We start from the raw sequence: 144,179 nt of genomic DNA, 5'->3' as shown, positions 1-144,179 counted from the left end.
ACACACAGTTCATCTCCACACATTAGCAGGCTAAGAGCATTGCTGCTTCATTCACCTTTTTTTTGGGGGGGTGGGCTATATGAGAGGGGAGAGGTGAGGTGGGAAAATGTGAGAGGGTCTGCGTCCATAAAGAGCAAAAAAGAGCACTATTGAGCCTGGTCTGGACTTATGAAGCCAACCTTTAGCAACAGAATGCTTAGCATCAGCGGATGTGTGATGACATCATAGCAAATACATGGAGACACTGTGGTCCCATGTGTGATGATGCCCTCACATCTGGCTTGTCTCCATGTGTGTTATTGCACATGAAATCTCTGGCCTACCGACCCATGTATTGTGTGGCAGCCACAACAGGGAATCCTTGAGCAATATCTGGGGCTGACCATGCCCTGATATTGACATTGTGTGAGGAGGGTCGCTCCACCACACACAATCTGTTAAGGAAAATTTCCACAGATTGCGTTTTATTTAGAATGAAATAAAAGAAAATGCTAAGAAGAAACTGCAGGTACAAGAATTATGGATCCCTTTTTTGCAGCAAGTTTTTGCTAATTATATGAACAGCAGTGTAATCCAGGGGACAGAAAATACACATGCAGTTTTCCAGTGTTTTGGTCTTCTCACAGATGTACATCACAGATGCATGCTGGCACTGGGATCAATGAGAAATTTTTTCATAATCTTTCTAGATGGAACACAAAGTGAGAAAATAATCCCAACTAGGGAGGGTGGGCTCTATATAGGGTAGAGGAGGAAAGAAAGGAGGGTAGAGAAATAAATAAGAAGAAGGAGGAGGATGAAGGGAGGAGAGAGGAGAATGAAGGTGGATGAGAATTTATGAGGACACAAATTCGTCCCTTCTGCACAAATTCACAATCACTCATTGTAAGGTTATCTTGGGATTAAGGGTAATGAGTGATTCATGCAGTACATTTGAAAACATGATTCTGTAGCAGAGTTGACTGTGGTTCTCAAGATATAACCTGCTGTGTTATACATGGTAGCATCAAACATTCAATATTGTTCAGCATTAATGTAACACTTCTATAGGTAGGTGTCTTTAAAGTGAGTGCGGATCGTACCTAGTCTCCGGATGTTCTTCTTTAGTTCATGACACGGCAGTGGGACAGAGAACCCTCAGGTCCCCAATATAAGTAGGACACCAAAATATAACTAACAGCAAGTTTATTATTCAGGAACAGTATATCACTACTATGTTTGTTTTGGATGCAAATAATAATTAGCATCAAATATCATATAATTAGAATTTTCTATTTATAAACAATGCTACTAACAAATATTTTACTTTTAATCTAAATCAATATTTATTTTATTTACTTTATTTATTGCCTTTGAGTGTTTTGGTAACAGTTATTTTAATTGCACAGTAGATTTAAACACATTTTAACATTTCTACATACAGCATATCAAATAAAACAATTAATCTTTTCCTTTCTCCATAAACAATCAGCAGTCTTTATGATAATGTATGTAGCTAGGCAATATGGATGCCAACCACAAGATGGAGGATATCGCTGAGGTGACAGTTACTTACAGTTATAATGGAGGTTCTGTGTGACTGTGAGTTAAGAGTCTCTGTCACTGGACACACATCAAACTTATCAGGTGATTAAACAACTTTCAGCCATATGTTCAGTACATTTCTTCTTATAAATAGGGAGGAATAAATAATACTGATATTCTGATAAATATGTGAAACTATTTGCTGTTTCCCTGTCAGAGAAATTATGTACAACAGGTACATATATCTCACTGTGTCATCCTCTTCTGTTATCTCTTTCTATCTCTTTATTAGTTTCTCTTTATAATGTTATCTTCCTGACACTTTTTAATGTGTGTCTCAGATTTCTTTCTCAATGTGTCTCACCACCTATGTTACACTGCTGCTCCTCTGTCACTCTATCAGGTTTCCTGGTCACTGCTGCTGTCACTCCAGTTCATTAGCTGTGTTTTTTATTTGTTTTTCTCTATATTTTCTTTTCACAAGGCTCCTTAGCCCTCTCTCTGTTACTCTGCTTCCTTGAATCACTGTCATCACAGTCTCATCATTTTTCCTGTCACACCAAACAAAGAACCTTCCAGCAGCCCTCACAGACTGGACTTTTCTGGGTCTTAAGTCTCTCCAGTATCCTGCTGTGACAGCCCTGTTTCACTGGGTCCTAGTGCCCAACAGTTTCTGGGTATCACATTAACATTGTCATTTTCAGTAGATTTAGTTAATTCACCATAATACTGTGTTTTGCTCATATATCAGAATAAATGATGTACACAAGTTACATTGTTTTGTGAATGTAAAATTCATATTAGTTTGGCAATGCACTGGGCATAGATATCAAATGTTTCTAATTTGCAGGGAAAGTACCTATTCTAAAAAATTGCCTGAAAACATCCAGTTTTTAGTAGTGACCAATTTAATGCAAATTATTACCTATTGTTTTGTGTGTTGGATTCTGTTCTCAGTATCTGACATAGTTATGGTGGAGGAGGGTAACTGGGCCTCGGTGAGCGCCTTCTATGGTGCAGATGGTGGGATTACGACTGATTAATTTTACTGGAGAGAAGATGACATGCAATTGAATCAGAGAGAAAAGTTTGCTAGATTCATATACCCCAGGCAGAGAGTAATTGTGTGAACATGTAAATAACTCTCAGGTTTGTATTTTGTGTGTCCCTGCAGAGACTTCATATGTGAGTTTGTACTTGTCTCTGCATTCTATGGCCATAACTTGGATCCTTTCTGCATTGTATTCGTCACTTTGATACTGTCTGCAATGTATGGCAGTCACCAAAATGTTCTCTGCAATGTATGCAAGTTCCTAGGATTATCTCTGTAATGTATGGTGGTCACTAGAATGTGCTCTTTGTTGTATAATGGTCACTAGGAGTCTCTCTGTATTGTATATTAGTCACTAGAATACTCTCTGTATTGTCTATTGGTCACTAGGATGCTCTTTGTGTTGTATATTGGTCACTAAGATTGTATGTCACTATGTGGTGGCTGGCCACATCCCCTCTAGTGGATAGACACACACCCTCAGCAGTGTGCTGCTATACACATTACGTTAAGGGCTCCTGTCACTGTATTTCCCCAATTGGCCCACTATACTCCATTTCAACACTGCTGTAAAGTATATCCTCTATGTCAGAGTAGATAATATATCACACTGCGCATTTATGATCCGATTTAACAAAGAATGGAACGCTGAATTTGCCAGGCCATCAAACAGTTACTGCCAGTGATAACACTGCTATCGCCAGCATTCATGTACTCCACTGAGACTGTCCTTGCTAAGGATCTATTCTTATAGTCTTAGTACTTTCAATAAATTCACTTGTTAGTTCACAAGTCCTATTTACATGCTTCTAAACAATCACTAAGATAATTGTCATGTTCAAGACAGTTTGCAATTTATATGCAATATCTTAATATAAATAAAGGTGAAATATGAAAATGACTAATTCAGCTAACAAACATGGTAAGTAAATATATGCTAGTGTTCTTAACAATAATGTATTAAATGGTGGCTTATAATGAGCACAAATTAAATCAATGCTAACTACTTCAAGCATATAATGAATTACAGAATAATGTAGGAGAAACATAATTAATTACTGTCAGTGCTTAGATGTTCCACACTAAAAATAAACAGAACGATTAGCAATTGTAAAACATTCAAACAACAGTTTAATAGCACTTCAGGTTATTTTTTTGTACTTGATGCTGATTGGATAAAAAAAAAAACATATTACTTTTTAGAGGGCAACTATCCCCATGGATATAAGTAATAAAAATAGAATTTTACATTGCTATTTTTACTGAATGATTAGATATTAGTAAATCGTTTCAACACTTTGTTTAATGTACTGAAAGCTAAAAATAAACAAATCACCCATGGTTCAATTTGCTGTATTATTTGTGATCTTGGGCCAGTAGTTTGTTTTTGGCGAATTAGTTAATCTTTTATTAATGTTATAATCAGAAACTGTAGTTAAGAAATACATGCATGTTGAGAGTTGTTCTGGGTATGAGAGAGTGTACTAGATTCTCACTTATAAATGTAAAGTGAACTTATAGGGCTAGATTTACTAAACTGCGGGTTTTGAAAAAGTGGGGATATTGCCTATAGCAATCAATCAGATTCTAGCTTTCATTTATGTAGTACCTTCTACAAAATGATAGCTAGAATCTGATTGGTTGCTATAGACAACATCCCCTCTTTTTCAAACCCGCAACTTAGTAAATCTAGCGTATAGCTATAGCTATCACCATGTGTTACAATGGTACCTTGGTGACATGCAGGAATATTTGGTGATGTGACAACCAGCATTTTTGTTATGAAACAGATATGTTTAGATGATCCACCATAGACTTGAGTGTCTATAATGTCCATATTTATGGTATTGAGAGGTAACACATGCTATCCCCACCCCCAAAAAGTTGAAAACAAGTGGGAAAAAACACACAGACTAATTTTACATTCAGATTATATTATAACCCAAAACATACACCAAACAACTAATAAATTACACATTTGTCATCTGTGTAAGTAAAGGAGGTATCATGAAAATCTGCACTATTTTAATTTCCCTTTATTTTCCTGTAAACTCAGAGATATTTATTCAACTACAGTATAAAAAAAAAAGAAATTCAAATCTGTTCCCCCAAAAAACATAAATTTTTCTTGGGAACAGTAAAAACATTAAAACAATTATTTTCAGTGAATATTGAAAATGCAAAAATATGGTGGAGTTTCCGGAGGGGCAATTTTGTACATTTTTTTTCCATTTTTTCTGTTGAAACGTACATATCTAGAGTGACTTATGAAAACATGCAGAAAAAAAGTGCAGAAAATAGAACAATATTAATACGACTAGAAAAAGAAAATATATTGATATCTATTTTTATCAAAGAAAACAAAAAAAGTAGGGCTGTACAGACTAAGAACAAATGCTAATGTTGCTCCTGTACCTCAGCATGCCTGAAGGGGTGGTACATTTCAGGTGTTATTTCACCTATTCTCACTGCAGTGCCTCCTCCCCAATCACAGGATTACAGCTACTGACATAAGCTTTTAGAACTGATGGTAGGAGGTCTTCACTTAGAGCAGCTGCCTATCCGGTAGAGTTAATTGCAATCAAAGAAACTCAGATGTCTCCAGGAATTAACTCTAGTGTAAAAGGCTTATGTGTAGTCAACGTAGCGCAGAGGTAGGAGGAAGAAGAACCGGAACACAACAGACGGATACCAGGAGCAGGCCAAGAGTCGGGGGTCAGAAGCAAGCAAGATAATCAGTGACAGGCCAGACGATCTGGGCTGGTTGTAAGCTGGGAGAATCCAAGAGACAAGTCAGCAAATGTGTGGCACAAACGCTATAACCGACAGGGAGGCTAAGCCCTCCCTGCCTTAATTACTAACAAGGACCAATAAGAGAGGGGCAGAGGATACACACCTCCCAGCCGCTAAAGAGGCAATAATTGATTAGAAACCTTCTCTGCGCACCCTAGCTGTAGCTGATGGCTGGGACGCAGTGGCATCTTAGAGAAAGGAGCATCGCAGCTAACCATCCTGGTCAGCCAGGACGTGACCAGTAAGAGCCCCAGCCGGACTGCCGTGGCTGAGGCTTGTAACACCAAATCGCAATAATTGTCTAGGGATGACTCACACATAGTACCAGTAAAAATAGAAAAGTCACTGGGCATGGTTACTAGATGGTTAGGTAATTGTAAGGCCAATAAATAAAGGATAAAAAGGATAATGTGCGATCTGCGAAAAGACAATAATAGAGTTTCAGAGCAAAAGATTAGCTGAACAATAACACAATTATATAGCATTCAATAATGGAATTCAAAATTCACATTTGTTATTAACATTCAATAGAAGAATCGGCAACAATATTGTGTGACACGGGCACCTTTCTGGTGATGCACACACCTCAACTTCTTGCTTATACTTTGCTTCTATTGAGCAAAGTAGCTCATAGCACAAACTTCCACACACTTTCTTGTGAGCCTAAGTTATACAGAGACCAACTCCATAGTCACTGGCCAACTTGTTCAGCATTTGTCAAACAGCATAATGAATAACTCAGACTTAAATACTTTACACTGCTCCCACAGGCCTAGATAAACAAATGACACTCCCACCTGGTCTTTATAGAGTTCTCTTCAGGTGCTCTGCTTTATTAGACTCACTGCAGACACACCCTGTCAGTTGCTGTTACAGTGAAAAAAGACACCTCCAATCCACTTCCAAATATGTAAGGTAAATCACCTATACTATTATTTTATCACACATATGTAACTAGATGCACTTCTGTACAAATGTATAACAATCACAAATATAGATATAATATGGGGTTTAGCTTTACTGATTTTGGCTTTGGAGCGAACCTGGTCCTCTGGCGTAGATACATAGATGATATCTTCCTGATCTGCAAGGGAAATGAATCATCACTCCATGGTTTCCTTACCCACATCAATAACAATTCTTACCATTTAAACTTTACAACCAAATATAGCAAAACTGAAGTAGAATTCTTGGATTTATCCATATATATACAGGACAATAAATTAGAAATGAAGACATTCTTCAAACAAGTAGATGTCAATAGCTATATTATATCAACAAGTAATTATTATCCACAATGGTTAACATCCCAATCGGCCAATTGAAAAGAGTAAGAAGAAATTGCTCAGATATAAGAAATTATCGATCACAAGCCAAGCATCTAAAATCGCAATTTGAACAGAAACCATACAATAAAGAGACTCTAGAGCAAGAATACACACAAGTTGAGCATATGAACAGGCAAGACCTTTTGAAATATAGGAATCAACCGAATGATGCGCAGGTAGGGAATAAGACATATTTCAAAACCAATTACAATCAATCAGCTAAACAAATCAAGAAAATTATCAAAGACAATTGGGAGATGCTGCTACAAGACGAGGATCTTAAGACAATTTTACCAATACAACCAAATATAACTTTGAGAAAGGCACCAGATCTTAAGAAGAAATTAGTTAAAAATTACTTTAAATCCAAACTCAAAATCAAAATTCCCTAACAATGACTAAGAACCCTACTGGTTTCTATTTCTGTGGCCGATGTCTGGGTTGTTCCTCTATGAAACAGACTAGTACTAAATTACTGAATTTTTCTCAAATCAGACAAGGCGTAACTATAAAATTAGGGACATCCTCACTTGTGATACAAGGAGGTCATTTACATCTTACAATGCCCTTGTAACCTTCAGTACGTGGGACGAACAATCAGACCTCTGAAAATCCGCATAGGGGAACATATTTGTAACATTAAGAAGGGGTTAGATACGCACAGTGTGTCATATCATTACAAACAGCAGCATAATAGGGATCCGTCATCATTAATGTTCATGGTCATTCAAAAAGTTTACAAAAATTGAAGAGAAGGATATTTCATAAAAACCATCAATACAAATGAGAGCAGATGGATATATGAACTAAAAACCTTGGCCCCAGAAGGTCTTAACATAGATTTTGATGTACAAGGCTGCCTATAAGATTCTAAACCATCCTGTAGAGTTCTCTACCATATGTTTACAGTCATACCATCTTGGAACAAGCCCAAACCCTTCAGAACTTGGAAGCAAAACCAGATGGGCTAGGTCAGTACAGAAGCCGGGAGGTTTTTGGAACACCTAGTTCTGTATACCATTGGGAAAGAATACCAGGGATGGAATTAATCTAAGGGGTGCCAGTTCATACTCCCTTATATTCTCTCCTCCCTCCTATTATACATTAACAAGTTGTGACAGTTTGGTAAAAACACCATTAACATCCTTGGCGTTATACTTTAGTTTGCTATATAAGGCATTTTTCCTAAATGTTGTATTTTATCATGATAATGATGGATGCTATCACTTTACCCAATACATTTTTCTACAATGTACCTGGTTATTTAATCCAATCCCTACGGAAAATTCAGACATGGAACTGTTTAAGCAAGACCTATACAATTATGCTTCTTATATACATGTAACATCAATAGGGTAACCCAGGCGCAATTATGCTGAATACTGCACACACATAGAAGATGTTTACTATGCACTCTGATTGTTCATGATATGACATAATGCTTATACTAACATGTTAATACTGATATTTGATTAAACATCAAACTGATTGAGCCAATCAACATGCCAGTATATCCAATTAATTGCCGATATGACATATATACTGCATGTATTGTTATTCTATTATTGTCAATGGACTTAACATCCAGTTGACCTAGTCAATTAACATGTCAATATCTGTGTGTATATAAACTGTAAGAAAAGGGCGTGCTACACCTTCCATTGAGGATGTCACATTCAGCGACGAAACACGTTTGGATACCGGCCCCTCACTCACACACCAGCCCACAGGAAGTGACGTAGCCACCATCACACTCACTGCTAGAGGAATCATCGGCGATTGTCACCAATCTGGCCAACGTGAGCTCCACTCCGGATAACACCACGAAAGATACTACTCACAGCAAGTTTTGTTGGCAACATCTATAATTTTTTTGTGCTCAGCTATTTTAAGTTCGAAATTATCAGGTTGTGTCAGTCTAGTACACGGTTTCTCAACTCGAGTCCTCAGGGACCCCTAACAGTGCAGGTTTTCCAGGTACCACCTGTCGATCTTTCAAAACGTTTCAGTTAGTAATGAATACACCTGTGCTCTAGCAAAGAGATATGGAAAACATGCACTGTTAGGGGTCCATGAGGACTGGAGTTGGGAATGTCTGGTCTAGTATGTATGTTTTTTTTACTGCCATTTGCCAGGTTATTTTAGCTAATAAATATTTAGACCCACAACAATATCCAACCCACAATCTATTAATCTTTCATTTTATATTTAAGCACCTCCTATATCAATTTTGTACAGTTAATCTTATGCACTGGATCAATCCACTCTCCTGAATTTGTATGCATGACAGGCGAAATGGCTTATGAATTGCCTGTAGTGACCTACTAGATCTAGCAAAATTATTAACTGTGATTTCCTTTCTGGTCTTGGACAGTTTTTCTTCCACATTGTCTGTATGGGGTTTTACTTGCCCTTGCCAGACAATGTATCCCAAAAATTTGTCTTCACCCTAACTATGGCACACTTTTCTGGATTAGTTATCAAGCCTGCGGACCTCAATAAAGCCAAGACCACCTCAACTTTGGCTAAATGTGACTTCCAGTCTAGGGTATAAATCAAGTCAAAGTAAGCGGCTGCATAAGTTTTATGGCTTAAGGAGATTGAAATGGCATATTTGTTCCTCTCTTCTCCTCCCCAATTGACCAACCCTGTAATTGACAGGGTGTCATGAGCGCCCAGCCTGTCACAAATACAGCAATCTGAACAGCTGGCCATGACTGGAGTCACCTTAGTCACTTACCAATGAATACACCTTTTCTACCACCATGAAGGATTTAATATGGCGTTCTTGCGCTCACCAAAACGACTTATTAATGTTTCACACTTAAATCACATACACATGTAGCATGAGCCTCACTTGGCTTCGTAAGTTCAAAAAGAATCACGGAAAATATGCTTGATTAAATTTGTTTTAATCCGAAAAGTGTCTCCAAGGCTTAATTGCAAAACAGTTAATAACAAGACATACAAGGTAACTTGCACAAATAAGTTTCAGAAATAAAATCGGAAATTAAACCAGAATTACTAACTTACTAGTTAAGATGTGGCGTGTGAGGAGTAGGAGAAGGATGGCACACTTTCACCTTTTACAGGTCCCCTCTTAGAAAATACACCCATTATTGTCTAAGACAGAAGATTTTTGACCTTTTTCCACATAGCTCTCACCCCTAACTTTGAAAGTTAGGTGTCAATCAGGACAGATTGATTTCCAGAATGTCACACAGCTTTCAAAGTGAGTTAGGGATGTCCTTAGATCTGGAATGTTCATAGGGCCTGAGTTCTCAACTCTGCTCATTCTGCTTGGCTGGTCAAGTCCACAACCTCTGCATATAAAAAACTCCTCAGAGATGCTTATCTGTCGCTGGGCTTATCTGTCCCCGGGCCTGGCTAATTTCAAAAGCCTATTGACACTTGCATAGGTTCAGACTCATGTCATTTACCAAAGCACATGGTGAGATTACATTACAAGATTACATACAATATACATTGTCATACCTGAATATTAAGGGAAACTAATAATAATACATATTCATCACACCTTCCCCTAAAGCTAGGGCACAGAAAGCGGTGACTTGTCACTGTCTCTCATGCCCATTCACCACTTCTGCCTCTTGAATGGAGAGGCCATCTGTGTTTCCATGTTCTGCGCCCTTCCGGTGCTGAATGGTGAAGTTATATTGTTGCAGAATTAAGCTCCATCTTCAAAGCTTACCATTATCCCCAGAAACTCTATTCAGCCAGCTTAAAGGATTATGGTCTGCAATAATGGTGAAATCTCTTCCATACAGGTAGGGCTGTAGCTTTTGAAGTGCCCATAAGATGGCTAGGCATTCTTGTTCAATGGTAGCATGAGCAACCTCTCGGGGAGTAGTTTTCTACTTAGGAAAATGATAGGGTGCTCCTCCCCCTGTGCTGTCACCTGGCTAAGGACAGCTCCTAGTCCATAATTAGATGCATCGGTCTGTACTATAAATCTCTGTTTGAAATCTGGGGTCTGTAGCACAGGGGACTGGGCCAGAGCAGATTTCAGAGCTGTAAATGCATTCTCACAATCCTCTGTCCAATTACCCGCATGTGGTAATTTCTTTTTTGTTAAGTTAGTCAGAGGTTTTGCTAGGGTGCTATAATGGGGAACGAACTTTCGATAATACCCAGCCGTACCTAAAAAAGACATGACCTGCTTTTTCGTTGTAGGGGTTGGCCATGCAGTGATAGCCTTTACCTTGCCAGACTCTAGATGGAGGGTACCTCCTCCTACACGGTGCCCCAAGTACTGCACTTCACCCAAGCCAATCAGGCACCTCTCTGGCTTCATAGTCAGACCTGCCTTAGTAATTCTTCCTAACACACAATTCAGATGTATCAGGTGTTCTTCCCAGGTCTGGGTGAACACCGCAATGTCATCCACGTAGGCAACTGCATGTCCCTCCTTGTCCTCTAACAGGCCATTGACCAGGCACTGGAAGGATGAAGGGGCATTTTTCATTCCAAAGGGCATGACCAAAGACTCAACTGTGCAAATCAGTTGATAAATGCGGACCGCTCACGTGCCTCTGGTAACAATAGGATCTGCCAGTAGCCTCTACTGAGATCCATGATGGTGATGTAGCATGCCTGGGCAAGCTCATCTAGTAATTCATCTATCCTAGGCATAGGATAAGCATCAAACACTGTGGCGTTATTCAACCTCCTATACTCTACACAGAACCGCTACAATCTGTCTTCCCTACCACACGGATACACACACTAGGGTTACATTTGTCAGAAGCCACTTAACAAACCAGTATGTCTTTGGAGTGTAGGAGAAAACTAAAACACCTAGAGGAAATGTAAACAGAAAGAGAACATACAAACACTACACAGTTAGGGACCTGATTTGAATGGAACACAAGACCCCGTTGCTGTTATGCAGTGATGCTAACCACTGTGCCACAATGCTGCCCTCTAGACTGGACCTGGACTCCTTTTGGACTGGTCTCTCGCTGGCCATGGACTCCCTGTGGACTTGACATGCACTCCCTATGTTGGAATTGGCAGTTCCATCTATGATCCTGGCAGCCCTCTCTTGTACTCTGGCAGCTCTCCCTGTTAGATTGTCAGCTCTTTCAGTAAGATTGGCAGCTTTCTCTGTAAGACTACCGGCTCTCACTAAGGGTTTTACAGCCCACTTCATCACCTTCAATCTCATTCTCATAGCATTGCCCTCTCTGACGTAGCCTCTCTGCAGCATCCTTTTCCATGGTACTCATTATCTCAATCCTTCTTATGCTCTTTGGCAGGCTCAGTGAGTTTGGCTCTAACTCTTTCTCCATGGTCTCAGCTTGGTTGGGCTGAGGTCCCACCAATGGCTACACCTTACTTCTTTTTGGTTGCGCTCCTTCTCTGGCACAAATATCTCTGCAACTGACAGGCTGTTATGTTACTTTTCGCTTCTTCACTCTTTGGTTATGTCAGTAGATGTAATTTCCAGTAGCTGACAAGGCATTCCACTGTCCCCAGCCAATGGCTCTTGTTTAGAGATGCTCACTGACTCCTGTGAAGTGGATTTGGTTTTGGATCTGGATTAGCTTCGTGTTTTGGTTTTGGTTTTGGCAAAACCACCCTTGTGTGTTTTGGTTTTGATTTTGAATCTGTTTTTCTTTTGAAAAATTGCTAAAATATGCTAAAATCACATAATTTTGCTCTTTTTTTGATCCTACATTATTATTAACCTCAATAACATTAATTTCAAATCATTTGCAGTCAATTTTGACCACCTCACAGGTCACAATATTATTGTCATACACTTTTGGACAAATACTGCAGCGATCTGGCTGTATCGTAAGCGACAGAGCAATGATTTAAACACACGGCAGTTCCTACCACATCTAGGACACATTGGCACACAGCAGTGGCAGAAAAGAAAAGTTGGCCAAGATGGAATTGTCCTTGGATCATGAAACCAGTTATGGTTCATTTGATCGCTCCACCTGTTTCTTCGATAAGTGAGGTAATTCTACAGCTAATACATGGCAACGAGCACTGACCCCCCCAGGACACGTGCTTTTATCAAACACACACCAATCCAGGGTGTCAATTTTAGTTTTTCTGCAGATAAATTTGCCTGTATTACATCTCTCTTTTTTTCTTGACCAAGGTAAAAAGTTTTTTTTAACATTTGTGTTTGCTTGACTTAAATAGACTATGTACTTTTACATAGGCTTTACCAGATCACGTACAGGGATTACTATCATCATGACTGGTGGCAACAGCTGCTTGGTGCTCCTGCTCTTCTGTGTACTGCTGTATATACATTTTGATAACACCATACATTTTTTGGTGCAAATTTAGAAGAAAAGCCTTGAAGGACTACTATTTGTATTTCTGTATTTCAGCAAGGACAATTAGCAATGGAGCTCTTGTCTTTGGATGTATATAACACTACACTTTTTGGTTCAAATTCAGAAGAAAAGCCTGCAAGGACTAGTAAACTTGTATTACAGCAATGGAAATTAGCAATGGAGCTCTTGTCTTTGGATTTATATAACACTCTTCAATTTTTGGTGCAAATTCAGAAGAAAAGCCTGCAAGGACTAGTATATTTGTATTTCAGCAATGACAATTAGCAACACAGCTCTCCTTTTTGTGTTACCTATATAACACTGTAGAATTTTACTGCAGAATTACACAAACCCTGACAGCACTAGTGTTTTTATTTTTATGCAATGAGAATTACCTATGCAGCTTTCCTTTTTGTGTTACCTATATAACAAAGTAGAATTGGACTGCAGAATTACATCAACCCTGTAAGCACTATTTTAATTTTTCTGCAATGATATTTAACAATGGAGCTCTCCTTTCTGTGTGTTACCTATATAACACAGTAGAATTGGACTTCAGAATTACACCAACCCTGGCAGCACCAATAGTATTTGTATTTTTCTGCAATGAGATTTAACACTGGAGCTATGGAGCTCTCCTGAATGTCACTGATTACTTTCTTTAACACTGCTACCACCCTCTTCTTTCAATTTTCTAACTTTGCCTGCCCAACTGCTCTACACTCTATGCTACCATTTTTGTATCCCTCTCTCAAATGGCGCTAGATCGCCATGGAGGGCGGTATTTATAAATTCCAAAACTCGTGAGTTCCGAGATCCGACAACATCACAATGACGTTTTGCCTTGTTTTGGAATCCGATAAAGCGCGGATCCCCTAAGTTCGGGTGTGTTCGGTTTCCGAGGAACCGAGCCTGAGCATCTCTACTCTTGTTCCATATAGCTATACTTCAAGGACCCAGCCTCCCAGGACTGGTGAGCAGTGATAAAATTGCGGGAATCCCATTCCTGAAAAGCTCTGCAGCGCTTTCAATGAAGTTATATATAAAAAAACAAAATAAATATATGAAAATATGAATAAACCATATCTGGTTCCTTACTGTGAATGTCTTAAATCTGCAATTGTCCTCTATGGGATGCTGGATGTGTGTCTAGAGTTCAAATAGGTGGTGAAAGTGGGAAAGGTGGAATTTAAGTTCTAGGTAATGAAAAAGGGGGAGTTCAAGGAATTGGTGGTAGTGGGGAAATGGGGCGTTCAGGGTAGAAAGGTGGCAGTAACAAGGGAGTAGGATTTTAAGCATGTGGTAGTTTGGGGAAGAGGTGATGGATGTTTGGAGAATGTGAGAGATCATGGAGAGGGTGATAGTGATGGTAGTGGGAGCAGGATGAGTGTTTCCCATGCAGTAGCTCCACATTTCCGCCTGCTTCTTGATGCAGTGCCCTACTTTTACACAGCATCACTTATTCCCTTGGTTCTAAATTTCTATTTTTACCTGAATGAAAAACCTGTTATAAAAGCTGAGAAACCTGCTGGGAGAGTGGGAGATTCAGAGAGTGTGGTGATGCCTCTCTATTAGAAAATCAATAGTAAGAATAATGTGATAGGCTAAGCAATAGCCTATCATTTTTTTCTTCACTGACATTCCCTCTAATAAAGAGACATAACCACTCAGAGGTCCAAAGTGTGGATATTAACCAGTTGTTTAACCATCAGCATGGTCCATCCCAATCAAAAGATAGTTTAACAATTGAATTTATAAATTTAGTAGTTTGAAAGGGAAGAGGAAAAGTGATATACGGTGATAGTTGGAGGGGAAAGTAATTGTAATGGAACAAGCCATGAAAGGCTTAATCAGCATATAGTAGATAGTGAAATATAATGGAATAATCAATTCTAAAGCTTGACAATGTTTTGGGGTTGTTCTGTTTGATATACAATAACTGGTAGACTGTGCATGCATACTGTATTTTAGATAACTTGCTATTCCTATTACCTACAAGGCATGTAGTGCTCAGATCTGACAAATGGGCATGTTATTCGAGAACCTTCAAATATTGAAGAGTAGTCCGGATATACGTCAGACAATGAATTCTTTAGTAGGCAATAAGGTTACTTTGTAACAGAAGTAAAGATGCTGGATATTCATAAATTCATCATTTTAAGTATGTTTAGAGAGTTCAAGTGAAAGCTTGTACAATTTATTGTCACTAGCCTGCAATAAAACTCGCATCCATAATAAAGAGAGGAAGTGTTTAGAAATTCATCTTCAAAAGAAAACATTTAAAATTTAGAATATTAGAAACATACTTTGTGGCCTGGTTTCTGGTTGCAACTATAAACTAAAATTCTCACACACCAGAGATCTGTACAAAATTATTGGTGATGCAAAGGTTTTTTGATTATATCTCCTTACATTTTTTATGTCATTTTCTTAACTTTTCTGTGTATGAATTCTGTACCTTTTATATTAAAGCTAGAAATGTTAATGTTACGTACCCGATGCTCTAAATTAATTATAAAGCTTTTCTTAGAGAATACCTGTAGCTTGACTTTTGTAAGCCTTTTGGTGGCATAGTTTACGGTTTATGAACTGTTTTGAATGTGACATCACTTAATTTTGTAGCCTGTACTAAAAATAAGCAATAGATTAAGTGGTGGAAGATGACTTGGATGCAGGTGCATCCAAATACCATGTGCAGAGAGTGTGTACATGACAGGACTGTCTAGATTATTTGTTATAGTTATGGACTGAAGGATGGCAGGATGAAACTGTGCCAGTGGAAAAAGATTACAAAACAAATATATTAAGGTTGGAATATATATTGATTAGAGAGGATAAATTAAATGTAAATTAACTGTGATGAGAGAATATGTATTATGGTGATATTTTAAAAGTATAGAATAAACTATTACATTTGTTAAACAAGTAAAGTTATGAATGGAAGAACATTTGGCAGTTGTAAAACATTGTAGCACAACATTATGTCTGAATTTTTTTAATGTTCTCTTTTAATTAGTTGACAAAAATATTTGGTACTAACATCAGAATTCACTTTTACCTTTTAGCCCTGTGCGCTTCTCTTTGATAAATTGGTACCTGTTTATACATTTTGCACTTTGTCTATAGTTTTTGCACTTTGCTCTTACTGCACTTTGTTTTGTAGTACCTTGTATGCCATGTATTGTATGCTATGTATTATCACCCTGTACTGTTAGCCCACACGCTATGTACGACACTGCGGACCCTTTGTGGTGCCTCATAAATAAAAGATAATAATAATAATAATTACTTTGAAATGGCTATGTACAACAATATTCAGTTTTGAATCCATTCTTCCCATGTGTAAGCATTTCTTTTGAATGTTATACTATGTAAAAACTCTGGAACGTAATATTAAACTTAATGATTTAAAAAATGGTTTTGTCATTTTGCGAATTTCTTTGAGAAAGATCCTTCATTGCATGTTGAAATCGATCAAACCATTCGGTGGTTACTCCATAATTGCCTATAAGCCATTTAATCTTACATCAGTAAGGCATGGTAACTTCTAACCATTATAATAATTGAAAATATTTAAATAACTCAGGATTTTCTCTGCAGAATAATAAGTACATATGTATACCGATTGGAGAAAAGAAAATTAAAGTAATAGAGGTTATAGGGGAAAACTGACATTTTGTTTTGGAATAAGTTTTTTTTTTTATTAAAGGCGACCATACTCCCCAGGCACTCCTCTCCCTCCTAAATAGTCCTTCCTTCTGCAGCTCCTTCACCAGAGCAGCTGGACATCATGGTAAAATATTGATAAATTGGAGAGAAATTAATTTTGATAACTAGACCCATTAATGTCATTATATTTATGTCCATAAACATTAAGCAACATTGGGAGTTTTCGCATAAAAAACGTTTGGAGACAAAACATATACAAATAACAAACAGAAAATAGATGCAATTTTTTTCCACAAAATATAGCTTGTAAGCTCCTATGAGGCAGGGACTGATATAATTATTCAATATTCTCTGAATATTATGCAGGTGCTATACAAATAAACAATAATTATAATTAAAAAAATATCACTTTTCAGCATGTCAAAGAGCTATTAGTAATATGCAAACCTGTCTATATTGTAAATAAAAAAAATGAAATACAGATGACATAAAATATCTTCAATTCTGCAACTCTTCTGAAATTCCCCCATACATATAGGCACTTTGTTTGTGAATTTGTACAAATCAACATGAATTGTAGGTTAGTGTTCATTTAAATGGGAAAACTGAGAATGAAGTATTGGAAAATGTAAAACACTATTTAAGCATGACATGATTGCGCTCTAAACAATAGGTCTTGTGAATTACTTAGACTACACTGCTTGGCAAATTACCAGATTTAATCAAATAGGGAGGAATGTAGCATTGTTTGTTTGTAACAATACTATCGACCATTGTGTATGTACACTGAAGGAATCTATGCAGACAAAAGTAAGAAAGTTTACAATAGCTTTCCAATATTCCCTGACATTTCTCTTAAAGTGATTTCTCATTTCCAGTTCAAGGTAAATACAAGCTAAACCTCTTTGCAGTTCCAAGAATTCCATTAACAGAAAGCTTTGTTCCATTAGCCTTTGCTTTGGAAATATGCTCTGTTTTTATGTTACTGTATAACAATTAAAGTCTATGCCAATATTCTATACATCATCATTTAATATGCTAGTACCAGACAGCATTATACTCTTAATGGGATTTGCAAGTCTAATGCAAATTGAAAGGAAAATTTCAAAATGACACATAAACAGTATATTTTCTTAATGAACAGATATTGCTGACATAAGAAATTCATCTTGCTATCCTCCACAATACACCATATAAAGCAGTTTTGGGCAACAGGTGGCTTCTTTTTTTTTTTTTTTTAAACAAGTGTTTATTAGCGGTAATAAAAGAATTAACAGTGCAAAAGGATACATGTTATATCAAACAAAATATATTCAGAACATTGGATAGTGAAGTAGAAGTTTCCGTGCTTCAGAGATAAAATAGCACAGATTTTATGAAATAAAGACCGGCATTTTTATATTTAAAAGACAAGAAAGAAAAGAAAAGGAGAAGAAAGAGAAAGAGGAAGATAAAAGAGAAGATGAGAGGTGGAGGGGTAGAAGGGGAGGTGCGTGGGAAGTCCCTCTTGGATCAGAGACGATGAGGTGGGTGGGGAAAGGGTAACGTAAGGGTAGGAGGTATGGTTAGGTAAAGGGGAAGCGGTATTGGAAGTGAGACATCCAGGGGTCCCAGACCTTGTTAAAAGATTTGGCCGTGTTTCGTATAATGCTAGTCATGTATTCCATGTTATACGTATGCCAAATCCTATTAGTTACAGCGAAGAATGAAGGGGGGGCAGTCTGCCTCCAATCTGTGGCGATTTGACAAGTGGCTGCAGAAATAATGTGACGAGCAAGTTTATTTTGGTGTCTGGTGGCCGTGGGAAACCCGAGGGGTAGAATGAAAAATTTAGGGTTGAAGGGTAAGGGGGTTTGAATAAACATTTCTATCAAAGCTTTAATTTCGCGCCAGAAGGAAATCAGTTTAGGGCAGTCCCACCATATATGTAAGAAAGAGCCCGCACCAGAGCATAGACGCCAACATCTGTCAGAGGAATCAGGCAGTATGTTTTGTAGTCGAGTAGGAACATAGTACCATCGGTAGAGGAGTTTGTAAACATTTTCCTTTATTCGGACGCAGATTGAGCTGGAGGCAGTATTGTCCCGAATTTCCGACCAGTCCTCATCATCAAGAGGGGAGCCCAGGTCATGTTCCCATGACATCTCATGAGAGTCCCGAGGAGGAGTAGTAGAGGGAGCAATTAGTTCAGAGTAGATATTAGAAATAAGACCTGACGTCGATGCCTGGCGCAGACACAGTGTTTCAATTGTTGTGAGATATCGAGAAATAAGACGTAGTTTGGAGAAGGAGTGAAAATTGTCAATTTGCAGGAATTGATAAAATATCCGTGTGGGCAAGCCAATTTTAGTTTGAATGTCCGTAAATTGTGAAAATGTTATATCGCGGGTTATGTAGTTTAGGAAGCGTATCCCTCGGGAATGCCACGGAAGGAATGCAGAATTTTGTAGACCAGGAGGGAAATCAGGGTTATTAAAAAGTGGGGTAATTGGTGATGAATGCGGAGAGAGACCATAGAGCCTGATGGATGAGTCCCATATAGCCAGAGAGTGGGAGATTATGGGATGAGACAAAGCTTTATTGGGGCGACGTGCCCTTGGAATCCACAGAAGGGATGCAGGAGTAAGCATCCCCAGACTCTCCGCCTCTAGTGTCACCCAGACCCTAGCAAAAACAGGATCGTTCCATAGGACACATTGAGCGATTTGGGCCGAAAGGTGGTATTTTTTAAAATTAGGTATGTCTAGACCACCACCCCCCGTGAGGATCTCTGCAGGACCCCGAGTCATACTCGTGGGCATCTACCTGCCCAAATAAATTTAGAAAACTCAAATTGGAGGAATTTAAATACATAGGGGGGAATTCGGATAGGTATGGTTTAAAAAAGGTATAACAGTCTGGGAAGAATGTTCATTTTAACAGAATTTATACGACCTATCCAGGAGATAAATTGGAGGGACCAGGTGTTGAAATCTTTCTTAATTTGGGAAAGGGTATGGGGGAAATTAGCTTGGAATAGATGGGAGGGATTTTTGGTAAGGAAGACCCCCAAGTATTTTATTTTATGGGGATGCCAAGTGAAGGGGAATGTTTGATCTAGAATTGCTTTATCTGTTTTAGAGATATAGAAATCCAAAGTTTCAGTTATAGCAGGGTTAATTTTATAGCCCGAGAAGTGCCCATAAGTATCTAATTCCGAAAGGAGGGGGGAGAGGTAATTGGGTTGGACATGCTAATGAGGACATCATCTGTATACAAAGCAATTTTGCTTTCCGTAGAACCGACCTTTATACCGTAAATGGATTGGTTGCAATGAATTCTGGCTGCTAACGGTTCAAATTATAAGGGCGAAGATCAATGGGGAGAGGGGGCAACCCTGGCGAGTGCCATTAGAAATTGTAAATGGTTTGGCGGTTAGGCCATTGACCGAAACCGTAGCAGAAGGGTTTCTATAGAGAGCCAAAATACCAGTTAGAAACCTACCACAAAAGCCCATGGATTCGAGAACCCCCCTCATAAATGTCCAAGAGATACGGTCAAACGCCTTTTTCGCGTCCAAGGCCATCATGAGGGAGGGCAATTTTCCATTATGTATAGAGTGGATCAAATTGATGGATCTTCTAGTGTTGTCGGGGGCCTGTCTCACTGGTATGAAGCCCGTTTGGTCCGAGTGAACCAGTTTTGGGAGCAGGGGGTTAAGCCTGGTAGCCAAGAATTTAGCGTAAAGCTTGAGATCTACGTTGAGGAGGGAAATGGGTCTATAGCCCGCACAGTGGAGAAGGTCTTTCCCAGGTTTAGGAATTACTGCAATATTGGCAAGCGTGGTTGCAGAGTCAAAGGAAGCCCCCTCTAGGATTTGGTTGTAAAAGGATGTTAGATGAGGAACAAGATCTTTGGCAAACTTTTTATAATACTGTGCTGAAAAGCCATCAGGGCCGGGAGCAGAGGCGGGTTTAAGGGATTTTATAGCTAATTTTACTTCATCTGCAGTGATGTCCCCATTTAAGCAAGTTAACTGGGATTTAGAGAGGTGTGGAAGAGGGGTATTAGCTAGGTACAACTCGAGGGAATCTGATAGGAGATCCCCCCGGGGTGGGGAGCCAGGAAGGTTATAAAGTAGAAGTCTCTAAATTCCTTAACAATTTCTAGAGGGTCATATGTTACTGAATTAGTGAAATTCTTATGAGTTTGTCAATAGCTCCTCGGACACGCCTCTGACGGAGCTTCCGAGCTAACAATGAATCTGCCTTGTCTGCCTTATCATAGAAGCATTGCTGAAGTTTCTGTAATATGGATGCTGCCCGTCGAGATAGAAAGGAATTAAGCTGGCCTTTTAAAGAGTTAAATTGTGTTAATAGAGATGGATCAGGGACCAGCTTATGCTGAGTCAGAAAAGAGGAGATACGTTGCTCTAATGTGGAGATTTCTAGGGCGGCTTTACGTTTTACTTGCGAAGCAACACTTATGAGTCGCCCGCGAATGGTAGCTTTGTGAGCTTCCCATATTACGCCAGGCGCCAATTCCTGAGTGGTGTTTTGTTGAAAGTAATCAGATATAGCTGATTTAATATCCATAAAGGAGGAAGTATTTAAAAGCAGGGAGTCGTCTAGGCGCCATCTAAAGGGGTGTGGATAATGGTGGAGGAGGTCGAGAAGAATGTAAACCCCGGCATGGTCAGACCATGAGAATGGGACAATGCCCACTTGAGTTGTTAGGGGTATCAGAGATTGGGAGATATGGATCATGTCAATGCGGGAGTATATCTGATGGGGAGCTGAGAAATGTGTATAGTCTCTCGCAGTGGAATTTTTTAAGGCGCCAGGTGTCATGTAGAGAATGTTGTAGTAGCAAGGCAGACAAGATGGAGGAGCCCTTGGAAGAGGGTGTGGGGAGTCTGCGGGGAGGAGATGGAGGACCTATCAAGGAGAGGGTCTAAAACAACATTAAAGTCACCTCCCAATACAATGTGACCCTGGGCCAATCGCTCAATGTGTCGAAATAATATTGGGAAGAACTGAGCTTGATCTTGGTTTGGGGCATAGGTAACGACAAATGTGGTTGGGTAGGAGCGAAGCGTGCCCATTACCAATAGGAAGCGACCCTCCGGGTCGGAATATGTGGAGGAAAACTGAAATGGAACCTTATTGTGAATGAGAATCGCAACCCCCCATTTTTTACAGTTAGCTGAGGCAAAAAAAGTCTGGGAGAATTGCTTACCCTGGAGTTGAGTGTGTGAACCTGTAAGATGGGTCTCCTGGAGGAAGACTATGTCCGCTTTTTCCCTTCTGCAGGCTCCAAGGACTATTGTGCGTTTGCGGGGGAAGTTGAGGCCATTGACGTTAATGGAGAGAAGTTTCAAGGTCATGGAGGCCGGAGTGGTGTATTCGTCGCTAAATGACTCATCTGGGAGCTGTAACAGTAAGGGGGGTAGGACCAGGGAGCTTTAAATGGGGGGGAAGGGGAAAGGGGAAGAGGGAAAAGGGAGGAGAGAGAAGAGAGAGCCACTAGGAGAGAAAGGAGAAAGAGAGAGAGAAAAGAAGAAAAAGAAAAGAGTAGCCCAATTGAGCAGAAACCCTTTAACGGTGGGATCCAGGAGGGATCCAGACATATTGTTAATAAAAATAGTATAGCTAAACAAAAGTCGTATAGGGAGCATGGGGGGTGGTGAGGATACATCTAATCAGGTTTGCCACCCGAGTCGATGGCTCTGTCTAATAAACTGGATACGACTATTAGAAAGGGATTCAAATTCACGTGTTATCCAGATGCATACATAAGTTGTGCAGCACGGGAGGGGGAGGGGACAAGAAGGGAGGGGAGGGGGGGAAAAGCCAAGGAAAGGGAAATAGGAAAATAGAGGGGGGGAGTGTAGAATGAGCAAAGACATATTATACATTAATACAGTACAATGATACAAAACGAGAGAACTATAGTTTAAGGCAAGTAGAGAATACCCTAAAATATAAGAACGTAATAACAACAATTGTAATATGTAAACGAGAACAGAAGATACTAAGCTGAAGACTATAAGATGTTTGGAGTAGAGACATCTAACTAAAGTTATAGGCAGAAGTTATATTTCAGCCAGTGTTCGAATTAAGGTGCAAAAGGATAATACAATATAAAATGTAAAAGACGGCTATATTGGGCAAATTGCAGTTAGGAGAATAAGTTCTGCGAAGTGAAACCTTTTGCTATAGGCACCTCCGGACCAATGAGTATGGGAAACAATAAAATAAGATATACTAGAACATTTAAACATTTCAGGTTGGAGAGACATCCCGAGCTCGACGTCTAGGAACCTTAGATCACTCAGGGGTTGGAGGAGGAGGTCGGTCTTGCATTAGGGTAACGCTGGATAGTGGTCTGGAGTCGGGAAGAATGTTCAGCTTGGCTAGTATATCCTGGCCTTGGTCTAGGGTTGTAACGTGGTGAGTGCTGTTTGCCGCAAAGATTTGGAGTTGAAAGGGAAATCCCCAGCGGTAGCGAATATTGTGCTGACGTAGGATCCTGGTGACAGGCTGAAGAGCTCTTCTTTTTTGAATAGTAGAAGCTGGTGAAATATCTTCAATCACGTTATGGACTCGAATATTGTTACGCCTGGAGCGGTTTTAAGAGTCCTCTTGTTTTTCTTTTAAGGACTCAACTTCTTCATTTAGACGGGATAATTCTCTGTCAAATGTCGCTTGGGAGCGACAGAGGTCGTCAGTTTTTGTTTCTAGAGTGTCAGTACGTGTACCCAAGGAGGAGAGTTCCAGTTTGAGTTCACTGACTGCCTTTGAGAGTTCCTGCTTGAAGGCTTCTTTAACCCCCTCCAACAAATTTACCATAACTGCCTGGATCTGAGGATCTAGGTCAGATGGTGAGGACAGAAGTGAGGTTTCAGTAGAGGCTTGCAAAGCTTTATTTTTAGACCCGAAGAAGTTAGAGGTGGCAGAGTTGCCTGAGGGTTTTCTGTTCTTCTGCGACATGCTGGTTTTGTTGAGAATATAGTACGTTATATAGGGCAGGAGGGTGATGAGGTTGAGGGAGATGAAGGGGGCTGCACAGTAGAGTTTAGAAAATCATACAGATCACATCAGGCCCAGGTAGGGCATTGAAGATTACTGCATAATGAACGGTAAGTATACAGGCAGGTGGTGAAGGTAGCACAGCATAGGTAGGTTATCGCCACAACACAGGTGGTGGAGTGTTAAATCTTGTCTCGTAAGAGAATAGTCTCCAATTTGTTATATTGAATGACCACGACAGTGCAGTGTAGTACTGGAAGTAAGCACTAGGTGGAGCTATGACCTCAGCAACCAAAATGGGCTTGAGTGGAAGTCAGTAGTTGTTTTCAGTGCTGCCACTAGGGGATTGCTGTCGGCTCTTCAGGGAAGACAAAAGCAATTACAGAGACGGTGTGGAACAGGGATTAACCCCTTGGAGACCAAGGTTATTGTATACGTATAACCTTTGGGATAGGGAGTTTTTCAGTCTCTACTTTGCAGTATTTAGTAAGATTTAGTAGAGGCGAGCCTGTAGCAGGTGTCAACAGTAGAGCCGGATTTTGGGAGCGGCTGTGTCGCTCCTGCTTGGGTAATCAGAGGGCTGCGCTTTGCTTCTATCAGCGGGGGGCCCCGAAGCGAGGCGATGGTAAGCCTCAAGAAAGTAGGCGCTTTGTTCCGGAGGGGGAGAGAAAAACCAAGAGGGGTACCTTGAAATACTCAGATGCTGATAGAGGTAAACCCCTACACACTGGGCTGGGGGCCTCAGCTAGGTCTTCAGGACCGATGGTCCAAAGTTGGCTGCTTATTATCCCCTCACCTTGTGGTGTGGGGAGCACCGCCCATGACAGGGTACCTTCAGGATGGCGCCGAGATTTCCTCTGCAGGCGAGGAAGCGAGCGAGTGAGCAGTTCAACACTCACCAGGGGAAGAGAGCTCAGCAGATGGGGCACAGAGCGTCACGCTGTTATACAGCTCATGTCCTCTATTCGCCTCCAGGTCCTGCCAGTATCCAAAACCCGCTGCAGTGATCCCGACTCCGGCGTTTGGCGGGAAAACGGACCCACGACTTTGGCCGCCAAATAGCGCTCCCAGGTCCGCTTAAAAACCATATAAAAGAGGTCTCCTTAGCTTCTCCTCTCCCTCAGCGCTCTTCCAACCTTCTTAGCCAGCTCCAAAACCTCTGTTTCTCAAACGGTGTACAGAGCTCACTTGCAATGCTGCCAGTCACTATGGCGTCCAGGCCACGCCCCCGGGCACCAGGTGGCTTTTACCTGCAGCTCCCCCAGCTGGCTGCTCCAGATCTTATTCTCTGTTTAATAAGCAGAAAATAAGGAAGAAAGATGGACGCTGATCTTGGTGTCATTTGACATCCTTTGCACCTTGTAAGAAGGTTACATGGTATACCTAGAGGGGGGAAAGGAGTGCAGTGTGCTCTTCCTCTTTCCTCAGTTTGGCCCTTTTGAATGCTGGAGGGCCAATGAAATGCAGCCTTGGGTGCTAGAAACTACAATTTACAGCTTGCACAAGCAAGAAAATGACATATAAGTATGTGAAACCTGGGGATTTTGGTGCTAGAACAAGGGGAAGAGAAGAAGAAATGCGGAAGAGTGACAGAGAATGAGGTAGATGTTGTCATAGTCTGTGGGTTGTCATATCCTGTAGAGCTTTAGCTTGACAGGTGCAACTGTAAGTGCCTGCACAGGTGTTGAGCCTCCAGAAGAGGAACAAGCCCACAGCAACTATGGCTGCTGTATGTTTGAGTCTCCTGGGGATGTTAAGAGAAGCAGAGGGCCTACATAGCACTTTGGTATTGAAACGGCTGGGAAAGACAGAACACACAGTCAATCTGAGCAGTGTGTACATGAGAGCCAGGAAGAGCAGTAGAGAGATTACACCATTCTTAGAAACTGTAAGAGATTAGAAGGGCTTTACACCTCATAGATAGACTCACCAGTCTCCCAGATCAAGGTACCATACTGACAGGATGAGCTGCAAACCTTACAGACAAGGCTGGAAGTGTAGTCACCAAAGCTGCCAAATTATCAGAATGATCTGCTAGATTTTAATAGCTAGCTGCAGAGGGAAGTGCCAAATCCAGGAGAGTCTGCCTTAGCTAAGGGCTTGTACAAGCTCTCATTGTATTTTTTTTTTACATTATATCACTAATTAAATTAAAGTATATATTCTGACAAATTATGGTCTGTCTGATATTGAAGTGATTAATACTAATTAATTTCATGACCATATTTAAAAGAACTGTATACTACCACGTCATGTTCCTTGTATTCCATCAGATAAATCTAATGTGATGCTGAAGTTTCTTTCTCCATTTACACAATTCTGCACAAGCATATCTGATCAATTATTTCCAGCATCTCAAATTATATTTTCCTTTGGCTGCGAGCCATGTATTTCCCAAGTAATTTCTGTGGTTTTCACAATGATCCTTAAAAAAAAAAGATTTCTTCACTTAGTTCTAAACCAAGCTACTTTTCCCCCTATTATATGTCAGGCAGTAAAATAAAGTTTGGGGGTTTTTTTGCCTCCACCATGTGAAAAATTTTACATTTGTACACATTATTTCATTGTATCATTTGTATATATTTTCAGGGGATAAAAGTAAATTTTCAATTTGTAATGGTAATATGTCCTTATTCTAATATCCAGTCTCCCAGAATTCCCCCCCCCCACGCCTCTGGTGAGGACACATAGATAGACTGGTCCCTTCCTCTGGATCAGCTACTTTAGTATCATGGATATACAGATCTGTTATGCCCCTCCCATCTACAGTCATGGCCAAAAGTTTTGAGAATGACACAGGTATTGGTTTTCTTAAAGTTTGCTGCTTCAGTGCTTTTTGTCAGATGTTACTATGGTATACTGAAGTAAAATTACAAGAATTTCATAAGGGTCAAAGGCTTTTATTGACAATAACATTAAGTTTATGCAAAGAGTCAATATTTGCAGTGTTGACACTTCTTTTTGAAGACCTCTGGACTTCGGCCTGGCATGCTGTCAATCATCTTCTGGGCCACATACTGACTGATGGCCGCCCATGCTTGCCTAATCAATGCTTGGAGGTTGTCAAAATTTGTGGGTTTTTGTTTGTCCACTCGCCTCTTGAGGATTGACAATAAATTCTCAATGGGATTAAGGTCTGGGTAGTTTCCTGGCCATGGACCCAAACTTTGAATGTTTTGATCCCCTAGCCACTTAGTTATCAATTTTGCCTTATGGCAAGGTGCTCCATCATGCTAGAAAAGGCATTGTTTGTCACCAAACTGCTCTTGGATGGTTGGAAGAAGTGGTTCTTGGAGGGTGTTTTGGTACCATTCTTTATTCATGGCTATGTTCTTAGGCAAAATTGTGAGTGAGTCCACTCCCTTGGCTGAGAAGCAACCCCACACATGAATGGTCTCAGGATGCTTTACTGTTGTCATGACACAGGACTGATGGTAGCGTTTAAATTTCCTTCTCCAGACAAGGGTTTTTCCAGATGCCCCAAACAATCTGAAAGGGGATTCATCAGAGAAAACTCTCCTTTTAAAGCTTCCAGTCTGTTATTCCAACTCAATTAGCATGACAGAGTGTTCTCCAGCCTTGTCCTCGTCAACACTTTCACCTGTGTTAATGAGAAAATCACTGACTTGATGTCAGCTGGTCCTTTTGTGGCAGTTCATTGTCATGGCAAAGAGGGACTTTGAAATTAATTGTAATTTGTCTGATCACTCTTCATGACATTCTGGAGTATATGCAAATTGCTATCAGAAAAACTGAGGCAGCAGACTTTGTGAAAAATAATATTTTCGTCATTCTCAAAACTTTTGGGCATGACTGTACAGTATGCATCCCACCTAATGCTATCGAGGGGCGGGCATCATGTCACAATTCTGTGTTCAGGAAAAAGGAGAGGAAATCTACAGAGCCAGATGAAAGAATGTAAGTTTGGGAAATAGCTCTCACTGTAATACGAGTAGAGGCTGGATATTAATTTAATGGTGAATGTGGTTGATAATCATTCCAAACATAGCAAATTGTGTATAGAAGCAAACAGTCCAGCATTAGGTAGCATCCAAATGGATAGACAGATGCAATCCTCACCGGCATGAACACTTTCATTGTCAACCTCCTAATTATTAGTGTGTAGTCTAGCATCCAATTTTCCAATTCCATTTGACTTCCCTAATGTAATATATGATTCCCAAGAGACATCCTTGCATACTACAGCTGCTGCTGCTGGGGGGTGATACATCTATACAGAAGGGTAGCAAGAAAATTAAGCATAGTTTTACACAAACGTTTGCAAAAGGAACCAAATATGACGGTCAGCATCCTGTTGCACAGCAGATCACTAAAGCCATGACATCTATGTTAGCATTGGATGTGTATCTAATTTCTGCCATCAGTGCATCGGGTTTTAATCGATTAGTTGAGGTAATGTGTCCAAGCTAGCAAATTCCATCTCAAATTCCACCTTAATTCCATTTCTCTCAAAAATCAATCCCTCGGGTTAATCAAAAAGTAATTAAGCCTCTAGAAAATGTCATTGTACTGACTGTCCATTTATCTATGGACATTTGGACAAGCGGTACTGGTCAAACAAAGACTACATGACCATGACAACCCACTGGGTAAGTGTATCGCCATCAGCAGCAGCAGCACTGGTAGCTTCACCATCTTCCTCCGCATCTTTTAAGCATAGTAAAACTACCACTCAATGCCAGGTCATTCACAGACAAGCTACAATTTGTATCACTGGTTTCACAAAAGAAACATACCAGTGTCAAACTGTTGGATAAACTGAGGAATGTCATAGCAAAATGGCGCACTCTACTAAGACTTTTCTCAGGATTCCTCATAATGAAGCAAACATTGTTGGCCTGATTCATTAAGGAAAGTAAGGCAAAAAAGGAGTAAGTTTCTCCTGGACAAACCATGTTACAATACAAGTGGTGCAAATTAGTTTATTATTTTGCACATAAGTTAAATACTGGCTGTATTTTTTAATATTGCACACAAATACAATCTGAGCAGTGTGTACATGAGAGCCAGGAAGAGCAGTAGAGAGATTACACCATTCTTAGAAACTGTAAGAGATTAGAAGGGCTTTAGGAGGGGTTAGGAGGAAGTGACGTCCCGATCCTCATGGTGACGGCCGGGACGCCGGGGCACACAGGCTCGTGACAGAGGGCAGGGAGGACGGACACAGACAAACATAGTAAGGGCAGGGAGGACGGACACAGATGCACATAGGGAGGGCAGGGAGGACGGACACAGACGCACATAGGGAGGGCAGGGAGGACGGACACAGACACACATAGGGAGGGCAGGGAGGACAGATACAATACACTTAGGAAGGCTGCAAGTCTTATGCATACATGCTCTGCAAGGGTAGCAGAGCATGTGTGCAGTTTAAATGTAGTCAGGAGAAGTGCCGGTATGACATCTGTTGTGGGAGTTCATTTCAGTGCCGTCAGTCATAATGGTTGCGCCACTCCTTATGTGGTTTTATTTTTACAAGCCAATGGATTACATTGGATCAAGATCCAGATGATGAAAGCTTAGTATTTTTTTCCACTACACTACAGAAAAAAGGGAAAAAAAGTATTTAGTAGTTACCATATGGCAGCATATTTATTTACTTTGAAAATGGGCCACAATATAGTTATTATCAGAAGGAACAGGCCACAATATATTCATCAAAACTAGGAGTGGGGCACACTAAAAATTTTTAAAGTAGAGGCGGTCACATTACATGTATTAAAAGCAAGAGTGAGGCACAGTACATTTATTAATAGTAAGGGGCACTTTTTCTACATTTTTCATGGAGGGGGCATTGATAGGTATAGAGGCCCGAACTTTCAGGAGGACCAGGGCAGATGCTAAGTATTAAAGTTATTTCATTGTTTTCCAATCAGCATTGTCTAAGCAATTTATGTGTTCCAAAGCACAAGCAATTTATTTAGCAAAAAGCAAGAAAAGGTTTAGCAGTTCCATAAACAAGTAAAATACAGCACAATATAGCCGACACATGATACATATTAAAGATGTTACTTTAAAGCAGGAAAGTATAAAACACAAAATACATTACATCTTCCTTATAGGGTTCACCCAGGTTCAATCAATGCAGCCATGCTCTCACACTGCCAGAATCAAAGAGAGATAGAACAAAAGCCAGCATGCTTGAATATACTTGTACAGATAACACTTAGTGAGGTCTTCATTGGTCCAGGGTTAATGATATTCCAGTTCCTTGCAAGTTATAGGTCAGTTCATTTGATCCTTACAAAGGGTGAGGGGAAACTTCCCCCACCCTACTGTTCCCATGATTTGACTCTGAATGACCAGTTCAAACTGATCCACACAAAAGTATTTTTGAGCATTAATCTCATATTGCTTGTATCTTGCGATCGCTACATGCGATCGCTATTCCGTCCACACCAGGTTAATGCTGGTGAAATAAGCTTTAATATAAGACCAAACTCTTTACTTTTTAAAACACCTGAACCATAAATACCTTTACTACAGTATTATATATGCATAAATAAACAATCTAATACATTTTGCTCATAAATGAATGTGGATTGGAACCTTAATAAATATGAACTATATATAAGTGAATGTGTAAGTGCGAGTGTGTGCGTGCGTTATTTATCGTGCAATTGCGTCATGACATGTGGAGTACTGAATGCAATCGCACGGTAAAACAATATTAATCACTATACTTTCTTTCATCCAATTATACGACTTCAACAGCTCCACCCTTTGATAGTACAATAAGCTATCACGTTGAAGATTTTATATGCAGGATCTCAGTACCACGTTTTATTGCTCTAAAATGTAAGTCCCCCTTGGTGTATGACCACGCTGTCTGTAGATCTCTTACAGGTTACGATAAAAGAGAGTCATAATCCTAGAAACAATTTTACTTTTACTATGGACCGTATACCTCTGGAGCTCGGAGATAACCTTATGTATGCCCTTCAAGGGTGCAATAAAACATGTAATGCATTATTTGGAAGGGTACAGAGTACGATAGAACATGTATCAACAATATAGAATATTCTACTACAGTTCTTCATGTCTAACAAGTTCATCCGTCCAAAGCATGTCTTTAAGCTCAGACAACATTTAAACACTGCATGTTCACCAATAACATCATCAACCTGAGTTAAAAATATACATTCCAATAATATCAACATTTCCTTTCTTCAACACTTGTGGGGCGGGCTATTGTCTGTTCGTTCTTCCCTGTCTCCAAATACTCAAGTTTCTTTGTACATGAAACAGTGATCGGCTTGCCAAATATTGGGAGACTCCAGACTAAGGGACCTAGCTGTCTTACCTTTCCCCTAGTGACCTCCCACCCCATAATTCGGGTACCTCAGGAATATTTAGTGGAAAGAGAACTAGTCCTACTCGATATAATCTCTGAGGTACGTGAGAGCACACCCAGCACTTAGTTTGGTCTAAAACCTTACCCACCCAAGAATGATAATCATTCTCAAGGATGTCTGCTCAAGTCTGAATATTACTGGACTGGCATCGCTGGATGTACCTTTCTTCAACTATGGGGTCAACGTACTTACGGACTTAATACTCCTCAGACAATAGCCCCTCACACTTTCTCCAAGCTCGAAGGTTTCGAAATTTTCCTTTTACCCCTGAATTGAATAGAGTAATTGGCTGGACCGATTATGCTACCAACTTCTCCTTCATCCCCAACTCCTCAAAATCACTACCTGAACAAGTCCTTGTCACCTGTCTACCACTGAAAGAATTGACTGTCCTGAAAAGAGAATGAGATGAGAGAAACACAGAACAGGAAAAACTACCACTTCATGCTGGACAACTGTCTTAGTCTTTGGCTCAGGTGTTGCTAACTGCATTCAGGGCCTCCCAGAACAGATTCATGAGTGTAATTGGAACCTTCTCTGCTACCCCTAAAGACGTGATGCTGGTTGCCCACACTTGGTACTTGTCTGTCAAATAACCTGAGCATAGAAAATTACTGTTCCACAACTTACTTTCCCGGTCCAGCATCCTGACAGTTAGTGTAACTTGTCAGGAGACAGTGTTTTGAACGTTCTCGGTTGCTGTCTCACTATTTACCTTTCCTCTCAGGGTCTAGACTAGTCTCTCAGTTACAAACTCATCACAAGAAAAGTCAAAAACATTTCAAAAGACAACAGGTTAAGAGGCAGCCCAGGTGTAATCTTGATAGTGAGGAGGACTAGTGGCCAAAGCTACTAGCCATTTCAATCAAGTTTCAACCCTTATTCTATTCAATTCGTTCTAGCTAGTACCATAACTTAATTTTCACACTGGTTTCTGGCTAATCAAAAAGTATGTAATTTGTTATCGCTGCTCATATATTATACATTTATTATCAATAACCTAAATACCCCTATCACCTTTTATAACTATAGGGCTATCACATTGAATAACAAAGGCCCTGAGTATGACACAGTAATACATTAGAAACATTTCAATACACCTTTATCCAGATATATTTCATCTGTACACCAGTGCATACTTGAGGATCCTGCAAGGTGGCAATTGGATGACGTGGATTTGTTTTACCTGGAGAAAGTCCATCTGTAGGAGGGATATGGGATGGCTCTATTGGTATCATCTTCCTGACACTCTCTCAATCAAGACAGGACATTGAATTCCTACTAGCTTGAGAAGAAACATCTGGTGCACCCCAATATACTCTTGCCAGCTTGCACATACCTTCTGTACCCAGCTGAGCCAGACCATGTGCTGCCTCCGCTAGGTCTGGAAGATACACTATGGGAGATACTGCTCTACCTTGTCCATATCTCCAGGGTCCAGAAGACTCCTGACCACATCCCTTCACCTTCCAGACTGTTTAATCTTCAGGTAACACAAATCTTCTATATTAACTTGTGTGTGTGTGTGTGTATGTGTGTGTGTGTGTGTGTGTGTGTGCGCGCACAGTTTAAAACAATACAACAAAAAACAAAACAAAACATAGATTTGTCAGCTGTCACACAAAACCCTGCTGTCTATTTGACAGCCATGTTCGCCCTGGTGTGACAGCCATGTACAGTTGTGTGTGTAAGTATGGACTTTACTAGCAGCTACTTCAGTTGGTAACTGTGTTACTGTCTCAAGTCCTCTATGTAATGTTCTACTTATGTACTACTATTGCTATATAAAAAGTTTTTCAGTCGCCTCAACATCACCCCCTAGACTAAAAAAATGCTGAAGACCAACGTTTATCAATTGAATTTCCCTCTGCCAACTCACATGTCATTTTCAATCCCACACGTTCAACTACTTGGCTAAGTGAGAAGGGCAAAGGGGTCTATCTCTATAACACTTTCTTCAACTATAACAGTATCTAGTACATGTCTGTCTAACAGTGAAAAAATATAAAACATGAAAATTTTACATTTTCTAGGGTTTCACATTATGTCATGTCTTGTGGCAAAAATCCTATTCCAATGTTCTACACAGAGATGCATATCTGTAAGTCTAACCTCCAGCAATCTCCTGCCCTACCCGCATATATATAAAAGGCACACTTTGAACAGGAGACAAAAAAAAGCAGATATGCAATCTATAAAACATGAATCATATTCCCACAACAAAAACCTTTCTGCTTAAAATCAGCAGCTTCAATACACATAAAAACAAACCCCTAGCTGCATCTGTGACTTATGTCAATCTAGTGTTTGTATCCCTGAGTCCGTCTGATGTCACAAACATCTTAGCCCCATGAATGAGACCATGTGTACGTGTTCTCGTATCTTCTTTACAAGAAAAGAGTGAGATATTAACAGAGATGTAAAGAATGAGAAATAGGAAAGCGAAGAAATGATAAGCATACAAGGATTTGAAAACAAACAGAAAAGCCAAAAAGGAGATTTTACAGAAAACATGACAGCTGGATTGGACACTATGGGAAAATGGCTCTATTTATTCCACTTACCCCCTTAGCTATTTGCTAAACTATGACCCCACCCCATTCTTCTGAAGTTTAACTGGGGGTTGCGTGTCATCCGTCCAATCCAGTGTTGTCCATCATTAGCTCGTATGGAACTCAGTATCTCATGACTATAATGGAGAAGTGCAAAGTTTACCCATTGTGACACATACTTTATATCTCTCATGTGTGTCCTCCTGAAATACATAAAACAGCATTAGAGCGAATTATGTGCACACTTTATTTTAAATAATGAATCTCAACCAAATAAATTATTGTTAATTTGTCTTTCAGGGAAAGCTTTATACTTCTTCCGTAATCCCCATAATAACTAAGCATATATACTTCTTTGCTTGTCCTTACCTACAAAAAGAGAAACAAAATAAAGTCAGTTTTAAATAACAAAAAAAAACAAACATGATATTTCTTTTTGCTTTTAATCCTAATCATCGACCAGTGACAGGAACCTAAACACCAGACAACATAAAACAAACAAACAAAAAAAAAATGCAAAAACAAAACAAACCCAAAAAAACCGAGACGGTCTACTTTCATTAATTGCAGAAAAACTCCTTAGCAACTCCAGTCTTTTGTGTATTGTTCTAAGGCTATATAGCCTCATTAGAGTCAGGGTCAATTAACTAAGACCATTTGCCTTGACACAATGGATATCTCTCACCTACATGTGAAACCTGATTTTTTTTTTTTTAGGATTCCTGAATCTAAGCCATTGCATAAACACAACAAATTTATTTTGTTAAACTCCTTTTCCTGGCTGTACTTTATGTATGGAATAAAAACAAAAGTTTCTTCAGACTGTTTGAAAAACCTGGTATTTTTTTTTTCTCTCTATTGCAGGGTTATTTTCCTAAATTCAATCACACCCACCATACACAAACACACAAAAAATAAATAAAATATATACATTTAGCTTTTAAACCTGAATAGTTACACAGATTATCAGTTACATTTGCTATTTTGTTATGTTTTTTTTAAATTATATTCGGTTTTATACTTTCCTGCTTTGCGCTCGCTTCTCTTCGCTTGGCAACGCTTACTTCTGCTATGCACGCGCTTTTCGCCATGCCTACTTCTGCTGTGTACTCGCTGCCTTGCCATGTGTTCCCCTCTAGTTGCCACAATTTCAAACAGTCATCATGTTCAACTCTTACTTTTGTTGATTTAATCAACCGCACTTTATCTCTAACATTATTTAACACCTCTGACTCGAAACTACCAATGTTTGGGAAAGGTTTCAAACACTCCCGAGTCATCTTGACCCATTTGTCGCAGTACGCCGTTGCGTACGCACCATATTTATTATGCATATCATACTTTGCCAAACCAACCGGCCATTCCTTAGGCTGCATACAATTGGCCATCTCTTCTTGGCCGTGGACGATTTCAACAGGTACGTCCCATCAACTCCACGTCACTGAGTACCACTGAACAATAACAAGCGATTGTTAATGTACTCACTGGAGAAACAACCTAACACAACCGGGATCAGACAAGTACTAACTTCGCAATACCCTGCATTTCCTAGTTTGAGTACTTTACAACTGTTAGCACCCGATACTTATTATGAATATCAGTGGTTGCAGCGTATTTCCTCCCAAATCTCCCAAGTCACAATCACGGCTGCACAATCAACCATGCATTCCGATCGCACCACTTACAGATACTATCAGTAAACTTTGCGATTACTATTGGGAATGCCGCGAAAACCTGTTATTTTCACTTTGAGTTTACCTGCCATGTATACTCTGTGGCGTCTCTTTATCCCCTATTCTTTGTTAGAACAGAACGCCACTCACACAAAGGTTTCTTTATATCCTGTTCGCCCTTCGAACAGAACCTTTGTTTTCAGGTCACCTTTTTATCGTGCTTCATCAGACACACCTGAACAACAGCCCTGTCTCTTTTCAACAGTACATAAACTCTTGTCTTTATGCATACCATTCACATACACATACAACCTTTTGTTTTCTGCGCAGAAAATTAATTGGCCAAACAATAGTAATATCTTTTCAGAGGCTTTAGCAAGTCATTATACTATGCATATATAATAGACTATCAAACGACTGTTTGTGGCAACACAGAAACACATATGCGTATGCTAAGCAAACAAACCACATTTAAATCGCAAATGACATGAAAAAGAAACAGTTTTTTTTGCCTTTGCTTTTTTCTTTCTTGTCCTTAGATTCTCACTAGCACCCCATAGATTACACAAAGCGAATTATTCGATTTAGCAACACTAGATGATATAAAGGCATAGCAATATTTGCGTTCTCATCCCACCCTTTGTTGGTAAACCGAAATCCGTCAGTTTTGTGAATCTTTGAGCAATGTAGTGCCTTTTAGAGCCCCCAAATTATTAAAGTAATTTCATTGCTTTCCAATCAGCATTGTCTAAGCAATTTATGTGTTCTAAAGCACAAGCAATTTATTTAGCAAAAAGCAAGAAAAGGTTTAGCAGTTCCATAAACAAGTAAAATACAGTACAATATAGCCGACACATGATACATATTAAAGATGTTACATTAAAGCAGGAAAGTATAAAACACAAAATACATTACATCTTCCTTATAGGGTTCACCCAGGTTCAATCAATGCAGCCATGCTCTCACATTGCCAGAATCAAAGAGAGATAGAACAAAAGCCAGCATGCTTGTATATACTTGTACAGATAACACTTAGTGAGGTCTTCATTGGTCCAGGGTTAATGATATTCCAGTTCCTTGCAAGTTATAGGTCAGTTCATTTGATCCTTACAAAGGATGTGGGGAAACTTCCCCCATCCTATTGTTCCCATGATTTGACTCTGAATGACAAGTTCAAACTGACCCACACAAAAGTATTTTTGAGCATTAATCTCATATTGCTTGTATCTTGCGATCGCTAGATGTGATCGCTATTCCGTCCACACCAGGTTAATGCTGGTGAAATAAGCTTTAATATAAGACCAAACTCTTTACTTTTTAAAACACCTGAACCATAAATACCTTTACTACAGTATTATATATGCATAAATAAACAATCTAATACATTTTACTAATAAATGAATGTGGATTGGAACCTTAATAAATATGAACTATATATAAGTGAATGTGTAGTGCGAGTGTATGCGTGCGTTATTTATCTTGCAATTGTAGTAAATGCAGCGGTTCTTGATCTACTGGGAAAACTACAGAAATCCAAAAGTTTCAAAAAACCACCCTTTAGTAAATCTACCATAAAAATGTTCTTTTCAAAATATCTACAAATAAGCTGTAGATGTTCTTTCTTGCATGGTAAAGTTATCATTCACATCCCTAAAAACTGTTTTCTAGGTATTCGAGCAAGTGAAGGCCTCCATATATCTAGTTAGCATTTTCCAAAAATGTATAATATGTTTGATCTTTCATAGAAATACTTATTTTGGTTAAACATGGCTGAACAATGACAATATGAAGACTAGTTAGGCTATTGTCCCACAATTCCCCTCTTGTATCTAATAAAAAATAATCAAATCAAATATGCTGCCAAGATTAAAATGCCTTTCTTCTTTGAACAGGGTAATGCAAAATAGTGGTTAATAACCAGAAAGGGGTCAATAATGTAGAGGGAGAAGTTTTATTCTACACTTTCATGCCCTCTACAAAAGACAGGTCATTAACCTAACAATAAATCAGCATTAAAATGCAAGTATAATAGCCATTGCGCCAAAAAGCCAAAGACTATGATGCACATCATACCACACAAACATGGAAACCAATGCAGAGTGATTTTTGTTGAAGATATTAATATTAATTTCCTGATGCCATGTTATATCTAAGTCATTAGTTTGTTTCTTAATCCCTATAATCTTTTCTTTATTAAGAGCAGTAGCCACTCATGGTTGTTTACCTTTCTCATCATGAATCTTTTAAATCTTAAACAGAAAAGAAGCATAACATACAGAATAAAAACAAAACAACAATGGACGCTATCGATTGATACAAACTGTTACTATTCCTATATTTTTCCCTTTTGTCTATGTCTTTATTATCTTCCCATCTCATACTGTCAACAACCACAGCATGCCAAGTGTCTTTGCGGGGAGTAGGGTCTGAGTACAATGTAAACAAAGTCCAAAGAAAATAATTTAACAGAGACATCTCAAAAAAAGAAAACGTAATACAGCAATAGCTCTGTGAACCTTGGAACAACTCACACATTAAAAGACTGAAAGAGTTATAAAGAAAGAATGAAAAAGGTGTCCCACTTTCAAGATCCATAATTATAATTCACTGTTAAAAGAATTATTCAGGCTAACTACGTACATCAAGCGCACTAACTAAACAACAATGCATTGATAATAGATTAATTAATTAATCTATATATTTATTGTGTTGAAGAGATACATGTCTTGGAGTCATCAATTGATTATTGAGTGTTTGATAAGTGTGTTATTACTGGGAGTTAACAGCTGTAAAACCAGTGCGTTTTTTGTCACAGAACTCACCAGAACAGAGTTATGGCACCTTTTTTCAACTGATTTTTCAAGTTTTAAAAGTAACTTTTGAACATTTGATGTTTGGCCCACGTGGACTTGAATCGTCCTGTCTAACGTAGCAGGTCGGCTGCAAAATCATTAAAACGGTGCATGCGGGCTGCTTGTGTGTCGAGTCCGATGCATGCATACTTCGTCCGCACTGGTTGTGATGGCACTGCTCGGCTTGTAGCGCTGTTCAGCTTGTGAATGGTCGTGTGGTCATGTATTGAGAGCTTACTGTGGGTGGCAACCGTTATGTTTTGTTACACAACTGACGTGTGTGGGTGTGTGTGTACAGTGATTGACTACGTTATGTGAGTTCCGGCACCACAGAGTCGATTGACAAGAAGATTGGAGCAAAGTCAATAAACACAGGTCTCAGTGACACACTTCAGGTAATCCAAATATCCATCACATTATTACAGAACATCTCTCGCAACACCTGTGAGCCTCAAGACTAATGCTGGGTTAATAATAATTGCCACTACCAGGAAGTTGCAGATGAACTTTGTCTTCTTACACAGGGAAACACCTGTACTAATGACTGATCAAAATAAACAAGATTACTGTGAAAGCCTTAGGGCAAACTAGTGCCACCATAACAGCTCTGACCTGTCGAGACATGGACTCCACAAGACCTCTGAAGGGGTCCTGTGGTATTTGACACCAACACTTTAGCAGCAGATCCTTTGGCTCAGACTTGTGCTTCCAGCACATCCCACAGATGTTTGATCTGATTGAGATCTGGGAGTTTGGAGGCCAAGTCAATACCTTGAACTCTTTGTCATGTTCCTCAAACCATTCGTGAACAGTTTTTGCAGTGTGACATGGCGCATTATCCTGCTGAAAGAGGCCACTGCCATACGAGAATACCGTTGCCAGGAAGGGGTGTACTGCGACAATATTTAGGTAGGCGGTACTTGTCAAAGTAACATCCGCATGCATGCCAGGACCTAAGGTTTCCCAGCATAACACTGCCTCTGCCGGCTTGACTTGTTCTCAAAGTGCCATGTCTTCTCCAGGTAAATAGCCCACACACTCCCAGGCATCCATATAATGTAAAAGAAAATATGCCCATTGTAGGCGCTTTCGGCGATGGACAAGTTTTAGCATGCTCACTCTGACCGGACTGTGGCTACACAGCCCCATATGCAGCAAGCCGCTATGTACTGTTCTGATACCTTTCTATCATAGCCAGCACTACATTTTCAGCAATTTGTGCTATAGTAGCTCTTCTATGGGATTGGATCAGACGGGTTAGTCTTTGCGCCCCGCGCATCAATGAGCCGTGGGCACTTATGGTAATGTCACCAGTTCATTAGTTATCCTTCCTTGGACCACTTTTGGTAGGTACCAACCATTGCATACTGGGAACACCATGCAAGATCTGTCGCTTTGGAGGTGCTCTGACCCGGTCGTCAAGCCATCATAATTTGAACCTTGTCAAAGTTGCTCAGATCCTTACACTTGTCCATTTTTCCTGCTTCTAACGCATCAACGTCAAGAACAGACTGTTTATTTTTTCCTAATATGTCCCACCCCCTTGAAAGGTGCCATTGTAACAAGATAATCAATGCTATTCATTTCACTTGTCAGTGGTTTTAATGTTGTGGCCGATCGATGTGTATATATTATAGAACTTCTGACACATTGTGACACTGACACCCTGCAGACATCCGACACCAACAGCTTCTTGCTTGAAATCAAACAGTGCTTTACTGTTCACATCACAATAAACAGCAAACTCTTGTCAAACTGACACCAGTAAACAACATCACCTTATCTACAACTCCTGGTGACCCTAATGCTAGCTTATCACAATCCAGCTCTCTAACGACTGGTCAACTTGCTCAGAATCAGTCACACACATAGCAGATCAGTAAAGGTTTAAATACCATAGACTCCTCTCTTGAATCTAATTACCTCATTAGAACATCTGTGGGAGTTCAGCCTAGGAGTCTTGCTATGCGAATATTTAACCCTGTCTACCAACTTAAGCTGCAAATTTCCCAGGACCACACCTTTCACTATGCAGGAGAGGTGTTGCAAATAGGCTTCTTTACCACATATCCTTCCCTTAGCCAACCTTGGTGACGTAGACACCACATCTCTGTGAAAGAGAGCCTCTTTTAACACCTCAAGTGTCCTCTCAATTACGTCTATCAGTGCACTAACAGGGACCTTATCTTCACGCCACCTGGGAACCCTGTTCTGAAACAGCCTATCCTCTCTCCACTCATAGACCCCTTTTTTTTTGTAACAGGACCCTTATGAGCTTTCTAATAGTGGCTGTACTGTGACCCTGGGTAGGTTTTCTACACTGCACAAGTACTACAGAACCTCTTCTCGACTAGTTAGACTCTGGGCCAGCAATACCTGTGTAGAACCTGATCCCTTGTTCTCCCTTCCCCTAAGTGTCAGCCACCCACCTGAGTGTGCTCTGCTCTCAACACTAATGATACGCAAATTACCAGTTGTTCTGCCTTCCTCCTCTTCACAGCAGCAATTCGAAACAATACATTTTTTTAACAACATATGATGGTATACAGCGTGCAAAGTTGACAGGTTACGCAATAACACCATCATTATTGGCCAATTTAAACACATTTTGCAAAGTTTCATCATTCCCCTGGTCTCGTGCAATGTTCATCAGATGGAATAGTTCTCGATAATTAGACCATTCTAAACCTTCATTAACAGACAGGGATGGCTCATCTGTGATGTTACCAGCAAACTTTGTCTTTGTCCGTCCCGGACATGTTGAATTATGAGACCTTTGTGGTATGCCTGCCGTGACCCCCAGGATAACATTCCGGACAGCAGCTCCCCACAATCAAGATCCACATACTGTGAGTTCCCTGGCGGATCATTAAGACTGGACTTCCAACCAGTGACTCAGGTGCATGCATATCAAGCTGGAACTGCTCACAGCAGACCTCTTTCCAATTGTGTTTGTCACGGGCACTAGGAGTCTTTACCCAGTATCACCTGCTGATGGTCTTATCAGAGCAGTTGAGTTGGTATATGATACTCTGATGGCAGGGTGATAATGGAACTGGAAACAGCAGATGGTTAGAGAATGCTCAGAAAGTCTATGACTAGTAGCACTGGTAAACAATAGGTAACTGAACACGAGGATCTGGATGGACAAGGACACGTGAGGGTAGTCAGTGGTCTGCGCACGGCAAGTTGTACCACTGCTATAGTGAGAAGAATGTCCAGGAGAAATAAGGAGGTGGAAGTCAGCGGTCTGCGAATAGCAAGTTGTACCGCTGTCTGTAGTGAAGGAATGGAATCCAGGTGAAGGTAACGGGGAAGTCAGTGGTTTGCGTGTAGCAAGTTGTACCACTGCTTATGTGAGAGGATAAATGCAACTGATGACACAGGGAAACAGGAATCAGTGGTTTGCCTCTAGCAAGTTGTACCACTGAATATATATGTGAGGAAGGACACGAGGAGATAAATGCAATGCAGAGTCTACACGGGTACACTGAACTTGATCCCACGTTGAACTGCACACAATAATAATAATGAATGAACAGCACTGCACAGATAACCAAAGTCACTAGAATAGTCCAGCAAAAGGAAACACAGTCAATAATAGCAATAGTCTCAGAGGATGGAAACTCCGGTGGAGAACAACTCAGTCCAGATGGATATGCAATACACCAGCACAGTCAATGAGAAGTATGCATACCGTGGTTCAGATGAGCAGGCTGTTAGAGATAGCTGCAGGGATACCTGAGCGGCAGGGAACAGACGAGATGAGAAGTCCTTGCAGAATGGAAGCGGCAGGTAGGTGCAGCGCACTGTAGGTAGGCCAGCAAGGACGACAAATACTCAGGAAGCAGTAGTATATCGAATTGAACAGCAGGAGACCACGGGAGAGTTGAAGCGATGTAGCAGAGCTGGAAGCCGAGGAGCGTAGACTCGATGCTAACAGGCAAGTTGACACAAATGGACACACTGTAGAAGCAGTAGGCAGCGGGTCAGCTGACGGCAGGTAGAATGCAGACTGGAGCGCTGAGACGAGCAGGACTCTGTAGACACGCTGAAGTAGCTAACAGGAATCAGCTGGAATAGTAGCGATATAACACAGGAGAGTTTGAAGTAATCTGTAACTGTAGATATACGGAGACAGCGGATAGGAATCAGCTGCTGGAGTCACGATGAAACACAGGAGAGTTTGCAGTAATCTGTAACTGTAGATACACGGAGACAGCGGATAGGAATCAGCTGCTGGAGTCACGATGAAACACAGGAGAGTTTGCAGTAATCTGTAACTGTAGATACACGGAGGCAGCGGATAGGAATCAGCTGCTGAAGACACTAGGAACACGAGGAATAGAAGTGGTCTGGAAACCACAAACGGCAAACAGGAATCAGCATCAGCTGAACACACGAGCAGGCACTGGAACACCTTCAGAGACTCATGAGGAATGAGACTCCAAGATCAGGCCACGTGGTATTGACCACAGGTGCTTAATATAGGGAGTGTTGCCTGATCAGCCAATTAAGTTAAAGGAACAGAACTGAAGGTTAAAAGGGACTGCACATGCGCAGTACCTCATTATAATGGACGGACACGGTTCCTAGCTACCTTAGAAGTAGCACTCACAGTCCGGTGAGTGACAGTACCCCCCCTTTTAAAGGTGGGCACAGAACACCTGGAACCGGGTTTGTCCGGAAATTTGGTATAGAACTTTTTCAAGAGGGCTGGAGCGTTGAGATCTTCAGCTTTGATCCATGAACGCTCCTCAGGACCAAAGCCTTTCCAATGCATGAGGAAACGAAGAACTCCTCGCGAAATTTTAGCATCCAAAACCTGAGTAATCTCAAAGTCTTCCTCCTGATGAACTTGAAGTGGCCGAGGTGCTGAAGGAGGGACCGAGAAACGGTTGATGATGAGAGGTTTGAGCAAGGAAACATGGAAGGCGTTGGAAATACGAAGACTCTTGGGAAGTAAAAGTTTGAAGCAAACTGGATTTATAACTTGAATGATCCTATATGGACCAATAAAACGGGGAGCAAATTTCATGGATGGAACCTTCAAACGAATATTCTTAGTAGATAGCCACACCCGGTCTCCGACTTTCAATGGTGGAATAGCCCATCTCTTTTTGTCCACAAAAGACTTATATCTGGCAGATGTCTTCTATAAACAGGTTTTTACCTGAGCCCAAATATTTTCGAAGGTTTGACACAAAGTCTCAACAGCAGGAACTTGGGCGGGCGGGAGGGCAGGAAATTCCGGGAAAGACGGATGGTGACCGTAAACCACAAAGAATGGAGTTTTAGATGATGACTCATGGTACATGTTGTTATGAGCGAATTCAGCCCAAGGAAGTAATTCTACCCAGTTGTCTTGATTGGCTGACGAGAACATCCTTAAGAAAGTCTCAAGATCTTGGTTGACTCTTTCAGTTTGTCCGTTCGATTGGGGATGGTAGGAAGATGAGAGTGCTAATCGTATGCCCAAGGTCTTGCAAAGGGCCCGCCAGAATCTGGAAACGAATTGTACTCCTCTATCTGACACGATCTCGGACGGACATCCATGGATACGGAAAATTTCTCTAATGAAATGTTTAGCCAGGGTAGAAGAAGAAGGTAAACCAGACAAGGGAACGAAATGCGCCATCTTCGAAAATCTATCCACCACTACCCAAATGGTGTTGCAATTCTTACTAGGAGGAAGCTCAGTAACAAAGTCCATACTAATATGGGTCCAAGGCTTAGATGGAATGGGTAGTGGCTGAAGCAACCCCGCTGGAGTTCTGCGGGGGGTCTTGAACTGGGAGCATAAATCTCATGCCGCGATAAACTCTTTGACATCTCTCCTCATAGAAGGCCACCAATAACTTCGAGAGAGGATTTCAAAGGTCTTGCGTTCACCAGCGTGTCCAGAGAAACGAGAAGAGTATACCCATGAAAGGATTTTTTTTCTAAGAGCAGGAGGCACGAGGGTCTTCCCAAATGGTAGCACTTTAGTGGAAGAAGCAGCCAGAGAAACACATTTGGGGTCTAATATAAAGTGGTTAGGACTCTCTTCAACGTCTGAGGACGCCACAAAGGCTCGAGATAGAGCGTCAGCTTTTTTATTCTTTGCCGCTGGTTTGAAGGTTATGATTAGATCAAAACGGGAAAAGAAAAGAGACCATCTTGCCTGACGAGGATTTAAACATTGAGCAGACTGTAGGTATGACAAATTTTTATGATCCGTAAAAATTGTCACCGGATGACGAGCTCCCTCTAACAAATATCTCCACTCCTCCAATGCTACCTTAATAGCCAGCAACTCCTTGTCCCCGATGGTGTAATTCTTCTCCGCAGGCAGAAGACCCCGAGAGTAAAAGGCACAAGGATAGAATTTTTGTTGCTCCGATTTCTGGGAGAGAATGGCTCCTAAACCAACATTAGAGGCGTCTACTTCTAGGAAGAAGGGAAGCGTCACATCAGGCTGTCGAAGGATGGGAGCAGAGGAGAAGGACTCTTTAAGAGATTGAAAGGCTTGGAGAGCCTCAGATGACCATTGCTTAGTATTAGCCCCTTTGCGAGTTAGAGCCACAATGGGAGATGCAATTGAAGAGAAGTCTTGAATGAAGCGTCTATAGTAGTTGGCGAAGCCTAAAAAACGCTGAATGGCACGAAGAGTAGTTGGCTGAGGCCAAAGTAACAGCATTCACCTTTTCTGGATCCATTTGTAGACCAACTCTGGAAACAATATAACCCAAAAATGGAATCTGGGGCAACTCAAATGAACATTTTTCTAATTTACAGAATAATGAATTTTTCCGGAGTCTGGAAAGAACTTCGGCCACTTGTTGGTGATGTGAAGGCAGGTCTTAGGAAAAGATGAGTATGTCGTCCAGATATACTACGACACATACATATAACAAGTCCCGAAAGATCTCATTAATGAAGCCCTGGAAAACAGCAGGGGCATTACAGAACCCGAAGGGCATTACTAAGTATTCATAATGCCCATCTCTGGTGTTAAAAGCTGTTTTCCATTCGTCACCGGACCTGATTCTTATCAAGTTGTAGGCACCACGAAGATCCAACTTAGTAAAAATCCGGGCTCCCTTGATCCGATCAAACAAACTGTAATCAGAGGAATGGGATACCGATTTTTGATAGTGATAGCATTAAGTCCACGAAAATCTATGCAGGGGCGTAATGATCCATCTTTCTTCTTCACGAAAAAGAACCCAGCTCCAGCGGGAGAAGTAGAAGGTCGAATAAATCCTCGCTGGAGATTCTCTTGGATGTATTCAGCAGTAGCCTGAGTCTCAGGTAATGAAAGTGGATAAACACGACCCCTAGGTGGAGTCTTGCCAGGTAACAGGTCAATCGGACAATCCCATGAACGATGAGGGGGAAGACGTTCAGACTGAGCTTTATCAAAGACGTCGGCAAATGAAGCATACTGAGGAGGAAGTCCCGGTGAGGAAGGTGAAATGGAGGTTTGCTGTATTCTACGAGTAACAACACAAGAAAGACAATGTTGGTGACATTCAGGTCCCCAAGACGTAACTTGAGGAGTGCGCCAGTCAATCTGGGGAGAATGACATTGAAGCCATGGAAGGCCTAAAACAATCGGACTTGTAGTAACAGGAAGGATTAAAAACGAAATTTCTTCTCGGTGTAGGACACCAATCTGAAGGGTCACTGAAGACGTACTTTGGGTGATGAGACCGTTGATAATACGTGATCCATCGATAGCAGTCACCGTAATAGGAGTCTTCAGGGTAATCACTGGTAGGGACCATTGGTTTACAAGGGATTCAGAAATGAAATTTCCCGCAGCTCCTGAATCAATCAGAGCTTGGGACTCAAAAGACTTAGTAGCAAATGAAATGGTAACGTCAAACGCACAGATTTTTGATTTTGTAGAAGATGGAGAGGACTCCAGGGACCCTAACTTCACCTCTCCAGAACTAGTTAGGGCCTGGCATTTCCCGATTTTTTGGGGCATGACTGGAGCATATGTGTGGCATCAGCACAATAGATACAAAGTCTATTTTTAATTCTTCGATTCCTCTCTGCAGAGGTTAGTTTGGAACGTCCAATCTCCATCGGTATTACCGGAGGTGAAGCAGGACGAATTTGAGAAGTGGGACGAAGAGATGTTTTAGCTGAAGTAGTTCTCTCAGAGTCCCTCTCACGAAATCTGAGATCCACACGATGACAAAGAGAAATCAAATCTTCTAAAGACGTAGGGAGTTCTTGAGTAGTCAGTGCATCTTTAATTTTGTCCGAGAGCCCCTGCCAGAAGGCGGCAATTAACGCTTCGGTGTTCCACTGAAGCTCAGAGGCTAAGATCCTAAATTGAATGACGTACTGTCCTACGGTACGAGAACCCTGTCGTAAACGAAGAATGCTGGAGGCAGCGGAAATAACACGACCTGGTTCATCGAATACATTACGAAACATGGAAATAAATTTGGCACTATCCTGTAACAACGGATCATTTCTTTCCCACAGAGGGGAACCCCGTGCGAGAGCTTGTCCGGAGAATAATGAGATGAGATAGGCCACTCTGGAACGATGAGTCGAAAAGTTTTGAGGTTGGAGCTCAAAATGTACTGAGCATTGGTTGAGGAAACCTCTACATGTTTTGGGATCTCCATCATACTTTGACGGAGTTGGCAGGTGAAGCGTGGAAGCCGTAGACACCTGGGATGGCACTGGGGAAACGGAGGAAAGCACAGGAGCATCAACAGAAGCTGTAATATTCTGCCCAGACGTTCTTTGGGAGACTAACGTCTGGTAACATTGTAGTAATAGTTGTTGACGAACATCCTGTTGTTCCACACGGGTGACCAGATGCTGCAGCATCTCTTTAGCTGTGGGTTCCGAATCTGGGTCTGTCATGGCCTGATCTTACTGTCACGGGCACTAGGAGTCTTTACCCAGTATCACCCGCTGATGGTCTTATCAGAGCAGTTGAGTTGGTATATGATACTCTGATGGCAGGGTGATAATGGAACTGGAAACAGCAGATGGTTAGAGAATGCTCAGAAAGTCTATGACTAGCAGCACTGGTAAACAATAGGTAACTGAACACGAGGATCTGGATGGACAAGGACACGTGAGGGTAGTCAGTGGTCTGCGCACGGCAAGTTGTACCACTGCTATAGTGAGAAGAATGTCCAGGAGTAATAAGGAGGTGGAAGTCAGCGGTCTGCATATAGCAAGTTGTACCACTGTCTGTAGTGAAGGAATGGAATCCAGGTGAAGGTAACGGGGAAGTCAGTGGTTTGCGTGTAGCAAGTTGTACCACTGCTTATGTGAGAGGATAAATGCAACTGGTGACACAGGGAAACAGGAATCAGTGGTTTGCCTCTAGCAAGTTGTACCACTGAATATATATGTGAGGAAGGACACGAGGAGATAAATGCAATGCAGAGTCTACACGGGTACACTGAACTTGATCCCACGTTGAACTGCACACAATAATAATAATGAATGAACAGCACTGCACAGATAACCAAAGTCACTAGAATAGTCTAGCAAAAGGAAACACAGTCAATAATAGCAATAGTCTCAGAGGATGGAAACTCCGGTGGAGAACAACTCAGTCCAGATGGATATGCAATACACCAGCACAGTCAATGAGAAGTATGCATACCGTGGTTCAGATGAGCAGGCTGTTAGAGATAGCTGCAGGGATACCTGAGCAGCAGGGAACAGACGAGATGAGAAGTCCTTGCAGAATGGAAGCGGCAGGTAGGTGCAGCGCACTGTAGGTAGGCCAGCAAGGACGACAAATACTCAGGAAGCAGTAGTATATCGAATTGAACAGCAGGAGACCACGGGAGAGTTGAAGCGATGTAGCAGAGCTGGAAGCCGAGGAGCGTAGACTCGATGCTAACAGGCAAGTTGACACAAATGGACACACTGTAGAAGCAGTAGGCAGCGGGTCAGCTGACGGCAGGTAGAATGCAGACTGGAGCGCTGAGACGAGCAGGACTCTGTAGACATGCTGAAGTAGCTAACAGGAATCAGCTGGAACAGTAGCGATGTAACACAGGAGAGTTTGAAGTAATCTGTAACTGTAGATATACGGAGACAGCGGATAGGAATCAGCTGCTGGAGTCACGATGAAACACAGGAGAGTTTGCAGTAATCTGTAACTGTAGATACACGGAGGCAGCGGATAGGAATCAGCTGCTGAAGACACTAGGAACACGAGGAATAGAAGTGGTCTGGAAACCACAAACGGCAAACAGGAATCAGCATCAGCTGAACACACGAGCAGGCACTGGAACACCTTCAGAGACTCATGAGGAATGAGACTCCAAGATCAGGCCACGTGGTATTGACCACAGGTGCTTAATATAGGGAGTGTTGCCTGATCAGCCAATTAAGTTAAAGGAACAGAACTGAAGGTTAAAAGGGACTACACATGCGCAGTACCTCATTATAATGGACGGACACGGTTCCTAGCTACCTTAGAAGTAGCACTCACAGTCTGGTGAGTGACAGTGTTTATGCGGAGTAGTGTATTTTGCTTTCAGTTGTTCATGATCTCTGCAGTGGAAACATCTTCGGTTAGACGACTTCACAGCTGGACTTCGATATAGCAGCACCCCAAAGTGTGTATGAGGATATGTCAGCTCTGGATTTTTAAAGCGTGCCTCAAGGTTTAAAGGCTGTGGGAAAGTCTGATTGGTAGAGGTAGGAAAGGCCATAAGTGGGGAGCGGCACGGGAGAAGTCTTGTAGGTGGGAGTGAGAGGTGGTTATCAAAGACAAGACACACGCAGTACAGAGGTAGAGTGAAGGTGAAATGAGTGAATTAGTGCCCCGAGAAAAAGGTGTACAATTAAAAAAGTAAAGATCCAAGAACAGAGCCTTGTGGAACCCCCAAAAAATGGTAGGAGTGGGGGTTAAGATGTGCCAGAGGTAGAAACACTAAAGGAACTGTTTGATAGGTTGGAAATGAACCAGGAAAGAACTGTGTCATGAAGGCCAATGGAGTGAAGGTTATATAGGAGAAGAGGGTGACCAACGGTGTCAAAAGCAGCAGAGAGGTCCAGAAGAATGAGTATGAAGGACTGACCCTTAGACTTTACAGTAGGTAGATCATTGATCACTTTTGTCATAGCAGTTTCAGTGGAATGTTGGGGGTGGAATTCTAATTGCAGAGTCGAGAATGGAGTAAGACAGGTGTTTGTACACTAATCTGTCAAGTAGTTTGGAGGCAAAGGGGAGGAGTGAAATAGGACAGTAGTTGGAAAGAGAGGCTGGATCGAGACATGATTTCTTTAGAATTGGTGAGATGGACGCATGTATAAAAGAGGATAGAAATGTGCCAGTAAAGAGACAGGTAGAAGAGGTGAGATAGAGGTGGGCATGCAGTGGAGGAGAAGGAGCAGAGAAGTTGGGAGGGAATAGAGTTGAGGGGACAGGTTGTAGGGTGCGATGATGAGATGAGTGCAGAGACTTCAGTTACTGGAAAGAATGAATTAAGGGTGGATTAGGGAGTGTTGGTAAAGGTGGATAGAGTGGGTAGAGTGGGTGGAATTTAGCATGAGGAAATATCTTGTTGAATGTTGTTGATTTTATCCTTCAGATAGGTGGCAAAATCATGGGCTTTGAGAAAGGAAGGGGAGGAGATGCAGGTAGGCAGAGAAGGGAGTTGAAGGTGGCAAGAGGCGATGTGGGTTATAAAACTGGGTGGATATTAAATGTTTGAAGAATCTTTGTTTGGCAATTGAAAGGGCAGTGCTGTAAAATGAAAGGATTAATTTATAGTGAAGAAAAAACTGGATAGGAACGAGATTTCTCCAGGGGCGCTCTGCAGTGTGGGAGCACTTTTGCTGTAGACACAGGCAGCCTGATTAGGACAGGACAATGCAGTGATTGGTGAATGTTGTTGTTTTAGTAAAAATGAGATCTGGATTCGGTTACGTGTACTGAGGTGTTGTTGTGTACGTGTGGATTTGGGTGCAGGGGGGAGGGTATAAGGTAAGGTGAGGCTGAAGGATAGGAGTTTGGGAAGGCTATGTTGGAGAAACTGGAGATGTAGCAGTAGTGGGAGAAGGCAAGGGAGTGTCCATCACAGTGGGTGGGAGATAAGGTCCATTGGGAGACATCAAAGAAGGAAGTAAGTAAAAGAAGTTTAGTGGCAGAAGAGTGGGATTATCAATGGGAATGTTGAAATAGTCTAGTATGAGAGTAGGCAGGTCAAAGGATAGGAAATAAGTGAGCTAGGCTGCAAAGTTGTCAAGAAATTTGGAAACAGGGCCTGGAGGACGATAAATGACAGCAACGCGAAGGTGGAGAGGATGAAATAGACATATAGGGTGGACTTTAAAGGAAGAGAATGAGAGGGAGGGTTCACAGGGTATGATTTGGAAGGTACAGCTTGGAGAAAGTAGAATGCCTACTTTACCACCTTTTCTGTTTCCCGGTCTGGGAATATGGTTGAGGGAGAATTCCCCATAAGAGAGAGCTACGGGGGTGTAGTGTCAGAGGAGGTGAACCAAGATTCTTTAATGGCAAGGAGGTTGAGGGATTTAGAAATGAATAGATCATGGATGGATGTAAGTTTGTTACAAACAGATCTGGCATTCCATAGTGCACAGGAGACGGGAAGAGAGGGTAGCGGAGGTATGTGGATAACTTTGGCTGGATTGCAAGTGCAGGGTGGATGAAAAGACTTGGGGTGGATTGAGGAGTGTGAGAAGATAATGGGGATTGTAGAGGGTCCAAGGTTAGGTGAGATATCACCATCAGTCATGAGAAGGAGCAGGGTGAGAAAGAGGACATGCGAGGAGGATTTGTGGGTGTGAGGTTTATTTCTGTTTATGTAGGCTGGTGAGTGTGGTAGGGACAGAAGAAAAAACGGGCTCATGTATACAGACTTGCAAGAAAGGAAGTAGTGAAGGAGAAACCATAATCGAGTAAGGAGACATAGGATGAGGGAGAAAGAAGAGAAGTTTTGAGAGAAGTGTAGTGACAATAAATAGGAGAGACTGTGAATTGAGTAGGTGCATGATGGAGAAATTTGAGAAATGTGAATGTCATGAATCACCCTACGAGTTAAGTTATCAGAACCTGTTATTGAAAAGACCTTCACATTTAGCAACCCTCTTTTCTATGGAACCTGGTATGTTCGCCAGTACTCGGTTGTCCCAGGAGTTAATCTCGAGTAGTGGGCATTACAGAGGACTTGGTAGTGGGATGTTGAACAGAGATCTCTATGGCAACAGAGATAAAGGATGGACCTGGCCCAGATGAAGCAGATATACTGAATTGCAATAGGATTTAGTATAACAGTTTGGCAGTGTAGAGTAGAGGATGGATGTAGTACTAGTTTTGGCCTGTGTGGAGATGGAGCTGTAGAGCAACACAGTGCAAGAGAAGGTGCTGAAGCAAGATCGAGCTGTAAATCTGGACGGTGAAATACAGTTGACACAGGTGAGCCCCATGGAGCAGATAGGGAGCACAACGATCCTGCAGTGGGAGGTGGTGTCACAGACGAAAGGCACAGTCAAACAACAACCAAAGGGTCAGTTCGGGGCAGTGATGTCATAGTCAGAGTCACAAGCAAAAAGGTCTATCCAGGCAGCAATCAGGGCTGGTCAGTTCACAGGCAGAGTTCAAAACTGAGTATCAGATAGGAGCAGATTATTCTAAGGAACAGGATTACAGAGAAGCAAGTATGTGAACGCATTTAACCAGAAAAGTTTCAGTGAAACTGACAGGTATTTAAAGCAGTAGTAGCCAATCAGGACAGGTGTCAGATTGAGCTGCAGGCGAGTGGAGTTCATGTGATCACACCCAGGCCAACACTGCAGCATCCAAAACCAAAAAAGAGAAATTACCTGCTGTTCCTAACAGGGAAGGCATGTGTATTCGCTAAGGTAGGTAATGAGAAAGTGTAAAGGAATAGTTGATCCAAATTGTACAGGGCAAGGTAAGAGGTGAATGATACTTTACTGCCCACTGGCTGGGGTTAATAAAGTAGGCTATTCTGAAGCTTGACACAACAAGGTCCAGTAGGAGGCTGACAGTTTAGTGCAGAGGATCCAGCTGCCAAACAGAGATGGTAACAGTAATCACAATTGAGCTCATTTGGCAGCTGAATTGATGTTGAAACATCAGTGAACTCTGTGGGTCCCACAGCTGAACAGAGATGGTAGTTCAGTAGATCCTATAACAGTCATGTCTTTCAGTATGAAGTTGATACTCAGCACTGCTGTGACGTTTGCCAGCATTTAGAAATACTCAAAGTTTATTATATGCATATATATATATATATATATATATATATATATATGTGTGCAAATAAAAGAAAAATGTTGTCCGGCGCTCAGAAACAAACAGAATTTAGAAATCACTGTGTCAGCATAAACATAAAGGAGAATTTTGTGCACAATATAGCTATATTGGGGTTAAGCTCACCTGCCGGACGTCAAGGCATCTCCTGTAGGTGAGTCCCTAAGCTAGTGATACAAATTTACATTCAGGGTGTTCCATTTAAAACCTTCCCCTGAACCTCCATCTTATAAAGCCTGCAGCACCTTTGTAGGGAGTGGTCAACTCCCAAAAAACTAGAAAATAGTGAAAGAAAAAGAGGGCGCTTCTTTAAATTAATGAAATGTGTACAAGTGTGTGAAATCATTTGAAACGGCAGCCAAGGACAAATAGGACCAATGTGCAAGTGCAAATAAAAGAAAAATTTGGTCCGGCGCTCAGAAACAAACAGAATTTAAAAATCACTGTGTCAGCATAAACATAAAGGAGAATTTTGTGCACAATATAGCTATATATATATATATATATATATATATATATATATATATATATACACACATTGTGACAAAGGGTGCAATTTGCCACAGTCAAGGTGTTCAGGTATTCTGCTGACAGACTGCAGGGCAAGACTGCTAGGAGGGTTACACATTTGTACAGCAGTGCACCTAGTTTAAAGATATACAGACATAAGTGTGACAAAATAATAGCATAGATGATTTAACGATTTAACTTACATATTTGGAAGTGGTTTGGAGCTGTCTTTTGCCCACAGTTAACAACAGCCGACAGGATTTGTCTTCACTGAGATTGATTAAGCAGAGCAGCTGAAGAGAACTCCTCTATAAAGTCCAGGTGGGAGTGTCAAGTGTCCATCAATCTAGGGCTGTGGGATTAGTGTACAATAATTAAACCTGAGTCCTTGGTTATAGAGTAATGCACCTAGAGTGAAGACTTATGTATGAAAAGCAATAGTTTAAATTTGGTTAAACTTACATGATCTGAAATCCTTCCTCTCAGCAAACAGACAGGGCGTGTCTGGCTGTGCAAACAGAGGCAGTGATGGGTGTTTTCTTTTAAAGAGAAGGTGGGTGTGTCGCCTGTCCATCAAGCTAAGGCTGGGGGAGGAGCATCATGTATAAAAGCTTGTTTGTTTCATTTGTTCAGAGAGACCAATGCTGGGTGAGCTGGCTGGTCCTGAGAGAGAGCTGGACTATGTATAGCTAGTGTTTAGGGTCTCCATGATTGCTGTACAAGTATACGGTGTCAAAAATTTACCATCCTGACAATAAAGCACCATAAAAAGGAAGTTGTTGTTCGCGTGTGCTTCTGCAGTAGCGGGCTCTTGCCACAATATATATATATATATAAAAAGAGAGAGAGAGCGTCTGTATTTAAACAAGCATGCCAGCACTCAAGTAGATTCTTCAAACAGGACCCGTTTATTTCAGGATATCTTCATATGACAACAATGTGCATAGTTCCTTACCTGTTAAATATAGTCACAGGGCATGGGAGTTGAACGATGGGATGGTGATCTGCAAGACAGTTTGGATCAGAATGAGGTGTTTTCAGAATAGGCATAATTACCACAATGCGTGATGCTAAGATACCAGCAGAGAGAGAAGTTAGAAATTACATATGTCAGTTAAGGCTGCGTTGAGCAAGGAATCAGCAATCAACTGACTTGTGAGGGAATACAATCAAGTGGTCAGGTAGTAGAGTGTGAGGACAAGAAAAAAAAGGGTTGTGAGATCAAATGAAGAGAAGATGTCTGAGGGTGCAGGAAAGGAATTGAGATTGTTGTTGCTACGGAAAGAGGATGCAATTGATATTGATTCTTGTCAATCTTATCCTAGAAGAAGAAGTCAACATCTTGGACAGTGATGGTGCCAGAGGGTTTAGGGTAGGAGGGTTGAGAAGAGAGTTAAATGTATTAAAGGAGCGTCTTCAGATGAGAGTTTGGGAATATGTTTGGCAGATTCAAGAGCTTTTCAATAGGATTGGTAGATAGTGGTATTTGTTAGGTAATCACACCAATGATGTACTATTGTGTGGGAGAGTTTTTGAAAGCAGTGCCTATCATTTGTGTGCCATAGCTGATGTGTTTGCCACAGAGAGGAATGAGTACTTGATCAAGGACTGTTGCTAGTGTTTGATTAAGGTGTATTACTGCCAGATCAGGACAGCAATTGGGAAGAAAAGTTGTTGTAGAGGTGGAAAGTTGAAACTAATAGAGTTGACACGTGTGTATGTATGTGGATACTTGGCAAAGTTAGAGTGCAAAGAGATTAAGGTGGTGGAGGACATCTTCTTGCAGGTGATCTGGTGATGGTCTGAGAATGGGAAAAGAGTGATAAAGAAATTAGAAACTGAACAAAGTCTAGAGAAAACAAGATCAAGGCAGTGGACATCATAATGAGTTGTTCCACTACAACAGGCCAAGACAGGTGATTAGACAAATTAGTTTGAAGGCACAAAAAGAATGTAGTTAGTCAATATGAATGTTAAAATCAGCCATGATGTCAAAGGATATGAAATGATGGAACCAGGCAGAGAAATGTTCAAGTCATTTTTGGAGTGGTCCAGTTGTACAATATATCATAGCAAATTGCAGAGAGACCCCACCACAATATCTACATGTGGAGATGTGGTTGAAGTGGAGGCCACTATGTGAAAGGGCTGCAGGAAAAGCAATGTCTGATTGTGCGATCCATGTCATTGTTAAGATTATGTGAGAGGAAGAAGTCATGGAAGGAAGTTAATTTGTTACAAATAAAGCAGGCATTCAATAGGATACAATTAATGCATTTTGAGCGTGATGGATGACAGGGTATGTGTTTGAGATTTGATGGCTTTTTTTAGTGTTTTGAATCAGAAAGATATGTATGGGATAAATGGGGTAGTGGGGGGGGGGGGGGGGTCTGTATTTGGTAATATATCACTAGCTAATAGACGAAGGAGAAAAAAGTTAATAAAAAGTCCATGAGAGTTATTTAGAGGGGTAAGGAGACAATGTGGATAAATGGATGTGGGGCAGGGGGTGTAAAGAATGTTGCAATTTGAACAATAATGTCACGGAAGGTTATTAGCATTACACCAGGCTATGTATTGTTACTCCATCTGATAGATAACCACAAGACAGACTGTGCAGCACAAAAGCAAAAGTCTCATCTAAAACCAGCAGAGGAAGGTTGCTCAGTTAAGAAAATTGGTGAATTACAGCTATGTGAGTTGTATGATCAGTTAAACAAAGAAATAAAAGTGCTGAAAGCTAGGCTGATAAAACCTTACTAGTGCACAGTCGTAAAAATGCTTAAAGAATTTTATTTCATACACTTCCTAAAAACAGTCCAGGCACTCTATAGAATACCAGAAATGTATACTTTGCTTGTAACACATGCATTATCTGAAATCAGTTCTAAGATTAGCATTGACCATTCACTCAGACACAAGGCAAAGTGTAGCAGCAAAACTTTCTTCCTATATCAAAATTGACTTTTCAATTTTACGATATGGAAGACAAAAATATGTTGTTTTTATCAATGCCATAACACAGACAGAAGAACAACTCTCTTACACTCTTGTAGAAGAAAAATCTACATTTACACATTAAGTGACATGGGTATCCTCATAACATGTGTCAATGTAGAGCTTCTGTTATACCACAAACTTACCATATGTTTGCCTCCTAAATAGATTTCTGAAATGTGAGACATTCATGTGACATGAAATCACATCTTATTTCTGCTTACATGACTAATAGAGTAGAGTACAAATATATTTACCCATTTTCTGATCCATGAATGTGTCTCACCCACGTGGTCATTTTGATGTAGTGCATCGTGATAACATCTTACTCAGATCCTAAACACCATGCAGTGCTGCTATCAAATCGGATGATTGCAGTTGATATCACCAAAAAGACATATGATGACCCTGAGCTGTCAGGTCATAGGACTATTTTGTCAAATCCTGTTTAGGATTACTCTAGCTCGAAGTTCAAACCTACCAGCAGCTTGATTTCCTACTTATCAAGGGGTGTGGGCTCACCCAAAATGATCGTAGTATGGCATATCAGAGCTGTGGTCTAAAATGTCCAGATTTTGCAGCATGTAATGTTAGGAATGTATGTAGTTCTTGTTCTTTATCTTCTGGATACTGATCATGGTCTTGATAACGTGAACAATTTGCATTGACTGGATTGTCTGCATCCCCCTAAAATGAAAATTTGCTACCATGATTGTTCCCTCAGATAAATGATACAGTTGGTCTTATATTGACTTCATATAGACAGATCTACAACATATGTTATATAGAAATACATTTCCACTAACAATACTAATCCAGATGTCACAGCATACTGAATGGGCTGCTTAGGAAAACAGATGGGCATTGAAACGATAAATATTCATTGGTTCCCTAGCATAAAACACTACAATTCAACTTACCAGAAATCCTAACATTAATTTCTGCTGGTTGTTCCTGAAAACAATTGCTGCTGTAAGAGAGAAACTACTTACATTAGTATTTAATTGTACTTCTTGTAAATATAGGAAAAACACAGCATATATGATATTTTTTTAAGAAAAATGACCTTTTAAGCACGTGCCAAGGGATTCAAATAATTAAAAAAGGAGGCAGCTGCGACAGATAAACACCAAGTGCTTTTATGGATGTGGCAATCTGCCATTGTTTTGTAAAGCACATTAGATCTGTACAAGGTGTTCCGTGCTACACTCAGGAAGTAGCATACAAAATTAATCCACTTTGTATCTAACATTTAAAGACTTGTTGATAAACAATGTATTCTACAAATGGATAATGTAATCAACATAAAGATTTTTATTCACTGGTTCTAAACTATTAAGTGTAAAACTAATCAGTCTATTTATTTATTGTGTAATGTGTGAATTTTTTTAAACTATTTGTATGAGGCAACCTTGTAATCTAAAATGTTGGGGTTTTTTCCTATTTTTTCCCCAATACACATAAAGGAGGTTATTTACATAACACAAAACACAAGTGCATCTAGATTTCCTCCAGCGAGCATAGGTTTGTGGAGCAAGATGGATGCATGTGCAAAGGAGCAGCAATTTGCACAGATTTGGCCTGATTCCTCAAGGAATGTAAATGCCAATACATTCAGTTTTTCACATTAATGATCTCTGCACATGCCCAGAAACGAACTATATGCTAGAAAATGCAAGTGTATCCAATTTATGTTCTGGCGCAAAAGACCCTCACTATAGCCTACGATTTCAGGGGGACGGGGAGGGGAATGTACATATTCATATTCTTAGTGCACTAGCATCAGATTAAGCTTTGGTAATCTCTCTCTAAGGTATGTGTTTTTCTCTCGTATCAATTGCACCAGCTACAGGGCAAGTGTTAATGCCGATAACTAGTGATGACAGTCCCATATACATGCTAGAACATGTGTTTGCAATCAAGAGCAACTGTAAAATTGCATTTTATGATCTGTAGACAGAAAGAACATCCAAATAAATGTATTTTATGGGGGGGGGGTCATTTTTATTTTAAAGCTTTGGCAGTAATTACTATATTATTAGCAAGTGACTTTTATAGTTTATTGTTGTTATTCTTGTTTGTTTTTTTCAGACTTTATATTCCACAGTGTTAGATCAGAGAGCACCTAGACCCATATTCAACAAGAGATGTTTCTTCAGATCCGCTCTTTGTTGAACACGGATGTGCATATGCCCGAACTACGTGCGCTTTAAAAAAAAAATGCAGTTTATGTTAGTTTTGCCTGCCTGAATGAATCAGGCTTCTGGGGCCTTATTCATTAAGAGACGTAAATGTTTGAAGTACAGTAGACATTAATTACATCATTATAAATGTATTTCATCAGGAAAAAATGTTTTAATTTTTTTTTATTTTTTAATATTCTGTCATTAATGACTATCTTAGTAACATGAAAATAACTGTATAGTTTTTTTAAATTTTCTGTGCGTTCTACAAAGGTATTGGACGTATCCTGCAGTGTCCTTTCTCGCAGAACAGAGCAGACCTACCTACACCCGAATTCATCACCACATATATTTTCACATCCGCACCTTGTTGAATTCAGACATGCACACACCTGTTTCACATGAGATTTTTGGGGGGTTTTTTAAACGCACATTGGGCTTGATTATTTAAGGAAAGGAAAGCAAACAAAATGAGTAACTTTGCACCTTGGTAAAACCATGTTGCATTGGAGGAGGATGTAAATTTAAAATGTGATGGCAGATTTATATTTGGGGTAGGACATGTCCTAGATCAATTTTAAATTTCAGTGTACATAAGCGACCAAGTATTTGTGTGCTAGATGAAAAAACAGCCAGTTTTTAACTTATATGCAAAATAATAAACTAATTTGCACCTCTTGCATTGCAACATAGTTTTGCCAAGATTCAAAATGACCCATTCTTTTGCTTCACTTTCCTTAATGAATCAGGCCCATTACGTTCAGTATGTGTGCCTTAATTCATTAAGGAACTTAAATTAAGAAGTTTCTTATTTAAGTCTCCTGGACAAAACCATGTTACAATGCAAGGGGTGAAAATTAGTTTTCTGTTTTGCACATAAGTTAAATACTGACTGTTTTTTCATGTAGCACACAAATACTTGATAGCTTATTTGTACACTGAAATTTAAAGTTGATATTTGTGTGCTACATGAAAAAACAGTCAGTATTTAACTTACGTGCAAAACAGAAAACTAATTTTCACCCCTTGCATCGTAACATGGTTTTGTCCAGGAAACTTAAATAAGAAACTTCTTAATTTAAGTTCCTTAATGAATTAGGCCATAAGTGTGTAAATGCTGAATTTTACTGAGCATTCATGCTTCTGAATGGTGCAGACACTGTTGAAATTAAAAGTGTGTGTGTGTGGTATATCTTTATTCATCTACATAATTTGAGGTGAGTGCATCAGTGTAGGACCTGCATACAATGAGGTACCCTTGATGCCGAGGATAAGCACCCACAACAATTTTTGTTGCCTTTTTGTTTTGTATACATGTATAGGGTATATATATATTGCTGTATAGCTAGCGCTATGTACAAAATGGGATTAACCAAGTGCTGGCTTATTCTTCTCTGATTTTGATACATATTTTTTTTTAAGAATGTATGGTAAATTTATAAATATAACAACTATGCATTAATTTATCAATCATATATGCAGGTGAGGTAATAGAAATACAATACCAGTGTGATAGTAGTAGTAACAATGATTGCTCAGTGACTGTCAATAACAACAAGTAACCAACCATCAGATTAATGGGGCTCATGCTGATTGGGGTGTAAGCCCGTTTATTTAGCGTAAAAGATCTAAATTTGCATGCCCACAAAAAAACATCTGCATGCATATTATCTCAGATCTGACACTTGTGGTTCCTTACACTTAAGAACATGAGTGGATAGAGCAGGCAAACTCAGTCCGATTACAGCAAAGGCGTATTTGTGTAATTGCAAGAGGCAGATCCGCATAATGACTCAGATATCCCATTCAGTAGCCGTATCACTTGCAGGTGCCTGAGGACTGGTGCAAATACACACTGATGATGATGATGGTCACCAGCACAAGCTAGCCACTTCTGAATGGCTATTTACCGATTGACTTCTGAAGATGATAGTGCTTTCTTCATTGATGATGCCTATATTAAATGATTTTGTCAGCGTATTTTAGTATGATTTTTTTGTTACTTTTATTTGTACATGAGAAGGAGGATTATACCTGTTGTATTATAGAGGGTTTTTTAAATTTATTTCACATCTAATAGGAACTGTGTTTTTTCGCTATGAAAACAATTGTTAAAAAAACTTGTCTTATTATTTTGTGGTTGAGAGTAAGTGTATCTGATGTACAATTGACATAAACTGAAATTAAAAATATAGATAAATAAGTGTGCAGAATGTTCAGCGGCTATGGTCCCCTCTCACCCACTGGTCCCGATACTGCTGCACCCCCTGCAATAGCAGTAGTTATGGCTCTGTTTCTATGTCCATACTGATTAGTACTATAGGATCAACTAATTTAATGTCTTTCAACAATGTGATAAATTTACTAGTTATGAAGTCAATTCATGGCTAAGTGTTTAAGATAAAATGTAATGATTCTCTATCCCCAACTATGTCACTAACAATCAATGATTCCTGAGGTTTTTGAAGCAGTATAAAAATTAAGTATAATAGGGTGTGTATTAAAATTAAAAAAAGTTTTGGTTATCTACTTATTCTTTTCAGCTGCTTTAATCACCCTACTTGTATTGAACTTAATAGTTCTGAGTCAAGGAGAGCAAAGCAAGAAAAGGGAGTAACTGCACCTGGGCAAAATCATGTTGCATTGGAGGGGGAGGTAAATTTAAAATGTGTAGACAGATTTATAGTTGGGTTAGGACATGTCCTAGATCAACTTTAAATTTCAGTGTAAAAGTATCAAGTATGTGTGCGCTACATGACAAAAAAGTCAATATTTTATTTATGTGCAAAATAATAAACTAATTTGCATCCCTTGCATTGTAACATGGTTTTGTCCAGGATCAAATTTACTTATTTTGTTGCCTTGCTCTCCTTAATGATTCAGGCCCTATGTGTTCAGCTAGATTTTTATCAGTTTTGTATAATACTTTGCATTATTAATATGATACACTTCAGGCTCATCAAGGACATTTAGTATAAACATTGATCCTCTTTAACTGTTATTTTCTTTTTTACAATAATAGCAGAATTATGATTGAGAGAGGAAATGGCTTTTCTTTTCCCCTTTGCTAAGTTATCCTTTTCAAATATTGTAATGTTATTTAGTATTATAACCATAATCATAAGTCCTTGGTCGCTACTCATGTAAAGGTATCAATAGCTTGATTGTTGACTGTTGAGGAAAATCAATCTTAGGTCTGAATTTTATATATACAGTCATGGTCAAAAGTTTTGAGAATGACACAAATATTATTTTTCACAAAGTCTGCTGCCTCAGTTTTTATGATGGCAATTTGCATATACTCCAGAATGTCATGAAGAGTTATCAGATGAATTGCAATTAATTTCAAAGACCCTCTTTGCCATGACAATGAACTTTATCCCAAAAACAACATTTCCACTGCATTTCAGCCCTGCCACAAAAGAACCAGCTGACATCAGGTCAGTGATTCTCTCATTAACACATGTGAGAATGTTGACAAGGACAAGGCTGGAGATCACTCTGTCATGTTGATTGAGTTAGAATATCAAACCGGAAGCTTTAAAAGGAGGGGGTGCTTGAAATCATTGTTCTTCCTCTGTTAACCATGGTTATCTGCAAGGAAATACGTGCAGTCATCATTTCTTTGCACAAAAAGGGCTTCAAAGGCAAGGATGTTGCTGCTAGTAAGATTGCACCTAAAACATCCATTTTTCGGATCATCAAGAACTTCAAGGAGAGAGGATCAATAGTTGTGAAGAAGGCTTCAGGGTGTCAAAGAATGTCCAGCAGGCACCAGGACCGTCTTCTAAAGTTGATTCAGCTGTGGGATTGGGGCACCGCCAGTGCAGAGCTTGCTCAGGAATGGCAGCAGGCAGGTGTGAATGCATCTGCGCACACAATGATGCAAGGACTTTTTGAGGATGGCCTGGTGTCAAGACGGCCAGCAAAGAAGCCACTTCTCTCCAGGAAAAACATCAAGGGGAGACTGATATTCTGTAAAAGATACATGGATTGGACTGCTGAGGACTGGGGTAAATTCATTTTCTCTGAAGAATCCTCTTTCAGATTGTTTGGGCCATCTGGAAAAACGCTTGCCCGGAGAAGAAAAGGTGAGTGTTACCATCAATATTGTGTCATGACAACAGTAAAGCATCCGGAGACCAATTATGTGTGGGGTTGCTACTCAGCCAAGAGAGTGGGCTCACTCACAATTTTGCCTAAGAACACAGCCATGAATAAAGAATGGTCCCAAAATATCCTCCAAGAGCAACTTCTCCCAACCATCCAAGAACAGTTTGGTGAGGAACAATGCCTTTTCCAGCATAACGGAGTACCTTGCCTTAAGGAAAAAGTGATAACTAAGTGGCTTGGGGATCAAAATATTGAAATTTGGGTCCATGGCCAGGAAACACCCCAGACCTTATTTCCATTGAGAACTTGTGGTCAATCCTCAAGAGGCGGTTGGGCAACCAAAAACTCACAAATTCTGACAAGCTCCAAGCATTGATTAGGCAAGAATGGACGGTCATCAGTCAGTATGGGGCCCAAAAGTTGATTGACAACATGCCAGGGCAAATTGCAGATGCCTTCAAAAAGAAGGGTCAACACTGCAAATATTGACTCTTTGCATAAACTTAATGTAGTTGTCAATAAAAGCCTTTGACACTTATGAAATGCTTGTAATTTAACTTCAGTATACCATAGCAACATCTGACAAAAAGGTCTAAAAACACTGAAGCAGCAAACTTTGTGAAAACCAATGCTTGTGTCATTCTCAAAACTTTTGACCATGAGTGTAGAGCAGATGATTGCACATTGTCTTTTCCAATCTTTTCCACTAATGTCACAGGTCAGTTAGGATTTAAAACAATAATAATTTGCAATTCAACAAATGTGAGATCTTAAAAAGATAAACTTTAAAATTCAAAAAGGAATGATAATTTTGTGGAACAAATGTGATCTTGTTTTTCAATAGGTTTACCAAAAAAAACCAAAAAAACCTAATAGCACAAAAGTATGAATATTCATAAAGATAACAATCACCACAAAGCCTAGTCCAAGTAGGCGTGATTGTGTTATGTGGCTGAACAGGGAAAATGTTAATTTACCAAAGAAAAGAAAAAACTACAACAAGCAACCAAAATACACACTACACTTCTATTCTGAATCAATAAAACAAATCTAATTAAAGATTACAAATAAAATAAAATTTATTAATATAAAAGCATCATGTTAACTAAAACATCACATATAGGTACACTGAATAATAACGGACATGAATATCTGTATGTCCGTACTCAGTAGAAAATGTATTACAATTTAATGATCATCTGTGAGTTATAGGTTTTATTATGCCAAATGTAGACTTTTCTTTAAGGGTCAGTCTTATTTCCCTCTAATTTGTTTTTATTATATGTTATAAGACCTCCTTCTTGGCTGTTATTATTCTCTGCTCCATTGAACTATATGTTTCAGCAGTTTCATATGTGTCTTTTCTGATAATGTATTTAAATTAGATTTTCTTCGGATAATGTCCTTTTTATTTCTTTTAATTTCATCTTTGATTTTTCTAGTAATAAGTCTAAACTACAATTATTAAGAATTCCATCCCATCTAATAAAAATAAATCCACTTTGTGGTATTAAATGTCTGAATCCCCAAACCCCTTGCTACTATCTTTTGCTTCAAACATGAGGATAAAAATAGAATATGTAAATTGAATATGTAAATTTCATTCCCTCTGAACTTCAGTCTCTGTAAAAATAGAATTATCTGTAATATTGTCTGCTTCACCATCTGTATGGTAAACATATATGCCATACAATGTTAACCCTTAAATATATGGCACCTAGTAATAAACACATGCTTCACAAAAACACAATTCCAAGCGATAGCACAAACCACTTATAAAAGTGCACAAAGTATAAAAAAAAGTTCTCTTTCAGTATAATATAACTGCTACCAGCAACAAAAAGGTCTGATAGAGTAAATAGAGCTATTGTGACATAAACAGCAGGTAAGATTATGATATGAACATTCACCTTCCTCAACAACATATTTTTCAGGATTAGTTCATCTTTAACAGTAATTGTTTTTCAGGTTTAAAGAAAGGTGTGTTTCATATTCAGGGTCAGTGCAGCATCTATAGATAATTGGTTTTCAGTCCAGCTGCAGTGCTTTATATAAGCATGATAGGGCAACAACACACACTACCATTATCATTTGTCTCTCAGTGAGTAGGCGTAACTGATGGGATTGTGTTATAGAAAGTCAGACAAATCTCCATGGAAACACTTAATCACTGACATTTAAGGTCCTCATACTGAAAGGAAGCTTACTGTGACCTATTGCTGTTATGAAACAAATCCTTATGCTTTAGTCTTAATGATGCCCTTGTATGTCTTGAAAGGTTTTTAATATCTGACATCTGCATTTCTAAGAATAGATTTAGATTTTACACTATATTGTATCCTGCTGTTGATAATTACTTTCAATTGTATTCATTTTCCATCATTAACTGAAAATTAAAAGATAGATTAAGAATTACTGGGCCTTTAAAAGAAACAAGTGCAGTATTTTAATTATATGGCAAGTACAAGGTAAATCCTCATGCATAAATTCATGTGCCTTTTTAATTAAATAACACAATCTATGTACTCCTTTATTTATATATATTTGGATTGTCCTCATGTCTGGAGTTGCCATTCACCATGGTGGATTTGTCCTTTCTTCCATAATAAATTTGGAGCCTTAGTGGAAATCTATTGCCTCTGAGAGGTAATAACAGAGAAACAAGCAATCTGCACTGTGATTGGTTAACAGTGCGCAATGCTATACCAGTAGCAGCAGTCTGATCCCTGTCACAGTTGCTTTCATGAACCACCATATAAAAGACAGATCATCCATGGGTGGATAAGAAAGATTGGACTGTGGCTGGTGTTATGATAACTAAACACAGTCAGGTGCTGGCTGACAAATTTTAGCCCGGGCAGCGAGACTCTGCCCAACAGCTGTTATGCTCAGAGGAGTCCCTCAGTCAGTATTGGCACCAGCTCAGCAGGGCGCAGAGTCTAACAGCCTATCAGGTCTTCACCAAGAACTGCTGCAAGGCAGGATGGGCTTGGCGTTTGTGAAAATTCAGGATGTGGCCGCTACTGAACTTACTGACGTGAGGAATGGATAGACTAGCAGCAAGGTAATACAAAAACGGTACCTGAGGCAGGGTCCGATGTGCAGCGGGGATCCTTCCAGAGGTTGGCGAGGCACAGCCGGGTCTGGTACACAGTTGTAGATGTCTGTCACACCAAAGAGAAGCCAACAGAGTAGTGAGGGCCAAGACGGGTCTGGTACACTTTAGCAGATGTCCGTCACGCCAAAGGAGAATCCAAACAGAGTACTGGGGTTAAGCCGGGTCTGGTACACAGGGAAAACTCAGGAGATGCAGGAGAACACAGGGAGCCGGAGTCAGGAAGGTAACTTGTTGCTCTGACACAGGGCTTGTGTCAGAGCACGATTTATATAGGAGGAAAGGCGGAGTTTGAATTCCCCGTCGGGGTCACATGATCGGCGCTGCCGCAACCTGGAAGTGACAGGCGGCCGGCAGCGCAAGGATCGTGGAGAGGCGAGTATTACAGCAGCCTATACGGAACATTTTAAAGGAAAAAATGCAGATAGCCCAGTGACCCTGTCCAAGGTAGCCCATTATGGGCCCGACATGGGTGGAGGAGGCTGGATGCCTACTGCCTACCAACTGCCCTCGAAGTGGGAATATGACTGTATCTATGCCTCCAGCTTAGTGCTACTGGTTAATTTGCTATATAATTATGTTGGAGATAGTTTGTTATGCCATCCACATTGCATCCAGGAGGTACTTAGAGATACATACCAGGTTCCCACCACACCAGGGAAACCAGGGAATCCTGATATATCGTTTTTATGCCGAGCGATTTTACATGCGACCGATGGTCCGATCGCTCGGTCCATGGACTGCATACACACAAGCCTTGTTGAGGACGATAAAGGGAAGAGCGAACGTCCCTTTAGCGACTTTTTACAGCCATGTTGTCGTGAGCAATTACTGTAATTTCGTACTCACAGTTGTGGATCGGTCGGAAGTTTATACACACTACACAGAGGAAACGAGATTGTAACGAAAATATTAAACGGTACGACCAACCAAATGAGGCGACAATCGTCCATTTGGGCAGACTTTCGACCATCGTGTCACTGCACACACTGACCCGACATTTGAACGAGCGGTCGTATGTGGGCTGTTTGAGCCAATTATTGGACGAAAACAGTGTAGTGTGTACCCAGCTTAACTGAGGAACAGGGTGACTGGTGGTGAGATATTAAGGAGGGAGGGAACATAGCCTTTGTACCAAGAGATAAGGTAAGATTCCTGTGTCTGCCTCCCATAGAATACTTCATCTTACTTCAAGTTGGCAATAGCACTAAACACACACATTAACATAAAACTTTACACATTTATCTAAGAATAACATTGGGTTTGGATAGTAAAACGAATGGCTAGGTGAGCTACATCCAGGGGCGGACTGGCCATCTGGCACTTCTGGCAAATGCCAGAAGGGCCGATGGCCAGAAGGGCCGGTCCGCATGTCAGCCGAGCAGCAGCACCCTGCGCGCTGCTCGGCGGACGGAGAGTCAGTGACTGGCGACTATGTGAGTAATCACATGGGACGGCACCACGTGACAGGCGCTGTCCCATGTGATTACTGCATAGTCGGCAGTCATTGATTCTCCGTTGGCTGACCAGCGCGCAGGGTGCTGCTGCTGCTGGATGTGAAAAGGTAAGTGTCTGTGTGTGTAAGTAATAGTGTGGCAAACAGTGGGGCTGGCAAACTGGGGCAAACAAACAAACAGTGGAGGAAAAACAGTGGGGCTAACAAACAAACAAACAGTGGGGCTAACAAACAAACAAACAGTGGGGCTAACAAACAAGCAGTGGGGCTAACAAACAAACAAACAGTGGGGCAAACAAACAAACAGTGGGGCTAACAAACAAACAAACAGTGGGGCTAACAAACAAGCAGTGGGGCTAACAAACAAACAAACAGTGGGGCTAACAAACAAACAGTGGGGCTAACAAACAAACAAACAGTGGGGCTAACAAACAAACAGTGGAGGAAAAACAGTGGGGCTAACAACCAGACAGTGGGGCTAACAACCAGACAGTGGGGCTAACAACCAGACAGTGGGGCTAACAACCAGACAGTGGGGCTAACAACCAGTGGGGCTAACAACCAGTGGGGCTAACAGTGTGGCTGTGGGGCTAATTTTGTGCATGTGTGGCCCCATGTTGCTATAGTGTACGTGCGTGTTTGGCCATGTTCATATAGTGTGCGCGAGCGCAGTATTTTAATATAATATGTGAGAGAAGGGAGGATCTTAATATAGTGTGGGAGGTAGGCTATTTAATGGTGGAGTGTAGGTGGGGGCTAATTATTTAAGGTGAGGTGAAAGAACCTTTAATTTAATGCTGGGGTGGTTTAGGGCTATCAATTGAATATGGGGCTGATTTTGGGGAGAAGGGCTATTTATTGAATGTGAATATAAATTATTTATTGTCGGGATTGGTTGTGGAAAATGGCTTTATTTATTACATTTTAATGCTATTTAATTTATTGCTGGGACTGTTTGGAGGGAGGGAAATATGTCTTGAGTAAATGGGTATACTGTTAATTTTATGTTGGGGCTGGTTGGAGGGAAATTGGTCTACTTAATTAATGTGAATATTATTATTGTGGGGACTGGAGGTAGGCCTAATTATAAAACGTGAGTGCTATTGTTTTAACATTGGGGCTGGTTGGAGTTTTCTAAATCTAATGTACCCATTTTTTTTTTCAAAATAGGGCATCCAATATTCCAGGTTCGAGACAAGAATGAACTGAGCTAAAGAAACCATCTGCTACAAGTGGTGAAAGTGACCAAGACAGGTAGGAGAGAGCAGGACAGTCTGCCAACTGTCCTGAATCTGGTAGGGCAGTCCTGAATTTGGATGACTGTCTCCCTTAGTCAGGATTTGGTCCGACTGCAAGGACAGTTGGGAGGTATGTCCCGCTTCACAACGTACTGCTTGTGAAGGCAACGCTGTGTGCTTCTAACAGTAGGGCCTGTGTATTTGTCTAAAATGTAATGTATTATTATAATGTATGTATCAATGCCCCATGTTGGCCACACCCACAACACAATGAGGTCACGCCGTGTTCAGCGCCACCGCTACGCGGCGGCACATATTTTCATTCCTGCTGGAACTGAGGTGGGCCTGTGTACCTTAAATGCCAGGGCTGATTTTTAGTCCCAGTCCGGCCCTGGCTACATCAGTAGCTCATCATAGTCATTGATGCTAGGTATTACAGTTGATGCTAGGTATTACAGTTGATGCTAGGTACTACATTTTACAATCTCCTTAAATTAGCATGGAAGGGACTGTAATCCGCATGAATCCTTTGAAAATCTTTGAAATATTAGGTAGTTTGAAGCTTAGTAATTTCATTACATTGAAAGTCATAAATGGACATCCAAAACTTTCTTTTACTATGTTTTAATCATGATTTTTTTTCCCTTCCTCATAAGCTACCATTAGTTCATGATTCATTGATTAATACAAAGTAAAACATTGGAATTATGTAGATGACAAGAATTGTTAAACATGAAAAAAACTAAAATAATTATTTTATTTAAATTTTTAAGGCTATAAACATGATTTGTTGAACTAATTAAATGGTAAATTAGTCGTGCTAGCTTCAGACACGTGTACAGATGCACCATGGGATAAGAGTAAAGAACTTTTATGTTGTCTGAAGCGTTATCATAAAGCAATTTTACTGTGGCACAGTACTATTAATGCTCTCTAGTGCACCACAAAACTGCAATGAAAGCTTCACTGTCTCATATGAAGACTGTACTGCAGCTGTGTATGTAGCTGACAAAATACATTAGTTACTGTACATAATCTTATTTGGAGATATTTCAGAGATACTGGATATACCGACAGAACATATGACTAAGATTTTAAAATATCAAATTAACTTCTTCATATCCAAACGGATTTCCCCTCTGCATGATCAGGACAATTCATAGCGACTAACATTACACCATTGTTTACCCTAGTAAATTGCATTTGGTTTTCCTTTTTAAGGACAGATAGAGCTTTCTTTTGGCACAATAGAAGAACATACCTCCTATATTATTTTATTTAATGGCCCTCCCAAGGGCAAATAATGAGAAAATGGAAAACAAATCAACTTTTCTATGATTCATCCCATAGTTGCATTCACCCAATTAGATATACCCTAAATATGTATACTTAAATGTAATAGTCTAGATCTCTTCAGGTATTCCTGTCATAGCACATTTTACAGCAGTTCAGAGCTCTAAAATCTCTCTGTAAGAACAACATAAAAATTCCGCTGGGGTTTCCCGATTAGCTTACAGGTGTCTCAGAATGGTAAGTCTGACACTCTTCCTTGAACATATCTTTCCAACCACCTGCTTCATTTCACTAATATTCACAAAGATTACTTTTCAGTTATTCCTTAGTTGAGATTCCATGACTGCTATTTCAACAATGGGACGATCTAAGCGTTGATGTTTCCTTGCACTTCCGTGAGACCTTTCTGATAACGTTTCCATTCCGTTACTGACTATTGCACTGTTTAAATTTCTATAGTTGTTAGGGTTATGAGATATGTCTGTTCATTGCTATACTATGGTCAGTCATTGTCCCTATTGGGGACTTATTACTTGTTCCTTGTATTTTCAATGTTTTTTCAAATTTCCAACTTTAAGTATTTAGCATAATTTTCGAGACATAGTTAGCATTATTATACTATTGTTCCTATAGTCTTATATTGTTACTATGATTATTACCTATTAACAAAATTGTTTTTCCGGTACTAAGAGTTGGTTATGTCTCTTTTCCCCAGTGACCCCTGCATGTATATAAAACTATATATTTTTCTGGGCACAGACGTTGGTATTGTCACCATGTGTCCTGAAAGTGATAATTTGATTCACTTATGTATTACACTGTTTTTTGAAGGTTTCTTATTATTCCTTTCTTCTCTTTTCCCTCTGTCACTTCAGACCCTATCCAACTCTCCTTCCCTATGAGAAAATTACGTATTGGTTCTATTAACACTAAATGGCTGAATATCCCTGAAAAAAGACCTCCAGACTGAAATGGTTAATATACCGTTCATCCAGGAAATATACTTTAATCATCGTTCAGGAAATATAGTGCAATCCAATCTCCTTCACTTTGTAGCCACTATTATCACAATATGTTTTACAGTAATTTCAAGGGAAAGTCAAAAAGGCTACTTATCCTATTTGCTAGACACCTTCCATTATCAGACATAGTAACACACAGGTTGGAGGAAAGTAGAGGTCTCTTAGCAAGATGTCAAATTTGGAACCACCAATTCTCAATTCTTAACCTTTAGGCCCCAAATTAAGGTCAGCCTGCTTTCCATATGAAGATGTTGTAACGCATAGAACCTCTACTTGAAGGCATCACAATAGTGGAAAGCAATCTAAATTGGACCCTTGATCTCATCCATGATATGTCATCTAGAGCTCATAGACACTCTGATACACAGTACCGTCAGGTAAGATATACCTTTCATGAGCATCAGTTCGAGACTCTTGTACCCCGATGATCAAGATAACACATTTTATTGACATCGTCATGGTGTTTATTCTAGAATAGACTATATCGTTCTCAGCCACAAGCATCTACACCTCTTACAGAGCGCTAGTTAATTTGGCCTGATGATGATCCCATTTTTGTCATAATTCAATTGCTGTGGCCTTACTTTAAACAGTGGTCCTGGAGATTTAACAAATGTTTATTACAAGATACCTACTGTAAATCACAATTGAAGTCCTCCATTGAGGAATATGTAGCTAACAATGATATCCCTGACATCTCTAAAATTTCTCTCTGGGAAGCACACAGGTGTGTGATTAGGGATAAATATATCCAGCCAAGGGCTTTCCTGACAAAGCATATAGAGATGCAAAAGAAGGATGCACTTCTGCACAAAATTAGCTATTAGAAACATATCAGAAGATTTCTCTATGCAGAGATCTACTGTATATGAAGAATTGGTGGGGGTGATAACGGCATTGAACACATTAATGAATGATAAAATAAAAGTTATTTATTGTAAATGCTTCAATGGGAAGCCCTTTATACCTTAAGAACTGGAGCAAGCCATCTTATGTTCTCTTTCTGACAGATCCTTGGACCTGATGGCTTTACCATCTCCTATTAGAAAACTTTTAAAGATAAACTTGCTCCTCTACTTCTCCAAACATTTAATGCTGTTTCCAATGATTTTCTAGACAGTCCCTAGAAAGCCATTTTACAAAGGAGAAGAAGGATCCTTTCCTGTGTCCCAGTTATAGGTCCATTTTACTCTTGCACATAGATGTTAAACTCAATGCATAGAGATATCCCATCTATCCTATTGTCAACTGACAATAGAAGGTCTTCAATAGGGCTGATTGGGATTGTTGGGCCTCTTGAGACACATTGGACTGGGTCCCAAATGCCCCATAGAATTATGGCCCTTTCTGACTCCCCCTCAGCTAGGATAAAGATCAACGGATCCTTGTCTGAGTCGTTCAACATTATGAATGGCACCAGATAGGCCTGTCTGCTTTCGCTGTTAATTTTTGTTCTATTCATGGAAACCCTTGTGTGGTCCATGAGAGCTAAACCTAATATAGTTGGGATAAAGGTGGGTGATAGGGAATGCAAGTTGGCCTTATTTGCCAATGATTTATTTACTAGCGACAATCTCTCTTCCTGTGAACTCGCTCCCCAACTAGATAGCTGAGTTTCAAAAAGTTGGGAGGCTTTCAAATCTCAAAAATAACTATTCAAAATCTGTAGCTTTGAACCTTACTACACCTCCCCTGATAGTTGGAGGTCTATAGCACGGGTTCCCCTTTGAGTGACACCCAACTCACCTTAAATATCTAGGTGTTCGGTTAACTAGAGATCTCTCACAGCTATTTCACTACAATTTTACTACAATTTTAGCCACCCCATGAGCAGATTACAAGAATAGGTATTCTAAACATTTATCATGAATTGGGAGAGTTAATATGGTCAAAATGAACACGCTACCCAAGATTCTTAATATGATGCACACATTACCAAGACATTACCTAGATGGCTCCAAGATGTACAAGGATTGATTAGACAATTTATTTGGATTAAGGAACCTCCCTGCATAAACAAGATATTTTGTATTGACGTAAACATCTGGGAGGTCTCCAGCTACTACCAAATTATAATGCTTAATAGATTTTAAAATGGACGAGAGCTAAAGATAGTAAACAATGCGTTTCTATTGAAGAACATTTTCTTCATCTCCCTTCAGAGATCGTCCATTCAGACTATTTCACTTCACACTCGTTTGTTGGATAGGTTGAGAGTGCTATCCTATATTTCCTTTATGGTTTCTCCAATCACTTCATTCTTAGCCAACCCAGACTTTTCTCCGGGCACTTATCAACCTTCCATGACTGGTCTGACTCAGGTCTTCCAAGTGTGCCAACTGGTGAACTCAAAGGTGTCTGTCCAGAAATCCAATCAAAGTGGGAATTACCTCATACAGCGTTTTGGAAATACTTAAAGATTTACCACTTTCTACACTCCGCTAATCGAGTTCAGGCAGCACGATGAGACCTTTCCCTCTTTAAAGCTCCAACTCCTATCCACACGATTTCTACACTTTATAAACTCATTAAAAGAAAACTTAGCTCATTGCCACATTTCATGAGAACTTGGGGGAGAAACTGGAATAGGGAAATCACTGTAGAAGACGGGAGTAAAGTTTTCCGAATTACGCATGTATGTTAATTCATGGAGATCCACTACAAAATAGCATTCCGCTGGTACAGACACCCCAGTGTACTTAAGAAGATATACTTGGGGAGCTCTGGTGAATGCTGGTGATGTTTCAATATAATAGGGAGTTACATACTGTAGGAATTACCAAATAAGTGACTCTTTACTCAAGTCTTCTTAAGCAGTTGCTGTTCGTGCACCTGTGTGTCTGTGTGTTGTGGGAAAGACTGAATGGGAATTTAAAATTTGGCTTCTCAACTTGCTTAAAATTTCCATCAGCAAATGCAAGAAATCATTATTAAGCCACCTAAGGAATGCCGCAAAGGTTGCAATTGCAGTTCAACCTTCTTTAAAGATTGGCATACTTGGATAGATTACTATATGTCTATCGATGATGTAATTACTTATGTGAATGAGAACTCATCTGAATTTATAGCCACATGACTCCAATGGATGGAATTCAAACAATACAAGGATTCTTACATTCAGTATGTTAAAAAGTGGAATATATATGCAAATATGTAGATTTATTTGCTATTATCATAATTATTCCTGCACTTGCTAGGTAAAGTATGATAAATACAATAAAGTATTATGTTACATACTGTATATGCCTGATATCAGTGTAACATATTTCATATATAACTTTAATCTCGCTTTTAAATAAGAATAAATAATGAAATTGCTTGTTTCAGAGATACCACATCGCCAGACATCAGGAAATCACTGCAATCGCTGAATTTGTACTGTTAAATATAGAACAAGGGGAAGAAATAACGGATCAATTTAGTCAATCAATGTAGTAATAACTAAAACTGTTTCCAGAAGACACTTGAGTTGAGGAAGATAAAGAAAAGAAACTTTAAAGCATCCACTGCGCTTTTTCCATTTGTTTCAATGGTCCATTCATTTGAATGGGGTTTCTACACATAGCATACACAATGAAAACTCAATTTATTTATGTGGAAAAAGTGCGGTATAAATAAATAAAATAAATTAGGCAGCATGTTCCCCCTCCCAAACAAAAATCCTCAACGATCCCTAGTGGCAGACAGCTTGTATTGGTTTCTCTAAAACACAGACAAAAAGCTTTGAGTCTCCTTGCCATTGCGCAAATCAGCCCCAGGCTATTAGAGGGAGATCCATGAGTATAGGGCAATCTCTACATAGTTAAAATTACTGAGGACCACCCCAACACCCCTGCCTATAATACCAAAATTATAAAAAAAAAGAAACATGAACACTTTTTAAATTAACTTTAGTTGAGTAAAAAAACAAACCCTTACCACTTTAATAAATATAAAATAAACTCTTCATTCTAGAGGGTAAATGTATTAATGTCCGGATTCTTCAATTCCGGCGTGTTCAGCATCTTCGGCGATTAAATTTAAAGCGGCGTTGCATTGTAAAGGGAAGTTTCCCTTTACAATGCAGCACCGCTTTAAATTTAATTGCCGAAGACGCTGAACACGCCGGAGTTGAAGAATCCGGACATTAATACATTTACCCCTTGATCTATTCTAGTCTAATGAAAAAATGCTCTTAGACCAATAGGGAATACAATTATTTAATTATTTCTTTCTTCTTGATTCATTGTACACCTTTGGGGAAAAAATTACTGCACTTACTAGTATTGCCTAACTATAAGTGTTCAAAGAAGTGCCCTACCACTAGCCAATCCAATCACTTTCCCACACTAGCTACTTTTAGCTGGGTGGGAGTTCCACATCAATAGAGTCAATAGTTCAATAGAGAGCAAATCGATCTCTATGCATGGAGGTAAAAATAACTAACAATGCTTTAAAGCATATTTTTTACATTGATAATAATCACATAAATTTGAAAAATGCTAACTTTGATAGACAAGAAATTTCAAACAATGAATTCCTATTATTTTGGGCTATATTGAGAAAAAAAGGTGACAAAATCAACATTTAGTAGATCCCTCCTGATATTTATTTTACAATACAGTACATGGGATTGTATTTCAAGAACATTCAAAATAAAATGGACACAGTACTGCTACAGATAGTAATAGATCCAAATTGATACATTTGCTGTTAGTGTTGCAGCATTAATTTATTGATATAGTCTATAGTATTCCTATTTCTGTTTTTTCCATAATGAACTAATTTTTAAACCAAAAGAGTTAATTAAGGTTATTTGAAAATATTCCACCTTACTTACAACTCTAAACAAAAGTGTTTGCTGCACCCTTGAGTGTGACCATTGCTTGGTACCTAGTCATGTACCTCTTACAACATGCACAGTTCTGTTTCATCCTATATCACACACTTTAAATGACATTAGACATAAATTGAGTCATGTCCAATCAGAGGTCATATAGCACTTTGGGAGTAGATTAAGAGGACCATCCATATCAGCACCTTCCATATTTCATTTTCTTCCTCATGCCTTGTCATGAAAATATCACGGTTGTGACAATTTAACTGCATATTTGACCCGCAGCTCTAATTTAAACCTCTTAGGGATATAAGAAGGGAAAGTGGATGTGAATAATTCAAGATAGATTAACAATTCGGTGTTTTGTGCGCCAGGCTGTGAGCACAAACCTACGTGAGTGAACACATATAGGTACTGTTTTGTCACTGAGCAGACTGCTTCTGATTGGTGGAAACTAAGTTATGATAAAGGGATCTGGATTTAATAAAATTAAAAAAAAAATGTATATTTAGTAAAACATCAGGATATAAAACGTGTTTAGAAAATAAAAGATTTAAATTAAAAATATACCGTAGATTGTTATTATTAATTGTCATACCATATAAATTTTGCAAATTAAATGCTGAGGTTGTACTCAAATCATTCTACATAATAATTCTGAAAAAGGTGAAAATATGAATTATCTTTATATGTTAATAACGATAAACTTTATCCACAACACTCTGAAGACAGCAAACCTTACTAAAGAATAATGTATGTTTGGCTGCTATCTGCAAAAGATTTAAAGAGGATCAATTTGGGAATAGCTGCTGCAGTTCTTACTACGTAATGGCAATTGTCAGTAAGTGAATCCTTTTAGTTTGAAACATTGATTCTCTTAAGAGCTTTTTTTATCTCTCTATATATTATGTCACATACAATAACTACCTGACCTACTTTGTATTGCTGTGTCACAGAATAATAGGCAGCAATAACAAAACAAAGAGCCATGGCATCTAGAGACAGAAAGCAACACAATATTTCTTGTTTCTGCCGAGTCATTTGCCACAAGCAGTTTATTGCTTTTGCAGTTTTATCATAATTTTTTAACAAATTATATGTCCCCTATTTATCAATAATAGCTGATGTTGAAGATTTTCTATCACTGCTTTTCACACTCGTAAAAATCTTCAATTGTCCAATTTAATAAAAAAAAGGTTATAGAGGCAGCAGTCCATGTTAAATAGGCTTCCCCAAGAGGCCCTTCCCAACAACTGTCACCAGACAGGCCTAAAATCTACCATGGGCAGGGGAGCTTCCTTAATAGGAGAAGCCCAAAATCCTGCCAAAACTCCTGTTGAAGAACATAGCTCCTGAGTCGTCGATAACATGACAAGTTAACACCTGTTGCTAATTTAAATAACATTATGTACATAACATTATGATCCATCATTTCTGACATTAAAATTTACTGATTAAAAGGCTGTTTTGCACATAAATTGCCATGTTGAATACAGTCAGTTGCAGATACCCAGGGCCACCAAGAGCAATTTGGGACACTGATATAGCAACTTTTTGGTACCTCACCTAGAGATAATTAGGCCTCATCCTCACCCTCATCAGTTTGTACATCATCCTCACACATTATTAATTCATCACTGCTGGAATCCACCATGTCAGGATTTCCCAGGTATGACCACGGAGAGGGGATAAGTGGTTATAATGAGTTTATTAACAAACACAGATGACAAGGTAATCCACGGGACAGTTCAATGTGTAGATGAGAAACAACAGGTAACTGCAATAGTAGATTTCAAGAGGCAGCGTAGAACTACAAGTACCAGGTATAATGGTTGAAGATGCAGGAGTCCAGATAGCAGATAACAGCAGTAGTGAATTCAATGAAGAAATATGCAGGAGTCCAGATAGCAGATAACAGCAGTAGAGTATTCAATGAAGTAATTTGCAGGAGTCCAGATAGCAGACAACAGCAGTAGGGAATTCAATGGAGAAACATGCAGGAGTCAAGATAGCAGATAACAGCAGTAGTGAATTCAATGGAGAAACATGCAGGAGTCCAGATAGCAGACAGAAGCTGAGCACAGGGAATTCTCCCAGGAATGACCTGATGATCTGGCCCAGACCGTATGAAGCAGGCAGGTGTATATAGGCCTCATGCAGGTGACACAGCTCTCAGTAATCAAGGAAAATGATCAAAGTAGCACAGTGGCCCCTTTGGTGGGCAGTGGTACTACAAGTAGAATACATAATGAATCCAATAAAGTCACTGCTGACAGCAGCTGCAGAGTGCAAGTCGTGGCAGTACCCCCTCCTTAAAGGGCGGATTCCAGACGCCCAAATACTAGGAATGGTCGGAAAAGTCAGAGTCATAGTCCAGAATTGGGCATGTAATTGAGAAGGCTTCATGCAAGGACGGAAAGGGTATAGAAACCACACCACAGGGGAGTTGAGATCCAGGAGAATCTTTCTTCTTCTTTACTTTCTTTTTGTGGTTTTTAGAAGGTCGCTGGAATTGGAGCGAAGAAAACGATAATCTCAAGGTTGGAGTAGCCGGAGATAGAACATGTGGCATAGATGAAGCACTGGGAGTGGGATTGGCAAGTGCTGGTGTAAATTCTTTGATCACGGCCTCAGTAAAAAGTTGTAAATCAGACAGGATGGGATCTTGGGTTTCAATTAAGGGCTCTACCCATTCCAGAGCTTCCCCTGTAAAGTTGGCCAACATGTAAAACACCTGCTTTCGTTGAGTATCAAGGAGGTCAGATACAAAGGGAAAATAGGATATACAAAACTTAATGAGAGCATGAAATTGCTGAATATCCCCATTGAAGGTAGGTGGTAGCTCAGACATGGTAGCAGGCCCGGACTGGGCGGCAGGCTTGGTAGGGACAGCACTGAGAGAAGCCTCGGGGCAGACAACACTGTGAGAAGCCTCAGAGCAGACAGCGCTGTGAGAAGCCTCAGGGTAGACAGCACTGTGAGAAGCCTCAGGGTAGACAGCACTGTGAGAAGCCTCAGGGTAGACAGCACTGTGAGAAGCCTCAGGGTAGACAGCGCTGTGAGAAGCCTCAGAGCAGACGGCACCAAGTGGTAACTCGGGCTGAACCGCATGGAGTGGCAACTCGGGCTGAACCGCATGGACAGGCAACTCTGGAGTGGGCTGGAGGGACAGGACCCCTTCTGGAGCGGACTGTAAGGGCAGCGCCCCCTCTGGTGCGGACTGTAAGGGCAGCGCCCCCTCTGGAGCGGACTGTAAGGGCAGCGCCCCCTCTGGAGCGGACTGTAAGGGCAGCGCCCCCTCTGGAGAACTCTTTAAGGGCAGTGCCCCCTCTGAAGCAGACTTTAAGGGCAGCGCCCCCTCTGGAGCAGACTGTAAGGGCAGCGCCCCCTCTGGAGCAGACTGTAAGGGCAGCACCCTCTCTGGAGAAGTCTTTAAGGGCAGCGCCCCCTCTGGAGCAAACTGTAAGGGTAGCACCCCTCTGGAGAAGACTGTAAGGGCAGCGCCCCCTCTGGAGCAAACTGTAAGGGCAGCGCCCCCTCTGGAGAAGTCTTTAAGGGCAGCGCCCCCTCTGGAGTAAACTGTAAGGGCAGCGCCCCCTCTGAAGCAGACTGTAAGGGCAGCACCCCCTCTGAAGCAGACTGTAAGGGCAGCACCCCCTCTGAAGCAGACTGTAATGGCAGCGTCCCCTCTGGAGAAGTCTTTAAGGGCAGCGCCCCCTCTGGAGAAGTCTTTAAGGGCAACGCCCCCTCTGGAGTAAACTGTAAGGGCAGTGCCTCCTCTGGAGAAGACTGTAAGGGCAGCGCCCCCTCTGAAGCAGACTGTAAGGGCAGCACCCCCTCTGAAGCAGACTGTAAGGGCAGCACCCCCTCTGAAGCAGACTGTAAGGGCAGCGCCCCCTCTGGAGAGGACTGTAAGGGCAGCGCCCCCTCTGGAGAAGTCTTTAAGGGCAGCGCCCCCTCTGGAGAAGTCTTTAAGGGCAACGCCCCCTCTGGAGTAAACTGTAAGGGCAGCGCCTCCTCTGGAGAAGACTGTAAGGGCAGCGCCCCCTCTGAAGCAGACTGTAAGGGCAGCGCCCCCTCTGAAGCAGACTGTAAGGGCAGCGCCCCCTCTGAAGCAGACTGTAAGGGCAGCACCCCTCTGAAGCAGACTGTAAGGGCAGCACCCCCTCTGAAGCAGACTGTAAGGGCAGCGCCCCCTCTGGAGAGGACTGTAAGGGCAGCGCCCCCTCTGGAGAAGTCTTTAAGGGCAGCGCCCCCTCTGGAGAGGGCTGTAAGGGCAGCGCCCCCTCTGGAGAAGTCTTTAAGGGCAGCGCCCCCTCTGGAGAAGTCTTTAAGGGCAGTGCCCCCTCTGGAGAAATCTTTAAGGTCAGCGCCCCCTCTGGAGTAAGTGTAAGGGTAGCGCCCCCTCTGGAGTAAACTGTAAGGGTAGGGCCCCCTCTGAAGCAGACTGTAAGGGCAGCGCCCCCTCTGAAGCAGACTTTAAGGGCAGCGCCCCCTCTGAAGCAGACTGTAAGGGCTGCCCCCCCCTTTTGGAGAAGTCTTTAAGGGCAGCGCCCCCTCTGGAGAAGTCTTTAAGGGCAGCGCCCCCTCTGGAGCAAATTTTAAGGGCAGCGCCCCCTCTGGAGAAGTCTTTAAGGGCAGTGCCCCCTCTGGAGAAGTCTTTAAGGTCAGCACCCCCTCTGGAGTAAAGTGTAAGGGTAGCGCCCCCTCTGAAGCAGACTGTAAGGGCAGCGCCCCCTCTGAAGCAGACTGTAAGGGCAGCGCCCCTGCTGGAGAGGACTGTAAGGGCAGCGCCCCCTCTGGAAAAGTCTTTAAGGGCAGCGCCCCCTCTGGAGCAAACTGTAAGGGCAGCGCCCCCTCTGGAGAAGTCTTTAAGGGCAGCGTCCCCTCTGGAGAAGTCTTTAAGGGCTACCCCCCCCTCTGGAGAAGTCTTTAAGGGCAGTGCCCCCTCTGGAGAAGTCTTTAAGGTCAGCGCCCCCTCTGGAGTAAGTGTAAGGGTAGCGCCCCCTCTGGAGTAAACTGTAAGGGTAGGGCCCCCTCTGAAGCAGACTGTAAGGGCAGCGCCCCCTCTGAAGCAGACTGTAAGGGCAGCGCCCCCTCTGAAGCAGACTTTAAGGGCAGCGCCCCCTCTAGGTTGAACTGGGGAACCCGGGTTCTCATGGGAGCAGATAACGTGTCTGGAATGGAGACAGAAGCTTGTAACTCAGAGCTGGAGATAGAGGTTGAAGATGGTCGGAGTCTACGGAGCGGGCAATCCTGTAAAAAATGTAAATCACTGGCACAGTTTGCAGGTCCTCCTGCGCCATCGCTCCTCTTCGGTCAGGTGGGGGCGTGGAGCACCTGAAAACCTGGAATTTGTTACAGGACTATTGGAAGGTGCTGCTTGCAGAGAGTCAAAGGCAGACAAATTTGATGATGAAATGTTAGCAGCACAGTTAGACTCCTTACTGCAGCATGTATCAGGGGTGGAAACTGGAAGTTGCTTGAGCACTTAATTCAACAAAGAAGATACTTGCACTATTTGAGTGCGAAGTTGCAGAATGTCCACTTGGAGCAATTGAAATAGGGAATTTTCGGAGGAAATAGTAGCCATGGTCTTATTGAATACAGAGTAGGTCACTCCCCTGGAAATCCTTTTAAAAAAAAGGGATGAAAGCCATGCAGCAGCAGGCTCGGTATTATGGCCAAATCATACTGTCAGAATTTCCCAGGTATGACCACGGAGAGGGGATAAGTGGTTATAATGAGTTTATTAACAAACACAGATGACAAGGTAATCCACGGGACAGTTCAATGTGCAGATGAGAAACAACAGGTAACTGCAATAGTAGATTTCAACAGGCAGCGTAGAACTACAAGTACCAGGTATAATGGTTAAAGATGCAGGAGTCCAGGACACAGGTAACAGCAATAGTAGATTTCAACAGGCAACGTAGAACTACAAGTACCAGGTATAATGGTTGAAGATGCAGGAGTCCAGTAGCAGGTAACAGCAGTAGAAAATACAATGAAGTAATTTGCAGGAGTCCAGATAGCAGACAACAGCAGTAGTGAATTCAATGAAGAAATATGCAGGAGTCCAGATAGCAGATAACAACAGTAGAGAATTCAATGAAGTAATTTGCAGGAGTCCAGATAGCAGACAACAGCAGTAGTGAATTCAATGGAGAAACATGCAGGAGTCCAGATAGCAGATAACAGCAGTAGTGAATTCAATGGAGAAACATGCAGGAGTCCAGATAGCAGACAGAAGCTGAGCACAGGGAATTCTCCTAGGAATGACCTGATGATCTGGCCCAGACCGTATGAAGTAGGCAGGTGTATATAGGCCTCATGCAGGTGACACAACTCTCAGTAATCAAGGAAAATGATCAAAGTAGCACAGTGGCCCCTTTGGTGGGCTGTGGTACTACAAGTAGAATACATAATGAATGCAATAAAGTCACTGCAGACAGCAGCTGCAGAGTGCAGGTCGTGACACACCATTACAGAAGTCTCAGTATTTTGATGTAATTGGCGGGAAAGGCCTTCCTCATGGAAATTGAAGTTCATTTTTATGAACATCATCTTTTCCACATTCTGAGGAAGTAGCCTCCTACGCCGATTATTGACAAGGTTCCCGGCTGTGCTGAAAACTCTTTCCAAGTACACACTGGAGGGTGGGCAGTTTAGGCAGTGCAAAGCAAGTTGGTACATGGGTCTCCAAATTCCCTTTTTTTTCCTCCCAGTATATAACGGGACTGTATGATGTGTCTATTTCGATGCTGTCGTGAAAATAATCCTTCACCTACCTTTGGATGTTGATAGTAGGATCAGTTTGAGTTATGGCAGAGGTGTCACGTTTTTTGGTCAATTCTTTTAGACCAAACCAGATGTCAAAATAATGTGCTGAGTCATCTGCGTCATTCGTGATTCTCTTGGGAAAACTAAGTTTTTTCCTAGCAGCAGTTGAGTGAGAAACTAAAGGAGGAGACGCCGTCCTGTCACATAACATTTGAGCTGTCATCTTGCTCACCAGGAGCTCCTTGCATCTCTTCAGGTCTGGGTCAGCTGGAAACAAAGAGAAAACATAGCTCTTAAACCGAGGATCAACCACAGTTGCCAAAATGTAGTGAACCGATTTAGAGATTTTGATAACTCTTGGAACCTGGTGAAGCGAATAAAGTACTTGATCTACAAGTCCGACATACTTAGTATAATTGCTTTGTTTAATATCTTTCTTCAGTTTCTCAAGCTGCTTTTCCAAAAGTCTAATTAAGAGAATCACTTAACTCAAGCTAGCAGTGTTTGAATTCACTTCCCAGGTGACTACTTCTAATGGTTTCAGTACCTTGCACAACACAGAAAGAATTCTCCACTGCGCTTGAGTAAAATACATCCCCCTCCTTTCCCAATGTCATGGCATGTGGAGTGAGCATGGATGACTTCTCGCTGTTCCTCCATCTGCAGAAGCATATACAGGGTGGAATTCCACCTTATCACCACCTCTTGCTTCAGTTGGTGGCAGGGCAAATTAAATTGCTCTTGTAGCTGTTGCAATCTCCTACATGCTGTTGCCGAATGCTGGAAATGTCCAGATCTTTTACAGGCCACAGACAGCATCTCCTGCACGTCCCTGTCATTTTTTAAAAAGTTCTGCACCACCAAGATTATTGCGTGAGCAAAAAAGGGAATGTAATGGAATTCACCCAGCTATAATGCTCTCACAGTATTGGTGGCATTATCAGAAATGACATATTCTGAGGAGAGTCCAAGCGGGATAAGCCATGTTGCAATGTCATCCCTTAGTTTTTGCAACGAAATGTCAGCTGTATGCCTCTTAGTGAAGTTGGTGATACACAGAGTAGACTGCCTCTGAAAAATGTGAGGTACTTGGTACATGCTGCTGCTGTTCCTGCTGGTGAAGGCGAATCACCAACCAAGTGGGCTGTCACAATCATATAATCTTAAGTTTGCCCAGTTCGGCATGTCCTCATATCTGTGGTTAAGTATACAGTGGGTAGAATGGCATTTTGTAGCTCAATAATTACATTTTTACGAACATTCTGGTAGAGATGAGGAATAGCTTTTTTAGTAAAATGGTGTTGTGATGGAATTTGGTAACGGGGACACAAGACCTCAAGTAATTGTCTAAAACCAGCTGCATTAATAGTGGATATTGGACGCAGATCTAATACTAGCATAGTTGCCATGGCGTCTGTGATCCGATTTGCAACTGGGTGACAGCTTTCATACTTGCTTCCTCTTGCAAAGGATTGTTTAACAGTCAATTGTTGTAAACTACTAGTAGTCTTCTTCTTGGTATGCTTCTGGGATGAAGATTCACCCCCAGCAGCAGCAAGAGCAGCAGAAGCAGCAACAGCAGCAGTGGGATTAATGCTCAAGAATTCTTCTGAGCAATCTCGGATAGTGGAGGAGTTATCTAGCCTTAGCAACTTGGATGCAGGACTAACTCCAATCGCTACTGAGGATATTGATGAGGACGGTGTTGTGGGTGTAGATTGCAGGTGTTGGGATCTAGCTGATAGAAGGGATCTAGCTGATGATGGACTGCTTTTTGTTATTTTTTTAGCATAAGTTTCCGATTTTCCCAACAGCTTGCCATGAACTCGCTTCAAATGGCGTAACATGGATGAGGTTCCTAGATGGTTAAGGGTTACCTCTACTGCCTGTACTGACTGTGGCTTTACATAAGCTACATGAATTCGCAACAAATGGCTAGATATCTGTTGTCAGGATTTGGGTAAAAATAATTCCACACATAAGAGGTGGATTTTTTTGGTGTTATGACAATGGCCTTCTTCTTATCACATGCAAGAAGTGCTTCCGCTGGTGCAGGACTTACACAAACAACATCATCCTCATCAACATCCTCATTAGCACCCTCGTTGGCTACACAAATATCCCCCTCATCCTGTTGCAATTCCAAAGTGACATCCTCAATTTGTGTATCACCGGCTACACTTGGGCTGTTCATGCACACATCTGCAAAAATGGGTACACTATCAGACAGGTCAGATTAAACATAGCACTCATGGATAGACTCTCCTCAGGGATTAGTGTCATTTCTGAATCTGAACATACATTTTCCTCTAATGACTTACTGTTTTCTTCCAGCTCGGTTTTTACATGTAAAAGTATTTGGACGCCACTTTCGGAGCCCGAATGACAAGGTCTTGCTTGGCCATGACTGACCTTACAAGAAGATTCCTCAGTGACAGTTGCAGAACTAGCACTCATAGAGAAAGTCGAAGGCCTCATTCCTTCCCTGCCACTGAGTGTGTAGAATGGCATGTTGGCAATTTTATTTTTTTCTGCAGATAACTTTGCCTGGATTACAGGTCTTTTTTTCTTTACCAAGGTAAAAGGTGTTTTTTTACGTTTTGCCTCATTTTCAATTCCGAGGGTGCGTGAAAAGTATTGAGCCGGCTCGGCTCAGTACTCGGATCTGCTAAGTTTGGGTGTCTTTGGTTCTCGGGGAACTGAGCCTGAGCATCTCTAATTACAATAAGTATAGGTACAGAATATCTTGTCTTATACCCACTAAATGTTGGTGTTGGATTCAACTCAACTGTGTGTTTTGGAACAAAGTTTACATGCTATAGTATATATCCACTACCTTAATTTTCTTTTGTTTCAATGGTTACAGGTAACATGGGTGCACAGTAGTATCAAGTGTACAGATTAATCCCTTTATTAATTTCAGAACCTTATTATCAGGTGCCTGGTCAAAGTGGCCATGTATGTACAATCTTGGCTTGAGGGGTATGCTCAGTGCCTAAGAGATAATATGGTGAGATCAGTGGTGCAAGTAGATTTAAATTCTTAGTGGTACTGTACGTAACCATCTCCACTTTTTATCTATGCGCCACACTGACATTTTGGCCTTTATGTTCTTATTACATTTATTGTTTATATTTATCTGATTTATTAAAGGGTACATTCCAACCTTTAATAAATTGGCCCCTTAGTGTATGCAAAATCTCCAGTTGGGAATTCCTGACAAGCTGTGTCTCAAAACCCCATTAGCGCATGCACTAATGGCGTTTTGAGAATGAAAACCCCATAACAACATTTTACTATTGCACCTGTCACCCTTAGGCACAAATATGTGGCATTGGGCATGGTTGATACTCTGTTCATCCATGTCACTTCTGATTGGTAGTGTCACGGGCACTAGGAGTCTTTACCCAGGGATCACCAGGTGATAGGCTTACCAGAGCAGTATAGGTGGTAATATGGTACTCTGGTAGCAGGGTGATCACGGAACAGGAAATAGCAGATGATGAGATGCTCAGGAAAGTCTATGACTAGCAGCACTGGCAATATGGAGGTAGTAATACACGAGGAACTGTATGGACAAAGGACACGTGAAGGTAGTCAGTGGTCTGCGGTAGCAAGTTGTACCACTGCTATAGTGAGGAGGAATGTCCAACAGAAACGAGGGGGTGATGAGAGTCAGCGGTCTGCGGATAGCAAGTTGTACCGCTGTCTGAGTGAAGGAATAGAATCCAAGTGGAGGTATCCGGGGAGTCAGTGGTCTGCGTTAGCAAGTTGTACCACTGCTATATGAGAGGATACTGGAACAGATGAAACTGGAAACAGGGGTCAGTGGTCTGCCACCAGCAAGTTGTACCACTGAATATATATGTGAGGAGGTGCACGGGGAGAGACTGCAACACAAGATATACACGGGCACCTTGACTTTGATCCACAGTAATATGCACAATATAAATGTATAGATGACTGAACAACACTGCCAATATAGAAAGTCTCTAGAAGTAATCCAGCACGAGATAACACAGTCAATGATGGCAATAGACTTAGCGGATATCACACTCCAGAGGAGAACCAACACAGTCCAGCAAGGTATGCAATACACAGCACAGTCAATGGGAAGTATGCATACCGTGGTTCAGGAGAAGGCAGTCAGACAGGAGTGCAGAGATACCTGAACGGCGGGAGGCCGGCAGGATGCAAAGTCCCTGGATGGGTGAAGCGGTGGTCTAGCAGGTGCAGCGCACAGGTAGGTAGACCAGCAGGGAACACAGGAAGGCGTGGAGAGCGGATCAGCAGTAGATGGATGAGTAGCGCTGAGGAGTAACAGCAGCGGGTATCTGCGGGAACACGGAGGTAGCCAATAGCAACCAGCAGGTGCAGTAACGATGGGACACGGGAGAGCAGAGTAGAACTGGAACTGTTGATCACGGAGAGTAGCGGGTAGCAATAGTGGCAGCAGACTCAAGGAAACACGGGAGAGTTGACAAGGACTGAAGACTGAAGCGCACAGAGGCAGCGGATAGGAATCAGCCAAACAGTCACGATGAAACACAGACGGGTTGCAGGTTGAAGACTGTAGTGCACGGAGGCAGCGGATAGGAATCAGCTAGCAGTCACGATGATGAAACACAGACGAGTTGCAGGTTGAAGACTGTAGTGCACGGAGGCAGCGGATAGGAATCAGCTAGCAGTCACGATGATGAAACACAGACGAGTTGCAGGTTGAAGACTGTAGTGCACGGAGGCAGCGGATAGGAATCAGCTGGCAGTCACAATCATGAACAGGTGAGTGGATGTGAATGAAAGACTGTAGTGCACGGAGGCAGCGGATAGGCATCAGCTAACAGTCCCAATGATACATGGTAGAGTTGAAGTGGTTAGAAGACTGTAGTGCACGGAGGCAGCGGATAGGAATCAGCTCACAGTCACGATGATACAGTAGATGGTAGAAGTGGTATGGGAACCACAGTAGTAGAAGTGGTTTGGAAACCACAGAGGTAGAAGTGGTTTGGAAACCACAGGAATCAGCTGGGCTGAATAAACGAGGAAACACAGGAACACCTTCAGAGACTCATGGGGAATGAGACTCCAAGATCAGGCAACGTGGTGTTGACCACAGGTGCTTAATATAGGGAGGTTGCCTGATCTGCCAATTAAGTTAAAGGAACATACACTGAAGGTTTAGAAAGGGGTGCGCATGCGCAGTCCCTCAGGATGGAGGACGGCCACGGTTCCTAAATGTCCGGGAAGAAGCACTCACAGTCTGGTGAGTGACAGGTAGCCACCAGCACTGGTTCTGTCTACCACGTCGACTCTAACAGAAAAAGAGGAGGAAGGGAAGGCATTAAGAGGGAAGAATTAGAAGAAGGGGGTGAGAAGGTGTGGTTGAAGAGAATAGTAGTTTGTCAGAACTTGTCACGAACGCGCTCCCAGCTGCCGTGACGTTGGGGTGTTTGCTGTATGAGGTCACACATGATTTCAGCCCGCAGTCTCTCTCACCTATCACACAGGTTCTTAGACCTACGGAATCGCCCCCAAACACAGCACTCTCACACCCCCAGACACTTCAGGTACAGCCACCACCTATTGGGTACGGGCAATAGGACCCCAATATACTATCTCACACTGGCACACAGGCTCCTAGTTCCACAAACTAGCAAGACTCCCACCAGCACACACAGGGTTAACTCTTCACACCTCCAGACTGTTACACAAATGTACATACAAGCACACACAGCTTGTTAATCAAATGTATCAACAAATCACACACTGGCATTCCAAGGGTTTACCTGGACGAGCAATCTCCTCTACAAAGGCTATGGATTATTTAGAGTATCAAGGACGCAACTTATTAAATTTTAGATTTAATATACAAAAGGTACAGGGCATTCAGATATAAAGAAAAAGAAGGAATAAACAAATAATAAATTTGACATAACAAGCAAAACAGTTTAAAATAAAAGAGATAACCTACAGAGCATTACTTACATATAATAATCTGTATGCCTGGGGCAGGCAGAAATAATGGACAGTCCTTCAATTAGATTGATCCCCAAAAGTCTGACAATTTGTTCCCTCAGAACACAGATTTTTAAGCAACCTCAAATGGGTGCGGCATTCACAGGGGCAGGGTTAATGCTAATCGGGGTTGTGTCCTGGGACACCTTTTTAAACCAAATTTACCTGTTGCCTGATTTATTAACCAATTCTACAATGTGATATATTTGTCCTGGACAGCGTTACATCGATCCAATCTTATCATTAACAAATCCCTTATGACTTTGTTCATCTTTTCATATCAAACATGCCTAAGTACAGGGCATTCGCAGAGCTTCCACTCCTTTTCTTCATTTCTCTGTGGGTCAGAATTCTTAATTTACCATATGAGCTGCCCTTCATCATGCTATTGAGGAATAGGTGGTTGATCTCTGCTTTTATTGATTTTAAGTGGCATATTTTAAAACGGAATTCTTTCTGTCTATACAGTATTACATATAGGCTATGTTATCCCCTGGCCTCATTGAGCCAGGCCACATGCTGAGCGGTACCTACAAGTCTATTCAAGTGTCACAAGCAAACAGTGCTATGTCCTGGAAGCTGCTAAAAGTGGCAGGCTTATCTCCTCACACTGGGATGTAAAAACCTCCAAACACCATTACATTAGACTCTGCGTCTTTTACTGTTACACTAGCTTATCAATGGATTCATTTGATACAACCTATTTACCCTGCAGTTATGAATTATCCCTTGTAAATAACTGCAAGCTCTCTAATTTACACCTAGGGGTTAGTTTGTGTTTATACTACCTATTGAAGGGAAGTAAATTAGCTAGGGAAATACATGATCAAATACAATGGATGTCTGATCTGCATATCTAAAGCTGGTCTCTGCACAAAGGGTTTACCTAACTCAATTACCTGTTCCTGGGCTCATTCGGTCACACCTTTATCTGAATTGAACATCAGGTGAATTTAGGTATTCATGCAAAGATTTATTTGGGTCCTGACATCCAATATTCTATTTCAGCATATCAGATCTATGCTTTATCCTGACATCTCCCCCCTTCAAGAGATGGCATGGGCATTGACTGACAGGTCAGTGCCCAAGATCATCTCATCTAATTTCCCCCTGGGTCCACTGTAATAGCTGCTAGCTGGCTCTCACTGTCATTATGAGCCTTCAACCGATTATCATGAAAATTTCTCTCTATCATCCTGGCAGGGGAATCATACCACTGCTTCTGGCTGGTCTGGGCCTGCATCACGTTCTCATGTACCAACCCTGTTACAGTGTGCACTTTGTCTCTAATCCTCATGTCTTCTAAGTGAAAGCCTGAGGGAAAAATGGCCAGGAATTCCTGATACTGTACTTCTAAGTGGGAACCCCTTAAGGCTGGCACAGCAGAATACCTACTTCCACTCTGCCCTGCTCCCCAGTTACAACCTTCCCTGTCAGTGGGACACCCTATGCACTTCTTATCTTGGGGCCTACATAACAGGACACTCCCCTCCCCCTTGGACTCATCTATCTGGGGATGTAGAGTAGCCGGGAGTATGGGCCCCTCATCTATCTCCTCTAAGCCGTTAGACGGCTGGCCAAGTGAGTGTGGGCTAGCAACTGACCCCCCTGTCTCTATGGAAAACTCAGATGAATGGTCAGAACTCAGATGTAGATCTGAGTGGTGAACATTCGAACTACAGGTCCCAGCAACAAAGTAAGAATTGCTGTCACTCGCTACTTCCCGTTGGTCAGGACTATGTGTCTACCCCACATGCTCAATCGCTCTGTATGCAGCTGGTTCAGGCACGGAACACACATCTTCACTCTGCCCTCCCTCCCAGTTACCTGGTACAGCATCTTCCGAGCACATTACCTGGGTAGAAACATTGTTTTTCTCTAGCACAACAGAATTAATCACATTGTCATCTGTCCCATTTCTAGTAAGCATATTATCTACACCAGTATTAATGCCAACATCTGCAATAACAATGTCCGCTGTCCCTATCCCATGACAAGATGTCAGTGTAAAAACAGGTTTGGATTCTAACACAATACTGTTATTGACATTATCCTCATTATAGGCAGTAGGTCCAATAAGACATTCTCTTTCCTTATCACATCCTGGCACCTCGGGTTCTTCCCGTAAATCATCATAATTGCCAGAGTTAACACTGACACGTATCAGCTTCTCATCATCACATTTCACTCGCACAGCACCAGATGCAAAATGATTACAGAACAGTTCAGGTTCTTTACACAAAGTCACATCATTGGCAGGTTCAGCATTATCCCATACTACCTGGGCTGAGTCACTCGGTGTAACAGAATTAGAGATAGTAGGAACAACATTTGCGGGAACATACTGAGAATTTAACCATCCAAGATCAGTAACTACTAAAACATTTGTGGGAATATCTTCAGGCATTTCCATTTCTCCCACAGAAATAGTCTTCTCAACAATTATGTCCTCTTTAAAATCAGCCTCCTCCAATAGCAAATTCTGTGCAGCATCTGGTAGTATGCTGCTAGCATCATCAGCTTCCCCCAGCAGATTAAAAGGGGCCTCTGGATGCAAAATCTCGGTAGCATATTCCATGTTATCTGTAGCTGGCAGGGGTACCTTTTCCTCGTGGGCCACCCCTACAGGCTGGGCGATTACTGCTCCAGCTTGTGAAAGAAGCTGCTGCAGGTGCTGCCTTTCGTCAGCCACCCGGCGACACTGATCTAGCCAGAATGGGGTATGAAGTCCACCCCTGAAAGATACCTCTTCCTGAGCGTATTCAAAACTCTCCTCCAGGTAGTCCAGCCGTTCCATAAGATTTATCGTGTAGCCCGGAATAAGGACCCTCATGCGATACTCGCTGAAAGGATGGATCGGGCTTTCCTCTTCCCAGTCGAGGTGTTCGATGATCTCCCTGCGTGTCTTGTTGTGGCAGGAGAAACCTCGCAGCTGAGCTTCTTCAATTAGCTCTGCCATACTCATCATGACAAGTGGATTCTTTGGATTTATGAAAATGTACCTACTTGGATCCTCTGGTTCAGTGACATTATCCACACCTTGATCCTCTGGTTCTGTCTTGCTCCCCAGCTCAGGTTCCATATCACATTGCTTCTTTGCATCATCCTCCAATAATGCGTGAACCAGCTCCTTTTTAGTTTTATCTGTCCAGTCGAGACCTCGCTGCTCACACAGGGCAATTAAAACTTCTTTGGCTTTTTTCTTGTAAGCAACTGCCATCCTTGCAGTCACTTTGCAAAATAAAAGATAGAAAAGAAAAACAAGAGAGAAGGGAAGGGAACTGCTTTGCACGTATGTCTTCAAAAATTATAGCCCTGAGTTTCGTCCTTGTAAAACTATTGTATTCCTCGCAAGGTTACAATCAGTTTATAAGTGCAAGGGTTAATTGCTTAAACCATGCACTTAATACTCTAAGAAATTAAATCATCCCACTGCTATGCCACCAATTTGTCACGAACGCGCTCCCAGCTGCCGTGACGTTGGGGTGTTTGCTGTATGAGGTCACACACGATTTCAGCCCGCAGTCTCTCTCACCTATCACACAGGTTCTTAGACCTACGGAATCGCCCCCAAACACAGCACTCTCACACCCCCAGACACTTCAGGTACAGCCACCACCTATTGGGTACGGGCAATAGGACCCCAATATACTATCTCACACTGGCACACAGGCTCCTAGTTCCACAAACTAGCAAGACTCCCACCAGCACACACAGGGTTAACTCTTCACACCTCCAGACTGTTACACAAATGTACATACAAGCACACACAGCTTGTTAATCAAATGTATCAACAAATCACACACTGGCATTCCAAGGGTTTACCTGGACGAGCAATCTCCTCTACAAAGGCTATGGATTATTTAGAGTATCAAGGACGCAACTTATTAAATTTTAGATTTAATATACAAAAGGTACAGGGCATTCAGATATAAAGAAAAAGAAGGAATAAACAAATAATAAATTTGACATAACAAGCAAAACAGTTTAAAATAAAAGAGATAACCTACAGAGCATTACTTACATATAATAATCTGTATGCCTGGGGCAGGCAGAAATAATGGACAGTCCTTCAATTAGATTGATCCCCAAAAGTCTGACAATTTGTTCCCTCAGAACACAGATTTTTAAGCAACCTCAAATGGGTGCGGCATTCACAGGGGCAGGGTTAATGCTAATCGGGGTTGTGTCCTGGGACACCTTTTCAAACCAAATTTACCTGTTGCCTGATTTATTAACCAATTCTACAATGTGATATATTTGTCCTGGACAGCGTTACATCGATCCAATCTTATCATTAACAAATCCCTTATGACTTTGTTCATCTTTTCATATCAAACATGCCTAAGTACAGGGCATTCGCAGAGCTTCCACTCCTTTTCTTCATTTCTCTGTGGGTCAGAATTCTTAATTTACCATATGAGCTGCCCTTCATCATGCTATTGAGGAATAGGTGGTTGATCTCTGCTTTTATTGATTTTAAGTGGCATATTTTAAAACGGAATTCTTTCTGTCTATACAGTATTACATATAGGCTATGTTATCCCCTGGCCTCATTGAGCCAGGCCACATGCTGAGCGGTACCTACAAGTCTATTCAAGTGTCACAAGCAAACAGTGCTATGTCCTGGAAGCTGCTAAAAGTGGCAGGCTTATCTCCTCACACTGGGATGTAAAAACCTCCAAACACCATTACATTAGACTCTGCGTCTTTTACTGTTACACTAGCTTATCAATGGATTCATTTGATACAACCTATTTACCCTGCAGTTATGAATTATCCCTTGTAAATAACTGCAAGCTCTCTAATTTACACCTAGGGGTTAGTTTGTGTTTATACTACCTATTGAAGGGAAGTAAATTAGCTAGGGAAATACATGATCAAATACAATGGATGTCTGATCTGCATATCTAAAGCTGGTCTCTGCACAAAGGGTTTACCTAACTCAATTACCTGTTCCTGGGCTCATTCGGTCACACCTTTATCTGAATTGAACATCAGGTGAATTTAGGTATTCATGCAAAGATTTATTTGGGTCCTGACATCCAATATTCTATTTCAGCATATCAGATCTATGCTTTATCCTGACAGAACTGATGACAGAAAAAGGAGGTGAAACAAATGGAATGGTGGCACAGGGAGACATAACCACAAACTGGCTGAATGACTGTTCTCTGGCTGGTTGGCTGGTCAGCTTGGAAGCAGGACAGAGTAGAATGAAAAGAGGTGGACAGTTCCTTTTTCTATTTCTGCTTCCTGTATGGATGCTGCAATGGGCAAACTTTATTTTAATGTACTGCCCAGGCTTACATATCTACTGAAATGTGCAGCATGCAGCCGCACTACTGAAGGTGAAGAGTTATGGTGGCAGTCAGGATCGCCTCCAGGTCTAGCAGCACCCTGCACTAAAAATTTTAGTGCCCCCTCTATTAAGCTTATATTATTAACTGGGAAAAAAATAGCTAAAAAATATATTTCACAAGAGAGAAACAAAGAAGTACCAGTGCAGCTCTATGATGTAATTGAAACAATATGATGTAATTTATATTTATTATACTACAAATATATATGCAGTATGTATCACACTGTTCCTCTCCTTTATAACACTGCGCCCCCTTCTTCTTCACCACACTATGGCCCCCTTCATCATCACCACACTATGCCCCCTTCTTCTTCACCACACTATGCCCCCTTCATCACAACCACACATGCCTCCTTCTTCTTCACCACACTATGCCTCCTTCATCATCACCACACTGTGCCCCCTTCTTCTTCACCACACTCTGCCCCCTTCTTAATTCCCATACAGTACCTCCATCTTCATTCCGATCTCCACCTATCTGCTTTCCTCCTGGCAGTGGCTCCTCTCAGTGTGGCTCCTCACTGGCAGCGTTGGGACATGATGATGATGTCACGCCAGTCAATGAGAAGGAGGAAGAAGGGTACCGGAGCTTGAGCGAGGCACTGGCCGATTGTGTCTTCAGCCAGCACTAACAATGGCAGTGCGCTGGGGAGTGGGCAATTATCCCAATCACCCCCTTTTGGATCCACCCCTGTTTGATGATGCAGTATACCGGCTCATGTACACCACTGGATGAAATATTACCTAGAGAAGGCTGGAATTGTTTTGATACTTATAGTAAAGAACAAAGAAAGTTAAGTAGAGATAGAGAAGTCTAAGGAGAAGGAGCAAGAGAGACAGAGGGAAAGAAAGAGAGCTAAGGAGAGAGAGAGAGAGAGAGAGAGAGAGAAGTTTAGCAGAATCGACAGAAAGAGAGAGCTAAGGAGCGAGAGAACACTAAGGAGAGAAAGAGAAAGTAAATTGCGCTTGCGTCCACACTCCACGTTTTCCAGCTTAGCACTTTAAGTGAAAGCTCTTGTTTGTTTTACTGCGCTAAAAATCAAGAAGGATTTTGGTGGGCTGCAGTCAATTTATAGTCAACTCTCCAAGGAGGCCCTGTGTACTTTCATATGTTACTGTTTTACACATTTCACTTTAAGAGTATAGTAATTTACAGAGACCCTAACCGGTCACAAGCAGCGCTTGAAAAACTAAAGCATAACTGGAAATCAGTGCACCTTTCAACTCCCCTTGTAATATTACTAAAAAGGAGAGCAACACTATATTATTGTGCGCACTGTTATAGAAAGCTGCATGTCTGAAGCAATACAGAGAGAGGTTTAGGGTTAAAATGTTCTAACTGTTATGAAATCAAATACAGAAAACTTTACAATTAACAATTTCACATTAGTGGGTGGGGTTTGTTGAAGAAAGACAGATCGGGCCTTTGAAACAACATACTTATAACAACTCCCCAAAGAAAAAATATCAGATTTAAAAGAACAGTGTAAAGTGTATGACTGTGCTCACTGCTTGAATAGGTGACATGAATTACATTTTACATACAAATAACAGCAATTTTATCTAATTATGCTTCGTCAACACTATTTCTCCTATTATGTTTAATACTGACATAAATGAAATACACATTCTGCAGAGGAAAGAGATCTTGTAAGTATGAATCTAATACCCACTAGGCTAACAGCCTTATTTGCATAAATTGCACAGCAAACTAAATACACTATAAATCAATTAACTACATATTTTGCGCACAAGCAGAAAAAGACCATTGACTAAACAAAAACAAAAGCTGAACTAACAGAGGAACGGTATTGACCTTGCAGAATAACAAATTGATAGTATTGTTAAAATGCTTTAGGATTCATAAAGGGTAGAGATGCTCAGGCTCCGTTCCACGAGAACCGAACATACCCGAATTTAGCAGATCTGAGTACCGAGTCGAGCCAGCTCGGTACTTTCGCTCTTTTTCGGAATTAAAAATGAGTCAAAACGTCATGATTGCTTTTTACGATCATACATAACGGTGGGTGGGAGGGAGGACGGGCCCAGGGACAATTCCATCTTGCACCATTTTTCTTTTCTGCCACTGCTGTGTGCCAATGTGTCCTAAATGTGCTAGGAACTGTCGTGTGTTTGTGTCATTGCTCTGTCGCTTACCATCCTGACAGGTCGTTGCAGTATTTGTCTGAAAGTGTATGAAAATAATATTGTGATCTGTGAGGTGGTGTAAATTAGTGTTATTGAGGTTAATAATAATGTAGAAACAAAAAAAGAGCAAAATTAAGTGATTTTAGCATATTTTAGGATTTTTCTAAAAAATTCAAAACCAAAACCAAAACACACAAGGGTGGTTTTGCCAAAACCAAAACACAAAGCTAATCCAGATCCAAAACCAGTTCACGGGGGTCAGTGAGCATCTCTAATAGTGGGGTGACTTATGCTTTCATACTTTTTTACTCCATTCATTACACTACCACTCCCCATCCAATGTGTAGTTGAAGAGGGTTCTAGTCTTCCTTACAGCAGCTCACACCACTGCTGTTCCACGTGAGAAAGAGTTCTGCACAATCCACCCACATGGAGCAGTAGAGTGAGACCAGTGTAGTACAGTGCAGTTTTCTTACCTCCTCCTCCTCCCCCTCCTTCGGAAACCACAGGAGGGTACCCACCTACCTCTGTGCTAATGGCTACATGTGTCACACTCTCCTGTGATGACAGGAAGTAATCTCAGCATACAGACATTGCTTCTGACTATCACAATAGAGTGTAACACATGCAACCTGTGCAGTGGGAGCCATCAGCTAAACAAATTCCTTACAGAGTTTAGAATATATGCTATTTTAACCTGCATTCATAAAGGACCTGGTAGACACTTTCTCAAATGGTCTAGCACTACAGCAGCAGGGCACAGCCATAGAGATGTGGGGTGAAGGCCTTCGGTGTCAGGGTTTAATGCTACTGCTATATGAGGCCCCTACCACTACTCCAGTACACTCTAGAATGGAGCTGGATATGAGCATTTAATAAATTAAAATGTATTAGATGAAGGTTGGCATTACATTACTTAATACTGCCTATGAATGTTTGGGAAATTAATCAGTGTAATGTCATGTGAGCCTATGTAGAATAACAAAGATATTTTTAAGAAGGGCCTAGCAAAACAGAAGGAATATTTTATACTTAATTTGTGAAGATCTGAAATAAAAGTAATAGGTTCTTGTTGGCACAGGTTAGATATACTTTAAAACAGCAAAATAAGGACTTGTCCTGTATATAGTGTTTATATTGTGTTATAAAAAAATGGAAAGACAATAGAAGGGGGTTCTCTTTATATTTAATATTAGTAAACAGTCATATAATATATATACACTAGACTGCTTTAATTAAGAGTGTGCTATATATGTGGATGAATTATGACAGCCTTTATTTCTTATTATTCTTGTCGTGTTAAGAATGGCAAAACGCGTAAGGGCTGTGTGACGTTCTGCTGGGCTTTTAGATACATAGGAAACATTTAGTGTTTCTAAGGCACATACCTGGGCAACACAAGTTGCTGCAAACCAGATAAGGTTTCTGGAAAGCTGTTGGAGACACAAGACACCTTGCAATAATCTTTCTCCTATTCCGGGTACAACAGATTTCAATTTGCTACTTTTACAATTTATTGCATATCTATTTGCTGAGATTCACCTCATCAGTTGAGATGTAAGTCCCTTATGTAATTTAACATAATATTAGAGATCCATTATCAGTGGTGGGGACAATAGTTCTTTACTGCCGGTGTTGGTTTAAATGACATCTGGTCATCTCTTATTGAGATTACAATTATATAGAACCATTTTCAATATGCCAGGTTGCTTTTCTTATTTATATGTTTTTTACATATGTTTATCTAGATATTTTGTATATAAATATTTATAGTGATACTGTTATTTGAGTATTATAATTACTAACTGTAATGCAGTGATTCATATATATCGTTTTTTAAAATATATTTTTATTTATTTTTGTGACCAGCTATAAAACAATATTATTTGCATACTTGTGCCCAACGATAGTGTAGAGGTATAGCTTGACAGTGTTAGCAGTAAATGTGAAAGTCACATTACCTGATTTGTACATAATATAATAAGGTAATGAAGTTTCATATACACAAGAGAAAATACAAACTCTGGGCCTTATTCATTAGTGATCTTATCTGCCGTTTTTGCTTATCTTAAGCAAATCTACTCTGTACATGCTCAAAAAAGTGAAATAAGAAGCAAAATTCACTGCGTAAGTGAAGAATTTCTTAAATTAAGATGAAAATCTATCTTAACTTCACTCTTATCTCCCCGTTTCTTCTTAAAAATAAGCATCTTAACTTTTGCAAAACATAAAATCACTAATGAATCAGGCCCTCTGTCTATCACATGCAGTAACATATGTGAAGTCCATTGCCACAAAATATATTTCTGAGCTTTTGTACAATTAATATTGGGAAACAAGTAATTAATTATGTAAGCCATATGTAAGCACGAAAAAGAAATTCATCTACAGCAACAGAGAAGTTTCTGATAATTACTATATTATTTGTAGATCCCTATCCCACTGTGATCAACTTCAAACTTCAAATCAGTCCGTAAAGTGTGTGAATTCCTAGTGTTTCTCTATGTGAAATAGCAAACATAAGAAAGTTATTTCAAAACATTTAACAGTGTGGGTTTAGAAATAAAACAGAAATCCACTGCTTTCTTGCTTGCAGTTCAAATGCATTCTCGAAAAATAGTAATAAAACACTAAACAAAAAGGCTAAGCAATAACCTTACTTAAATCATGTTCTAGGCAAAGTCACTGCCATACCACTTTCAGACCATTATAAAAGCCATTTTCATTTACACAGCACAAACGAAAAAATTTCAGACTCAGACTCTGTGCCAATGTAATACAATTTAAAGTACATATGTTCAGTACAACAAAAGGTCACCTCTTTCTTGCTACTGAAGAATCATTTGTTGTAGCCCTTAAAGCGACAGTTTAATCAAACTCAAACTTGTTAAATAAAAGTAATAAACCCTGGACCAATTAAGTAATATTTTTATTATTCATTTTCAACCTCTCCTCTGTGAATCCCTAAAATGTCTGACATAAGTCAATGTGCCCCTTCTCATTGTATTCAGCTCCCATAAGCAGGTAAGGTACAGGTAAGCAGTAGCAAAGGTCTCTGCCCTATCCATATCTGACACTGACTTCCTGAAATCACCAGGGTAGTAAGCAGGGGCAGGCTGGGCTGGTGGGCAGGGGGGCATCTGCCCCCGGGCTGGTTCCATAGTGGGCTACCTTTGGCTGGATCACAGGGCCACCTGCATTTTTCGAGTCTTGCCCCTCGGGCTAAAATTTGCCAGCCCTCCCCTGGTAGTAAGAAGCTTCTAGTATTCAGTCAGTGCCAGATTACCATTTATTTGTTCTTCTATCTTAACCTTTGATTATTTTATGTTCAAATTTCACAATAATCTCTGAAATATTGTCCACCCCAGTATTCATCACAGTCTGCTGCTATTATTATCTACATGGCACCCAGCCTTCAGAGACTATCTGCCTTTCTGACCTCCTTCAGCTGTATCTTGCAAGTCCAGAATGTTACATAACAATCTGTCCTCAGGGACTCAAACTCTATTTGGGTTTGACCAATTCTGCAAATCATTTGAAAAATGCAAGCACAAATGAATCCATTTTGGGTCCTGTTGTCTAGACTGTTAATAACTTAATCTCTAGTCTGACCTACCAGGGAGCCACTGCCCAGACCTGGAACCCCAGAGTTTGTGGGCTAGTTTCAAGTATTTTTGGCACAACTGTTTCTCCAAAGGTCAGTTTGATCCTTATACCCCATTCATACTGCATCAAAATCCCGGGTTTTTGCCGGGGCGAGCTCAAACGACCCGGGTCTTGGTGGAGTATGAATGGTACAAGTCTAAAATCCCGGGTCTAAAAACCCGGGATTTATCGAGGGGTAATTCCCGGGTCGGACCCGGGTTGCCTGCCCTATGAATGGTGCAACCCGGGTTTTTCAACCCGGGTTGCACAGAAAACAAGCTGATTGGATGTCTGCCTGTCTCTGGAGGATGATGTCATCGGTGGGAGCCCGTGGAAGATTCAAGAAGGAGTTTAGGAGAAATGGTGGATGGTGGAGTGCAGATCAAGCTGAAGCAGAATTGGAGTTTGTTGGAGAAAATTGCTTTTATTTCACTGAAAAAGTGTGTATTAACAGCAATTATGACACACTGGATGGAGGAAGAGGTGCGTGAGCTGCTGAATGTCAGAGGGGAGGAAGAAATTCGAAGGCAAGTGACTGGGACTGTGAAGGATGCCACAGTGTACTACAATATCGCCAAAATACTCACACAACATGGCATAAAGAGGACACAGCAACAAGTCCTGAACAAATTGAAGTCCCTGAGGAAGCAGTACACTAAAGTCCATGACCACAACAGGCGCAAAAGTGGCGCTGCAAGAATGGACTGGCCCTTTTATGACCAGTGCAATATGGTCTTTGGACATTCTCCTCTGACAAATCCAATTGCACTGTCATCTTCTTGCAATGTGGATGCGGCTATACCAACACCACCAGAGAGCACACAGACAAGCGAGGCCGCAACGGTAATAATAGAAGATTCTATAGAAGACACCCCAGAACTGGAGTGCTCTGCCACAACAGATGACACCAACATTTCTTTGGAGGAACTGAACGATTCACAACCATTCCCTGCTGCGCAAGTCAATACAGATACTTCGCAAGAAACGCAGCCAGAACCAGTGCCGGTGTCAAAGTCTACGCCAGGTCCCAGTTTACGCTCCAACAGTAAGTATCTTTAATAATCTCACATAATAACCAACTATATATACATACCAATATATCTACATAATTGTCAAAAAAAAAATTAACTGTATAAACATAACTGCCAAAAACAGAGAACTATATCAACAGAAATGCAAGCCAAATACCAATAAATATATTTACATAACTTTAAAAAAAAAAAAATGTTTGAACATAACTGGCAAAAAAACGAAGTATACCAACATAAATGCAAACCAAATACCAATATATCTACATAACTTAAAAAAAAGAACTATATCAACAAAAAGCCCAAAAGACAAATATAATACACTCCAAAGTATTAAAACATTAACACGCATATGTTGCAGTGAAAAACTACTGGGCAAGAGGGAGGAGGCCTCAAGCACATATCAGCTTACAACACTGCTTTTTTGTTCTGCCACATTATATATTCTAATGTATGTTTTACTGTGTTTTTTTCTACGTACAGTTTACAACGTTCCTAAAAAACGCAAAAGGCCCAACAAAATGGAGCAAGCAACTAAAACAATGACAACTGTCATGATGGATCAACTGCGGGAGATGGACAGCACCATGAGGGATCACGAGAATACACAACTGCAGCGTTTCATGGACAATGAGCGGGATCTCCAGGACTCTTTTCTCATGCAAATCATGAACATGCAGGAACACGTGTTACGCGAAAATCGTGACTGTATGATGGGATTCATGGACAGACTCTTCTCACGGGTGCAGGCACCTCCTCCAAGTCCTTACTATTATGACGGACATTATCCTATGTACCAGCGGGGGCAACCCATGTTAGGCAACAATAACCCTCCAAACCCGGTACAGAATACACAACATGCTCAACCTATGGGTAACCCCAACATAGAATACCCACCTGGTAACCAAACCACTCCACAACCAGAAATGCCACAATATCGGCAATTGTAATAATCATGTTTTATGGACAAATGTTTAACAGTTAATTGTTATCATGTATGTTACGTGTGATCTGGAATCACGCCGTTAGCTTCACATATTACGTGAAAAGCAAATTTGCGCTTAGTGTTTGGGCACATTTGTGTCTTCTGTTTACTACTTGTGTATATATATTTTTTTTTTCTACATGCAAGTAAGCACTTTTGTATTGTGTCATTTTATATTTTTGTGAAGAGACATATGAGGAAATATGTACAAAACAAAATACAATATGTGAAATAAACATTTTTTTTTACTTTTACATTTGTGTGGTACATTCAAACAAGTGAGGTCAAATTGGCAGTGAGGGTGGTCCTAATAAGTTCAGCAGAGGTATTGGTGCGCTCTCCTTCAAAAGTACTGGAGTCCACTGACAGCACTGGCATTTCAGATTCCTGCACATTCCACTCAGGTAGAAATTGCTCTTTTTGAATTTCGCAAATGTTATGTAAAATACAGCAAGCAGCAACCACGTGGGGCACAAGCTTGGTGTCAATGTCATTGCGCTTCAATAGACAGCGCCAACGTCCTTTCAAGCGCCCACCACCATCCGAGCCGAGCTGAGGGTATGTGTAAACCGGATCTGTTCCTGAGACAGGTGATGTTGCTGAGTGAACCCCTTCATCAGCCAGCGCCTCAAAGGGTAAGCAGCATCCCCAATGATGTGTACCGATATCTCCACACCATCAACAAACGTAGATTTCTGTAAATAAAAACATGCAGTTTCACGTCACCATGTTAAAAATATTGGTCACATAACGCAGTATACTTGGTACTATATGGTGAAAATGCATTTTGCAAGTGGTACATCTATATATAAAAAGGGGCAGTAAATACATACAATATTGATAGCAAACAATAGTATATAAGCTTCAATTACAAAAACATCATACAACATTACACCTATATTTACCTCTCTAGGGAACAGCCAGCCATCTTGTCTTTCCTCAGCAATTTGGTAAAGGTCTGAATTTGCTAGAACTCTGGTGTCATGGGAACGTCCAGGCCAGCCGATGAAAACATCTGTCATAAAAAAAAATACATATAGCAATGTTTTACAATACGCATTACACATGGCACAGTCACATAAAAAAACCCATAAAAAATGCTTACCAATAGTTGTGGTCAACCACAGCCTGCAGAATGATGGAATGCCAGCCTTTGCGGTTGTAGTAATCCGCATGGTTGTCTGTGGGGGCAATGATGGGGATGTGTGTCCCGTCTATGGCTCCAGCACACTGTGGAAACCCACGCTTCAGGAATCCTGCAATTGTATCATCCAGGCGCTGACCTTGCGGTAAGGAGATGAAGCGATGATACAGGGCTTCCAGCAATGCCGTGGTGACTTCATGCACTAGAGTGCACACCGTGGATATCCCCACTCCAAACAAGCAGAAGATTGTCCCGTATTCTCCAGGGGTAGCATACCACCACAACACAATAGAAAGGCGCCTACATGGTGGAATAGGCTTCCCAAAGTTAGTGGCCTTCATTTGCTGCATAAAACAGCAAAAACACACTAGTAAACATGAACTCTGGGCTACACAAAAGTGAGTCGTCGGCCATGATGAAAAGTAATGTGGTAAACAATCACCACCCACTTTTGCATCATCTTTATGCGTCAAAAAAACAGTCACCTTTCAATGACATCACCATTTTTCAGCCAATGAAAACTGCTCTGGTGATGACTCCCACAAATTGCCAGGGCACAGACTTGTGCAGTATGAATGGGGTCAACCCGGGAAATTCCCGGGTCCGAGGTGCAGTATGAATGGTGTTTCTGAGCTGGGAAGCTCAGAGCCCCGGCAAAAACCCGGCTTGAAAAACCCGGGATATTGCCGGGGCGGCAGTATGAAAGTGGTATAAGTTTACCAAAGGAAGAGGCGCTAACCCGAACTACACCATATCTAGAAAAAGATGATTTAATCCGTTTCCTGAGGTCTTTGCTGCTACTGCTTTCGAGGATCCACATCACAGCTTGAGAGCTGCGGTGGTCCTAACACACTTACTCCAAGGTGCCTGATCAGCGCAATTCAGGAAGTGGGTCGATGATACTCAATGGAATTCTGTAGCTCGTTAACATCAATTTTAATAAGTGATGAAAAAAATAAATTAAGGATGACATTATTTTGCATTTATCCTCTTATGCCCTGGTACAATTCCTTTCCTATATGCATTTCAATTGCTCTGCACCATGCCAAACACAAAGCAAAGAAATACAAAAAATCATCAGTCAACCTATAGTATCCTGGTTCCACAGTCCAGTCCTGTTTCTTCTGATGCTCAAGTAAAGATCATGGCTATACTAATGGACAACCTAAGGGGACTGATGACTTTTGAGGTCCATTTTCTGAGAAGGAACACTAGCGGAAACAAGAAGGGAACTAATGCCTCAGCTGTGTGAGCCCTTCACATTTATGTGGTACTTGTTGTTCCCACTGGAATGTATGTTTAAATAATCAGTGATTTATTAAGTGACTATAGGAAATTTAATAGCAATAAAAACAAACAACAATTAAGTGATTAAACAGTATATAGTTGGTCTCATTTTGGACAGCCTATTTCTTAGAAAGAAGAATTCTGGACAACAATTCCTTGTGATCCTAGCATGAGGCCATTCTTTCTTTGTCTAACTCATTCTTATATAGATGTTATTTTAAAAGTGGCTCCTTTGACCGTGACCATATAAGGTAATAATACAAATGTACATATATGATTCGCTTAATACAGCTTTAGTTACATCATTCAAGTAGGAACAATAGTATACATTGAAGGTATATAGTCACATAAAAAGCACATTTCTGTTTATTCTATACAATTGTCTGGCCAGGAAAGTGCCCTGGCACTCATTTGCATGGGAAACATCATAGACCAGTAATATGTTGCAAATCATTGGATTCCAATGACACAAATAAAAGTGCCAATACACTTTGATAGAAATTATCAATGGCACTCAAATTGCCTCCAGTACTGTTACATGAGAGATCTTGCCTTTATCATTTTCTTGAGCCCTCACAAATATCATCAGTGTGGTGGTCACCTAATCATAACATCATCCTGAAACTTCCTTGATTGGCTTGTTAAAACCCTGAGATTGATTGGATTAAGAAAACGTTTGCTTTTTAATCATCTTACTGTGTTGAAAATTGTTTTTGCAACAATCAAAATCAATTTCATCTCCACTTTTAAAGTTCTGCTTTGCTATGGCACCCTAGATTCCTCAGCTTCTCAGGTGCTTGATGCTGATGCAACTTACATGAACACTATCAGTAAGAAGCAGGAAGATGAACAACTTTAGTTTCTGTATCACTCAGGCCACCCTGCACATTTTATGAATGATATTTTTCATTACCTTCTTTATGACCTTCTGATCTATTTACAAAACATTGGGGGCTAGATTTACTAAGCTGCGGGTTTGAAAAAGTGGGGATGTTGCCTATAGCAACCAATCAGATTCTAGCTGTCATTTTGTAGAAAGTACTAAATAAATGAAAGCTAGAATCTGATTGGTTGCTTTAGGCAACATCCCCACCTTTTGAAACCCGCAGCTTAGTAATTCTAGCCCTAAATATCATCAAAGACATGTTCAAACTGCCCTAAGTCATCTCAAATAATACAACTTATTTTCCAAATATGATAAGTCTATTATTGAATTCATGACTGTGGAGTTCCTTGGGCTGGGACCCCCCACCCCCCCTTCGTTTACCGCTCATCTAATTTCACATTGGTCAAATGTGATTTGCTGCTGTTAAAGGGGCTTCTGGAGAAATCCTGGCTTTTGCAATAGTCAATTGTACCATACAGGTGGCTCTATTTTCTTAGGAATATTTAGGTTTTTGATTTTTTTTTCCCCCTTTTGGACTATACTAGGTCGAGAAAGAAGAAATAAACAAAGATAATTATGAATTATATATTCATATTGCCCCATAATATAATAATACAATAATATAATGAAAAATTAAATTTGCCCCATAAGTTGATTATAAATTAATTGTGCCCCCTTAATCAATAAATCATTTTATTTTTTATAATAAATAATATAAGAAATGTTTTATTCCTCACATCCAGACTCCCCATTTATGGAATTCCCTACCACGTCCAATCAGGCATTCCCCACAGCCTTCACATCTTTAGACGTTCTCTAATAACTCTTTTTTAAAGCTTACCTTATCCCTGATGATACTATTCACACTAATACCCCCTCACGGCTTTCCAATTTAAGCTTCCTCGCTTATCTTATTTCACCTGTGCCCTCTTCCACTTAGAATGTAAGCTCTCTAATGATTGGGGTCCTCCAGTCCTCCATACTCTTTGTTTTCATGTCTGCATTAATTTTGTCTGCCTTGTATGTCCTTGTTTTATGTGTGTCCTTGTTTTATATATGTCCTGATTTCCCTAATGTATGGCGCTGCAGAGCACTGTGGCGCTTTACAATCTAGGATAATAATAATAAAAATAATAATAATATAAATAATAATAATAATGATTGCCCCCATATTTTATATGTCACTGGTGCCTCCTCTTATGTTCTAAATGGCAATATTCAGCATGCTGTTTGAGGAACCACCTCTTTTTTCTGGCTCTTTGTCAAACCACAGCTTTGTATATCTGCTGGTTCGTATTATTATCTTGCTAAAAATTGGGATAGCGATATGTAATGTGGTGTTTTGTTAAACTGTGGATTCAGGTTGTTTTCTAACAGTTTGGCTAGAGGATTTTGAAATCATTGGTGAACATGCCTAAAATAAATGGTTTTTCGCAAATCGTCCTTTAATAAATCTAGCCTCAAGTTTTTATGCTAGTGATCCTTTCTTATTTTCTTATGTATTATGAGATCATAAACATCTGTAGTTATGTTACAAAAAGGAGCAATCTCATTCAGTACAAAATAGTTTTATTAATAATCACTTTAATTTTCTGCCCTTCTGAGCTCAATAAGTCCTTACAATTATTACCACTTCTTTGGTTATTGTGTCTGGTACTTGTTTCACTATTGTGAAAGTCAAATAATTGGTTGAAGTAAACCCAATTAATTAATATTGGTTTACCGTGCGATTGTGATTAGTACGCTGCGTGTAATGACGCAATCACAAGGATTAATAACACACACATTTACATTCGCACTTACACTTGTAAATAATATACGTTTATTAAGGTTCCAATCCACATTTATTTATTAGTAAAATGTATTAGAGATTATTTGTACATAGATAAAACTATAGTAAAGGTATTAATGGTTCAGGTCCCCTAAAAGGTAAAGAGTTTAGTCACATTTTAAAGCTTATTTCACCAGCATTAACCCGGTTTCAACAGAATCGAGATAGCATCTAGCGGTCGCAAGTTATGAACAATATGATATTAACATTCGAAAGTACTTGTTTGGTGGGTCAGTTTGAACTGGTTATTCGGCGGGAAGACATGTAGACAACAGTTGGGGAAGTTGCCTCCCACCCTTTGTTGAAGATCAAATGAACTGACCTATGACCAGCAGACAACTGGAACATCGTTAACCCTGGACCAATGAAGACCTCTCTAAGTGTTATCTATGTACATAGTGACATCATCAGTGTTTTATTGTAAACTGAAGCTGCATATAAGCAAGCTTCCTGGCCTATTGTTCTCTCTTCCTGACAACAGACAACATGCTTCCCCTGAACGTGGTCCCAGGGTAGCAAATACGTAAGGTAGTCGGATTTTTTATACTTTCCTGCTCTATTGTAATATCTTTTATGCGTTATGATGGCTTTCTGTAAATCCTGCTATATTTTGCAATTAAATATCCTTGTGCGTTAGAACCACAATAATCGCATTGGACAATGTTTATTGGTAAGCGACAAAATGAACTTAATACTATCCTAGTAACTGACTATCTGTTTACTACTAAATAACTGATTCTATTATTATTATTCTACCAAGACACACAGACTGTATACTCCCACAGCTCTTGCTCATTTATCCACTGCACCACATCAATTTATGTTATGCACATTTAATATATTACATGGAAGTATGTATAGAATATTGTTAATAGCTGCCACTACTGAATGATCTCTATAGCAGTCACATTTGGCTCTTTTTCCTTCAATAGAGTGATTGAAACATCTGAATATCTACTATCAAGTGAATTTATCTTTTTTCAGTTCTTAATAAGGAACATCCAGTACTGCAATAATGTTGCTCCACAGGATTCTTCTGTTGAATCTCTTTGTTTTGTAATCAAATGCAAGAGCTATTTATTGTTCAGATGAATATTATTCTGCTTCCCTAGTCTTGTGGGTGAGCTGACAATTATACACAGCTAATTATGTGTTTGCCAAGTACCACATTGTATAATTATTAAAGCATTGTTATTCTAATCAGCTCCTCTGTTAGACTATCTTAAAAGATAATATCTGCAAAGTTCTAGAACTATGAGACAAAGTGAATTGCTAATCTAACTCCTTGCTATGCTGTCTATTGTGGGGCAGTGAGTCTGTATCTGACTCTATGTTCTCATTACTTCTGTTGTGTCAATAAAGACCACTCTCAGAATTTACTGTCAGAATATAGTGGTTAGATTCACATTCACTCATTTATGTTGAGCGGTAATAATGCAGTGGTAATTTGCCAATATAATTTCCTGAGGCAACGAGATATAACTACATGCCACTGCTGCTGACAACAGTGTCAGGTCACTTATCAATGTGTCATTGTAATACACCTGTGCATTTCACTAATCTAATCCAAGGGGAATAATCCTGAACTCTGTGGATAATTCTGTGAAATCATAAAAGACAAAATGACATACCACTCTCTTCCAGATATAGGTAGTGGTCAAAAAATAGACACACCTGGGTAAATGAGACCCCAAGTCTACTGAATGAATTCATCCCTTTTTTATTATAGTAAAGAGTTCCAAGGATCCTAAAACAATTTGCTAAAATATTCAATCCAAAACCAGTATATATTTTTTAAAAGACACGTGGCAATTGATCAAAGCAATAATTCTCCTAAAATGTCTTTTTGAAGACCTCTGTTTACATTTGTAACTTCTGAAAGCAACAAAATAACATGTTTCAGTGACGTACAATATATATGCCCTATAGGGAACCTATAGGGATTATGAACCTCCCCTAGAAATAAAAATAACTTAATCATGTTTTTTATGTATACGTTTAGAAAATTATACTATGTTTAGTGGAAAAAATTACATATTTAGAAGGTAATAATGGAATATTTATAAGAACTGATGTTCTTATTACTAGAACTGTTCTTGAATAATAGCGCAATAAATCATTGGTTAAAAAGATTAGCATGTCAGCCCAACTCTTACTGTATCACAGAATTTGGGCAAGAGAGAAAGACGTTTAAAAAGTAGGATAATGATTTGGGAAATTACCAGATCAGTCAGCTACTGAGAAATTGTCCCACTCTTCCAGACTTTTCCCAAGCAGCAGGTTACGTGAAACTGTATGTTAGTGTAGTTCTTTCATTTCTGTGTTTTATTTATGTTTAATTTAAAGAAACTGTTTTGCATTCATTTTATGTATATCAATTTGCTATAAGTATGTTTGCTTAATAAGCATAACATTTTGTCTTTGTGTTTTTAACAAATTATGTGTCAGATAGGTTTGGTTCCTTTGATGTTATATTTATGCAGGAATTTGTTTTGTTTACAGTAACTTCGGTTGCGAGTGCAGTTTGGGATATGTCAGCGAGTAACTGAAGATTTTAGGTCTTGAATGAATGCTTAGTGGTGGCAGGACTTTTTGCTTAAAAGTGAGTGGTACGTTCGTAGTATCATAGTATCTCCGATGAGACCGCTTTGGTTCCAAAGTACAATAGTTTTATTTACAAAAATAGATTACAGGCAAAGTATCACACGCATTCACTTGCGCATTTGGCACCGACACAAGCTTCTATCTGGTTTCCAAAACCAGAGATAAACAATTTATACACTGTACAGTCATAAAAAGCAGTGACATCACAAAGATACACAATTGCAGTATTAATGTCCACATTCATAGGTCGATGGGTCATGACCAGGCCCGGCGCTCCCATTAGGCAACCTTAGGCAGTTGCCTAGGGCGCCGGGACCTGCAGGGCGCCGCTGCCGCTGACTAGATTTGAAAATCTAGTCAGCGGAGGGAAGTGGGAGAGAGGTGCAGCGGCTGCGGGGTGCCGCCGGTTTTTTCAACTTCCGCCGCCACGTGCAATTAATTTCGATGCACCCGGGCTGCCCCGCGCATCGCTCAGCCTGTGCTGTGCTGCATTATCACACTGTCTGTCAGTGACAGACAGTGTGAATAAAGTTCTTTCCCCCTCCCCTCCCCTCCCAGCATGCATCGCTCCGCCTCCTGTGTGAAGAAGGCGAGGAGCAGCCATAGGAAATAAAGAAAAGAAAACAGAAAAGAAGAGAAGTGAAGAAAAGAGAAGAAAAGAAAAGAGAAGAGGTTTGAAGAGCCCCCTTGCATCTACTGATGAGGCTTCAGGAGAAAAAAGAGTGAGGTAAATAAAATCTAATTATTTATTTATTTGAAATTTTGCCTAGGGCGTCTAGAACCCTAGCACCGGCCCTGGTCATGACCTCCCAAGAACTTGATGCCCCATTGGTTGATTCCTCTGGTCATTGTTCCTTGAGTTGGGGGTCATGTTTTCATGTGTGGCTCCTGCCTCTGGACCTGCCTCTGGACTGGTTCTTTTATGACATCTCTGGAGTTACTATTTGATGTGTAAAATGTGGGACGCTACATAAATAATACTGGAAATGTTCACTTGCGAATGCGAACAGAGTGCAATTAATATGTTGGAATTAGCTTTTTTTCACCACATTATATTTTATAATAAATTATGGAAATACATTAAACTTATTTACATGTTGCTATGATAATTATTAAGCTGCGTATTAATCGCATCACAACAGATTGTAGTGTACAGAAATTACTTATTACCACCTTCGTCCAAGTATTAAACTTCAGGGTAAGATGTATATTTTTCATGGGAGGGGTAATAATTTTTAGGTAGACCAGGTAGTTTTGTGCTGATTCATGTTATGTTGCTTATGTTAAACATACTAAATCCTAAACATCCTTAATTTTGTTCGCTTTCCTCTCTATTTTCTGAAGCCAGTTCCATACTTAAGTACATAAATAAAAATAGGTTGAACTTAATGGACTGGTGTATTTTTTCAGCCTCATCAACTATGCTACTATGTTACCTTCAGAAATCTGAATGGTGGGTCAAGTTAATCAACACTTTTTGTTGCCAACCTTGATTTGCTCATAATCTTTCTTCATTCTTTGTTGCCCTCTGCCATGAATTTTGAATTTTGCCAGTTTATTGACTTCAGGTTCTGCCTGTTGAGTTTGTATTGTTTGTCTATTTGGATCTGACCAGGTCTGTCTACTTACTTATGCCCGGTATGTTTCTCACTACCTATATTTGTACTAGCTCATCAAGATAGCTGTATGTTCAAGACCTGGGGGCATTTGAATACCAGTGAACACTGTAAGTTCTATAGGAAAAAGGGCTGCTAAAGATGAAGACTGAGAATAGCCTGAGTATAGTGGATGGCCTACTGACTCCACTAGTGGACATTTTAGATACAGTAAATACTACTTTTATCAATACTGTCACGTTGTTTCCAGTTAACAATTACATAACTAATGTATGTGCCTGTATATTTTGTTTATACGTTTCTCAAACGGTATATGTCTGATATTATATTTGAAGCCTCACAACACAGAGGATATATTGAGTAGCTTCAGGCCCGGCGCTCCCATTAGGCAAGGTTAGGCACTTGCCTAGGGCGTCGGGCTCTGGAGGGCGCCACAGAATTCTGAAATACTTTAAAACTGTGCGGCGACCGCTGACAATACCTGTCACGGCCGCCGCACAGCATTCAGATGGACGGGGAGGGGGAGAAGAGGCTATTTTGTCACCACTGCCGCCTCTCTGCTCCGTCTCCTCCCCTCCACTTACTAGTGTCAGTGAGTGGAGGGGAGGAGACGGAGCAGAGAGGCGGCGGTGGTGAGACAAGGTAAGGAGAGGAGGGAGGAGGGAGGAGGGCGGCGATTTTTGCGGGGGGGGGGGGGGGGCGATTTTTGCGGGGGGGGGCGCCGCTTTTTTCAAAATGCCTAGGGCGCCGTGGACCCTAGCACCGGCACAATTTTCTAGGTGGACAATTTTCCACCTAGAGAGACGGTGGATAATTAATGCTTGATATCATTAGCCATTCTGATTTCAAATACCATGACTGAACACAGTAATTTCGACCCTTTTAATTATTATTATTATTATTATTATTATTATTATTATTATTATTATTATTAAGGATCGACAGATTTGCCTATATTGGAATAATACATGTACAACATTTTTGTAGCTTTTTGGTGGTACATATTATTATTCTGTTTTGGAGAGTTACAAAATACATTGAGTTGTCACGGCAGTAGGGTTTCTGGGATCAGTCTCGGGACCCTTGGGACTAGCTGTGGCTGAAGTATAGAGAAAACTGGGAGGCCGGATGAATGTCTTGCTCATTGAGCTTGATCTAATCCTGTATATTGGATGTTAGGAGGAGGAATGCTGGCCTGGACTCCGTACTGGAATAAGTGACTGGAATCTAGACCTGATGGACTGGAACCTGGACATGTTAACAGGAGGGACCTGAACCCACGACCAGAGATTCAGTACTTCCAAGAAATCAGAGACTCAGACAAATATAGTACCACAACTGGAACTGGGAAGACTCAGAACCCAGGCAGAGACTATACAGGTGTTGGCAACCTCCTGAACAGAATCAGCCTGGAGCTGACCTGGAAAAACTCAGAACCGATGTAGGCCTGGAACTGGAAGTCGGTACCCCGAGACACAGAGATGGCTCCAGAAAGTGGATGACTCAGAACAACAACCTACTACCCCAGAAAGCCAGTTGGAGAGACAGAAATAGATTGATGAGAGGAGGATCCACACAGAGGATAACAGCTGGAATCTGTACACAAGCAGATAGAATAAAGGTGAATTCACACGAGGAATAGTCAAAGTATTTATTTCAGAAGGCAGAATGAAGCTGAATTCACACAAAGGGTTAATGGTTTGCAGTTCATATAACAGCAACAGGATGAAGCTGAATTCACACAAAGGGTTAATGGCTTGCAGTTCATATAATGGCCACAGAATGAAGCTGAATTCACACAGAGGGTTAATGGTAAAATTCCATATAACAGCATACATGATGAAGCTGAACTCACTCAGAGGGTCAATGATATAAATCCATAGAACAGCAAACAGGGTGTAGCTGAATTCCCATGAAGGGTTGTTGGTTGAGATCTGTATATAGCAGACAGGATGAAGCAGCAAACAAACAGCAACTGTGGTAGTCTGGAACTAGGAAAGTGTTGCACTGGCAATTTGCTAAGTGTAGGAGGAGACGCTTATAGTCTGCTGAGGAAGCCAATTGGTGGATGAGATCAGGTGTTCAGGCTCAGCAGGATGTTTAGCAAATGTCTCACCCAAGATGGCAGCCTCCAGTACTGCAGACAGAAGTCATGCTTGTCCCAGCATAGAATGCTGCATTCGACCAGGAGGGAGATGTACGGTGATATGGTACCACTGAGTGTTGTAAACAGGCCTAAGACCCCGATTCATGACATGAGTATTGTAAAATAATTACCTGGCTTACTCTTTGCTTTTAAGTTTTGATAAAATACTGGAGGGACTTCATCGTAGTGCCACAGTTCTACTCTGCCCCACTAATGAGCTGACTTATGTTTGGATCTCTCATAAGGATAAATTGTTTTGGGACTGTTTATTCCTATTACTTTGGATTTATCTCTATGAGTGTCATTCTACTCTACATATTGTCAATATTCATATGAGCTTCCCATATTTTAGTCAGTAACTTTTTTTACATTCACACTGGTTTCTTCACTAGACAATTATTAACAATTTTAATATGTATTTTTATAAAAGGTACATTTCTAGCGCTGCCATATGTCCCTCTTTTTCTCTACCCTGCTAAAGGCGAATACCAACATTAGTCTAGATATAGTAGCTGGCCTACTGGTTTCACTAGAGGACTTTACAAGCCCTCACAGTAAAAGCCTATCACAGAGTGTTTTCTCTATGCATACATTAGTTTATTGATTATAGATATAATAAATACTAGTTTTACCAATACTGTCAATAAGCATATTTACTGTGAAGATTCTAGGGGCCATTTACAAAGCAGTGGCACACCATAAGAGGCCCACAAGTGACACTATGATACATTTGAAGAGAACATGCCTATTTTATGGGATATATTATGGATGTATAAAACAAATGGATCCATCATGGAATGAGCCAATCATTTGTGGGATGATTAGTGGACCTGAGTAGATGGGGGAGCCAGTTCTCATTATAGCTCCAAACTATTCTTCTGCATGTGGTGATATTAACTACTTGCCTGTTCCACAATTTCATTTAAAGTCCAGTGTTTTATCTAAGTGCAACTACTGAACAATGCATAAAAATACAAAGAATAGTTGCAAGAGCACTAATGTTTTAATAAAAGAAAATGATTATATGTGTGAATTTAAGTAACTGTAGCTTTGAAGAGCAAGGACATGCTGATCAGTCTGGGACCCCGCTTGAGAGCTTGAATCTGTGTAGTAGACTGACTGAGTCTGTTTCCGGCAGCCATTTTAGTTTCTCAACCAGAGAGATTTTGAAAATTAGATAATGATTTTGAAGGCGGATAGCTAACATCAGATGCATGCTTAAAAAGAACTAAATGTGAATTGTATTAATGTAATGTTGGCTGGTTCTGGAGAAATAAACCTATTTGTTCAAATGTATATACTATTAAAGTAATGCAGGGAATGGTTATGGTGTGTTTGTTGCAAGTCTGTCGAATAGAGATAAGTTACAGACCCAGATCTGGGCCATGTGGTTAGGGGGAGAATCAGCTAAATCAATTTGCCCATCCATAGTATACATGTAAAATAGACAGAATTCCATCTTAGAACTAACCTATGAGAGCTTCACATAAGCTATTGTTACCCATGTTTATATGTGTAACAATATAAACATGGGTAACAATACGTATTCCTACCTGGTATTAGCATTAGCTCAACCACCCAGCTGTAGCTCAGTCTCTCCCACCTCAGGAACCTGTGGGTTAAAGTTGGCAAACAGTAGAACTGGCGTAATGCACATGACGCAGGTTTAGTAGTGCACAGACTTACAGTAACTAGTAATAATAGGGAGTACATGAGCCATCTTTTTTGGATTCAAAAATGAAATTGATTTTTTTATTGGCACACTCAATGTGTACAGTTTCTTGTCTGTTCATCTCATAACACATCAAAGCAAAAATCACACTGTTCATTTCTGGATTTCACAGTATAGTGTTCCTTTATAAACACATCCATATCAGTCTTATTCGATTATTGTGGTTCCAACGTGCAAAGAGATTTTATACCAAAAGATGGCAGGATAACAGCAAACTATGATGATGCATAAACAATAAAATAAATATAGAAATAAGTATTTCTCTTATTATGCACTCACGCTCTCAGCATCCAACTCACACACGGATGCTCAACTCGACCTTCTTATGGACCTTGAAAAATGTCTTACTTGTTCTGCTCCCTGATCCAGACTTCCCTTCAAACCACTCGTTCTGAACTCTCCAACTTCTCCCATATTCAGCATCAAACACTTTTACACCACTGTATTATACTATTTATATAATTTTCCTCCAGCTAATCCATATCTAATCATGTTACACCCAGAACACAACTACTACAAATGGTGAAGGTAAGCGGTGGTTGATTTCTACAATGCCTATTTCATATTTCATGCCTCTGCTTTCCTCTGTATCTCCTCGTTCCAACGGGACTACACCACCAGGAACAGCACAGAAATGCCATTCACCAATGACTGCTTACTTATTGGAAAGTGGCTTATAATGATGATGCCTTACAATTGTCGCACACACACTTTCTCCAACACAAGATACAATTGTTATTCTACCACTTTATGTATCAAGTGTTCCCCAAAAATCTTACATTGTTATTTCATTTGAACATGGTCATATGTACCTTCTGTTTCATGTCATTCCATGTAATTTGTTTGTGTCATGATTTCCTCAATGTAATCGGTCATACATATAAGTAAAAGATAATAATAATGTTATGCACAAGGTGGGATGCGCAGACTATATACATCATTGCAAGGCTAACTAGGACCTTTCAATCAGTGCCTTGTTCTGCTTCATGCAGTAAAAGCACTAATTAACACTTACATGGCAAAACAGGACTATGGTAGGTAGAGTTTTCGAAGGAAACATCTGCACAGAAAAAAAAGATCACATAAAACATGTCCACTTAGCATGGGTGGGTTAAGGCTGTTTAACACTCTGTAAATAATCATTAATTTGCACATAGTACAAGTTATAAACTATTCAGAGACACAGTTTCCTGAACTTATTTGTGTCAGCCATTTGGCAAAGAATATATTCATGCCTGTGGCTCAATTACATCTCATTAACAGGTCTGCAAGAGCCTTGGTAAGTGTTAGTTGCAGCTCATTAAATGAATTCTGAAGAGTTGAACCGAGTATTTTACCATACAAAGATATGCAATGTTTATTGTTTACTCCACAGAGCATATTCCACACATTATACTCCCATCTGTAATTTCTGAATATATTGTTTTAAAAAGTAGACCAAAGTCCAATTACATATTTATTTATTATTTGTTAACATTTTTATATAGTGCCAGAATACTCTTTAACGATTTACACAATAATAAAACAAGTGTCGAAATTAACAGACAGGTCAGAGGGCCCTACTCACAAGCTTACAATCTATTGGAATATAGGAGTTTGATGCATGAGGTTAAGTACCACATATTGCCTATTGGTCCAGCCAGATTGCAATGGAAAAAAGTGTCTATTGAGACTAATTGTTCTTTGAGCATATAAAGCAAATATAAGAAAGTTTTGCCTAAACTGTGTAAAAGGGTGGTATCAGGAAGAACTGCTTGGGTAGTTAAAAAGGGTAGCTTGAGAATTTGACAAGCTTACCGAAAGTTGAGTCAGGGAAAGCTTAAAGCTTTGGTAGCTAGGGGAAAGACTTGTTGTATGAAGAAGGGAACTACCAAGGCCTGATTATCCAATAGGCTAGCTAGGCTGCAGCAAGATTTTTTTTTGGGGGGGGGGGTGGGCACAATATTTTAGGGTGCAAAATTGTGGCAGGGAGTTGATATGAATTAAAATTTATTTTAAAATACAAGAAAAATAATTTTTTCTCTAAAGTAGAAGAAATCATGTAAGAAAAATGTAGCAAGGTTTTAATCTTTCCATATTAAAGGCTGAAAACAATAAGTAATCCCTTGGGGGACCTTGGCAATAGGAAAGAAGGAGAAACAAGTATGGTGACAGCACTTTCCACCCAGAGCCGTAACTAAATATTTTAGTGCCCTGGGCAAGACAGAGAACTGGCTCCTCTCCTCTCATTAGCAGGAACACACCACCAAAGGATACATTCCTACCTGTTGATACCGCCGGTATCTTAAACTCAGTTGCCGCTTGGCTGGATCCTGGAATGTTTGGATCCTGTTTGGAAAAAAGATGGTTATTTTTCACCTCCTGTAAAGTCGAGCAATAACTAAACACTACACCACCCTAACCCCAACTTGCCTGACATGAAATCACTAACTTTTTATAGTTCAATTGACAGGCCTTTTTGCACCCAATCAGCCCCAGAATTTAATTAATAGCATTCATATTTAATAAATATGTCTATTTTCCCCCCCATATAGTACCGACATTAAATTAAATAGCACTCACATTTAATTATTAGGCCTAACCAGCGAGACATTAGTGTTTATGTTTATAAATATGCCTAATTACCCCCATTCATCCCCAATATTAAATTAATAACATTCACATTTAAGAAACCAACTGATTTCTCCCATAACCAGCCCCAACAATAAAGGAATATCATTCCCTATTAATTAACATATCTATTTCATCCCTCATCGGCCCCAATATTAAATTAATAGCATTTCCCTCTAGTAAACAGACATACCCTCACCACATCAGTTGCAACATTAAATTAGTTGCATTCCCATTTATTTAGCAGAATTATTTCATCCCTCATCAGCACCAACATTAATTAATAGCATTCCCATTTAATAAACAGACATATGCCCCCTCACCAACCCCATACTTGCCAACTCTCCCGTAATGTCCGGGAGACTCCCGAAATTCGGGTCGGTCTCACGGACTCCCAGGAGAGCTGGCAAATCTCCCGCATCCCGTAATTGCGGGGTTAAAATGATGCGATTCACAGCGAATCGCGTCATTTTGCCCCCCACTACAAAACGGCATATTTGTCACGAGAGGCGGGGCCACAATGACGCGATTGGCCGGGCTCCGCCCCCTCCCGACCTCTAAACACACCCCTCTCCCGGATAAGACTTGCCAAATGTTGGCAAGTATGACCAACCCCAATATTAAATTAATAACAATCACATTTAATAATTCAACCAATTCTACTCCAATCAATCCTAGCATTCAATTAATATCATTCCCATTTAGAAAACAGACATACCGCCATCCCATAAGCCTAGCATTAAATTAGTTGCATTTCCATTTAATTAACAGACTTATTTCACCCCTCACCAACCCTGACATTAAATTAATAACATTTAAATTTAATAAACCAACCAATTTCCTAAACCAGTCCCATAGTCAAATTAATGGCTTACCAATTTCCACCACATTTAATAGAGATTATGAACACTAATAAACACATCACCACCTTTTTGAATATAGTAATTATTTATTTTTTATAATTAATAACTTACAATGTTTTTATTGTATTCATGTAGTATATATTTATGTACTCCAAAGAAACCCACCCATATCTCTCTAACTCCCAGCCCCCTCTCCCTCCTGTTCTCTCCAGCCCCCTCTTCCCTTCTCATTCTCTACAGCCCCCCCACTCTATTTTTTACACTTACACCCTCCCCCCACTGTTTTTTACACCTCCCCTCTCTGCTGTGTGTGTGGGGGGGGGGAGTGATTGGCACCCCAGAAGTAGTGTAAGATAGAATACCAAAGGCCTGGTGGTATAGTAGAGAGACAAGGGTCCTCCCAGGAATGAGGGAATGAAACAAGGGACACAGGGCTAAAACTGCATAAACTTGTGCGTTTATTCTCTTTGCTTGTGGCATAAGGTTTTACCACAGCAGCAGATGAGCAGCAGTAGTGTAAGGAAGTAATACCTCAATACCATCAATATGCAATGCTATTCAACATGTGACAGAATAAATAACATTTTAGGAATCTTGTTTCAATAATATCAGCAAACATATATCACTACAACATATAGGTCACTGAATATATTTATGTCACTTTGAAGTTAGGCACTGTGCTTCAATGAAATAGGTTTCACTGAATAAATACTTTTGAGAGACAACCGGTTGCTATGGGTTAATTAGATAATTATACTAAACAGCAGATTATTTAGACAAATCAATAATGATAAAACTTTAGGTCAATTATACAACACTTATCACACAAAATCAGTATATATGTAACAAGAATTAATCCAGTTTGTTTAGGTTCGATGCTTTAGAAGAAATGGCTGTAGACTAGGGTCACTTTACAATAGATAGAACCCACGGGGGTAAATCATAATCCACAGGTTAAAGCGAAGTTTCAGCTAAACACATGAACCTTATTTACTTGTACCAGTTAAATCAGTAATAGACTGGACGCATGCATGACTCCTGAGCTCAGTGTAAGCAACAGTTATTCTGCACAATAAACAATTTCCAGTGGAGGGAACACAATCTTCACTTAGTAATCCTTCTAATAGAATAAGCAGTCCTACCAGCAACTGCAGAGTTAAACAACTTGCTATCATTTCCTCAGCAACCATTTTAGGAAGTTTCACAATAAAATCAAACTTCTGATGCAATATAGACAAACTCTTGTGACAAACAATTTCTCACTATGTCACTACCACACTGTGTCACTTTGCAAATAAATTTAAATACTTCAGATTTGGCTGGAGCAAACTCTTCCTTCAAACAGCACCATGACCTCTCAATAGCAATGTTACAGTCCTGGTCAGAGGTTTTAGTAACACAGTTTGATATGTCACTTGTTTCACTCTAATCATTTGAGCATGGTAAAGCAGATTAAACCAAAAAAAATATCTGTCTATGAGTCCTTCAGACATGGGAAGGGCAGTGGCAAGCTGTGTCTTTTCCTGTTTCTCCAAAGGTGCTTCCTTCTGGGCTGGATTTTAAATCTTGAACTTTAGCTGCAAATATCCCTTAGGGCAACAGTCCAGCACAGGCATTCAATGGATCCTTTATCCCAGACAGCAGTCACATAGCATAATTCATAGCATGCAGCAAACCATTAGCTCTCAGCAGTCTGTTATTGGCTCCTCCCCCTATCCCCCAAGAATCTCCTAGAGCCTTCTAGTACATTCTGACATCAAATTACCCAGTTTTAGCATGCTTTTGGAACTTATTGCAATGTCTAACCGTCTCTGCATGCTTTTAGTGCAGTCTGGGGCTTTTGTGAGCAGCCTGGGGCTGTAGTTTGCAGTTTGTCCACCCCAAAATGTCAGACACAGTTACACAATTTGCAATGAACTTCCCAGAGGCACTCTGGGAGATGTAGTTTTCTGCATGAGCACATTGAGACTTGTGATTTGCAGGGTATTACACCCTTCCTGTCTCCCCCCCCCTGTTTTCTCTATATTTACAGCAATTAAAATACCTTAGGGCTCCTCAGTTTCTCTTATCTGTCCATTTCCTTCCTAATGCTTCTTGCTCTGTTATCATATTGTTCTGTTTCTCAATTTACTGCTTCTTCTTGTTTCCATGCTGGCTCCTCTATACAGCATCCTAATGTCACATTTGCACATCAGGTACACTGCAGGGAGCAGGGATCAGGGAGCCGGAACCTTTTCTCATTGTGCCGACTCCCTGTCACTAAGAAAAGACAACCCTGCGGTGAGTGTCATGGAGCCATATGGGGGCCTTGCACCCCCTCACCCTCACCCATGCACGTATGAACAGTTCCACAACCTGCACTGCCCTCATTATGGCTCTGCTTCCACCTTCACATAATAACCCTCAATAGCGATAGTTTATGCCTCTGCTCTGCTATACAGTTCTGATGTTAATGAAAATATAAAGAGTGTGAAAGATTGCCATGACCTTTTCTAAAAAGTCAAGTGGAGCTGAGCTTCAAAATATAAACATTGGTGCAGGGGTGAGGTTTTTTTTACCCACTGCGTATTAGCCTGGCAAGGAAGGCGAGGGGGTGCTACGAGCGTATTAGCCTAGGACTGCCTGACCCTTACTCAGGCCCTGGGAAGGCACTCCCTGTTTTCCAAGAGATTGCACAGCATCTTTGTCCCTGCAGAAAGACTTCATTTGGACACGCCCTCTGAAGTGGTGGAAATTTTGGAATTGTCCTATTGTTCCAGTGAAACCCCTATGTACCTCCCAGGTGCACTTTATGTGGAAATACATATTATTAGGTACACTCCAAACAAGGCAATCAAAACATTCAAATGTATAATAGAGGCACATGTAATGAAACCCAGTGTCCCCTCACTTTCATGATTCATGTAAAACATAAATTATGCTATAATGAGCAGTATTTTAAACACACAAATGTAAAATTAAAAAAGTGACATTTAATTGTTTTCCCTGTACTGTCCATTGTTTGTATTGTGTACGGCGCTGCGGAAACCTTGTGGCACCTGATAAATAAACGATAATAATAATAATAATAACCACGTGCCACCAAAATAATTCAGGTACCACATCTGATATTCTTTAGGGACTGGAAGTTATGTCGGTTCTATATTGCCTAGTGTTTTCACCAAAATAATTTAGTTTCCCCCTCTATATTTGAAAAGGTAATATAATCCACAACAACCAAGCTGAACTGAAAACTTTTGATGGTTGCCTGAGACAGAGCAATAGGTAGGGCTGTGCGACAGGGGCGACCGCCCAGTGCGCAACGCTGAAGGGGGCGCAATTTGGGAATATTTTAGGTTAATTTGGTTAAAATTGAAGGCTAGGGGGGCGGCATTTGTCTTTCTCGCCCAGGGCGCCAGAATTCTAAGTTACGGCTCTGGCCTGAGACTCCCAAGAATGACGTCTAGGAAAAGGGTGAAATACAACAACCCTCAGAGCTGTCCACCTTTGCTATTATTTGCCACCCACTTTAGTGCATACTTATGAAATCTCCCAGAATGTCCGGGAGACTCTTGATATCCAGATAGGCCTCCCGTACTCACAGGAGAGCAGGCATTCTCCCACGTCCTGCCCACTCCCTAGCGAAATGGGCACAATGGAAACATTATGCTTTTACTGCTCCCCGTCCAATCCCTTTCCATCCTCACATTTCCCCTCCCTTCTGGGGTCGCCTGGAGAAGAGTAAAAAGTTGGTAAGTATGCTTTATTGTTCTCTACAATAACAACAGCATTGTCTTGTTCCTATCAACACACTATGTAACCGTTATGCTGTATAACTTCAAAATCTAACACTAGATGTAGCTAACTACTCTATATAAGACATCCATACAGCCAAATAAAGAAACAGACAGGAAAATTAACATGACAAAATACCAAAAACCTACCTCTAATGGGGCCTGACTAAAGAGCGCAGAGACAGAATACACAAGGAGAATAACAGGTCTCTACAAAGTGGCTCCTGGGATGTATGCAGAAAATGAGGACCAAAAATGGAGGTATCAGACTGGGCACTATCCCACAATAAACAGGAACTAACCTCCTACCTATTGGCAGGGCTACCGCCTAAACTATCCCCACAGACTTAGTGCCTGAAATATATATGGCCAAAGGCTTAGCCAAAGGTGTCCCCTTTTTCCTAGGCTTTGAGCCTAAATAAATTGGAACAGACTCTCAAGCATGAATTAAATGTGGTCCCAGTTAGGCTCTAAGTCCAACCTAAATGCCAAGCAGGTTTTACGACTGTATACTGTGCCCAAACTGATTTATAAATGGACCTACAAAAATAAAGGGCCCCAGGGCCTTGTGCCTGTGTATCTGTGACACAGTTCTTGTGCCTGACAGTATGCCCCCCCCCCAGGTCTTGTGCCTGAATAAAGAGGACAGCATGGAAAACATATTTACCTGCTCTGTGCAAGAACCGCATCTTCTCTCTGTAATTTTCTCTTTCTCCAGTTCCTCCATCCGACGGCACATCTACTCCTGTTCAGCGCTTCTCTTGATTGGAGAGGCGCTGTTTTCTTCAATACACACCACTCTCCTTCTATTGCTTGCAAAAGGCTCTTCTTTCTCTTCCTCCGGTGTCTCTCTTCTTCTGTCTTTGTGCTCCTGCGTCTTTTTTTTCTTTTCTTGACCATGGCACTCTTCTTGTCAACGTTCTGCTACAGCTACTCTTCGATTTCTGCACTGGTCTGATCAAAACAATTGTTAGGATTCTGCTTCTGTTATCTTTTTCTGTTGCTGTTTCCCTGTGTGTCAGACCTGCTTGATTTGAATTGGTTTGAGCTGCAATGCAGTTGTGCTACATGCACTTGCTAGGCTTCTGTTGTTAGATGTCAGGTTCGGCTGTATTTCTCTTTGTATGAGACCTCTCTGCCTTCAATTTGGCTGAGCTGCAATGCAGGTATCTTACCTGCATTATCCTGTTTGGTTGCCTGCACTCTTTAAGGCCTATCCTGGCATTCAATTTTTGCCAGTGATAGCTTTTTCTTCTAGCGGTAGCGTCCTGGTTTATGTGCTGTATTATCCTGAGTCTGCTTTCTGGTTCTGATCCCTGGCTACGTCTGACTATGATCCTGGTTCTGATTCTTGGGTGTGTCTGACCGTTTGTGTTCCTGTTACCTGCCTGATTGCCGAATTCTCAGCACTCTATTCCTGGCTGAGGAGGTGGTGTCCCGAGAAAGCCACAACATCGGTGTCATTAACATTTATATGTTTGCTGACGTTTGGTATTACATCTCTCTGGTGTTCAGCTTCTCCACATACATTTGTGCTCCAACCATGTAAGACTTCCACATTATATACAAAAGATAAGTTTTATATATCTCATTCCTGTCGCGACACCTCTTCGAGAACACCAATCTCGTATGTATATAGAAACAACAAAATGGTAGGGTGCGCCAAGAGGGAGAGGAAAAAATAAAATAAAAAGTTGATAGGATGGCAGATCTTGTTAGTATCATATATTTATTAAAACATTAAAATCAAATTGTATATGCTACAAAACAACTTCATCAAAACATGACATATCATAAATTTCTAAATGTTCAATATATGTCTCTTTATAGATTGTATAAAATGCCTGGCCAGTATATATATATATATATATATATATATATATATAATTTTTTTTATTCAAGGTGGAGATTCCTACTGTAATTGCCGGCAATGTACACAGCGAAATGTCTGCGTGCCACATCGCCAGCAATTGTATCTCCCCCATGTTACTGTATGAATAAGTTAGTTTGCAGTTTAAAATTTTATGTAATTTTCTCTCATCATTATTGATTTTATGTTTAAGGGTTTTTGAGCACCTCTTAATTTTTATTGTATATTTGTCTTTAATGGGGTTGCAGAGCCCCTAGAGGCAGCCATTTCTCTTATACAGTTATATATTCCAAACTTATAGATATTTATGATTATTTTTATCACACATATTTTGCTTGTTATATAATTATATGTTGCACGATAAGTGCTGTGTACTGTGTTCACTAATTATTTTCAAAATTTCATGTACATTTTCCAAACAGGTCCCAACATTCCAGGATCCATACAAGAATCCAGTGCCAGGTTGTGAAAGCTGCAATAACAGGTAGATTGAAATAATACCATTTTAATGCATAATAGGGGGAATTCAATTGCCGGTGATGTGGTGTGCGAACATCGCGCTGCACACATTGCCGAAATTTCTGTCAATAGCTGCTGTGTGTGGAGGGGGGCCCAGAAAGTTGCTGTACTGTAATTCCTCTTGACAGCCCTGGTTAAAACCTACAGGTTTCAATACAGAATATGGTTGAAAACTGAGTTCCATGCTGAAGAGTGTAACACAAGTGTAACACAAATTGATTGGTGGCTTTGGCTTACAACCAGTCATATGCACTCTAACTGAACACACCTCCTGCCCATCTCCATTTAGACTTCTCCTTGCTGGTCACCAATAATCTTCTTTTAAAACAAGGATTCTAAACAACCATTCCCTAAAGTTCCTTTATTGAAAAATGTATTTATAAGGATAAAAAAATGTTTTCCCAGAATTAGAATGTGTGTGTGATTTGTACAATTGTCTGTGATGAAAAGATATCTCTAAAAATGATGTCACATTTCAACATATTCAGTTGTACTTACTTCAGTTATACATTGAGCAGAGCAGAGCTTTCAAAGAGGACATCAAGTGAGTTTTGTGTTATGCCTGAGTTCCGTGAGAAATATACAAAGAGGGAGAAGGAAATATGTGAACCAGTGAGATTGCTAAATGCCTATAGAGATAAGACAGAGTGTAACGCCAGAGCAGGTGCTACTACACAAACATTATCCATTTTTTCTTTTTTGTATAAAAGCGAAGGTGCAAAAAGCATACCACAGTATCTACAGTCATGGCCAAAAGTTTTAAGAATAACACAGGTATTGGTTTTCACAAAGTTTTCTGCTTCAGTGTTTTGAGACCTTTTGTCAGATGTTGCTATGGTATACTGAAGTAAAATTCCAAGTATTTCATAAGTGTCAAATGCTTTTATTAATAATTACATTAAGTTTATGCAAAGAGTCAATATTTGCAGTGTTAACTCTTCTTTTTGAAGACCTCCGCAATTAGGCCCTGGCATGCTGTCAATCAACTTCTGGGCCACATACTGACTGATGGGCATTCTTGCCTAATCAATGCTTGGAGTTTGTCAGAATTTGTGGTTTGTTTTTTTTTATCCACCTGCCTCTTGAGAATTGACCACAAGTTATCAATAGGATTAAGAACTGGGGAGTTTCCTGGCCATGGAGCCAAAATTTCGATGTTTAGTTATCACGTTTGCCTTATGGCAAGGTGGTCCACCATGCTGGAAAAGGCATTGTTCATCACCAAACTGCTCTTGGATGGTTGGGAGAAGTTGCTCTTGGAGGATGTTTTGGTACCATTCTTTATTCATGGCTGTGTTCTTAGGCAAAATTGTAAGTGAGCCCACTCCCTTGGCTGAGAAGTAACCCCACACATGAATGGTCTCAGGGTGCTGCATTGTGGCTGTAGGAGAGCATACACATCTATTTTTACTTGCAGTGCAAACAGATTTGAAGGGATAGAATAATTGTTGATATAGTTTTGTCACTCAATACACCACACAAGTGATATAGTATAGCAGGATCTAATCCCAAAAATCATCCAGAAATGTGTGTTTGTAAAGCTGCACGTGTGCATAAATTTCTTAGTTCATATGTTCAAAAAAAGTATATCATATGTAGACGACTGCATGTGTGTACAAATAATGAATTCAAGAATGTTTTAGAATTACATTGACTGCAGCTCGTCAAATGATTGCGTGTGTGGACATTTTAACAGGGCATGTGGGACAATGATGGCACTGGTCTACCCACCCATATTCCATTCTGTTTTTTGTGCAGTTGGAGCAGAATAGACGATGGGAAGATGGAATATCACAGGGATTATTGATCCATGTAAATAAATGTATTAGCGTGCATATGAGGATTTAAACAAAACAGGTCACGAGTATAATCGAAAGAAAGTCTAAATTACACACAAAAGACAAAATGGAACATGAAACTGATTTTTACATGCACTAAGGTGCAGCTCTAAATCAGGCCCTTAGTGTACTTAACATGAACAGATTAAATCATGGCCATAACTGTCTGATTAACGTCACGTCCAGACAAGGGTTATATAATATGTGGCTGTGCAACTGCCATGGAACTATAAACCCCAGCAAGCCGTTACTGTGAAAAAATGTGACAGGGTATGCTGAAACTTGTAGTCCTAGAGAAACAGGAGATCCACATGCCACCCATTGGAACAGTTTTGGGGGTCATGGATTGCAGAGGAGGGAGGGTCCATGTTTTGACTATAACCCGGCACACAAGGTCATTTTAGTCTGCCATTACATATATAAAACAGATCTTGATTTAAACATCTTTTTGGCATTCCATATATGCCTTGAGAAAATGTTTCATGTATTTTAAACAGCTGTGGAGGGTACATCTTCTGGAATCTATAAGTGTGTAGATCGCATGCAGAAAAGTGCTTGGCTGGCATATTTTTACCTTAGTCAGCAGTGTTTTGTGAAAGTCTAGCTATCAAATATTGACAAACACATTTGATACTGATAGCTTACATGTAACAATAATCAGATATATCTAACTACAGATGCAAGGAAATGCCCTAGTCATGAGATACAAACTGAAAGCAGATACTGCATAAGGAAAGTATAAGATATTTGATTGCAAGCATTCTCTTTTCCGCTGACACAAATCTTTATTTTTCCTTTTTTCTTAAAATGTTTAACTTGCTAACTAAACAGAGAGAGATGAGCAGATTCACTGATAATTTTAGCACAGAATAGGAATACAAAATTGTAAAGTTCTGGCTAAACATTCTTCAAGTAGCTCTTGTGCTTTATCGTTTTCACTATTTGTAAATAAGCATTTCATGAAATTTAGAGTGGGACAGTTTTTAAAAATCTTGCTCATCTGTAATCGGGGATGTGGTCTAGTCTCCATTCTTTATATGTAGAATATAGAAAAAGGCAATCTTATCATTTTACTTTGGTTTAAGGTACAAATGCTACTGTATACATACTCACAAATGTGTTATCAGACCTTTTTCCCTGTATGAATCTGTCAAATACCTGACTGGTGCAAAATAGTTGACTTGTTGCAACTTCTGTTAGACCACTGTCAGAAGTCGCTAGAAAAACTTGTTGTGCTTGTGTTATTATACTATTACTCCCTTAACTTTGGTGGTCTAAGCTGAATATAAGTACAGGTAACGGCCCCTTATGTAATTCTTCATTCCTCTTATTTGGAAAAATATCTGTAACCACTATCCATAGGTGTTAGTGGCAGAGGGGCACAACTTGGTCTTAGGGTTCTGACTTCATGCTCAATCTATGATAGTGCACCTACCTTTTACTCATTCTATATTTGGGTAAGTTCAGACTTTCCTTGGGCTCCGTGGGTGTTAAAGGGAAAAGGGGCCCAATGTTTCACTGTCCACTTGGTTTCAAGCTTACACATGCAAGTTTGACAACCAAGTGGGCAGTGGAACAGTATAAGTGCATCAGCATAGTATAGTTGGTATAATTATGTATCAATAAAATACACTCTTTATTGAGTACTTCCCGCACAAGCTTGTCACTTGCAATAAAATACGACAGTACGTTATTGGTGTTACCAAATATCTGACACTTCATGCCTCCGTGGTAGATATTCTCTCTCTTGTGCTCTGTAGCAGCTCCTTCTCTCTCCTGAATTCTCCCTTCACATCAGGTGCTCTTTCTGAGCATAAATGTTACACATGTGTCATTGGTTACAGTGCTCTGTTAACAGAATTGGGTGCCGTTATCATGACTGTACTCACATCATAAGCTGATTTTGCATTTCAGCTTAATGCATCAGTCACAGCAAGCCCATAAATGTACTTAATGGGGCTTATTGAGAGCTGGATGAAGATGCACCATGAATGTACCTAGGATAAGATATACACAAGAAAAAGCATATGTACATGCTGTACATATGTGTACATATTTACACGTCCAGTCTGAAGCATAGTAGGATGTGTCCACCTCTAATACAGTAGCCTTTGCACCAAACAGATGTCAGATGTAAGGCTATACTCCCTGTGTCCCCCACTTCTCCTCTATCTTCCTTTACCTCTCCCTAATATCCAGGGCTGCCAAGAAGAATTCAGGGCCCCAGTACAACAACTTCATGGGGCCCCCCAATAGTTGAGCATGTCCAAAAATTTGAGTGGCCTCTCAAAAGTTGTGCTGGGTGTGTTTATACAATGTAGGGCGTGGCTATGAACCATTAGGGCGTGGCTAGCAGGTGAAAAGGGCTACGTCACCCTCCTACAGAAAAAAACCCTGCATTGTTGTGTACACCATTGCCACAAGGGTGCAGTGCCCGCTCGCTAGAGTGTGACATATGTCCCTGCACTCCTGACTTTCAGGACATCTAGTACCAAAGTGTAGTATAGAAAGAATGTATTGTGTACATAAAAAGTTCACAGTCTTGGCCTGCCCCTTACATTGGGCAGAACACTCACCAAAAATTGGGATTGTCCCACTAGAATCACAACATTTCACAGATTCTACTGCTGTCTCCTACCTGTTCTTGTCACTTTCACCATCTGTGCCTGCTGCTTTCTTTAGTTGTGGCTTGTCTGGGTCCTGGAATGTTGGGGTCCCTATTTGGAGAAAAAAAATGGGTACATTTAGAAAATTACAACCAGCCCTGGCATTAAATCAATAACATCCACGAGTAATAATTAAGCCTTCCTCCAGCCCCAACATTAAAATAATAGTATTCCCATTTAATAAATAAACCTATTTTCCTCCCTCCAAACAGCCCCAGCAATAAATTAATAGTATTTACATTTCATAAATATACCTATTTCCTGCAACCATCACTGCCATTAAATAATTCATAGTCACATTTAATAAAGAGACCTGTGCCATCACACACACACACTACCACAAGTCATCTGTGCCATCACGCACACACACATTACCACAAGCCCCAGGTGCCATCACACACACACATTACCACAAGCCCCCTTTGCCATCACACACACATTATCGCAAGCCCCCTGTGCCATCACACACACACACACTACCACAAGCCCCCTGTGCCATCATGCACACACTCATTACCACAAGCCCTCTGTGCCATCACACACATATTACAGAGCCCCTTCATCATTACCACGCTGTGCCCCCTTATGATCACACTGCACCCTCCATGCTGCTTTTCCCCCCTTCACCTGGCCCCCTTTCATCACTCTGTTCCATGCCCCCCTCTCCTTCATCACTGTGCCATGCTGCCCCCCCTCTTCTTCATCACTGTGCATTTCTCTCTCCCCCTCTTTTTCCATCACTGTGCCTTTCTCTCTCCATCCCTCTTCTTCATCACCGTGCCTTTCTCTCCCTCCCCTCTCTTCTTCATCACTGTACCTCTCCCCCCTCTTCTTCATCACTGTGCATCTCTCTCCCCCCTCTTCTTCATCACTGTGCCTTTCTCCCCCCCCTCTTCTTCATCAAGGTACCTCTCCCCCCTCTTCTTCATCACTGTGCCTCTCTTCCCCCCTTCTTCATCACTGTGCCTCTCTCCCCCCTTCTTTATCACTGTGCCTCTCTCTCTCTCCATCACTGTGCCTCTCTCTCTCTCCATCACTGTGCCTCTCTCTCTCTCTCCATCACTGTGCCTTTCTCTCTCTCCTCCTCCATCGCTGTGCCTCTCTCTCTCCCCCTCCATCACTGTGCCTTTCTCCCCCCTCTTCTTCATCACGGTACCTCCCCCCCTCTTCTTCATCACTGTGCCTCTCCCCCCCTTCTTCATCACTGTGCCTCTCTCCCCCCTTCTTCAGCACTGTGCCTCTCTCTCTCTCTCCATCACTGTGCCTCTCTCTCTCTCCATCACTGTGCCTCTCTCTCTCTCTCCATCACTGTGCCTTTCTCTCTCTCCTCCTCCATCACTGTGCCATTCTCTCTCTCCACCTCCATCACTGTGCCTCTCTCTCTCCTCCTCCATCTCTGTGCCTCTCTCTCTCCCCCTCATCACTGTGCCTCTCTCTCTCTCCATCACTGTGCCTCTCTCTCCCCCTCATCACTGTGCCTCTCTCTCTCCCCCTCATCACTGTGCCACTCTCTCTCTCCCCCTCATCACTGTGCCTCTCTCTCTCCCCCTCCATCACTGAGCCTCGCTCTCTTTCCTCCTCCATCACTGTGCCTTTCTCTCTCTCCCCCTCATCACTGTACCTCTCTCTCTCTCCCCCTCCATCATTGTGTGTCTCTCTCTCTCCCCCTTATCACTGTGCCTCGCTCTCTTTCCTCCTCCATCACTGTGCCTTTCTCTCTCTCCCCCTCATCACTGTGCCTCTCTCTCTCTCCCCCTTCATCATTGTGTGTGTCTCTCTCGCCCCCTCCATCACTGTGCCTCTCTCTCTCTCCCCCTCCATCACTGTGCCTCTCTCTCTCCCCCTCATCAGTGTGCTTCTCTCTCTCTCCCCTTCATCACTGTGCCTCTCTCTCTCTCCCCCTCATCACTGTGCCTCTCTCTCTCCCCCTCCATCACTGTGCCTCGCTCTCTCTCCTCCTCCATCACTGTGCCTTTGTCTCTCTCCCCCTCATCACTGTGCCTCTCTCTCTCTCTCTCTCTCTGCCCCTTCTTCATAACTTGGTGCTGTTTTCCTTCCCTTGCTTCTCCGTTCCTTTACTTATCTTTTATTAGCTTCTTTCATTGCTTCACTTCTCTTCTCTTCTGTATTCTTTCTTCTGTCTTGATCTTCTATGCACAGCTCCTCACTGAATGTCAGCTCTCCCCACCAACGAAGGGGGCGGAGACACCCCCGGTACGATGCCCCCCCACGCACACAATATATTAATAAAAAAAATTATATAAAACATATTCTTTTAAAAGAAAAACAAAATGAAAAAGGTCGGCTGTGAGGGCCCGGGCCAGGCCCCGTGGCAGATCCGGGCCCGGGTAATTTGTATCCCCCCTTCCCCCTTGACGGCCCTGCTAACATCTGCCATTTTCTTACATCTCTCTCATGTCTCCTTTGTGTACTAACATCTTGTGTCCTTTTAACCTCCCATAATGTCTCCTCAATCTTATATCTTCCATATCTAGGCCATTAATGTGTATTATAAATGCACATTCATTAAAGTTATACAAATACTGTTAAATAATGATGCATGTTTTCTCCACATAAACTCAAAAAAACATATATTTTTCACAGTTTAGTTTCATACTTTGCCACCAGGGGTCATAATTGGATCAGTCTTCCATTAATGAATCATGAATCAATTGAGTGGTCTAGTCAAATGTAAAATAAAAGTATTATCTGAATTTAGGGTATTCTAATGTCCCTTACTTAATTGAAGATCACCATTGTATTGCACTGCATCAAAATATATAACTAGAATCTGCTTCTAATCTCATGTTTACATTATCCTTGTTCACACATGATGATGATTCTGCAGTGTGCAAACTCCCTGTTGCTCATTGGAAACTGGATATTTAAATAAGGCATCTGAGGTCATATAGATATTTCACAGGATCAGATGTCAGGAGAAGGAAATTGCAACCTGACTATTCTTTCAGATGTTCTGGTTTAACTGCCTGATAATAAATTATGTTAATATTATTCTTACACAAATGATTGTCTGGTATAATGAATATGCAAGGCACGACAAAATGTAATCCAGTGGAAAAAAACAAGAAAGGCGCACATAGTATAAGTTTTATTAGAATAGCAGAAATACAAAACATGAAACAAAGTAATTACTATAAACCTTTATTAGAAGCATGAAAGATTTGGCCCAGTAGGCCCAAGACACATGCTATTTTTGTGTGATCAAACAAACAATAGGTAAATATAAAATAATAAATATAATCTAAAATAATAATAATATAAAGAAATAAAACATTGGTTTGTTGTGTATTGTTTTGTGTAAACATGAAATGATGCAAATTCAAACACAGGATAAAATATGATCTAGCTTAAAATATATGTAGCGACAACATTGTACAATTATTAAAATGTGAACTATCATTGCAAACAAGTACCAACTGAAATAACTAAGAGGGCACATGCTCATAAAAGTTTGAAATCTAAGGGGAAGAATAGGAATGAGACTTGCGGAGTTGTGTATGTTGAAAAAGTGTTTGTTCACAAGTATACAGCAACTGGATTAAAAAGTGCTTTAAAAAGAGCATGCAAAAATAGTCTATTCACTCCAATGTGCTGAGCCAAGTGCATCTCCAGCTGCATCGACCTCTGCGCCAATATCATAAAAGAAAAGTTTTTAGCATTTTTTTTATAGCAAAAAACAATTTGACTATATAAAAATATAAACTATATAATACAACAATACTTCCTTCTGGTGTACAAATGAAAGAAACAAAAAATAATTCTAAAATATGCCCACAAAATTATAATATGGACAAAAACAATGAAGAAAGCTTCAGAGGTGAATCTGCAACTAGCCAATCAGAAGCTGCTAGTTAGTTTTAGCAACCATCATCATCATCATCAGTGTGTGTTTTCCCCAGTCCTTAGGTACCTGCAAGTGAAACATTTACTGATAGGTGTATATGTGTGTCCGCACTGGTCTGCCTTGGTTCGCAATGGTCTGCCTTGGTTCGCAATTATGCAAACTCACCAATATTGTACTTGGGCTTTGTTTGCACACTCCTTACTTCCCCCTTTCTACCTCTTCAAGCAGGAGGACGCACAAGTGTCAGATCTGCATAAGGATGTCAGCATATGCTTTTTTGTAGCGGGTGTGATAAGCTCTGACATTCTGCCCGGATAAACCCTGGGTCCTGGACCTTTCTCATATGCTGCCAACCTTTTTGTCAGAACCTATGTTAGTCATGGGTCCATGCTGTCTACAGATTCCATGTTCACACAAACTTTCTCCTGAAAGTAAACTAATCAATGGTAATTTAGGTATCATGGGTATTGTTCCAGAGTCAACCCCTTGTTTGCTAATCTGCAGATGATCACACTTGCCCAGGATGGCTACAGCTCTCTTACAGACATATTGTTGAATTATACATGAAGACAAAGTATATGCACACATTAATATACAATAACTGCATGGGCTTACATGGGCTGGAGGATCTGGTTGAGACAACAGGGCTAAATAGTATACTCATAACAGTCCACATTTTGTGAAAACCAAATCGCAGGAATGGTGGTGTTGAAATGACCCTTTGTTTCCTGCTGTGTGTTTAAATAAAAAAAAATATGTCTTATAGGGTGCTATTGTTGAGCAGTGTTAGGCAGATCTGGGAGGTGGGGTCATGTCATCCAGGTCGGTCCCATTTTAAATGCCTTGGGCCGGTGCCAGATATTTGTGTAGGCAACTTGGCAAGCAGATGCTGGGGGAAAGCAAAATTGCTGCCTTAATCTATTCCCTTTGTCTCTTGTGTTCAAGTTAGGAGCTGTGCATTGTAGCATGATTGAGTGATTAAGAGAGCACTTTTGCTTTCTGCGGGCCAACCTCTTCTCTGGTGGCTCCTCACTATCCCAGGCCACGGTGGGACCCCACTTTCTCCATAATACTTGCCACATTGTTTGTGGCAACCCACAAGTACATATTGGCCAGCAATAGGTAAGTAGGGGTTGAGGGAGGGAAATTAATGTTGAGCAGGATCAGCTTAGGTATGGTGATTGGAAGATGATTATGAGAGTGAAAAGGCTAATGATTAATGGAGGTTTGTGGAGTTAATTACTTGATGGGCCTCTTTTGAGGAGACCTGAGTGAGGTATTGATTGAGGGGGTTAATGAATATGAATGAAATTATTTGAGGATGTGGGGATTAATTAATGGGAATTAGTGAGTTAATGATTGTAAAGGATTGTTAATGATATTGGAGGGGTTGTTGTGATGGGGCTGAAGTGTTAATGATTATGAGGAGGGGTTAATTAATGATGAGAGAGATTATAAATGTGAGATAATGGTTAAATGGGGTTAACTATAATATTGAGGGTTATTTGTTGATATGGAGATTGATGTTGATCAATATGTTATAATGATATATATACTGATTATGTGAGGTTAATGACTGAGGATTATGGGGTTGATGAATTGTATGAGGAGGATAACTATGGTGATGGGATAATTATGAGAATTTAGTGGTTACTTGCAATTAAGCTAAAGAACAACGACAAGAGTGATGCAACGCGGATGAAGTGTAGGTAACTATGCGGAAAGAAGGGGGTGGAGTGCTTTGGAGGCTGAGACAGAGAGAGAAGTTGGAGAAAGAGATTGAGGGGAAAGGAAGAGTGAGGTTAAGGAGATTGAGGGGGTTGATGGAAGAAATATGAAGAGGATTGAGGAGGTATATAATATATGTGTAAGGGTCAAAGCACCAGTTTGCGTTACTCATCAAAATTTCATAAGTTTTACCCTGCCACATGAGCCTCTTGTAACCCACAAGCAGAGCAAGAGGAAAGAAGATGTCAACATTTCAAGAAACAGCTGAGGCCAAAATAGTTAAGGTGATAATTAATAAGATGACTTAAAGCTGTACTACCACCTACACATTACATTTTTGTAACCTTTTGCTTCCTTAGTTGGAGCCCAAGGGTCAACTGCAGTGTATAGGTTTTTTTTATTTAAATTAAACTTAAATTAATAATACACTTAAATGAATAGGTTTAAAACTTAACTTTATAAATTATATGGAACTCAACTTTGTAAATTATATTAATGTCTCTATAGCTCACCAGCTTCTTAAACCAAGTTTTCAAATATTCCTTAAACCTTTCTTTTGTATAAAACAATAAACATAGTTTACACAGTACTGCATTAAAACGTATTATTTCAAGAATAAAGACAGCTTTGTTAATGTTTCTGTTCTGGTAACGCCATCTGAGGATGGTATAACCAGAACAGGATATACCTCCTTGATGTTTGGTAAAGACATCACCAATGGTTTATTTCTGGCAGTAACCCCATTATTATATAAGGTGGTGCGAATACAAGTCCTTTCAACGCTAAGCTTATTAAAAAATATATTAAGTAACTATAAAAAGAATTTAACTATGTGATGAGTTGGGCAGAGAAATAATGGATGGGGAACAATATAGAAAAAAGTAATGCACATGGTCCCTTTGGACAAATTATTAAGAGGCCAAACCACCCTTGAAAACCATATAATCTATTCTTCTTTTAAGTCCAACCCAAGTAGACCGTGACTCTCCTCTATTTCCTTACCCCCACTGCTTTCCCTTACCATCCAGCATATCCATGTGTTTCTATCAGGGGGAGTACTCTAAGGGCTAGATTTACTAAGCTGCGGGTTTGAAAAAAGGGGATGTTGCCTATAGCAACCAATCAGATTCTAGCTGTCATTTTGTAGAAAGTACTAAATAAATGAAAGATGGAATCTGATTGGTTGCCATAGGCAACATCCCCACTTTTTCAAACCCGCAGCTTAGAAAATCTAGCCCTAACTCTTCATATTTTTGGACTTTTTAAATGATTCCATGCTACCTTCCTCTTCTCCTGACCTCTCCTAACCTTGCATTCCCATCTCTCTCATCCTTAAACATGTTTTTATTTGTATTCTTTTATGGATGTTTACTTTGTTTATAATCCTATAAAACCTAATAAACAGTATTTGCTCAAAAACATTAAAAAAGCTCTGGGTTAATCTGTGTGAAGAAGACGTATACAGAGGGGAACTGAGATGTGACCAGTTCTCCTCTGACCATTACAGGGATGAGGGATCGGCAACAGGTAAGTGGGAATGGATTGAGGAATGAATATAGGGTGATTGTTGGGAAGTTAATATTTAGGGTGTTAGGCATGATGATTGAGAGCTAATTATGAGGGTGAGGGGGTTAATTATCTTTATGGGGTACTTTTGATGAAGCTGAAGGAGATAATGATTAAGAGGGTTAATGAATGTAATTGGGATTAATGAATTATGTCGTGGTTAATTCATTATGGGTATGAGGAGTTAATGATTATAAAGTAGTTAATGATGTTGAAAGGGTTGTTATGATGATGCTAAAACATTTAATGATTATAAGATAGCATTAAACAATTATGAGGGGGATGTTGTGGGAGTTAATAATTATCAGGGGGTTAATTTGCAATGTTGGGGGTTAATTACTGATGGGGACGTTGATGTTGGTAAAGAGGTTATTATGATGATGAGAGATTTAATGATTTTAAGGAACTTAATGACTGAGAATGATGACATTGGTTGATGAGAGGGTTTAATGATTATTATGAGGGGCATAATTATGATGAGGTGTTATGGCAATTATGATGGGACGCTGCTCATGGGCCAGTGCTGTGGGCTAAAATTTGCCATCCAGCCTCAGCATGTAATGTGAGGGGATAGAGGTGGGGGTGATATTAGTGTAATGTGTAGGGAAAATCTAACATTTGATATCCCCTTTCCCCCCTCTATAAATCCATTGACAGAGTTCTACATCAGACAACAGTCCATCTGGACTGTTACCTCACCAGCCAGGAGGAGATAAGAGTTATTATTTTTATTTTAGAATGTCAAGAGTGTGAGTGGATGGGAAGTGGATATTGGGATGGGGAGGGCGGTAGGTTGAAGCTTTGTCTAGTGCGCTGAGAATCCTTGCACCAGCCCTGGGTACAGTTTTGAGCATCTGACTATAAGAAAGACACAGTAAAACTTGACAAAGTTCAGAGGCGGGCTACCTTAATAATAAAAAGGAATGGTGGGGTTAAATTATAATGAAAGACTTACAAATCGGGATTGTTTGAATATATTTGTAGAAATTATTTAGGCCACCTCTAAAGCAATGACATTACAAAGCTTTGTCTAACAAGCGTTTCTGTCACGGGCACTAGGAGTCTTTACCCAGGGATCACCAGGTGATAGGCTTACCAGAGCAGTATAGATGGTAATATGGTACTCTGGTAGCAGGGTGATCACGGAACAGGAAATAGCAGATGATAGAGATGCTCAGGAAAGTCTATGACTAGCAGCACTGGTAATATGGATGTAGTAATACACGAGGAACTGTATGGACAAAGGACACGTGAGGGTAGTCAGTGGTCTGCGGTAGCAAGTTGTACCACTGCTATAGTGAGGAGGAATGTCCAACAGAAACGAGGAGGTGATGAGAGTCTGTGGATAGCAAGTTGTACCGCTGTCTGAGTGAAGGAATGAAATCCAAGTGGAGGTATCCGGGGAGTCAGTGGTCTGCGTTAGCAAGTTGTACCACTGCTATGTGAGAGGATACTGGAACAGGTGACACAGGAAACAGGGATCAGTGGTCTGCCTCTAGCAAGTTGTACCACTGAATATATATGTGAGGAGGAGCACGGGGAGAGACTGCAATACAGAGGATACACGGGCACCTTAAACTTGATCCACAATAACATGCACAATATAGTAATGACTGAACAGCACTGCAATAGTAGAAAGTCACTGAAACAATCCGGGCAAAAGATAACACAGTCAATGATGGTAATAGTCCCAGCGGATAGTAAACTCCAGAGGAGAACAAACTCAGTCCAGCAAGATATGCAATACACCAGCACAGTCAATGAGAAGTATGCATACCGTGATTCAGGAGCAGGCTGTCAGACAGGAGTGCAGAGATACCTGAACGGCTGGAGGGCGGCAGGATGCGAAGTCCCTGAAGGGTGAAGCGGTAATCAAGTAGGTGCAGCGCACAGGTAGGTAGACCAGCAGGGGAACAAATACTCAGGAAGCAGTAGTATGTAGAACTGGACTCCTGGAGAACCCTGAAGAGTAGCGATGGTCTAGACGAGATGAAAGCAGTGAGGCGCAGATCCGATGCAGACTGGCGAGTAGAGACCAGCAGGAACACAGAGAAGCACGGAGAGCGGATCAGCAGTTGTAGACACGAGTAGAACTGAGGAGTAGCAGTCAGCAGGACTCTGCAGGTACACGGAGGTAGCGGATAGCAACCAGCAGGTGCAGCCACGATGAAACACGGGAGAGCAGAGCTGAGCTGGAACTGTTGAGCACGGAGAGCAGCGGATAGGAATCAGTTGTAGCAGTCTCGAGGAAACACGGGAGAGATGAGATGAGCTGAAGACTGAAGCGCACGGAGGCAGCGGATAGGAATCAGCCAAACAGTCACGATGAAACACAGGCGAGTTGAAGTAGATTGAAGACTGTAGTGCACGGAGGCAGCGGATAGGAATCAGCTAACAGTCACGATGAAGCACAGATGAGTTGAAGTAGATAGAAGACTGTAGTGCACGGAGGCAGCGGATAGGAATCAGCTAACAGTCACGATGAAACACAGCAGAGTTGAAGTGGTTTGAAGACTGTAGTGCACGGAGGCAGCGGATAGGAATCAGCTAACAGTCACGGTGAAACACAGGAGGGTTGAAGTGGTCTGGAAACCACAGGAATAGAAGTGGTCTGGAAACCACAGGAATCAGCAGCGCTGAATACACGAGGAAACACAGGAACACCTTCAGAGGCTCATGGGGAATGAGACTCCAAGATCAGGCAACGTGGTATTGACCACAGGTGCTTAATATAGGGAGTGTTGCCTGATCTGCCAATTAAGTTAAAGGAACAGGTACTGAAGGGTTTGAAAGGGCTGCGCATGCGCAGACCCTCAGGATGGAGGACGGCCACGGTTCCTAAACATACGGGAAGAAGCACTCACAGTCCGGTGAGTGACAGTACCCCCCCTTTTAAAGGTGGGCACAGAACGCCTGGAACCGGGCTTGTCCGGATTTTTGGAATAAAACTTCTTAAGAAGAGCTGGGGCGTTGAGATCTTCAGCTTTGATCCATGAATGCTCCTCAGGACCAAAGCCCTTCCAATGAACGAGGAAACGGAGAACTCCTCGCGAAATTTTTGCGTCCAATACCTGAGTAATCTCGAAATCTTCCTCCTGATGAACTTGAACTGGCTGAGGTGCTGAAGGAGGAGTCGAGAAACGGTTGATGATGAGAGGTTTGAGCAAGGACACATGGAAGGCATTGGAAATACGAAGATTCTTAGGAAGTAGAATTTTGACACAAACTGGATTTATTACTTGAATGATCCTATATGGACCAATAAAACGAGGAGCGAATTTCATAGATGGGACCTTCAAACGAATATTTTTGGTAGATAACCAGACACGATCTCCAATTTTTAGTGGTGGAATAGCCCGCCTCTTCTTATCTGCGAAAGACTTATATTTGTCAGATGTCTTCTTTAAACAGGTTTTGACCTGAGACCAGATGTTTTTGAAGGTCTGACAAACAGTCTCTACAGCAGGAACTTGGGTGGGAGGGAGGGCAGGAAATTCCGGAAAAGACGGATGGTGACCGTAAACCACAAAGAATGGAGTTTTGGACGATGACTCATGGTACATGTTGTTATGGGCGAATTCAGCCCAAGGAAGCAATTCTACCCAGTTGTCTTGATTGGCTGATGAGAACATCCTTATAAAGGTCTCGAGATCTTGATTGACCCGTTCAGTTTGTCCGTTTGATTGCGGATGGTAAGAAGATGAGAGTGCTAATCGTATGCCCAAGGTTTTACAAAGGGCCCGCCAGAATCTGGAAACGAATTGTACTCCTCTATCTGACACAATCTCAGACGGACATCCATGGATACGAAAGATTTCTTTAACGAAATGTTCCGCCAGAGTAGACGAGGAAGGCAAACCAGACAAAGGGACAAAATGAGCCATCTTCGAAAATCTGTCTACCACTACCCAAATAGTATTACAATTTTTACTAGATGGCAGATCAGTAACAAAGTCCATACTAATATGGGTCCAGGGCTTGGCCGGAATGGGTAGTGGTTGCAGCAACCCCGCTGGAGTTCTGCGGGAGGATTTGAACTGAGAACACAATTCACAGGAAGCAACAAACTCTTTGACGTCTCTCCTCATCGAGGGCCACCAGTAACTTCGAGAGAGAATCTCAAAGGTCTTGCGTTCACCAGCATGTCCAGAAAAACGAGAAGAATGGAACCACGAAAGGATTTTCCTCCTCAGAGTAGGAGGCACGAGGGTCTTCCCAAATGGTAGCACTTTGGTGGAGGAAGCAGCCAGCGAGATACATTTGGGGTCTAATATAGAATGGTTGGAAACCTCTTCAACGTCAGAGGACGTCACAAAAGCTCGAGATAGAGCGTCAGCTTTCTTGTTCTTGGCAGCTGGTTTGAAGGTTATGATTAATTCGAAACGGGAAAAGAAAAGAGACCATCTTGCTTGACGAGGATTCAAGCATTGGGCAGACTGTAGATATGACAGGTTCTTATGATCTGTGAAAATCGTCACCGGGTGACGAGCTCCTTCCAATAAGTATCTCCACTCCTCTAATGCAACTTTGATAGCCAGCAACTCCTTGTCCCCGATCGTGTAATTTTTCTCTGCAGGCAGGAGACCCCGAGAGTAAAAGGCACAAGGATGGAATTTTTGTTGCTCCGAGCGTTGGGAGAGAATGGCTCCTAAGCCCACATTAGAGGCATCTACTTCTAGGAAGAAGGGAAGTGTCACATCAGGCTGTCGAAGAATGGGAGCAGAGGAGAAGGACTCTTTAAGAATTTGAAAGGCTTGGAGGGCCTCGGATGACCATTGCTTAGTATTGGCCCCTTTACGAGTCAGGGCCACAATAGGAGATGCAATGGACGAGAAGCCTTGAATGAAGCGTCTATAGTAATTGGCGAAACCTAAAAAACGCTGGATAGCACAAAGAGTAGTTGGCTGGGGCCAATGTAATACAGCATTCACCTTGTCTGGATCCATCTTCAGGCCAACTCCGGAAACAATATACCCCAAAAATGGAATCTGGGGCAACTCGAATGAACATTTTTCTAGTTTACAGAATAATGAATTTTCCCGGAGTCTGGAAAGGACCTCTGCCACATGTTGGTGATGAGAAGGCAGGTCCTGTGAGAAGATCAATATGTCGTCCAGGTAGACAACGACACATACATATAATAAGTCCCGAAAGATCTCATTAACGAAGTCTTGGAAAACAGCGGGGGCATTGCACAACCCGAAAGGCATTACTAGATATTCATAATGCCCATCTCTGGTGTTGAACGCTGTCTTCCATTCGTCACCGGAACGGATTCTAATTAAATTATAGGCACCACGAAGATCCAACTTGGTAAAGATCCGAGCTCCCTTGATGCGATCAAATAACTCAGTGATCAACGGAATGGGATACCGATTCTTAATAGTAATGGCATTGCGTCCACGAAAATCTATGCAGGGGCGTAGTGATCCATCCTTCTTTTTTACGAAGAAGAATCCGGCTCCAGCGGGAGAGGTGGAAGGTCGAATAAACCCTCGCTGGAGATTCTCCTGGATGTACTCAGATGTGGCTTGAGTTTCAGGTAACGAAGGTGGATAGACCCGACCCCTAGGAGGAGTCTTGCCAGGTAGAAGATCGATTGGACAATCCCAAGAACGATGAGGAGGAAGACGTTCAGACTGAGCTTTATCAAAAACATCGGCAAATGAAGCATACTGAGGAGGGAGTCCCGGTGAGGAAGATGAGATGGAAGATTGCTGTACTTTAAGAGGAATGACTTGAGAAAGACAACGATGATGACATTCAGCTCCCCAAGACGTAACTTGAGGAGTGCGCCAGTCAATCTGGGGAGAATGACATTGAAGCCATGGAAGGCCTAAGACAATCGGACTTGTCGTAACTGGAAGAATTAAAAACGAGATCTCTTCATGGTGTAGCACACCAATCTGAAGTGTTACTGGAGACGTACTCTGAGTGATGAGACCATTGATGAGACATGATCCAGCTATAGCAGTCACAGTAATCGGTGTTTTCAAAGTAATCACTGGTAGGGACCATTGATTCACTAGGGATTTAGAAATGAAATTTCCTGCTGCTCCAGAATCAATCAGTGCCTGAGACTCAAAGGATTTGGTAGCAAAGGAAATCGTAACATCAAAAGCGCAGACTTTTAATTTCATAGAAGATGGAGAGGACTCCAGGGACCCTAACTTCACCTCTCCAGAACTAGTTAGTGCCTGGCATTTCCCGATTTCTTAGGGCAAGAACTGAGCATATGTGTGGAATCAGCACAATAGATACAAAGTCTATTCTTTACTCTTCGTTTCCTCTCTTCTAAAGATAATTTGGAACGTCCTATCTCCATGGGAATCACGGAAGGTGAAGCTGGACGAAACTGAGGGGTTGAGCGAAGAGGTGCTTTAACTGAAGTTGTTTTCTCAGATTCTCTTTCACGAAACCTCATGTCTACACGATGGCAAAGAGAGATCAAATCTTCTAGTGACGAAGGAAGCTCTTGGGTAGTCAGTGCATCTTTAATTTTATCGGAGAGCCCCTGCCAGAAGGCGGCAATTAATGCTTCAGTGTTCCACTGAAGTTCAGAGGCTAATATCCTAAATTGAATGACGTACTGGCCTACTGTATGAGAACCTTGACGTAAACGAAGAATGCTGGAAGCAGCGGAGGTCACACGACCTGGTTCATCGAACACACTTCGGAACATAGAAATGAATTTGGCACTATCTTGTAATACAGGATCGTTTCTCTCCCACAGAGGGGAGGCCCAAGCCAGAGCTTGTCCAGAAAACAATGAGATAAGATAGGCCACTCTGGAACGGTGGGTAGAAAAATTTTGAGGTTGGAGCTCAAAATGAACTGAGCATTGGTTAAGGAAACCCCTACAAGTTTTGGGGTCTCCATCGTACTTTGACGGAGTAGGCAGGTGAAGCGTGGGAGCTGTAGACACCTGGGATGGCACTGGGGAAACGGAGGAAAGCACAGGAGCTTCAACATTAGCTGTAACAGGCTGTCCAGATGGTCCTTGGGAGGCTAACGACTGGTAGCATTGAAGTAACAGCTGTTGGCGAGCATCCTGTTGCTCCACACGGGTGACCAGATGCTGCAGCATCTCTTTGGCTGTAGGTTCCGTATCTGGGTCTGTCATGGCCTGATCTTACTGTCACGGGCACTAGGAGTCTTTACCCAGGGATCACCAGGTGATAGGCTTACCAGAGCAGTATAGATGGTAATATGGTACTCTGGTAGCAGGGTGATCACGGAACAGGAAATAGCAGATGATAGAGATGCTCAGGAAAGTCTATGACTAGCAGCACTGGTAATATGGATGTAGTAATACACGAGGAACTGTATGGACAAAGGACACGTGAGGGTAGTCAGTGGTCTGCGGTAGCAAGTTGTACCACTGCTATAGTGAGGAGGAATGTCCAACAGAAACGAGGAGGTGATGAGAGTCAGCGGTCTGCGGATAGCAAGTTGTACCGCTGTCTGAGTGAAGGAATGAAATCCAAGTGGAGGTATCCGGGGAGTCAGTGGTCTGCCTCTAGCAAGTTGTACCACTGAATATATATGTGAGGAGGAGCACGGGGAGAGACTGCAATACAGAGGATACACGGGCACCTTAAACTTGATCCACAATAACATGCACAATATAGTAATGACTGAACAGCACTGCAATAGTAGAAAGTCACTGAAACAATCCGGGCAAAAGATAACACAGTCAATGATGGTAATAGTCCCAGCGGATAGTAAACTCCAGAGGAGAACAAACTCAGTCCAGCAAGATATGCAATACACCAGCACAGTCAATGAGAAGTATGCATACCGTGATTCAGGAGCAGGCTGTCAGACAGGAGTGCAGAGATACCTGAACGGCTGGAGGGCGGCAGGATGCGAAGTCCCTGAAGGGTGAAGCGGTAATCAAGTAGGTGCAGCGCACAGGTAGGTAGACCAGCAGGGGAACAAATACTCAGGAAGCAGTAGTATGTAGAACTGGACTCCTGGAGAACCCTGAAGAGTAGCGATGGTCTAGACGAGATGAAAGCAGTGAGGCGCAGATCCGATGCAGACTGGCGAGTAGAGACCAGCAGGAACACAGAGAAGCACGGAGAGCGGATCAGCAGTTGTAGACACGAGTAGAACTGAGGAGTAGCAGTCAGCAGGACTCTGCAGGTACACGGAGGTAGCGGATAGCAACCAGCAGGTGCAGCCACGATGAAACACGGGAGAGCAGAGCTGAGCTGGAACTGTTGAGCACGGAGAGCAGCGGATAGGAATCAGTTGTAGCAGTCTCGAGGAAACACGGGAGAGATGAGATGAGCTGAAGACTGAAGCGCACGGAGGCAGCGGATAGGAATCAGCCAAACAGTCACGATGAAACACAGGCGAGTTGAAGTAGATTGAAGACTGTAGTGCACGGAGGCAGCGGATAGGAATCAGCTAACAGTCACGATGAAGCACAGATGAGTTGAAGTAGATAGAAGACTGTAGTGCACGGAGGCAGCGGATAGGAATC

This window comes from Mixophyes fleayi, chromosome 2 (genome assembly GCF_038048845.1).
Source record: "Mixophyes fleayi isolate aMixFle1 chromosome 2, aMixFle1.hap1, whole genome shotgun sequence".
Taxonomy (NCBI): Eukaryota; Metazoa; Chordata; class Amphibia; order Anura; family Limnodynastidae; genus Mixophyes; species Mixophyes fleayi.
This window is presented reverse-complemented; position numbering follows the sequence as displayed.